Consider the following 144,179-nt stretch of genomic DNA (forward strand, 5'->3'; position numbering starts at 1 on the left):
TTTTTCAACTTCAGCTCTTTAAATATATCAATAATATACTGTTTAAATAAAATAGTACCTCTTGACTCTATCATGGACACTTTTGGCCAATTGAAACCTATGCAAACTACATTTTTTAATTCCTTCTTATTCACAGTATTAAGTCATACAATTTGGGTAAAAATGCTTACAACACTGTAAAATGGTAGTTTTTAATGTTTTCTACCAGATAATGTATTTTGTCCGTTGTTATAAGAATTTTGTATAACCTCATGTCTTAGGTATGGCTAATTGTTATCAGGCTCCTTGTGCACATGATGTCTTGTTCTACACGAAGGTTAACTTTCAATGACGCATCACCTCCTGAACCCTTTAAAACAGGTGTCTCAAACTGATCCAGTAAAGGGCCGCTGTGGCTGCAGGTTTTCATTCCAACCAAGCAAGAACACACCTGATCCAACCAATCAAGGTGTGAAGGCCAATCAGGTAGGTGAATAAGTCGAGTCAGGTGTGTTCTTGCCTGGTTGGAATGAAAACCTGCAGCCACAGCGGCCCTTTACTGGATCAGTTTGAGACACCTGCTTTAAAAAGACTCAAGTCACAGCACTGATTTGAGCACTTCCTCTGTAGCATCCTCATACGTTGTTGCATTGTAACTGCTCCTCCTGGCCAAGATTAAAGTCTGACGTCGACTTTACTTCTCTGTCTCTGATCTTCTCCTTGGGTGAATTCGTCCGTTCACGAGCAAATTCTTTTAACATCCATTTTTGGCCAAGGGAGCAATTTCATATAATATTCTTAGTTTCCGATAGGGGCGTATGATGGCTTACTGCAGTCCAAGGGAGCAAATTAATGACACAATTTTGACATAGGTGCTGGTCATAAGGATGTCGGATAATGATTTGTGTTTGTGCATGAATTTTTTTTTTTTTTTTTTGCATGTGCGTAAAATTACAACATAAAAATGTATGATACCTCCAAGTTGCAGTGCATTTCTGTTGCTGCGGGGTATTGAGCTTTGAGTTACAAACTTGGCTTTGATGGAACTGTTGAAAGCACCTGTAGCTTTGTTGTTTTCATAATACATGCCACACACAACTACACAATAGCCCTTACACACCCAAACTGCTTCTCTCCAAAAAATCAGAATCACAGACATCTTGCAGAGGTCAAAGATGCAGCTGTTTATAAAACTGTCGTGGAGTTTGTGCAGGTGCAGTCAATACAACTACTAAGTAAGCCTGACAGCTCCCAGATCATTCTTTCTCTGGCAAGATGGCAAGAAGGTCATATTCACTGCTTCAAGCACTTGATTGAAGCAGTGAATATGGGATGTGCTCGGAGAGCGAAGATGGGGAGAAATCCTCTGCACTTGAACAAGAGAGATCTTCTACCCAAAATGAGGACACATCCTCTCCTGAAGATGAGGGGACAGCATCACCACTAATGATGAGGAGTACCAGCCAGAGCCTGATACCTCTTCTTCAGGGGGTGAGGAGGATACAGACACAGCAGTGGAGGCCGAGCAGCTGATGGCAGAGACAGAGGAGCTGGTGGCTGAGTGGATGTCTCGTCATCGGGAAATGATGTGGTTTCCCACTGCTGAAGATACCCTGCAGTACAATCCAGTACCCATTGGTATCACCCCAGGGCCCACCCTGTATGTCGTTGCCCACATCAGCAGCTTGAAGTCTGCCTTTGCCCTGTTTATAACAGAGGATATGATTCTGCTGCTGTGCACCCACACAAACCTGCATGGAAGGTGGAGGTGTGAGGATTGGACGGATGTGATTGAGGTGGAGATGAGAGCCTACATTGGGATTCTGATTCTGGCTGCTGCTACCGCTCAAGACATGAAGCAACACGTGGCATGTGGGATGACAAGACAGGACGGGTTATGATTTGTGCTACGATGCCCTTCTACCGCTACAGTCAGATCAGCGCTAACATCCACTTTAATGAGTGGCTCACCCACCGGGACGCTTCAGGGACAGAGGGTGCTCCTGGAAGAACCGGGGCACATGCTGGTGACTCCAGCAATCGCAAAACGGCCTTGTCCCCTACACTCAACAGCCACTGCTGCCATTGTCGCTGGGATACAGCAGTCTGAATCAGAGTGACACACAGCCCACAGGACTGCTTTATTTCCAAAACCAAATTTGAAGGGTTACAATTCTGAAATTGATTTACATTGTGGATTCCAGGCTCTGGACCGATTCTAATTTTTTTTAAATCACTGTTGAAAGCAGAAAATCTTAATATGTGGTATTTTTATAGTATTTTGTAAATGGCTGTTTGGCCACTAACATGCCAAGTGGGAATGTTTGTCTTTTTTGTCACCGCGCAAATGAAGTAATACTGCAAAAAAACAAAAAACTCTTTGTTACTGTTGCTGACCTCCAATGATGATTAAAAAAACCTTATATGATGAAAAAAATGAAAATATTCTCTTTTTTCCCCTGAAACATTTGTGATAGTATGTAATCTAACTGGCATTTAAAGCAACACTAAAGAGTTTTTAGTGCCTTAAAATAATGTTTCCAAAATAGTTTCAGTGGTTCATCACCTCAAAACTGGGTGAACGGCACTTCAGCATTCGCTCTGCAGCCCTCTATCGGCTGTAACCGTACTATGTAACTTTGCCTCGTCGGGTAGCGGTTTTGTAGTTCTAATGAGACTACGAATTTGACCTGCTTTACGGCAAGCGTTACAAAAGCCAGTAGGTGGAGGCTCTGCGTAGAGATCAGTGGGAGAACACCCGGCAGGTGCGTGGAAGATACCTAGGTAGGTAGTTTTAAATTGGTGTCATGGCAGAGCCTGCAAAGAAAAGGAGTTTAATGTCCGATAGGGCGAAGAAAATAAAACGGGAGCATGACAAAGAACGAGCTCGAACAAGAGTGAATATTGGACCGGCTCACACTCGTTGGCGAGAGCTGAAGGAGGCTACAAAATGCAAGACGGATGGTGACTTGGCTTTGTTGCTGCTGGACTTGTAAATAATACCGGTAATCTTTTTTTTTTCCAACAGTGTGCATCTGTGTACAATACATTGTCGTTTATTTTATTGGCAATTTATTTATTATATATATATATATATATATATACAACTATCGCTATGGCTCATGTTAGCTAATCTTACCTAAGGCGTTAGCTACTCTACCTTGTCACTGGACATCATTCAAATCGTTCACCGTTTCCAGAGCCGGTTCTGCATACAAACAAATCATGTGCATGCGACGGTAGGCTGCGGTAGGCTAAATTATTTATGACGGCAGTAATGGACAATTCCGCTTCCAACCTGTAGGGGGACCGAAGAGGAAAACTTCTTAAAGCTGTATTCTACGATTTGAACCCCCCCCCCCCACACACACACACACACACCCCTCCCTTCTGTGCTCCTCCGAGCTCTATCGTTCTCCCCTCGCAGCCTCCCACTTCCCTCTTATTTTATGAAAATAGTTCACCGAAATGTGTTTCTGAAAACATTTTACGCGAGAAATAAGCTATTCAGTTGCTGAATCTTTCTTTATTTTAGATCGACAACGCTCAGTTTGAAAGATTATCGAGAGTTTGCGGGCAGCGCCGTCTCTGGAAACTCGCCGCTGCGCGACGGCATTACACGGCTTCTTAGATAGACAATGAATGGGAACATTCCCTCCACTATGAACTCAGGCAGGACGCCGTTTAGTTTCCCGGTGTGTCCGGGACTTCCACAACATGTACAAAGCAGTAATAGTGTTTATTACGGCCACGAATGATGAAACATCAGTGTAAATGCAGCAGGTGCCGGTCGGATTTCTCTCTCACCCCGACTGCAGAACCTCCCCGATCCCAAACTGCTCGGCGATCCCTCGCCACAATCTGGAGGTAGAGTCTGGGTGAGGCTGGGCCGCATCAAGTATTCCACAAAAAAAGGGGTTCAAGTATTCCAAAAAAGTACAACCGATCCAATCTTCTCAATCTTTACTAATAACAATTCAGAACATGCAGAACATGAACAGTTCTTCAGAACATAGGCTTCTCTTACTTCTTCCTACTATATACTCTATTCAGGTGTGCTCAATATTCCAGAAATTGGGGTAAAAATGACCAACATTGCTTATTTGTGTTGTTCTCACGAGCCTGAGCTATGGTAGCCCAAAAGTGTTCAAAAATACAAAACGACTCACGCAGATAAAGTGAAGAAAAAAACTTGCGGGCCGCACTAACACCAAGCTTTGATTTCAGGTAGGTTTCACCCTGCTTTAAAGGGTTAAAATTGTGGAATTTATTACAATTTTGGATTTCATGATCAGGACTGATGCTAAATTAAAAGTTTAAGCAGTGAAAGTAGCAAATATTTCAGTATATAGTGTTTGTATAGCATTTTGCAGAAGCAAACAGGAGTCCAGAGGGAGTTTTTGTTTTTCTGTCACTACACAAAAAAGTAATGATGCATAAAAATCATTGATACTGATAATTATTGACATACATTTAGCTGTAAAAATGTGATTTTATGATCCCCCTCATAAATCATTAGCATTATGTGATCTAGCAGGCATTTAAAGGGTTACAATTCTGAATTTGAATGAAACTTTGGTTTTCATGACCAGGACTGATCCAAATGAAAACAACCAAGTTGTTAAAAGTGTAATTTTATATATATATATATATATATAATTACACTTTTATCTAGTGTTTTATCTACTTTGCTTTCCCTGCGCGGTGGTGTAGTGGGTAGCACTGTCGCCTCACAGCGAGAGGGTCCTGGGTTCCTTCTGTGTGGAGTTTGCATGTTCTCCCCGTGGGTTCTCCGGGTTCTCCCACAGTCCAAAGACATGCAGGATGGGGATAGGTTAATTGATGACTCTAAATTGCCCGTAGGTGTGAATGTGAGTGTGAATGGTTGTTTGTCTCTACATGTTGGCCCTGCGGTAGACTGGCGTCCTGTCCAGGGTGTACCCCGCCTTCACCCAATGATTGCTGGGATCGGCTCCAGCCCCCCCGCGACCCTAAATACAGGATAAGCGGTAGACAATGGATGGATGCTTTCCCTGCTCAAAAATAACAATGCATAATAATCAGTTTTGCTGTTAATAAGTTACATATTTCAGACTTTACTATTTGTAATACAAAAAAAAACAAAAAACAGTAGGGTTGAGAATATAGCAAATGGTCATTTTTGAGGTTGTTTTCCAAGAGGTGCATTATGCAAAGAAACTGGTATTTGAAAGGTTAAAAAAATTAAAAGGAATGATTTTATTATTTTATACCAATGGCAAGAACTGATGTTAGTTAAAAACGTTATGCAGTAAAATTTGCAAAAAACATGAAAAATGATTGTCTCAGTCACGAACAAGCTGAGTGGACATGAGGGTTAAATATGACCTACCTTAAGGCTTCAGCAAATTTGGAAAACAGCATGCTGACCTCTCTACTTGCACCTGTAACAGAGAGCAAAGAACAGGAGGGATGCTGCAAATTTCACATCCACCCACCCACCCACCCATCCATCCATCCATCCACCCATCCATCCATCCATCCATCCATATTCAAGATCACAAGGAGAGAGTGACTTATTAAGATGCATTTATTGCATACAGTACAAATGGAACATGCTACATTGGCACTTCAACCACACAGTGTGCATCGTTCTCTGCTGCACTTAATTTTTCTGGGTTTTTTGAAGAACTTCAACAAGGCCTTGTCTTAGGGGAACTTGGCCACAGGGGGACCATTGATAGAAACTCTCACGCAGGCCCCCAAGTGCTCCCCCTGCAGCCTGTTTCTGAGGTCTGTTTTCACGGGCTGCTTATGCTGATGGCATAAGCGACAAAAAGTCCCGACACATAATTGAGATTCTATCAGTTATCTTTTTTTTTTTTTTAAACATAAAAGTTTTTTATTTTTTCATTTTCATGTTTTTTTATTCCTTTTATTATGACAGAGTTACATACATTTGACAATGCATAGGAAAATTATTTTCTGTGTTATTTTTACATTATTGCTTACCAAAAAAAAAAAAAAAGAGAGAGAGAAGCTCCTCAATCAGAACAAAAATATAAGCTAAACCTTACCATGGGGAGTGTGGTACAAGCAAGGGCTGTATGGTTATTAAGCCATTCGGGATCCCAGCCAGATGTTGTGTTTAGCTGTATTTCTTTTTGCTGGGTTTACATTACCAGTCGGTCGGTCACCCGCCGACGCACCCTGTCTGCACGAAAATCGTGCGCAATCCGCTGCCCCCTTGTTCAGACCAGACGCATATTTCTCCGTGACAGTCGACAAGTGCTTTTGCTCAGCTGTTGTTCATTCAGAGCTATTCAGCTATAGTGTATCAGTGTAACATTTTCATACTCTCGCGTGACGGCATTGGCTTAGTAAACACGGAAGTGGCGTCTACGCTGCGGTAGCATTAGCAGCCAAGGATAGAAGCTATCAGGCAAGTGTTCTTTTAAATAAACTCCTGGTGTACTTACAAACTTTCAAATGCCTCGTTTTGTGACCACAGACCCTATGTGTACTACTGCAGAAGTTTGGTAACATTCCATGCATTATTAGTGGGGTAATTTACGAGATATACATAATGTACCATAGCGCTAGTACTAAGCCATTCGGCTGATAGCGGCTATCTTGACCAATGCTGACCATCGCTAAAAATGCTTCCGAGGGGGTATTTGGCTGGGTGTCATGGTGGAAATGACCGAGAGTGCATTTTACTCCGAACCATCACTTAAAGGGAAGGCGATAGGAGAACTCAAAAGGATTTAGGAAAAGACGGCTGCGGTACTCAGAGAATCCGACCGGACTTTCACTAAACTACGTCATTATAATGCTGCTGATGATTGACAGCTGATGATCCACACCGGTGATTGACGTACGTCTCAACTGGAGAAACTACAATAATGGACTACAAAAAGCACATCGTCCACTTCTACCCATGTTGTTGGTTTTATAAGCACCTGGTTCACTGACCGGCTTCAGGTCCAGCAGCTCCTCCTTCCTGTTTGACCGTTTACTGTATTTACATTTAATTTGTGGTTTTAGTTACTTTTCTGTCAAACATTTGTAACATGATTGAAATAAATAAAAATACCATTCAATTATTATCACTGCTAGGGGTGTGAATCTTTGGCTTCACAGCGATTCGATTCGATTCGATTAACGATACAATAGTTGGCGATTCGATTCAAGGACGTTTTTTTTTTTGTAACGATTCGATTCGATTCTGTAAACCACGATTCGATTCAGTAATTTGTAACCAAAATTCTATATCCATGAAATAAACATGCAATAATGCAAGTGAGACTATCTGTATTCTTCTGAAAGGTGAAAAATAACATATTTATTCTAGAAAAAGGTAGTCCTGCATAATATTTTATGCTGAATACAAAAATGTAATTAAACATTGCACAGTGGAAATGGAAAGTCCTACCCCAGTCGCTGCCTGTCTTCTCCTCATTTGAACATCTTACATTTACACTCCCTGGACCCACTCCCACCATCATTGCCACTTTCTACCGCCCTCCTGAGCCCCACTGTGACTTCCTAAATTATTTTGCTGTTTTACTCACGCATCTATCCACTCTATCACCAAATATCATATTACTGGGGGACTTCAATATACACATGGACAACATTAATTTACCCCTCACCAGAGACTTTTCATCATGCCTGGACAGTTTTGGACTCCATCAATTCATCAACTTCCCAACACACACAAAAGGACACACTCTGGACCTAATCTGCTGCTCTGGCCTTACCCCCTCCAACTGCACAGCTGATGATCTCCATGTGAGTGACCATTTCCTCATCTCTTTTAGCACTGCACTCTGCCTTTCAAGAATCAAGTCATCACGCTTCATTTCATTCCGGAACTTAAAGAACATTAACATTGACACTCTCTGCTCCAACATTGACACTATTCCAATCCCAGACTATTCTACCACCTCTGATGAAAGGATAACCCTCTACAATACACGTTTAAACAACATCCTCAACTCCCTCGCTCCACTCAAAACACGCTCTGTTTCCTTCTCCACAACTGCCCCCTGGTATACCCCTCATCTCCGCTCTATGAAATCTAAAGGCCGCCAACTGGAACGACTCTATAAGAAAACTGGACTCACTATTCATAAAGAAATGTACATAACCCACATACGCCACTACAAGGACTCAATCACCCAAGCCAAAACAAATCACTACTCCGCTCAGATAATCTCCAATGAAGGAAACACCAGATCACTGTTCACACTGCTCAACAGAACTCTCCACCCACCTGACTCCTTACCTCCCCACCTGTATTCAACTGACACCTGTAACTCCCTAATGCAGTTTTTCTATGACAAAATCTCCATCATTCACCAACACTTAGACTCAGACTCACTCCCTTCTCTCCCACCTGCACTTCCTCTCCTCTCACCAGCCCCTCTACCACACTGTCAGCACTTCTCTAATTTCCAACTTCCCACTGACCTTCAAATCCATGACCTCATCCGTAAATCCAAACCCTCTACCTGTCAGCTTGACCCCCTTCCCACCACCCTTGTCAAATCTTGTCTCCCCTCTGTGCTTCCCCTCATATCTCCCATCATTCACTCTTCACTCACCACTGGTACTGTTCCCTTACCCCTCAAAACGGCAGCTATCACCCCTATCCTGAAAAAACCTGGCTTAGACCCCAACAATTACAATAATCTCCGCCCCATCTCCAACCTACCTTTCATATCCAAAATCCTAGAAAAAGTAGTCGCCACCCAATTACACACCCACTTAACTAAAAACTCCCTCTATGACCCTTTCCAATCTGGTTTCCGCCCCCGCCACAGCACCGAAACTGCACTCATAAAAATCACCAATGATCTTCTCACTGCAGCTGATTCCGGTTCACTTTCCATCCTCATCCTCCTCGACCTAAATGCAGCCTTTGACACCATTTCACACCCCATCCTCCTTCGTAGACTCTCCTCCATCGGCATCACCCACACCCCCCTTCACTGGTTCCACTCCTATCTCTCAGGCCGCACTCAGTTCATCCAGTTCAAATCCTTCAAGTCTGACCCCTTCCCCAGTCACTACAGGTGTGCCCCAGGGCTCTGTCCTGGGGCCCCTTCTCTTCATCACCTATCTCCTCCCCCTTGGCATCATCTTCCGTAAATACAATATTCATTATCACTGCTACGCGGATGACACCCAGCTCTACCTTTCCAGTAAACCAAACTCCGCACTCCCACCCTCTTCCCTCACCACCTGCTTATCCGAAATCAAATCCTCGTTCACTTCCAACTTCCTCAAATTAAACAGTGAAAAAACAGAAATCCTCCTAATTGGCACCAAATCTACACTTTCCAAATTTGACCGTTTCCCCCCCCTTCTTATCGACAGCTCCTCAGTTTCCCCCTCCCCTCAGGTTAAGAGTCTGGGTGTCATCCTCGACAGCACTCTATCATTCAAAGCTCACATCAATAACACCACTCGGGCTGCCTACTTCCACCTACGTAATATCAATCGACTCCGTCCCTCCCTCACTCCCAACACCGCCTCCATCCTTGTCCATAGTCTCGTCACCTCCCGTCTCGATTACTGCAACTCTCTCCTCTTCGGTCTCCCTCACAAGTCTCTCCATAAGCTTCAACTGGTTCAAAACTCTGCTGCACGTGTCATTACCAAAACTCCTTCTTCGCACCATATCACCCCCATCCTACAGCAACTTCACTGGCTTCCAGTTGCACTCCGAATACAATTCAAAATCCTTCTGTATACTTTCAAGGCTATCCACAACCTCGCCATTTGCGGGAGCCTCTGCAAGTTTTCCCTTATTTATAAGTCACCCTCTCCTTGTTTCAAGTAATTTCTACATAGACTAAAAACATTGAACGCAAATATACATTGAGTGCCTGCTGCGCCATGGCTTTGACTTTTGCCCAAAAATCATATTCGAAGTGCGTTTGTTTATTAATATAAATATTCGAATATATTAGAATATTTATTAATAATATTTTGACCATTAAATGCCTTTAGTAAGACCTATATGGTATGGTATGGTACTTAAGTTGTATATGTTTTGTCCACCAGAGGGCAGTGTATCAGTCAACGTCAATAGGCAGGAAATGATGTTTTCAGAACCTTTATTTATTTAAGGTCAGACACAAACTGTGTATGCATTCGGTTTCATCAAAATAAAGATAAATAAGCCATCAAAAATAAAGTCAAATAAGCCAGTCAGGCTAAACTGAAAAGACAAAATAAAGGTAGGCCTAAAAACAAAACCCCATCCTACCAGCCATTAACGGCCCATTATCAAATTGTTTCGCTCACATAAAGATTTGGCTGGCTGCAGTTTATTTGGCTACAGACTTTTTTAAGTTATTCACCAAAAAAACCAGGTGATTCACATGTTCAGACATTATCGGGGCCGTCAGTGCCGACTGTTCGGCGGGGTTTGTTTGCCTATTTACGGGCAGTATTCCGGGCGGCGCGTCTTAAGGTGTGTACACACCGGAAGAACTGCCCGACTCGCGTCGGTAAATGAAGTCGGGCTACTTAATATGGCCGACTCGAACAACGACATGGGCGGTTCACACCTACGGAATTACAGCCGACGCCATACGTTCCGCGCTTGCGCGAGATGTAATGTCTCCAAAACTTGTGGGCCAAAAAACACGAAAACCGGAAGTAGCCGGTCCTCTCTAGACCACCTTCTTCGATTCCACTGGTTATCTGGTTTACCATCGTCACTTCCGGGCTTCACTGATTCGCTAGTCAAGCTGCTAGCCTCCACCAATCAGAATGGTAAAAGAATGACCGACTCGAATGGCGGATTACACATTTGAATCGGCTGAAATGAACGCCGATGTGGGCCGATTCGAGCGACCACACCAAGGAGACTCATGTCACGGATTTTCGGTCTGGTGTGAGCCCGCCTTTAGAGTTTACGGTTCTCGGGACGGAGCGCGAGTGCGGGCTGTTGTCGATGTTGACGCGGCCATTGTTCTGCAAAATTGGCAAACCAGGACGCTAAGGTCACCTATAGGAGCCCAGATGACCAATGATAGCCTTGCTAATGAGCTCACGATTCACACAACTTCACCAGGCATGAAAAAGCCTCGGAATCTGAATTGAAAACAACGTTCAAGCAAAGACATTTACAAAAAATAATGCCCATAACAGGTTTGAATATTAAGGGCTGCCTAATATTCGTTTGAATATATATATATTTTTTGATATTCAAATTATATTCGAATAACGAAGTTCGGAGTCAAAGCCCTACTGCGCCTCAGACTGAACCCGACCGCGCCAATATGCCATCCATGAATTAAAATTAATGCCGTCCCATCGTCCCGGGGACGTAATAAATTGTCATCGGGAGGATAAATATTCTAACTCGGGCCGACGAGAATTTTGGCTGACTACATTGTTCTGTTTAAAAGTTTTCATCACTATTTGCAAACCAGAACGGTGGTTGGTGGAAAAAGATTTATGTGAAAAGGTAAATGAAACAGGACTGGCTGGCGCGCTCGCGTTTATGTTGTTCTATGAGAGTGGCAACAATGTTGCAGCCTGTTGCGCTCGCACTGCTTACCGCTCGAGCTCGGACGAGACATTACTGTCACCAGAGATCAGCTGACTGTCACTGTGCTAGCTACTACTACTACTAAGGTGGCCTTTGTGCCACTGTCAAAGTCCCAGTGTAAACAACGCTAGCGACGCGTGGTGGGCTCAGTGTGTGGATCAGAGCAAGCTCTGCTGCGATTGTTCCAAAATAGAACTTGCGCAACTTCGCGAGCCGCGCAGGAGAAGTAACAACATCACACGCAAGTTCCATGTAAAAAGCACCTGTACAGCGTAGTGGGCTGGTGGTGCACTGTGGAGTGGGCAAGACTGTTTTTAATGCCTGTCTAACTAGAACCATTGACTTGCGCTAGCCATAGCACAAGCGAACTCGGCAACTAGAAGAACTGAATGAAATGTCTTGAAAACGTCTCCACGTCTCGAACATACCGGCTGACTTGGAAAATAGGTCTTTTGTCCAAAATTCCGAACTATCCCTTTAAAGTATATGAAGATTTTATACAGAATGTTTTATTGCTTTCAAGTAGTAATTCCTTTGTAAGATGTTATTTAAAAAAAATTCCAACGTAAAATTAACTTGAAATTGGTATTACAAATATTTTAATACATAATTCATGTTTTGTTATGAATTAGGATGTTATGGTATTAATCTGAAAGGTAAAACCATCTCATTTTACTCGATGGCCTTTGTGCCCTGTCATGTGGCCTTGGTGCCCCTAAAAAAAAAAGGAAAGTGAAGGCCAAATGTCCTTGCCCCTAAAATGACAAAATTCCAACCCTGCTACAGAATCACCACTCTCTCGGCAAGGATAGCTGCTACATTGAGCTTTTAGTGGCTACGATGCCAGTAAGCTAGGAAGCTAAGAAAATCAAATCTAGTTTGGAATAAATGTAGGCCTATTTATTGTTATCAACATAATATATTGTGTTCTTATTATATTATCAGTAAGTAACAACTCAAAATGTAAAAAAGATTTTCGGGACGATTCGAGACGGTTCAAAATGATTTTTGGGACGTTTCCAGGATGGTGGTGAAAAAAGTTAATTTTAATCTCTGATGCCATCGTTAGTGGGAACCACTGGAAAAGATTCTAGGTGAATATACTATGTATATGACAACTATTTTCAGATTCTCAGATTGTTTGTTTTATTGTGTTGTATAGCTCAGGGGTTTTTGTGAACATAAAATTATTTAAAGCTATGGTCTACATTCTGAAAATCAGTTGAGCCTCTGAGACAGATTTGAAAAAAGCATCCCCCCCAACCAAACCCCTCCCCTCAGTGTTCCACGATTCGAAGAGGCGGGAGTGGGAGGGGACGAGGCGGGATGACGAGGAGCAGGGGAGACGAGGGGATTGGATGGAGGGTACTAGCCAATGGGAGCCTTCCAGAGCAATGGCTCCCATTGGTCAATTTCTATGCAGGCCCAGGGCTGACAGACTGAATGGATTTTATTCCAAATCTTAGACCATAGCTTTAATGAAGGTTAAACATTGGATCCAGTTGTCAAATCCAGGTTTCTCCTTAGTGTAAACAGGGATCTGGTATGCTAATGGGATCAGCTACAGTCCTGTTTATTTCCTGTGTTTCTGGTGACGTGGCACCACACTTTCATTGCTGGTCTAATAGAATTGGTAGAGCAGGCTGCTATTGGTTCTGGTACTTTAAGAGTTTGGCCACAGGATAATTTGCGTTTATTTGCGTCGCCCAAGCTGGACATGCTGGAGAGGAGGCGTGGCTTAACTCCATATAGATGCATATATTACAGCCTAATAGTTTTATATTCATCAGTGGGTTAACATGTCATTTTCAATCCAAGAACATTTTGTGTGAGCTTGCACATACCTGTGGAAGTAGCCTCAAACATGTCTGAAGTTGATGATGTAGAGGGAGTTTTTTTCTTCGTGGGAGGATATCCGTCTTGATATGCAGGTCTACGCTCCATCTATTGCAATGGGTGAAATACCGGTTGCACTAAAAGATTAATCAAAAAATGTATCGCTATGTAAAATCCAACACAAAAATGACTTGAATGATTAGTATTAGAAGGACCGTGGCACACATTCAGCAGGTCGTCTACATGAATACAGAATTTTCTGAGCCGACATGGACATGGACATGGACATGGATCATAGACTAGTTTATGGCCTGTGATGTTGTCCACTGCCCTCTTGTTCAATGAGGGTGAAATCACTTTCCTGGCATTGGTATTGCTTCTTTAACCGTGACTTAATGTTACTGCAGATGTAAAATGACTTTAGACATATGAATGACCTTAGTTGATCTACATAGGTCACTAACATAAGTGACTACTAACACATGCTAACATTAGATATATATTTTTGTTGCCAGTGAGATGACTGTTAACTGACACTTTCATGTTAATAATATAGCTAACGTTAGCTCGCTACGCTAATTCTATTTATTATAATGAACGTTATCAAATCAGTTTTACCCCATTCGGTTAGCAACTCAACATCAATCATGAATCCTGCGGTTAGAATTGGTCTCACTAGCAAACATAAAGCAACATTAAAAGTTAAGCTAGCATGTAAGCATGCCGCTAAAACCTGCAAATATATTCACTAGCTAACCAAGTTATCTATTGTTAACTGTTTTACAGCATTTAGCTAACATTTTTACTAGCTAAGCTCCACTTACAATGTATACAAGGGGTACGGGTTGACTATTTCATATAATAGTGATCGCTAGCGTATCCGGTCAGCAGGTGATGCTTAACGGTCGGCCACTTGCGCGTCTGGCCAAGGCTGCATTCAAGGATCCTCGTAAATTCAAGTGACTCAGTTCTGCCGGTTCAGGGGCTATACATACTATGTACTTGTATGTATAGTTCTAAAGGATGCAATTACAAAACACATTAATTCAACTTTTTCCTTTATTATCTTTCAAAAATTGCTTGAGTCGAAACGTGGACTAATTCAAATTAAAATGTGAGCTGAACATTATTTGACTTGAATCACTTCCATCTGGCTGAGACTGTAGGCCAGACTGTAGGCCAGACTGGCAGCAGATTGAGTTCAGACTGTACCTGGCCATTAACGGACCTCATTGACTTTGCATGGGCTTGTGTCACGCTATGCCGAAATTAATTGTGGGTCCGCTCCGCTTTCGCTCTCGTGAAAAAAAATGTTTTTTAAGAAAAGTTCAACTTTTCAGGCGCGGATCCGTCAGCCAATCAGATCGCGTCATGCAAATATACGCAAATAAACTATTCTGACGCTGGCCAATAAAATCACTGTTTTGGTACGCGTAAAAAGCCGATGTAAACTAAACATGGAGGAAAGGTTAATCATTGTGGTTTGGAACAGGCCGATTCTTTACGATCAGTTCCTCAGTTTATATACAGGGGCTGAATTACTAAAACACATAGGATATAACGGGATCCATTATGCACTATAATAATAAAGAAGCTGGAAGTAGCCTGAATTAGCCGGCTAGCGGGAAGCGATTTCAATGGCTGCTGGCTGTGTCCGCAAAGGCATCTCCCCCATGAACCAGACACGCCTTCCCTGAGACTGAGACCAGACTGAGACCAGACCGACAGTACTTTTAGTAGACCCTTCCAGAAGAAACTATTTTAAAAAAAAATGTCCAAGGCCACACAAGGCAACTTTATTTGTATAGCACATTTCATACACAAGACAGACTCAAAGTGCTTCACATCATGACATGTCATACAAAAAAGTGAAAAAATATAAGAATTAAAAGAAAATAAAGGCAAAATTAAAATGCATTACAGAAAGACAAAAGAGAATAATTAAGGTTTGAAAGCATTCAGTATTCATTAAAAAAAAATTGTTTCATTATAAAAAAAAAGACAAATATTAGTTTTAATGGTGGCAGCAGCAATTGTATATCGATCAAACAAGAATTTCTTTTCGAAGCAATCAACCAGTAGTTCCCGTACTGAGCAGGGCTAGGGTGAGGTTCTACCAGACACAGATCCATTCTCACAAGTGGATAAAGTTGAATACATGAAAAATGTATGAGAAGAACAAAAAGTGCTGTCATGAAAGTGCAGCGTCTTCAGATCCCTTCATGTAGCGGTTTAAACCAATGGGATGATACAGATGAAGATTAGAAGTACATTGTGAGTAAAGTGGATATCACATTAAGCTGGGTAGGTCGTGGGTTTAACTGCAGATCATTGCTGTTGCCCGGCAGTAGCAAAGTGGATTATACAAAATAAAAAATAAAAAACAAATAAAAAGTACATTTCCAAGTGGTCAAGAACATGTAATCTGTGGTCTCAACGGTAGCAAGGTCACTGCAACTAACCCCACCCTAAAGCATAAGCTCCTTTATGGTCGACTTGACTCTAAATTACATGATGTTCATTTAGTCAATATGGTCCATTTAGAGTCAACCAATGCAGTTAGCTTCTAAGGTGACTTTTACACTTAGCTGTAAAGTTGAACTTGAATTCTGAACACAGCAATACCATAATACTGCATTGGAAAACCTGGTGCGTCCATGTCTTTCTACAAACTTCAATAAACAAGAGATAATTCATTATATGATATTTCATTAGATATGAGATAAACTGCAATAACGTATCTGTTTCATCTGCCTAAGATCACTCCATCCTTACCTGTGTGTTATGGTCTACAATTTGGAATAAAAAAAAAAAACATTCAGTAGGCCTGCATATAAATTGACCAATGGGAGCCATTGCTCCGGAAGGCTCCCTTGACTTGTACCCTCCGTCCAATCCCCTTGTCTCCTCTGTTCCTCGTCATCCCGCCTCGTCGAATCGTGGAACACTGAGAGGAGGGGTTTGCTTGGTTTAAAAATCTGTCTCAGAGGCTCAACTGATTTTCAGAATGTACACCATAGCTTTAATGGCAGCAAAACGCAACATCATTGCACTAAAAAGGTAAAAATGTACATTATACCTAAGTGAGACCTATGCTCCTCTACCTGTGCCCCACCCATGCCTGTTACCCGGGCCCCTAGATATACCTATATTTTGAAAGTGTTTGTTTGAATGTAATTAATCAGCTAATAGTAGCCTAATTATAATGAAAGGTGACTTATTCCCAGTTTTCCCATATAATAATGTCCTTTATTCCTAATTCGCTTGATCATAATACCTCTTTAGATTTCCTATTCATATTTTTAAATTTTTATATATATATTTTTTATCAATTGTTGTTCTTTCGTGTCTAAATAAAAATATGTCGTGTGGATGATGAGAGACGTGTTAACGGCCTTTGTGTTTAGTACGTATGAACTGAGAAGTGTGGGCGGCGTTCCGAGGGCTCGTGAACGCAGCACCGGGGCTCCGCAGCCAGTAGAAGGAGCTCTTCAGTCTTACCTAACCCAGCGGCCAAACATACACAAACATGGCGACGTCAGGAGCGGCCGAGATGCGGTCCTCTCTGCGCTGCTCCTTCTGTGTGTTGCTCCTTTGGGTTGCTGGAAGTCTTCCGTCGGCCCTTCGTGTGCACGCGGAGCAGCGCCTCGCGCGGCCGCAGAACCGGGGATTCTTCACGATACAAGCAGATACGGATTTACCGGACGGTGGTGGAGGAGGCGCCGCGGCTCTGGCGCTGCCTCTGGCCGCTCGGAGTGCCGCTGAATTCGCGTCGGACTCCGGCGCCGACCCGCATCATCGAAGCCGCCGGAGCACCGGTGAACCGGCCATGCCCGAGGTGTACGGCCAGGTAATGTATGCATCTACTACCGTGACTCACCGAGCATCACATCAGACTGCCCGTAGTTGGCTGCGTGTCTTGAAGGAATTACGCAAACCACAACCAGTTTCTTTCCTGGGTCGCATCGTTTCCTGCACCGTCTGCTGAAGCAACGTAGCCCCGTTGACCGCTGTATGGGGGGAAAGGGCGCTAAGTTTAACCTCAGAGCGACGGACCCGTGAACACAACGGAGTCGCCTCTGAGTCCGCGGGGTTGTCGGTGCAACGGTCGCTGCAGAACGTTGCACCTCCTCACCGAACACGGATGTAAACGAACGTCAAAGCGTGAGTCGGTTAACGGAAACGCACACGAGAGCAAAACACGCAGAAACCCGACTAGTTCGGTGGCAGCAGGCTGTCTGTCCGCCGACACGCGAGACAACAAAAGGACGTGATCTTCTGTAATGGTCTCTGGGACGTGAGAGTGGTGAGACAGCAGGGTGTCAAGCTGCTGTTTATGATGCTGTTGGTGTTGTTGTTGATGATGATGATGCAGCTGATGTTGTTGTTGTTTACCGGCTGTTAGCAGGATGTCCTGCTGAAACCAAGTAGAAAAGTTAGTACAAGGACATCGTTCCTCCTCCTCAGAGAGCAGGCTGGCTCTGGTTGGCTGTTCAGTCAGCTCATCTTCCACACCTGCATGGAAACCTCTCCTCTCCTCCTATGTAGTCAATGCCAGCGTCATTATAACAGATTGACATCTGTAGTCCAAATAGAAATGGAAGAAAATACAGAAGTGAACGTTTAACTGATTAATAATACTATTTAGTGGGAAAGTTTGTCCTCCAGGGAGCTATTTCACAAAGGCAGACTTAAGAAATCCAGGATAACAGAAAAAGCGAGGCTTAAATTAGTCTCCTCTATGTATCCTGGCTTGATAGGTTTCACGTAGGCCGAGCCAGGATGAAGAGGAGCGACCAAGTCAAGCCAGGTGTAAGTCATTCGGAAAAACGCACATTCATGGCTGTCTTCAATAGACCACGGTACCCATCACAGATTTACTGATGCAGATGTGGCGTCCGCTGCAGCTTCTGATGGAAATGTATGAGGAAATAAAGCATATCATGTGCAAAGAAGAATATACGGCTGGAAAAAGAGCGTGGCAGACAATTATAGAGGAGCGACTGAATGCGAGACCTAATCATCTACATTTACTAACCACGGCTCTTAACTGAAACCGTCATTATTGTACCATTCAAGCAGTTACTTGGTATTTGCGTGTTGACTGTGTGTAACCTACTTTATTGAGTGGCTTGTACATTATGGGGTGAATGAAAGTTCCATTTGTGTGCTTTAGTGCATATCATACCGGAATATCCGGGACTCTTATTTTGAAATGGTATAAACAGGAAGTGTCCTGTCTGCTATTAACTATGTGAGCGCAGTAAGAGTGGCCACATGATATGTATATGACTTTATATATTGCCTTTATGACTGACTTCAGTGAAAACTCTTTTGAAAATGATAATGTTTACAATGTTAAAATAAAAACAGTAGGCTGATATGTAGCCTATGGTATTTTAATGCAGTTTCATAAAAAATGAGGCAAAATACAGCGATAAGAACATGGAATAACTGTAAAAAACATGTTGGTTTCCGATCGGAGTGACTGCTGACTGAAGAGATAAGGACCAGGATCAAGCCTGGCTGTTAGCCTGGTCTGGAGCAGGCTAACTGCACAGAATGAACCTCCATGGTAACTTACGTGCCACTGCTTTAATGAACCGAGTCAAGCTCAATTTAGCTAGGATAACCGGAAAATCGCGACTTTATCCTCTATCTAGGTTTTGTGAAATAGCCCTCTGGTCACTAACCCCATGATCTCAGTCTGAAAGCAAACACATTTCACCCAGTTGGACCAGTTCAGACTAGTCCAGTCCAGAGTCGGAGCAGACCAGACCATACCAGTCCAGACCAATCCAGTCCAGACAAGTCTAGATCAGTCTAGACCAGTCCAGTAGTCGAGATCAGTCCAGGTCAGTCCAGACCAGTCCAGCTGCAGCCATCCCAAACACCTTTGGTTGAATGTAATTGGTGTAACAGGTTTCGAGTCCAGTGTTTATTGGCTGTGCTGCAGTCATCAGTGCTGCTGCTATAATACAGTCACAGTTCAAGAAGATTCTGGCATTCACCAATGTTTGCTTAGGTGGGATTCCAGAACAAATCTGACGGACATTTAAAAGCAGTATACTTACACACATTTGAGTGCCGACATGTGTGCAAAAATAATTATTTATTGCATGTTCTTCTATTATACAGTTGTATAATACTGTAGGATTGAAAAATACTGTATGATTGAAATTACAATATTTTTATCATTTTTAAATTTTGTTCAATGATTATTTTCATTATATTACAAAGCATGGTGACCTTTTAAAATAAAACAAAACACTCCATGAACACCTTCATTCCTATATATTACTAAACAGTTCTGTGGGTTTCACCTCCAACAAGGAGCAGCTGGAGACGCATGGCTCATATACCCATCTTTGAGTCATTCATTATAAATTCCAGCAACACTGGGCTCTATTCCCATAATGACTAATTTTATTAGGAGATGGAGGATCTGCCCTGGCCCCCTGGTTGATGACATCATCACCAACATCAGACTCACCCGGAGGTGTCGTTCAATCAGCGGTACGGATGTACTCGCTCAAGAGTGCCCAATCGGCATCTTGAAAAGATGCTGGATGTGTTTGGAGACAGCAGGTGGCGTATGTATTTGCAGCTATAACAGCTTCAACTCTTCTGGAAGGCTTTCCACAAGGTTTAGGAGTGTGTTTATGGGACTTTTTGACCATTCTTCCAGAAGTGTATTTGTGAGGTCACACACTGATGTTGGCCTGGCTCTCAGTCTCCACTCAAATTCATCCCAAAGGTGTTCTATCGGGTTGAGGTCAGGACTCTGTGCAGGCCAGTCAAGTTCATGCACACCAAACTCTCTCATCCATGTCATTATTAGGGGTGCAGCTATCGAATGTTTTTGTAATCAAGTAATCTATCGATTATTCCATCGATTAATCGAGTAATCGGATAAAAAAAAATAACATTGTATATAGTTTTCATATACACTGTCAATTTCTTAACACAATCGGTCAATGACTATAAACAAAGAGAAGGAATAAAGATAAGAAAAAAAGAAGGGGGGGAAGCTAAATATTATATTAATATTATCTCTTACTCACTGCTGGTTTGTGGCTGCCTGATGCTGAGACGCTGCGAGGGGGGGTGCTGCTCGGACCAGCATGCACCTGTCCCGGTACCGGTTGTGTTTCTGGTGCTTTTTTAACTAATCTGAACGACGATGCTCAGACAGTAAAGGCAGCGTTCCCAGCCTGGCTCTGGTGGTACAGCATAATGTCGGCCCGCCCGCGGAGAACCGGAGACCGGATCAAATGACCGGTTCTTAAAGGAAAACACCACCGCATTTCCATACTGAACTATGTTCTGCTCTGATCTTAGACGAGGTGATACATACCTCCCTCTCCTCTGTGCGTGCACTCAATGGCTCTTGCGCGCACTCCACGCAGCGCTAATTTGCTAGCATGTAGCTTGTCCCAGTATATTCCTTAGGATCCAAAGGGGGGTGAAGTTAGAAGCGACCAAGCACTTCCACGTTGTCCCTATTTAAATACGGTTACGTGAGTAGTTACACGACCCAAGTTTGGTTACACAAAATGAAACATGCCAATTTTTCTAAGCGGATAACAAGGATAACTATATAGTATGGCGGAATAACAACTGGAAGCACTTCAACGTCGGCGCAGTAATATCATCACTCCGCCCCCCCTCTTACTTCCCGTCAATAGAACCTACGTGACCTGCACGCCGTAGCCTGCACTACCTGTAGTAGTTTGTGCACAGTTGAGGAAGCATCAGGTTAGGGTTGCACGGTATACCGGTACTAATTTGGTACCGGGGTACTGAGGCATTTAAAACGGTACTATATTGCATTTGGACGGGACCGGTACTTGCAGCACCGCCGGCAGCGCCCGCAACAGCGCAGCGAACTCGCCACGTGACGTCACCGCGTTGTAACTACAGCTGAGAGGACGAGGAGCGAGCCGCAGCTTGGGGAGATAAAAGGAAAAAGCAAGCAAGCCGGAGGATCGCTAGCAAGTTAGCGAGCAGCGTGGACTGGAGCAACAAACGGAGAGCGCGAGCGAAGCGCGAGAGAGCGCGAGCGAAGCACGGAGAGAAGAATGGCTGCTGCAACCGTCACCACGCCGCAACTTGCGGACAAACCAGCGCCGCGAAGTGCGATATGGCCGTACTTTAGCTTAAAAAAAATGCGCAAGGCGAGTAGTTAACGCCGATGCACCACTGTGTAAACGGTGTTTAAAACGTGCATGGCTAACGGCGGAAACACCTCCGACTAGCCAAACACTTAAAGGACAAGCACCCAGACCTGCACACTGAGCTCAGGGAACGACAGGTCATTTACTCAGGAAAAAAAGCCACATTCAGTGCAAAAAGCAAGCGCCACCCCCCTTCACTCTTAGCAAAAGTAGCTCTGGAAGAAAAAAAATAGAGCTGGTTTATTTATATTATTATATTTTATATTATATTATTGTATTTATATTTTAACATTTTTAAAATTGTGTGCATTAGAAAAGCTTGTCTTTGTGGTATTTTATTTTATTTGCTGATTAATATGTTATTGTTCTAAGATTTTCTATTAAAATAAAGTCAGTAATGAAATTTTTTGCGTTCACTTTTTATATGAAAAAGTATCGAAAAGTATCGAAAAGTGCCGAAACACATGTTGGTACCGGTACCGGTACCAAAATGTTGGTATCGTGACAACACTACATCAGGTTGTAGTAAGATAGTTTGTGAACAATCAAACATCATGGTTATAACGTGCATCGTACAAGGTTGTGAAAACAAGCAGAAGGTATATAGTCCCGTCATGTTTTGAGTGATGATATTACTGCGCCGACGTCGAAGTGCTTCCATTCAGTGCACGCACAGAGGAGAGGGAGGTATGTATCACCTCGTCTAAGATCAGAGCAGAACATAGTTCAGTATGGAAATGCGGTGGTGTTTTCCTTTAAAACTACACCCGACTGGACTGCTTGGTCTTCATTTTTGACGCTCAAGTCACTACGCCTGATTACTTTAAAAACATTCAGTGATGAGGGGATTGGGGTCAGAGCCAATCAGAGATCTAGGCCCGCCTCTGTTACCCCTTTTCCACCAACGCGAACCTAGTTTAAGAGCCGGGCCGGTGCCGTGCTGGTTCGCAGTTGGTTCAACTTGCGAACCGTCCGAGAACCTGTTTGCGTTTCCACCGGCTAGCGAGCCCAGAGAACCACGTCATTACGTCACTGTATACGTCTGAGGTTTCCCCGCAGTGCTAATTTCAAGCATAGCAGACATGTCTCTTCAGAAAAAGTGTTTATTTTGGTAAATAATACAATAACAATAAAATACACAACATACTAAAATCACAACATTTTTTAAAGTTTAGAACAGTGTATGATTAATAGATAGATAGATAGATAGATAGTTTGATGTTTAGTCATCTGCAGGTTGGACCTCCGTTCAGTATCGCCGATGTCCGACAGCTCTACAAACACAAACCAGAGAACAGCGGTTTAATCACAAACGTGTCCACGATGCTGCGAACATAGATGTTAAGTCACGTTGGTAGTTGGTAACGTTTAGTGAGCCAACGGCAGTCAGAAAGTGGCATGCTAACGTTGTTGTTAGCAATATCACGCTAGCTGGCTAGCTAGCCGGTCAGCTTACATTACCCGAGGATGCATAGCCACTAGTTGCTGCTGTTACGAACGTAATCACTAGCTTGGTAAACTAAACAGAAATGTGTCGTTGGTTTGCAACGAGGTGAAACATTTTAAAAGTGAAACTTACCGGGAACAGTAACGTTAGTAAAACGCCGCACTCCGCAGCAGCGTATTTTCCCCCGTTGCCTCGAGCGTTAACCCCGCCCCCAGCCCCTAACGTAAGCCGGGCCCCGTTCCAGCCCAGCAAAGAGTTCGAGGAACCTGTTTTCCAGGCCGAGAGCCGGCTCTTTGTCTGTGGAAACAGGAAGAACTGGTTAGCGATTGGGCACCGGCTCCGAATCGGCCCTCAAAATGCCTCGGTGGAAAAGGGGTATCAGACCGCGGTGATTCATCTCTGTATGCTGTGGGGAAAAAACGCAACGCTACACACATAAACAGACCAGCTGAAAGTTAGGAGCACCGGTGCGACCAAGGAACATATTTAGCCGTGTTTTTGGTCGCATGTGGGCCCAACAACGGCTCATTTGCTGTTCTTGCTGGAGTCCGCTTGTTCACCGTCTTCACATTCTTGACTTCCGTCGCAACTTTTCCTCTGTGTGCCAGTTCTGAGTGTGAACATAGCCCTGCAGTCTCATGACCCTTTCATGGGCTGAGATTTTAATTTACGAAGATGTGGGAATCATCAAAATAAGAACAGAGGTGCATTCCTGCACTTTAAGAATCGGGCGTAGGTTTTTCTGAGGAAAAAAAGGAATATACTGGTGAGGTATGAGACCCAATGTGAGTGTTTTTTATTGCAATATGCGATAAATTCCTATATTGTCCCATAGCTGGTATAATACTGTCATATATTACAAAGAAAGTTCACCCAGAAGTCTGACACTTGCACACTCCTTGCCTTCATGTTTGATAAGACGGAAGCATAAAGTTAATGAAGCGCTGAAGTCAAACTACAGCGGTCTCAATGAAACGCGATTGCCTGGGCAAATCCGTCACCACCAAGTAGAGAGAGAAAAGGGGGAGTCAGGCCAGTGTGAGAAATGTGAAATCTTCTAAGCTTCACAATCCTTCATCCAACTTCTCAAATGTGGATGTAGGTTGGTTTTCTACAATAACATAGTAAACTGAATATCTTTGTGTTTTTCTAAAACGCAAAAAGCAATGCTGTATGAATCAGGCGGCAACCTGCAGTTCTGATAAGTGAAGCTTATGCTGAAGTGCCTTTAAACCGTCATTCTCTCTGCTGGCCACCAGGGGGCCACCAACAGAACAACATAAATCATCCGGTTTTAGAAAAAAAGTGCGCCTCTACGTGCACGTAGAGCCTGTTTGTTTTGCAAAAATCGACACATAGAGCCCAGCACATCCTGTCCAATCAGCACGCAGGGCTGTGTTCGTGCACACTAGGGTCACACGGTATACCGGTACTAATTTGGTACCGGGGTACTGAGGCATTTAAAACGGTACTATATTGCATTTGGACAGGACCGGTACTTGCAGCGCCGCCGGCAGCGCCCGCAACAGCGCGGCGAACTCGCCACGTGACGTCACCGCGTTGTAACTACAGCTGAGGACGAGGAGCGAGCCGCAGCTTGGAGAGATAAAAGGAAAAAGCAAGCAAGCCGGAGGAAACCGCTAGCAAGTTAGCGAGCAGCGTTGACTGGAACAACAAACGGAGCAGGAGGAAAGCTTGGAGAGAGCGCAAGAGAGCGCGAGCGAGAGAAGCACGGAGAGGAGAATGGCTGCTGCAACCGTCACCACGCCGCAACTTGCGGACAAACCAACGCCGCGAAGTGCGATATGGCAGTACTTTAGCTTAAAACAAATGCGCAAAGCGAGGCAGTTAACGCCGATGCACCACTGTGTAAACGGTGTTTAAAACATGCATGGCTAACGGCGGGAAACACCTCCGACTTATCCAAACACTTAAAGGACCAGCACCCAGACCTCCACACTGAGCTCAGGGAACGACAGGTCATTTACAAGATTTTCTATTAAAATAAAGTCAGTAATGACATTTTTTGCGTTCACTTTTTATTTGAAAAAGTATCGTAAAGTACAGAAAAGTACACATGTTGGTACCGGTACCGGTACCAAAATGTTGGTATCGTGACAACACTAGTGCACACACAGAGCCTCCTACCCCCTCGGGTCGCTCCACTATCACAGGAGGGAGGCGGAGGGAAGTAGCAACAATCTTCCAATTCCTTGGATAAAAACCGAAACGAGGAGGTCCAAAACAACCAAGGAAAAGAAAACACTGGTGGAAAAAAAAAAAAAAAAAAGATTGCGACGGTGCCCGTGATAAAACCAGAGTCAACATCCAACCCGCGTTTCAAAGTTGGCGTGATCTAAAGGATTTCAAAGGGCACGAAGTCGAAGGGAAGGAGCTCGGTGGTCGTGGGGGAGGAGCGTGAGTGTTGGAAACATTCAAAATCTGACGGAGTGCCCTCGATCCGCTGGACTTGCTGACTGGGACTTTAATAATACCACTACTGTTATTGCTACTACTGCACTACCTACACCAAATGCAGATGGAACCCAATGTCCTTGTCTGATCCAGATTTCTGCCTAAAAGTTCTTCTCCCACTGTCGCTGTAACGCTTCCTCCTGGTGAAGTTGGGACTTTGAAAATCATGAGCGTGTTCTAGTCCTGCTCAATGTGTTAAGTCTCCTGAGATAACTTCTGTTGTGATATGACACTATAAATGAAATTGAATTGAATAGAATTGTCATGTGTGGTTCAAGAAGCCAGAATGATTTTGGTGGAGGAGAGGTGAGCAGAGGGAAGTGTGTCTCTCCATCATCGGCCTGCTGTCTCCAAGCACAGCAGACAAGTCAAACGGCCTCCAGGATGTGTGTTGCCCAGGATGTCATGAAACTAGGACCGCCACTGGCTACACTTGCTAAAATTGCTAAAATTGCACTGGTCTGTTGGATTTGGTTGAACAAAAATAAACAATATTTTGTTGCTTAAGCTTATGTATTCAGTCATTATTCAATGGTATACTAAAAATCCATGTGAAAAAAATTACTTCTCACTGTTCTCAGGTCAAATATTTATATGCAATTAAAATGTGATTAATTTCGATTAATTAATTACAAAGCCTCTAATTAATTCGATACATTTTTTTAATCGAGTCCCGGCCCTATTAATTACATACTTAATAATGTGACCTAATCCGTGGGTTACTGACCTGGCATGGAAGCTCAATGAATCTAAAGTTTAGGGAGCTTTTTCCTTTATCTTATGTGAGAGTCCAGCACACAATGTGTTACCGGGTTATATAAATACAATTGAATTGAATATGAACTTCTGGATATTAAATGTTCATTTCTATTTTACTATAGTGATATTTGTTCTGTGTACTGAATAAGCAAATCATATGACATGGTTAGGTTAAGTTGAAACTGTGAATGGTGATATACTAAACAGATAAATGTAAAACAAATTGATCAAATATTATTTTCACAAAGGTAGATCTCCTGTTTAAATATAATTGTCAAAATAATAAGTGAAATCATCAAATAAATGAATCAGTATCCCCTTTCACTCTTCTACGAGACGTGTCTCTAATTACTGACCAAACAACCAGGGAAAAGCTAAGGATGTAGACGAGCTGCTAACAATGCTTAAGTGGTGGTGATGAAGTCGAGTAGGACGACAAAGTTGGCGAATCGTCTTAATAACCGACACCCCCGTCTTTATGGGTGATATAGAGCAGGGGTTCCCAAACTTTTCAGCAAGAGGCCCCCAAAATAACGGTGCCAGAGACTGGCGACCCCCACTAACCCTGGAGGTGACTGAAATGTACAGGACGAACACACTAATATGTGTATCCAAACACAGGCATAATGACAACACAAAATAACAGAACAGCCTTTGCGAACTCCCGTTTCAACAACGTTGAAGTATGAAAATCTGTTAAGTTCACTCTTGCCTCTTCAAGAGAGTTAGGGAAGCAGTTGGTTGATGAAGATGTGTTAATGAGATGGGTGAGAAAAGGAAGTTGTTCAGGAGCAATAGACTGGAGAAGGTGAGAAGGGATGGCAGGTGGTTGAGCGGGTTGGGGTTATTGGGGAACTTGACCAGGAGATAGGGGGATGAAGGAGGAATAGGGAAGGGGATGGACACTTGGTTCATATCATCATGAGTGACTTTGAAAAGGCTGTCTGGCTGCAATCATGGTACTGAAGTGAAAAATAAAGATACAAAAATCCATATTTATCCTTTATTTATGATTCATTATCATTTAAATCATTCAATATTTGATTGTTTTCACCGGGAAGAAAGTATCATCTGTGATGCAATAGAAAGAGTTATTTCTTAACAAAATGTTAAGTGATTCCAGGATGTTTTAGGGCCATTTTAAGTTTTAAACTTAGATAACATTGTAAATCGCAATTATTTGTATGGATGATCGTGAGATTACATTTTCATATCCCATGTCGACAGACTATCACTGTGTGAGTGTTTACACCTGAGTGAATGCACGCTACATGTGAGCCAAAGTTAAACCGGACTGAGGGTTTACGTCACCTGTTCATGTCCTGACTGTCACTATGAAATCAGTGTGTGTGTGTGTGTGTGTGTGAGAGAGAGAGATAGTGTTTGACTGTGTGTGTGTGTGTGTGTGTGTGAGAGAGAGATAGTGTTTGACTGTGTGTGTGTGTGTGTGTGTGTGTGTGTGTGTGTGTGTGTGTGTGTGTGTGTGTGTGTGTGTGTGTGTGTGTGTGTGTGTGTGTGTGTGTGTGTGTGTGTTTGATTGTGTTTGACTGTGTGTGTGTGTGTGTGTAGGGGGGTGGCACTTAGCTCCAGAATGAAAACATCTTCATTAGTTTTTGTCAGGTTGAGTTTGTGCAGCTGCCATCGAGACGTTTCCTGCAGAGCTTTCCTGCTGTGGAACAACCTCAGCCCACTTCTCATTCAGCCATGAAGAAGAACTGGAATCTAATATTTAGTCATTTTGAATTGATTCCACTCTAAAACAATCATTTGTAAAAAAAACATTCAGGTAATAATTAACCAACAATAAGCATTTAATCTGATTAATGCTATCAGTTTAACTCTCTGGTATCAGCTATCCGACAAAAAGACAGGAACTTTGCTTGTGTCTAGATTAGACACTATCAAATGCCAAAAAAAGGCAATTCCCAATATTATCCTAATAATCATCAACATCTGCATAAAACTATTAAAATGGACCTAAAACATCCTGGAATCATGTTACATTTTGTTAAGAAACAAATAGTTTTATTGCATTACATATAAAAACACATCCATCAAATAATCTTAAATAAGATGATCACAAATCATAAAGTCACCCTCTATAAATAAAGGATGAATACATTTTAAAAATGTGTTTTTGTATCCTGTAGTTTTTATTAATCAGGCTGTATTTTTCTACCATGATAGCAGCCAGGCTGCTTTTTCAAATCACTGATGATATTCACAATAATCTCAATAATGGAAATTCACCAGTGCTTTTATCTTGATCCATGACAAAATCCTATCTGGTCCCAAGCGTGGCCTTGAGTAGTTGTAGCATTTATTCACTGATAAATCAGTCGTACACACACTTCACTGCTTCGCTCACAGCCATAACGTTACTGTTTCATACTCATTGTCACACACACACACTCTTGATTTCTTCAGCGTACACTTGCCTCCGTGATGCAGGCTCATAATGCAATGATCTGTTAACAAAGGTCAGATATTACTCAGAAAAAAAATCTAAATTAGCATTACTTATCTACACAAACACATTGGCCAATTTCCATGCATTTGTATGTTCTTTTTCTTATTACATCATCTCATTTTGCTTTCCATCAGTACAAGCTAACCTGATAAAAACCAAACAGGAGGCCTGCTGTCACATTGCCAGGACATTGGCTGTGTTGTGCTAGTTGCTAGTTACAGCACAGGCAAACAAGATGCTCGGTGGCTGGCGAGCATGCAGTGAGCCTTCATTGCCTGCCAGTCCTGCAGAGATGATGTCATTGTTCAGACTGGCTGTGCCGCCGTTTCTCTCCCTGCCACGACGGCCAACACACAGCTGAATAATGGAGAGGGGAGGGTGGAGAGTGTAGGCTGAATCCCCAAGTGCAGTGTTGCTCTGCTCCGCCCCGTGGTGGTACCAGACACAGAGCCCAACTCCTCCAGACTCCTCCACACATCTCCTCCAGACTCCTCAAGCCTTCTTCCAGCCACCGAGAGGACATCAAAGTGCAGACCGGTGGGAAGCATGGAGAGGAATGCAGGAGATGGCATGAACATGGATCGGCTGGAAAGCCTGAGTTGCCTTTCAATTCCTATCAAAAGTGTCATTTCCACCATGCTAATAATGCACAACGCTGCCTTGTTTTAAAAGGAGGAGAGAACCTGTCTGATAGCAGCTTCAATGCACTCACCTTGAAGAAGAATATGATTTGAAGGGTAAATAAAGCCTTGTTCAGAACGGTGGGCAGCTTTGGGGTCTCATTTCTAAAACTATGTGACCGATTCTCACTTAAAGTTTGCGTACGTAGAAATTAAGAAACATTTTTCAGATTTTAATGCCGGTGTGCAACTTCCTGTTATAACAAATAAACAAATATAACCCTTTCTACGGCGTAATTACACCTCATACTCTCCCACACACATGCACGGCACAGATAAGGGTAATTCACAATAAAGTCTTGACTTGCGTAAATAATAAGTTGACTTGCGTAAATAATTTGCGTTGCGTTTGGTTTGAATGCCCCTCAACATTAGATGGCTAGCGAGGGACCAGAGATGTGGAGAGAGGAGTTTGAATGAAGTATATTTCCCCTCACTATTTACTTACTGCTGGCTGGCTAATAATACTCTTTACAACACATTTTCTTCTGCTACGACTATATAAAACTGTTTTTCAGCAAGAACTACTTAGCATGACGACGCTCGTCAGAGCAATTAGTGCCCAGGGAGAAGAGCATAGATCTTTTGTACTCTACGTTTTGAGGAAGTCATAGTCTATTTCAGAAGTTGTACTCAATAAACACAAATTAGCAGACAGACAAAATGGTGTTAATTCGCAAGGCCAGAAAACGGAAAAGTGGGTCAGGGAACATGTCTCAATTTTGTGATAGATCCTTGTAGCTGGATCCCTTAAAGTTATTTAAAATGTCAGAAGTCGGTACAAGTTAACTCATCTTCACGCCGTTTCCAGTTGGACGTACTAATAAAACGTGATGGCATAAAATGGGAGGATGTGGAGACAGATCGGCCTATATGGAGCAAAAATTGTTACATTGGATTGAAGGGGCCTCTTAATGGTCTCTAAAAGTTTCTATGGCCTTTTTCCAGATTTCCTTTCAGGCAGTGTGAGTTCTTTGGGACTGAGTGGGACATAAAGGTCTTCCAGTGAGTCCGTTTTTTTTGGTCGGAAATAATTACAACCTCACATTATAGTGTCAATCCCATTTGCATGACTCCGAAACTTTCGTACGTCAAAAAAGTTTTTGGCACAGGTTTACTTTTCTTTGTTTTTCTCATCCGTCAAAAAGCAATTAGAGAGTTGTTTGACCACTCAGAGTGGGAGGGGGAAAAAACAGCAGAAGAAATCTGCTGAATCGTACCTCTACCATGACCAACATTGAATTCTGGTTCACATGAAATTAATATGCCTCCATGTGAGGTATCTCTCCTCAGGTGTTACTGAACTATTTCGGAAAAAAGGCGTTTGCTAACAAGTGGCTAACTGAGGCAAATCATCACTGTTTAACCTGCTATCAGTTACACAGTTAAAATAAATATTTAAGATAAAACCGCTAAGAAACTCATGAACACTTTAGCGTTACCTGATGCAACATTTCTTATCTTCTCCTTCACATTAAAGAGTTGAACAATGGCTGTCATTTTGATGCTGGCAGAGGAAAAAGAGGCTAACTGCTAGGCTAATAATGAAGTACAAAAATATCTGTATTTATCAAATATGTGCACCACGGCCGAACACACCAGCGTTGATAAATCCCACATGTTCTAAACCACCATGCTCGTGCATATTTGGGGTCATTTGCATCCAGAATAAACCAAAATAACCTCATTTAACCATATATGGTAACAAAAAATCAGTTTGGCTTTTTCCCCTCAGTGGCATAACGGCAAAGAGAGCAAAGACAATCTATCTATCTCAGGCATTTAAGACAGATAGGCGCACTGGAAGGCACCGATCTGTCTCCAACCTCATACTGGAACATACCAGTGGCCAGAAGCCGTGTGTGGACTGGACTTGGATGTGCACAGGGATGGCATGTGTTCGTTCTAGCAATATCTGTTTGGGGAAACGGTTCCTACTCAGAAGCCACTCCGTTCTCTCACCAAACAGATCAGCGCTCTGAAAACGCGCTGCGGAGCGCACCGTTTACTAGATCTTCCAGTAATGCAAGATGAACCATGTTAAAATAATTTTTCCGTAAACGAATAAATTCACCCAAGGAGGAGATCGGAGACATAAGTAAAGTTGACGTCTGACTTTAATCTTGGCCAAGAGGAGCAGTTACAATGCAACAAAGTATGAGGATGCTACAGAGGAAATGCTCAAATCACTGTTGTGACTTGAGTCTTTTAAAGGAACAGGAGATAACGCGTCACTGACAGTTAACCTTCATGTAGAACTAGACATCATGACTACCAGGCCTCTGATAACATTTAGGTCAGCCATGGGGATACTAAAGTAATAAACAGTTCAACACATAAAGCTGTAACCTGAACAAAGAAAACTTTAAGACATGAGGTTATACAAAATTCTTATAACAAACCATGTTACAGTTTCAAATACCTCACAGGTGTCTTGCATAGATGTTGACACCAATTAGGCTACATGTCTGTTCCTAACTACACAAAATGACTAAGTGAGTAATTGTTAATCAAAGATACTGAACATGTGTAGATGTTGAGATTGTTTAATCCATGCTGTGACCATCGCAATGCTTTCTATTTGCATTTCCCCTATTCTACCACTGAGTGCTGTGTGTAAGCATGTCACAGCTGTGCTTATATGTACGCACATTTCTAAGTACAAGTACAAGTTGATAAATTCCACCCTTTTGAATAGGAATGATCGTCCGGTTATATTTTTCCCTTTTTAAAGGATGGTGCCGCAATTTTTATTAATTAATAATTAATAATTCTATTAATATCAATAATTGTATTGATATTAATAATGATCTATTAACCTGAATCTACTCCTCCTAGTTTCCCAACAGGCCTCAGCAAACAGAAACGTCTTCAGCTGACCTGCAGGCTTCTGGGAGTTTTATCCAAACATATGGAGCGTAAAAACAGATTGCTGCTTCTCCTTCTTTAGTTTTTGACTTGGGGATGGAAAAGTAGACCTGGACGAGACCTGAACCGAACCTGAACCAGACCACCTAAGATTTCTGGATGGTTCATAATGTAGCAGGAAAATCGGAAACAAAAGACCTCAGAACTGGACTGATGTGATTTACTTTCTGGGTCTCAGTACTCAGGACTCGAGCAACAGCATTCTGAATCTAATTGTGTTTTTAGGAGACCTGCAAAGGTCACAGTTGTCCAGTCTATAGAAGATAATCCACATCCTTAAATTGACAGTAGCCCGACGTTGTAATGGTTTCAATGTGGCTGTTGATTTTCAGGTCCAAGTTCAGGACTCCACATAGTTGTGGCTGGGCTGTGGGTTTACTGTGGTAGCTGTACATGTGGGCAGTACCAGTAATGATGTACTAACACAGTGCAGTGTGCATTTGACATTTTAAATGGACCACAAAAATGTTGTAAAGTTGTGGTCCCTCGGTCAGAATCTAAGGAAAAGGGCTGCTGTTGGTCTCATGTGCATCAATGTGTCCTGGTCTGAGGGAGGAGGTCTCGCCGTGAGACTATAGACCAAAAAGTCTGTTCCCTGCAGGCTATAACTTCTCTGGTGGACCTCATCATGGTGGCAATGGTCTATGCTTAGAGGGGAACAGGAAGTGGATCATCGATGGATGGCCTCTTGCAGCATTAACTCTCATACTGCTATTTGCTGCAACCAGGCAAATATATTTTTCTCTTCACTCACATTAACATTCCCTACATTCAGCTTTGTCAGTTTGCGGAGCCGCTGGTGTCCTTTTGGGCAGCTCGCCACCGTGGCCAATGAGGCTTAAAATGCAGAGATTTACTGCTGCAACACCTCCGTCTGAAAGGCGGCCCTGGGGGAGGCTGGCTGATGAAGATGGAGAGGAGGAGGAAGAGGAGGACTAAAGCAAGAGTTGGAAAGTTGTGTATCAGTGAAGCTGGCTTCACGACAGCGGCTCATAATAGTTCCTTTGTTACAAGTTCCATGAGGGAAATGTGAAATGTGTCTTTGTGGCGACATCCAGTCTTGTCCTGCAGGGTGTCGGCTTTACTGTTGTCTGGCAACATGATGCTAAAGGAAAGCTCCACACTTCTCTTTGTCAGCATCTCTGCCTTTTATTGTTGAATGTTTTTGCTAGTGATGAGATGGACGAAATAAAACGTTATCACTCAGGTCAGATCGTGTTGAATCTTCCATCCAACTCACCATCATCGTAGAGAAGTGAAAGTAGAGCCTGAAAAATTAAGAGAGTTTAAAGAGAGTTGGTAGAGCAGGCTGCCCTTTAAGAGTTTGGCTGCAGGATCATTTGTGTGTATTCCCGAAGCCCAGACTGGGCGTGTCAGAGAGGAGGCGGGGCTTCCCTCCATGTCGAGGCCAACCAGGTTTCCTCCATCATGGCTGAAATCACCACTATTGCTGCTTTGTACATGTTGAAGTCCCAGATCCACCAGGAAACCAAACACCATCCTGTCTGAGTTCACTCGCAGATCGTGATCATGATACATTTCTGTTATCGGGACAATTAGATTGCTGACAGAGAGGTGAAAAGTAGAGCCTGATTTAAAAATTCAGCACACAAAAAATACACTTTTCAAAATGTATTTATCCTTTATGTCCATGTCCAGCCTAAAGGGAGTTTCTGAGTCCAGTGTTGCATCTTCAGTTCAACCTGTTGTGTCTTCCAGGCCAACCTAAACGACTCTCACAACCAGATGGTGGTCCACTGGGCTGGGGAGAAAAGCAACGTCATTGTAGCCCTGGCTCGGGACAGCGCAGGAGCCACGGGGCCCAAAACCAGCTCTGTAAGTCCCTGAACACATCCAAAACACATCCTCTAACCTCTATGCAGGAGACTTTATGATTCATCATCATCTTATATACGATGATTTGAGTGTTCACTAAAATAATTGTGTCTGTGATGCAATAAAAATATTTGTTTCTTTAAGCTATGGTCTAAGATTTGGAATAAAAAAAATCCATTCAGTCTATGAGCCGTAGGTCTGCATAGAAATTGACCAATGAGAGCCATTGCTCCGGAAGGCTCCCATTGGCTCGTACCCTCCATTTGGTTGGGGGGGGCTCTTTTTCAAATCTGTCTCAGAGGCTCAACTGATTTTCAGAATGTAGACCATAGCTTTAACTTAATGTAAAGTGAGACTAGAATGTGTTAGTGCCATTTTTTTAGAGTTTTATCTTCAAATTGCAAATGTTATAAAAAGGCATAAAAAGGAATAATCATTCAGCTCTAATGTGCACTCTTAATCCATGTCGCTTGTTATCATGGACCACCAGGTCTGGTCGCTGATAAATCCCTGTTGCTGCCCCTTGTCTCCAGGTCTATGTGTCTTATGACTACGGGACCACTTTTAAACTGGTCTCGGACAAGTTCCAGCTTTCCGGGGTCAAGGCCAAGGAAGGCAGCAAGCAGGTCATCTCCCAGTTCTACCACAGCCCTGCAGACAACAGGAGGGTAAGTACCAGTCCTGGTCCACGAGGACGGGCTCACACCAGACTAGAATCCTGTCAGCTGCAGGGGTAATTGGGTCATCTAACAGCAGCTACAGTAGGTGGAGATCATCAGAGGTCTATATGGAGGTCTATGTCGATGTTTATACGAAGGACTGGGTAGAGGTCTATATGGAGGACTCTGCAGAGGTCTATATGGAGGACTATGTAGAGGTCTATATGGCGGACTATGTAGTGGCCTATATTGAGGTCTATATGGAGGACTCTTTAGAGATCTATATAGAGGTCTATTTGGAGGACTCTGCAGAGGTTTGGTGTGAACGCAGCTTTAGTGCATCACGTTTCATCAGTGCAGCTGTACTGTTTTTTACCATATTTCTGTTTCAGATATGCCTCATGTCTTGTTTTGGTGTGTATTTTCTCCTCTTCAGTACCTTTTTGTGGACTCGGCGAACAACTACCTGTGGAAGACCTTTGACTTCTGTAAGAGTGTCCAGGGCTTCCCTCTGCCCTTCAAGCCCACAGACCTGCTGCTCCACAGCAGGAGGTTCAACCTGGTGCTCGGCTACGACAGCTCCCATGCTAACAAACAGGTACAGACTCCATCTGTAGCATCCAGCCTTGTAGTCACAGGGTGAAGTGTAGATCAAAGCTCCAGTCTCATTTGTAATACCTGAAGAAAAACACGCTACTATTCTGTGTAAAACTGAGTGGATTCATGTGGCTGCTTGAAAGCTGCACAGCCTTAATGCTTTTTAGTAGCTTCTCATAGAAAGAGAGGCTTCTTTTTCTATTCCTTTACCATGACCTGCACAAGTATTCCTATTACTAGTATAACTGACAACAACAGAGGCTAAGCCCCACCCTTTCCAGTGTATCTCATTGGACCTTATTTCAGAAAAAATCTGTGCGCTCGTCAACAGAGAAAGAAAGAGATGAGTAACATTACATCCTGGTACCGAACAGATAGAGATGCCAATAATGCGAGTTTATGTGTCTAGTCTTTCTAATTACATATTTTAGATGAGGTCGTATACTTCAACAGTTACACAGCAAAATGCAACTTTCTTGACGTAATGGCAAATTTGACTAAGTAGTCCATCCATGGTCTACTGCTTATCCTGTATTCAGGGTGGCGGGGGGGCTGGAGCCAATCCCAGCTGACATTGGGCGAAGGCAGGGTACACTCTGGACAGGTAACCAGTCTATCACAGGGCTGACATGTAGAGACAGACAGGTCCATCCTGCATGTCTTTGGACTGTGTGAGGAAGCTGGAGAACCCGGAGAGAACCCACGCTTACACGGGGAGAACATGCAAACTCCACACAGAAGGAACCCTAATGTAGTCAATTTTCCAAAATGCTATATACACAGCTGGCCTACTGTTAAGGCACACTAGTAAATATAGAAAATAAAAAAAAAGAAGAAAAAGTGTGTTGCTGAAATTCCAAACAATAACCCTGCCAAAACTAAACCCATGGTAGTGTATTTAAAATATAACATTTTGGGTTTAGAGTCCAACTTTTTTCTCAAACATCCCAGAACTGTCCTCATGAGCAATTTTAACCATCTCACAGTCGGAACAATGTCCCATGGCGGTCCACCGGAAGGGGCGTGACTTAGCCTAATGCATAACATCATGCTATAAGATGGAATACCATGAATCCTGTTCATATTCTTGATTCCATTGGCTTTATTCCATAACACGTATGACCAGTAGCATATGTGATCTGGTGCTTACAGTGTGGTAACCAGGAGAAGAAACTATTGGTGGTTAGCGTTTTGGCTTGGAACTCGAGTTCAAGCACAATAGCAGCAAATGGCTCTCCAGTGTTTTCGTTTCCATGTGTCAGAGCCAAAAGCGAGGGAATGAGCTTGACCTACATTTTTACAGTACTCCATCCCCCTCTTCTTCCTCATCTCCTCCTCCTCCCCCTCTCCTTACACTGTCTCTCTCCTCTCCTGTAGCTGTGGAAATCAGATGACTTCGGGGAGACTTGGGTGTTGATCCAGGAACACGTAAAGACCTACTTTTGGTAAGATGGCCGCCGTATCTACTGTATGTGAGAACTGTCCTCTGGCCTACCTCCAGCATGTGAAGGGATGAGTAAATACAAGCTTCCAGAACATTTTTCTAGTGCGATGCCGATGTGCTGGTCGCTCACCTCCACGTTACGAGAATCTTAATAATTCCTTTCCTAACAAACATTTCAAAAGTTTTACAGAAAATACATAAAAAAAGAGCCATAGATTGATATTGAAGTACAACTTTTTGAGATGGACCCTATTTTCACGTTTTTGTGTCTTAAGCACTAAGAATGCTGCAGGGATGACATGTTTCTGTTTACTTTTCTCTTTTTTTGTTGCAAATGTCTGACGTTAGTCTTGTTCTGAAATCTCATGAGGTGACCACAGACTGTATATAGAAAGTGGACGTTGTCATGGTGACGCAATTCGCCATTTTTGGCCATCGCCATCTTGTATTTTTTGCAACCAGTGAAAGAAGTGACCATATTTGGACAGTGGAGGAGCAACAAATTAATGACTTAATGAGCTTCATAATTCAAGGTCAACTTTACAACTAGCTGACCTGTCAATCAGCAGGTAGCCCCGCCCTAAAGCATCCCTTTCCTTCTGGTCTGTTGGACTCTAAATGGACCATAATGTACTAAATGAACATCATGCTGGAATGAAGAAGACTTGAAACTAGAGATTGAGACCATAAACTAATGTTTACAATGTATACTGAGATAATACATCAAGAGAGAAGTAGGACCATTTTCTCATAGACTTCTATACAATCAGAGAGGAGTCACCCCCTGGTGGCCAGCAGAGAGACTAACAGTTTAAGGCACTTAAAGGTGAGAGTAGAGTAGGTGATTCTATTCAGACACATTTTATGTAATGTTACTTGAAATCCTTGTAACATACCGATAGCCATGAATAAATGTAATGCTCTGACATAAAAACATTTTAAAAATGTCATTTGTGGCTTTAGCAGGACTTTAAAAACCCTGTCCAATCAAAAAAGTCAGGCCGGAGAGGTTTGGTTGACAATATGTAGATGAACTGGATCTTATTTACACTACCGATGGACTGTTGATCTTCTGGGAGGGTTGGTGGATGACTGCATTGTTTCAGTGGCTAAACAAGACCAGACCTCATGTTTACTTTCACTTTTCACTTTCTTTCTGCATGTGTGTGTATGCGTGTGTTTGCATAGGTGTGTGTGTGTGTGTGTGTGTGTGTGTGTGTGTGTGTGTTTGCCTGCATGTGTGTTTGCATACACATTCCAAAATAGAGGTACCAGTGTGTACTTAAAAGGGTCCAAATGCTTGTCGCTGGGCTGGTACATTTTTGTACATTTTATCAAATTGTACCAGTTAGAGTATGTTGTGTGTGCCCTGCAAGACATATGAGTATCTTTGGACTATAGTATAGCATTGTACCTTTTAAAAATGGTACATTGTTGTACTATATAAAGGTACCATCCCAGCAACAAGCTATTCTGGACTTTAACAAGAGAACAATATACCAGAATAGATGGAACAATAACTGCTTCTTGAACTGTTTATTGACATCAATAATAAAAAAATAATAAATTAAGATTAAAATGACAGCATTTAGAATTCATAAAAGTTGGCATCAACATACTTCAGCAAAACACAAGTTTACAAACAAATTAAGATCATTAGAGCTGTAATGATTTATCAAATAGTTGTCAACTTTTAAATTAATTGCCAACTATTTTGATAATCGATTAATCGCTTGGAGTTATTATTTAAAATTATGTTTTTGGAAACAGTGATCAACTTTGACATTGTATGCCCACACAACTAATTGATTATTTGATAAATTAATCGACAGATTAATTTACAATGAAAATAATCATTAGTTGTTACATATTTACGTAGAATACTTCAAGGAAACAAAGATTCTATCATCAACTGAATATGTGTCTAGAGCAGGGATGCCAGGGTGAAATTGGACAGGGGGCCAGATTTTTTTCAAGTGAGACCTCAGGGGGACAGATTACACTTTCGGACTGAAAAGGCCAAACATTGACTCAACACATGGATAGGTAGGCTATTTGAAATTATTCATGAAGGCCTACACATCAAAAAGAAATTGCATTGGCACCAAAATAGCCTCACAATGAGGCCTAAATTACATACATTACAAAGGAGGATGATTGACAGGCGCTCTCCTTCATACAATCACGTGCACACTACATGGCTGCACCTGATTGGACGATTGCTTTCACAGCTGTCCTGTCTGCTCCCGGATTTCAAACCGACCAACATGGCGGCTCGTTTGAAAACTCTCTCTTATTTTACGACAATAGTTCACCGAAACGTGTTTCTGAAAACATTTTAAGCGAGAAATAAGCTATGCAGTTGCTGAATCTGTCTTTATTTTACATGGACAACATTCAGTTTAAAATATTTTTTCGAGAGCAGCGGCGCACCGTCTCTCCACACTCGCCGTGAGTCGAATGCATTGCAGGGCATACCGTAAATCCTTTAATATAGAACTCAGCCAAAATCTTCGCGACGCGAACCTGACAATGAATGGGAAGGATGGAAATAACGCTGCCTGTCGACACTTGCCCCGGCCAATGTGACTGGCCGGTAATAGAATACAGGCCAGTATTAGAGGATTTACGGTATATATATATATTTTTTTAAAATAGATAAAATAATAATATAAAAAAATTCTCCACTCATCACCCGCGGGCCGGATGTGACGTACAGTCGGGCCGGGTCCGGCCCGCGGGCCGTAACCCTGGCATCCCTGGTCTAGAGCTTGATGGTCTGACTCATTTCCTTGATTGAGCAGAATCCAGTCATTGTCAACAGTGACTTGGTAAGCATGGATAACGGTTTTCCACACAACACCCAAACACTGTCAATATTCACAATTTATTTAATTTTCAAGAATAAAGGGGTCGCCTCAATGTGTACATGACCTACTAAATAAACATTCTCAAGAGCATAATTTACCTCATTGACAGATAAAAACAACACATGCTGAAGCACCTTATCCTGAAACTAGGGATGTCCCGATCCGATATTTGGATCGGATATTAGCAAAAAATGCATATCGATATCGGATCGGCCTGCACGGGAAAATCCCGATCCGGACTCCCGATCCATTTATTTTTCATCAAAACTCCGGTCCGTGTTTTCCAGCGCACCGATGTAGTAATCCATTCCAGTTTTTTTCTGTTTTTCCCCAAAATCCGGTCCGCGTTTTCCAGCACACCTAGCGCACACCTCGCGACCTGTCCAGCATCCACTAAACAACAACAACTTGACAACAAGACTTGTCTGTGCATGTCCAGTGTTTCCCCTACCATTGTACAGGCCATAAAATCAATATGCCAAAAATAAGCCACCTATCAATTCATTCATAAATCAATAATCATTTACATTAGGAGCGCCTCCGCGCAGCACAGTAGACTTGCTCCGCAAGACGCACGGTCACAACAATCCTCGCGGCGCGCTCCCGCTACGTTCTTCTTCGTGTACTTTACGCGCTTGATGTTGTTCTGGTGCCGTTCTGCCTCGTAAAACCACCACGATGTCGCTTTCTACTTTGAAAACACGGAGTTGACACTGTATTTTGATAAGCTGTTGCACTCTTCAGACTCGTGGTGTGAGCGGGACCGGACCGGTACCGGAACCGGACCGGTTTCCGCGCTGCCTGCTCGCACAGATCCGCTCGTGCGCACATGCGCTGATGCAGGTCGATAAATATATATGCACTCCTTCAAAACAACATCAAGCCATATTGTGTGTGTAGTATTAGGACGTGATGACGTGTGTACGGGCTAAAGCCCGTTTGGGCTGGAGCAGTGTGAATGCAAAGCAAGGGACTCCCTGTGGGGGGAGGATTGTTTTTAATAAGATGTGGAACTCTGAGTTAACCTATTTCTACCTGAATTTCTATGAACTATTAGGCTGTTGAGTAAACCTATAACTTATATTTTACTTGATAAAATAAGACAATATATGCACTCATATGTCGTTGTAGTGTTTTACAGTATCTGTAGCTATTAATGTGATGCTCATCATTTTCCAGCCATATTTTTCCAGCCCCTAATTTTGGATAATTTCCATCAACCGGCATTTTTAATCTTTAATACATGCTTGGATCGGCCGGTATCGGTATCGGCCGATATTAAAAGCTACAATATCGGTATCGGATCGGAAGTATCGGTTCTCAATAATGCAGGTACCCGTAATGTTGAAAAGGTAAAATTGTTCTGTTCTTTCTTTTGTTTTAAATTATTTTCTACCCTTTCTTCAGTCAAAAGGTGCACTTTTGGCCTCTTAAAGGGATACTTCACCCTCGCACGCATCACACCGGCCTGCTGTGCTGTATGTGGAGCTTATGTGCAACATGGAGCTTCACACCTGTGGGCGTTACCCTGTGACGTTATCCTGTGACGTTACCCTGTGACGTTACCCTGTGACGTTACCCTGTGACGTTACCCTGTGATGTTACCCTGTGACGTTACCCTGTGGGCGTTACCCTGTGGGTGTTACCCTGTGACGTTACCATGTGGGCGTTACCCTGTGGGTGTTACCCTGTGGGCGTTACCCTGTGATGTTACCCTGTGGGTGTTACCCTGTGACGTTACCCTGTGGGCGTTACCATGTGGGTGTTACCCTGTGACGTTACCCTGTGGGTGTTACCCTGTGGGCGTTACCTGTGGGCGTTACCCTGTGGGTGTTACCCTGTGACGTTACCCTGTGGGCGTTACCCTGTGACGTTACCCTGTGGGTGTGACCCTGTGGGTGTTACCCTGTGGGTGTTACCCTGTGATGTTACCCTGTGGGTGTTACCCTGTGACGTAACCTTGTCATGCTACCAGTGCAGCGCAGCAACGCAGGCTATACAAAAACATTAAATTCATATTTAGGATTAGGCTGTGTTGGTAGCATTCAAAATAATTGGATTTACGTATTTGTTATACGTCATTAACAGCCGCAGCCTTATTGACTAAATTGTTAATTTACTGAAAATAAAAATATTGAATTGCTCAGTTATGATGGCTTATTTCATTATATATATTTCACATTAATTAAAAAATGTCACTCTAAAAAGGGTGTCATTTTCCTTCTGAAACATTTCAGGGAACTATAAAGCTAGAAGAAGGGTGTTTAGAAGAGGCCGAGATTCACTCAAAGGAAGGGTCTGGTGGACTGTGGATGGCCCTCCATGGACTCTCGGTCCAGACAGAGTCCATCAGTTGAACAGGGACCTTTGAAAGAATGCCACAGAGCCGAGACACTGCTCTCTCTGTTTCGCTCTCGAGGCTCTGGAGGAAACACTGATTGGAAGGCTGACGATAACACCCATGAACCTCATCATCCATCCTGGCTGATACTCCGAGCCACCATTTCTGAACACGCTTGTTATACAAGCTTGCCCACGAATAGCTGCTGATATCTTTGGTTTGAACATGCTGATTTTCTGCTGACATGTATTATTAATATTATTATTAGAATTATTATTTTTGTATCCTGTATTTTTTTCAGGCTCTATTTTGCCAGCCCTATAACTGGCTCTGAGAGTGAGTGAGTGAGTGAGTGAGTGAGTGAGTGAGTGAGTGAGTGAGTGAGTGAGTGATTGAGTGAGTGAGTGACTGCCTGCCTGCCTGCCTGCCTGCTCAAGTTGCAGCATTGATCTAGACCTAGTGACCTACGAGGTCACTAAGAGGCGTTGCTCATGAAGCTGTGTTCAGAACAATCTTCAGAACAGCAGAAACAGTTTCATTCACTTGACACAGACACAGACACTGCTGCAGTGTTGAAATGTGAAATGTTAACCAGGAGAAGTCAACACGTTTAGAACACACAGAATTCGGTAAAGAGGCTAAAGAGTTCACTGTTTATCAGAGTATGAAAGTTAAATCCTCCACAGCAGCTGTAGGACTTTGGCAGATGGATGGGTGTATAGATGGATATATAATACAATATGGCAAATGCAACATGACATAAACTCCTCAAAAAAACTTTGGAAACGTTATTTCGGTCGATTATTCCTCCCCTTCAATAATACCAATTGGTATTGTATTTTATATCTTTGGAAAGCCTGGTTAGTCAACTTTACAACAAGGTATAATGTGATCATGCATTCATGGAATGAGCAACACAGCTAACCGTGTGGGTAGTGGCCCAAAAAAATGTGCCAAAATCCCCTGCAATATTCTTCTGTTGCTCTCATTTTGAGCTTCAAGTGCTGGCAGGTGTATGCCAGTCACAGGTGTGTGACTGGCACCTGATTGGCACCTAATTGTTATTGTTTTTGTTTTAACTGTGAAGCGCTTTGTGACCCTGGTCTGTGAAAGGCGCTGTACAAATAAAGCTTACTTACTTACTTACTAATTGACAGCATTTGTGTGCATGGGTCCTGCAACTTTGTTGAGTTTGTGTGTGCTCCAAGCATAAACATGCCACGTTTGCCCCTTCAGGATAAGGCCCGTGCAATAGGGCAAGTGGAAGCTGGTGTTCCAGTATGCAGAGTGGCAGCATTATTTGGTGTCAGCCCTGGTACCATTTCTAAACTTAGGACCAAGGTCCGTGAGATTGATGAAGTCAAAGACAGACCACAAAGTGGCTGTCCCAGGAAGACAACACCCCAAGAAGACCGGTTCCCCTTTGCCTGTAAATCTCTGGAAGAAAGCCTACAGTTCCTCAGTGAAGCAAGGGTGAGGAACTGGTCTTCTTCGGGTGTTGTCTTCCTGGGACGGCCACTTTGGATACCAGTCTGACGGACCTCGGTTCTAAGTTTGGAAATGGTACCAGGGCTGACACCTAATAACACACACCTGTGACTGGCATACACCTGCCAGCACTTGAAGCTCAAAATGAGTGTGAATACCAGCAGAAAAATATTGCAGGGGATTTTGGCACAATATTTTTGGGCCACTACCCACACGGTTAGCTATGTTGCTCATTCCATGAATGCATGATCCTTACAAGTTCTACCTCGTTGTAAAGGTGACTAATTAGGCTTTCCAACGATATATAAAATACAATACCAATTGGTATTATTAACAAAATAACGTTCCAAACTTTTTTGAGGAGTTTATATAACAATAAAATGCTTGCTAGATTGATATTTGAATCAATTCAGACAACAGAATTATAATGATAAAGCAATGTGGTAATTTCATCACAATATGACTCCCCAAAAAGTGAGTGGTGAATTATTGCAGCCGTAACCTCAATAGAAAGACATCAATTGAAAATGAATAGCAATATTTATCATGAGATGAGACGGCTACAGAGAAACCTTTGGTGACGAGTTGTAAACACGACGGAGCTGGAATCCCACTTTGACATTGAGAAATAGGTTTGAGTTGTTGGGATGGCTGGAGGAGGGGCCTACTGTACTCCATTAAGTAACCACACACACTGTGTTTCCAAGGAAGTGATAGGATGTGGATAATATATATATTTTGGCATCCATGAAGGTTATTTCATCACTTATATGAGACGGATTCTTTAAAATTTACTATAGTTGTTTTTATGGGGATGTAAAGCAGCTCGACGTGTTGTTTGTATTGTTAAAGGTGATAAATTAAAATCATTATTATTCTCATTTTATGTTATTTATGACCTTTTTTATCCCACCTTCATACTCTCCTTTCCCGTATGTCCTCGCTTGGTCCACCCCTTTTCCTCTCCCCTCGCTCTCTTCTCCCCGATCACAGGGGGGTGGAGCCCTACGACTCCCCCACCACAGTGCTGGTCCAGAGACACGAGCCCCAGGGGGTCTCCACTATACTCAGCAGCACAGACTTCTTCCAAAGTGAGCAAAACCGCACCGTGATCCTGGAGCAGGTGGACAGCTTCCAGCTCCGCGACAAGTACCTGTTCGCCACCACCACCAGGGTAAGAGAGCAGGGGGTGCAAATGGGGGGATGGGGTCTGGGGGTCCTTCCCCCAAAAAATCTGAGTTTGGATGATGTGATTTCCTGTATTCTGGTGCATTTTGGGGGTGGCCAGCTGGAGAAAGATAATACCTAAATTTGTTCAGATTCATTGCCTAAAAATCTCCACACACGATTGGGTGGCCAGGGGGCCCCAAGCAGCTGCTTAGTTTGTTTCTGGCCCGGCCCTGCATTTAGCAATTTGAAATGTGTCCTCAACCTGAACGTCACCTATTCAGACAGTAGTTTAATGTGGGAATATTAAAGTGATGGTTCGGAGTAAAATGCACCCTAGGTCATCTCCACCAAGACATCCAGCCAAATACCCCCCCACCCCCGAAGCATTTTTAGCGATGGTCAGCATTGGTCAAGAATGGCTTAGTACTAGCGCGATGGTATATCTTGATTGTCTCGTAAATTACCCCATTAATAATGCATGGAATGTTACCAAACTTCTGCAGGAGTACACATAGGGTCTCTACTCACAAAACGAGTATTTGAAAGTTTGTAAGTACACCAGGAGTTTATTTAAAAGAACACTTGCCTGATAGCTTCTATCCTCGGCTACTAATGCTAACTAACGCTACCGCAGCTACTTCCGTGTTTACCCAGCCGATGCCGTGACGCGAGTTTCACGCGAGAGTATGAAAAAGTTTAGCTGAATTTTTATAAATGCTTGTATTATCAGGTCAACACTTGTTAACCTGATAATACAAGCATTAATAAAAATGTGTTGACCTGATAATACAAGCATTTATAAAAATTCAGCAAAACTTTTTCATACTCTCGCGTGAAACTCGCATCACGGCATCGTCTGGGTTAACACGGAAGTAGCGTCTACGCTGCGGTAGCGTTAGTTAGCGTTAGTAGCCAAGGATAGAAGCTATCAGGCAAGTGTTCTTTTAAATAAACTCCTGGTGTATTTACAAACTTTCAAATGCCTCGTTTTGTGAGTACAGACCCTATGTGTACTCCTGCAGAAGTTTGGTAACATTCCATGCATTATTAGTGGGGTAATTTACGAGATATACCCACTGTACCATAGCGCTAGTACTAAGCCATTCGGCTGATAGCGGCTATCTTGACCAATGCTGACCATCGCTAAAAATGCTTCTAAGGGGGTATTTGGCTAGATGTCATGGTGGAAATTACCTAGGGTGCATTTCACTCTGAACCATCACTTTAAATGTGCACAGTGTGTGAGAGTTCGATCCAGTATTCTTTCATTCATTTCATCGACCCTGGTGACACGCACACAAATGTAATATATCACATCTGGCAGTAGGCATCCTACTGTTCCTACTCTGCAACTACACACGTTTTTTTAAAAGCTCCATTGTATTCCTGCACAGTGAAAAAATATAGCAAGCAGTCTCCCACCTCAGCATAATGCACCGAGTGTAACAGACGTTGATGAAGTCTTCATCGTAGCCTCAGGAAGCAGCAGACAAACAGGATGTGGATCTCATCTCCTCCCCTTGTTTCACATTCACTTCCTCCGTGTCACATGTTAACGTGGGCTGATGCCATCGTCTCTCATATCTGCTATCAGATGTGGTTCAGGTCTCGATGTGCCCATCACCATGCTCTCCTCATCTCTGCTTAGCTCAACATTGATATTTCTCCACATCATCACTTTCAAGGTGCTAAATATGCAAAGATTTGAATGACTAATGAATAATCTACGAGAATGTGTTGCTATTTGCAAATAACATTTGATGCAGAAAGTAAGACTTTTTAAAATCGGGCTCTTTTTCACTTCTCGACCATAATAGTGAGCTAGACGTACAGTATATATCGTGACGATATTTAAGATTGTACCGATAATGTAAATTTATCACAGTCCACTGTTTTTTTTATCCTGAGCCATGATCAAATCCTATATTGTCAATCTATAAATAGACTATAAAGACTTTGAAATTGTCTTTTCATCTGCTAGTGCAGCTGCATGATTCATGTGAGTCTTGGGATGCAAGCCAGATACACAGCAGCCTTACTAATTCCCAGTGGCTAATGTGGTCAACACTAATGAGGAAGCCTCATTTCATAATTACCAATGTGGTCCAATAAGATACATGTGTTTAACCTCAAACCGTCGAGGCCAACAGCTGCTGAGTGTGGCTTTGTTTACTGCTCAGAATGCGAAATTGCCTCTAAGAGGCCATCCACACGTAGCAAAACAAACTTTTTTTCTCTGTTTTGCCTTGGCGTCGTTTCAAGAAAATCTGCGTCCAGACGAATCCACTGAAAACGACTCAGCGCGCTGTAGTACATATTCCAGGCCTATATGTGGCGCTGTTTCTGCTACAAAAAAGGCAGAAGAAGAGACGGAGCTTGACCGGATGTTTGCCGTTGCTATGGCAACACGTGAGAGTTACGGCTAATCTCTGCGCCGACCACCCGATCAATAAACACCCATAAGATGACAATTTGGCCCGTATAAATAAAACCAACAATAAGCATCAACAGCCGTCACCCGAAGGACCTTGACGAGGCGTTGTCACACGTTGGGATGGATTAATTAGACAAATAAATGCCTACATTCATGGGAAGTTAGCTAGCGGTTGTTAGCATCGTAAAAAAGTAGCAAATCTGCGACTTTTTTTCCGGAATATTGCCCCCCTCTCTCGGCTCCGTTTTTTTTTCATACAGTGGCCCTGATACGCCGACGTACAGACGAGCAGAATATCTGCTACGAGCACGGAGGCCGCCGTTGTTGTTGTTACGAGACGTCGTGGGGTAAGAAGTGAGACTTGAGAGGCGAGGGGCGGGCCGATGACGTCATCGTATTCGTTTTCGAAACGGAGGGGTGTCGTTTTTTTCTTTTTCATCCTGAGAGCTGGTTTCAAAAAAGTGCGTTTTCAGGCAGCGAAAACGCTGGATCCGTATGGACGGCAGGGGCGAAACGCACAAGACTTGTGCGTTTACCCACAAAAAATGTCTTCATATGGACGGCCTTTATTATCCCCCATTTACAGCATGAATCAGCGTTTATTTGGCGACGGCTGTGAACTACGTAGCAAATAGCTAGGTAGCACATAGCTCAATGTGCACCGGTGAATGGAGGTTGAGGCTATCAGCTGTAGCTGCTGCAAAGTCAAAAGGAAGTGGGTTGTCTGCAGTGGCTTTCTAACTGACTGTCATACACATGACGACTGTCAGAAGCAACAACAATTTCACTACAGGATTCTGTTGCACAGGAAGCCTTTTAAATACGTCCATCCATCCATTGTCTACCGCTTATCCTGTATTCAGAGTTGTGGGGGGGCTGGAGCCGATCCCAGCTGACATTGGGCGAAGGCAGGGTTCACCCTGGACAGGTAACCAGTCTATTACAGGGCTGACATGTAGAGACAAACAACCATTCACACCTACGTGCAAGGGGGTGTCCATACGAAGATGTTTTTTGTGCGTAAAGGCACAAGTCTTGTGCGGTTCGACCGGCCGTCCACATGAATCTGGCATTTTCACTGCCTGAAAACGCACTTTTTTGAAACCAGCTCTCAGGGTGAAAAAGAAAAAAAACGACACCCCTCCATTTCGTGTTCGTTTTCATGTAGACGTCATCGGCCTGCCCCTCGACCCTCGAGTTTGATTTCTTCCCCCGCGACGTCTCGTAACAACAACAATAACGGCGGCCTCCGTGCTCGCGGATATTCTGCTCGTCTGTACAACGGCGTATCAGGGCCACTGAATGTAGGCATTTATTTGTCTAATTAATCCATCCCAATGTGTGACAACGCCTCGTCAAGGTCCTTAGGGTGACGGCTTTTGATGCTAATTGTTGGTTTTATTTATACGGGCTAAATTGTCATCTTATGGGTGTTTATTGATCGGGTGGTCAGGTGGAGATTAGCCGTAGCTCTCACGTGGTGCCATAGCAACGGCAAACATCCGGTCAAGCTCCGTCTCTTCTTCTGCATTGTTTTGCTTCGTGTGGACAGGAGTCATCAATGAACCTATCCCCATTCTGCATGTCTTTGGACTGTGGGAGGAAGCCGGAGAACCCGGAGCGAACCCACGCTGACACGGGGGGAGAACATGCAAACTCCACACAGAAGGAACCCGGGCCGACCCAGGAGTCGGCGACAGTGCTACCCACTAACCCCAAATAATAATAATAATAATATACTGTATATACTGTAAAAATGCAGCTCTATTTATACAGTATATATATATATATATATATAAAATATAAATAGAATATGAATACATTTGAACGTGGTCGATAAACTAAAGGTCGCCTACAAATGACATCTAAGAAGTAACTATTTCTGTAACTTCCTGCTGTAAAATGTCCGACTGGACCGCAGCTTTGCTGTCACATGATCTGGTCGACTTTTTAGGCGAGACATAGTTCATCTCCAATCAGCCTTCTGTCAGCTGAATGAAAGCAATGGCGGCTTAATGGGTCTGGGAATTCATTATAATATAATACAGAAAATGATTATGGTGGACTCGTCGGTGAACTCCCTCCTCTCTGAGCTCTGAATGCCATCTCCAGATATGAACCCAGCTTGTGGGACCAGTCAGAGTGTGCAGAGGGGAATGAAACGGACACAGGCCGACCCGTCATTCATAAACAGAATGAATCTTCTGTCTCGTCTCACTTACTTTCTCCCCTCTTCTGTATTTGGTTTGCACTAATAGGATTAGAATAATGGAATCTCACAAGTGCTTTTGGCAGAATCAAGCTGCTTTAGCTAATTAAAGAGCTAGATTCAAAGAGTTTTATCTAACAACAGGGATCCTGAGCAATAGAGTGCTAATCAGACCTTTAAGAGCCTGCCCTTTGGTCGAATCGAGGAAGATTACTGGCTTAGTAGATGTAATGGGTAAGTTGATATGGCTCATTCCTTTTCTTCACAGTTATCTGTTCGCCATATTCCTCCTCATTTAGATCACAGATTCTCTGGGACAGAGAGGAGACAGGAAGTGGATATTAGAGGAGGAGCATGCTCTGTAGTGGTTTCTGAAGCTCTTGCAGTTCCTTAAACAATTCAGTTTAGTGAATACCTCAGACTACCATTTTCATCTTCTGTGTTTTGGTATTTTACAGGATTCAGTTTGAGGAACTCATTAACATTGGCCCATGTGTTTTGGGGTCAGGAGCCTGGAGCCAAACACAGCAAAATAAGTAAATACAGGCAACGGACAGGGTCTCTGCAGATCTACACACCGACACAAACTTCTAATAGGTCATAGCAGGCAGCAACCTCTGGTTCTGAAAAGTGAAGCCAACCCTTCAAAGTGCCTTAAACTTGCATTCTCTCTACTGGCCAGTAGGGGGTGACTCTTCTCATTCCAAAAATAAGTCTGATTGCATGGAAGTCTATAAGAAAATGACCCTACTCAGGGCTCCAGAGTGCGACCATTTTGGTCTAAAGAAGAGCACATGCTAGGTGATACTTAAGTAAGTTTCTAATGATATTATAAGGAAAGGTATCTGCACTGACAACGAAACAAGCTGGAGTTGTCACAAGACGGTGGTATTGTCTTCCCTATCCCTATGCTTGTGACGCTGCAGTGCACACACAGACAGAGCAGCGAGAGGTTAGGAACAACGGTGCTACCAAGGAACACTTTTAGTCGCGCTTCATAGACGTTTGGTCCCATGTCGGAACAAAATGGTCTCTGGAGCCCTGAGTGGGTATGGACAGATGCCGGTGCCCAAAAAGAACACAAGCACAGTCTTGCACAGGTTGAGCTTTACGCAGCGCTGGAGACAATCCTGTTCAATACAGCATGATGTTTAAACACATCTGAAAGCAAAAGTGTTAACAGCTGCTCTGAATGGCCACAGTCAAAGGTGGAAAATCCAGGTTTGTATCAGGAAAACACAAAGTTTAATGTTTTTAAAGTTATTGTTTGGACTGTAATGGTATTTCTCATCAGAACTGAAAATGTAAGTATTTGTACTCGGTCTGATAAAAGTGATATCCGTGCATCTCTGTTTGTAGAGGCTTCACATTCTGGTGAATATACACCTTCTGTCATTTATTTTTCTATTCCCAAAACAATATACAGAGAAAAGTCATTTCTCATATATATATACACTCACTGGCCACTTTATTAGGTGCACCTGTCCAACTGCTCGTTAACGCAAATTTCTAATCAGCCAATCACATGTTAGCAACTCAATGCATTTAGGCATGTAGACATGGTCAAGACGATCTGCTGCAGTTCAAACCGAGCATCAGAATGGGGAAGAAGGGTGATTTAAGTGACTTTGAACGTGGCATGGTTGTTGGTGCCAGACGGGCTGGTCTGAGTATTTCAGAAACTGCTGATCTACTGGGATTTTCACGCACAACCATCTCTAGGGTTTACAGAGAATGGTCCGAAAAAGAAAAAAAAAACCAATGAGCGGCAGTTCTGTGGGCGCAAATGCCTTGTTGATGCCAGAGGTCAGAGGAGAATGGCCAGACTCGTTCGAGCTGATAGAAAGGCAACAGTAACTCAAATAACCACTCGTTACAACCGAGGTATGCAGAAGAGCATCTCTGAACGCACAACACGTGGAACCTTGAGGCGGATGGGCTACAGCAGCAGAAGACCACACCGGGTGCCACTCCTGTCAGCTAAGAACAGGAAACTGAGGCTACAATTCGCACAGGCTCACCAAAATTGGACAATAGAAGATTGAAAAAATCGTTGCCTGGTCTAATGAGTCTCGATTTCTGCTGCGACATTCGGATGGTAGGGTCAGAATTTGGCGTCAACAACATGGAAGCATGGATCCATCCTGCCTTGTATCAACGGTTCAGGCTGTTGGTGGTGGTGTAATGGTGTGGGGGATATTTTCTTGGCACACTTTGGGCCCATTAGTACCAATTGAGCATAGTGATAACGCCACAGCCTACCTGAGTATTGTTGCTGACCATGTCCATCCCTTTATGATCTGATGGCTACTTCCAACAGGATAACGCGCCATGTCATAAAGCGTGAATCATCTCAGACTGGTTTCTTGAACATGACAATGAGTTCCCTGTACTCAAATGGCCTCCACAGTCACCAGATCTCAATCCAATAGAGCATCTCTGGGATGTGGTGGAACAGGAGATTTGCATCATGGATGTGCAGCCGACAAATCTGCAGCAACTGCGTGATGCTATCATGTCAATATGGACCAAACTCTCTGAGGATTAAGGCAGTTCTGAAGGCAAAAGGGGTTCCAACCCGGTACTAGCAAGGTGTACCTAATAAAGTGGCCGGTGAGTGTGTATATATATATATATACACACGTGGACAAAATTGTTGGTACCCCTCTGTTAATGAAAGAAAAACCCACAATGGTCACTGAAATAACTTGAAACTGACAAAAGTAATAATAAATAAAAATTTACTGAAAATTAACCAATGAAAATCAGACATTGCTTTTGAATTGTGGTTCAACAGAATCATTTTGAAAACAAACTAATGAAACAGGCCTGGACAAAAATGATGGTACCCCTAGAAAAGATTGAAAATAATTTGACCATAGGGAAATGTTAAACTAAGGTGTGTCCTCTAATTAGCATCACAGGTGTCTTCAAACTTGTAATCAGTCAGTCTGCCTATTTAAAGGGTGAAAAGTAGTCACTGTGCTGTTTGGTGACATGGTGTGTACCACACTGAACATGGACCACAGGAAGCGAAGGAAAGAGTTGTCTCAGGAGATTAGAAAGAAAATTATAGACGAGCATGTAAAAGGTATAGGCTATAAGACCATCTCCAAGCAGCTTGATGTCCCTGTGACTACAGTTGCACATATTATTCAAAAGTTTAAGGTCCATGGGACTGTAGCCAACCTCCCTGGACGTGGCCGCAGGAGGAAAATTGATGACAAAATGAAGAGACGAATAATAAGAATGGTAACCAAAGAGCCCAGAACAACCTCCAAAGAAATTAAAGGTGAATTCCAAGGTCAAGGTACATCAGTGTCAGATCGCACCATCCGTCGTTGTTTGAGCCAAAGTGGACTTCATGGGAGACGACCAAGGAGGACACCACTGTTGAAAGCAAATCATAAAAAAGCGAGACTGGAATTTGCCAAAATGCATATTGACAAGCCACAAAGCTTCTGGGAGAATGTCCTATGGACAGATGAGACAAAACTGGAGCTTTTTGGCAAGGCACATCAGCTCTATGTTCACAGACGCAAAAATGAAGCATACCAAGAAAAGAACACTGTCCCTACTGTGAAACATGGAGGAGGCTCAGTTATGTTCTGGGGCTGCTTTGCTGCATCTGGCACAGGGTGTCTTGAATCTGTGCAGGGTACAATGAAATCTCAAGACTATCAAGGCATTCTGGAGAGAAATGTGCTGCCTAGTGTCAGAAAGCTTGGTCTCAGTCGCAGGTCATGGGTCCTCCAACAAGATAATGACCCAAAACACACAGCTAAAAACACCCAAGAATGGCTAAAAGCAAGACATTGGACTATTCTGAAGTGGCCTTCTATGAGCCCTGATCTAAATCCTATTGAACATCTGTGGAAGGAGCTGAAACATGCCATCTGAAGAAGGCACCCTTCAAACCTGAGACAACTGGAGCAGTTTGCTAATGAAGAGTAGGCCAAAATACCTGTTGACAGGTGCAAAAGTCTCATTGACAGTTACAAAAATCGTTTGATTGCAGTGATTGCCTCAAAAGGTTGTGCAACAAAATATTAAGTTAAGGGTACCATCATTTTTGTCCAGGCCTGTTTAATTAGTTTGTTTTTTAAAATGATTCTGTTGAACCACAATTCAAAAGTAATGTCTGATTTTCATTGGTTAATTTTCAGGAAATTTTTATTTATTATTACTTTTGTCAGTTTCAAGTTATTTCAGTGACCATTGTGGGTTTTTCTTTCATTAACAGAGGGGTACCAACAATTTTGTCCACGTGTGTATATATATATATATATGAATGGTGATTTATCATGATAAATCCACAGTTGATTAATCCTATTCAAATGTTTAATCGATTGACAGCCCTAATTATAATATATCCCTGACATTCGTTCTGGTCACAGTCCTGTTTAACCCAAGTCTCCACAACCTCCCTGCTCTGGGGACATCAGTGTCTCAGAGGTAGAGACCAGTTGTCCTCCAGTTGGAAGATCCTCCACTGCACAGAGTGTCCTTGGGAGTCGCATTGGACCCTTCTTTTCGTTGAAGACGCCAGATCAGACTTTTATGCAGTTTGCTCCATCTTTTTTTGTTGTTATTATTACCACTGTACATTCCCTAATAGTTAATGGTACAGTTTGTGTGTGTGTGTGTGTGTGTGTGTGTGTGTGTGTGTGTGTGTGTGTGTGTGTGTGTGTGTGTGTGTGTGTGTGTGTGTGTGTGTGTGTGTGTGTGTGTTTTTGTGCACGTGTGTGTGCATAACACACTGAGTGGTTAGGAGACTAGAAATTCAGACCCATCTACCATCGCTGTTGGTCCACATATGACAACAGTGTCAGGTTCTTGGTAACTGATAGAATTCAGCTCTGCAGTGTCAGATGAAGCCTGTAGTTGGAGCTGCCGAGCAATAAAAGTATTCTCAGCATGCTAGTAGATTCTGAATTGTCCACCAGTCTGACATGTATGATGAGTAGTTGAATGAGCTGTGTGTGTCTGTGTCCCTCCAGAAACTCTTTGGCAGCCATGAAACTTCATCTGTTCAGCTCTGGGTTTCCTACAATCGCCAGCCAATGAAAGCCGCCCAGTTTATGACCCGACATCCAATCACAGTGAGTCTTTTTCAACCATGTATAGTAGTGGTGGGACAATATATATCGAAATGTCGTGTTTTATATTAAAATACATATGCAGGTGCTATTTACTGAGCTGTGCTGAGTCAGCGTTTCAACCCTGTGCTTTGTAGCTTGAGAGGCAAAACATTTTCTCTTTTTTTTTCAAGACATTTTTTCACATGTGAAGAAAAGTTGTTGAAAGTCTGAGAGTATTGTTCACCCATTTAAAAATCTATGTCAAAAAGGAAAAAAATACAAAATGTATTAATTTTGTATTTTTAAGCTCAAAATCCAATATGGTTCAAAACGGTGAACATCAGCTAGTACCAACCAGTTTCAGTCTGGGTTCATGACATCATCCATAGGTGGATTCATTAGATCTAGCACGACATATGATGATAATGATATTACAAAGGCAAAAGAAAAAGGATCACAAAGAGCTGTGACACTGTTTACGCAAAACAGTTGGTAAACGTTTCAAGTTAAGGCGCCAACTGCTCATCCATCTCAAGGTATAACTGTAAGTCTTTGTCTTGAGTACTTGGTGTGGAAGTTAGTATGCACACGTGAAAAAGTGTTTAAGTCATGATTTGTTAGGTCTGTCTGCAAGACCACAAGCTAACTACTTTTAAAATGCTTGTTATCTGAAAGGAGTCTGGTTTATGGTGCTAGGCTGTGCTAACATAGCTGCTCCATCAACACTCCAAATAAGGTGATCTATACATAAATATACATTTACATTATTTAAATACAGCAGATATGTTGTTGTTTGGACCACAGACAGCCTCTGGTTCCTCCACATAATCTGGTCTGGTCTCTGGACTAACTAAAGTGTGAAGTCATGCTTTGTTAGGTCTCTCTGCAAGACCACAAGCTAACTACTTTTAAAATGCTGGTCTTCTGAATGGAGTCTAGATTGATAGCTGCTCCATCAACAAATATGGTCATCGAGACATAAATACGGCAGCAACCTTGTTGTTTGGACCACAGACATAGTCTGGTCTGGTCTCTGGACTAATGTGAGCTACTATTGACTACTACTATCTATCCTAATTGTCCTAACAGGAGTACTACATAGCAGATGCTTCTGAGGACCAAGTGTTTGTGTGTGTGAACCACCTGAACAACGTGACACACCTCTACATCTCAGACACGCAGGGCCTGTCCTTCTCTCTGTCACTGGAAAACGTCCTGTACTACAGTCCTGAGGGCTCCGGCAGCAACACACTCATCAGGTACTACACACACACACCTACACACACACACATACATACACACACACCCACATACGGACGCACACACACCTCCATCAAGCAGCTCCTTCTGGGGTTCCAGAGGTGTTCCCTGGCCCACATGACAGCATATCCTGGGTCTTCTCCTGGTTTACAGGGAGGTATCCTGATCACACACCTGAAGCCCCTCAGCTGGTTCTGTGAAATGCACAGGACCAGCTTCTTCTTCTAATTGTAATTGCAAACTATTAAGTACTATAAAGACATTTCATTGTGTAAACATTCTGATGAAATGTAGCTGAAGTGGAAGTGACATGGAGATTGACCTCCATTGTTGGTCTGGTCTTGCTTGTCGGGTGGTGGTGCTTCTCTGTGTGCAGCTGCTGATGTGTCTCATGTTAACGCGTTGCCCTGTGGATCCCCGAGCCTTCTGTTTCTGGAAAAACAAACATGCTGTTCTTGGTGAAAGTGTGCGTGGGTTCACATCGTTTCTGGGTAATGAAGTTCCCGCTTCCTGTTCACCTCTCTCTGTTGCCTCGTGCAGCTGTCACATCAGAACGCTGATGCTCTAAGTGGATGTGTGTGATCCGGTGTTCTTGTGCAGTGAACAACATGAACAGGGATTTGTTTTTTCAACCCTTAAGAGTTCTTTAAAAAAACTAAAAGACAAAAAATCCCACCATCCCAAAAAAATATGAATGTTTTTCACTTTAAACGAGTCAGTCTTTTAAAACAACTTCAGCCCTAAATATACATAAATAATATTAATTATATTTTTGAGATTTTAACCCTTTAAAGCACATGACTTCACAGTTTTGTTATTGAAAATAACAAAAATAATTTCCATAAAAACACTTCAAAAGTATATTATTATTATTGTTACTATTATTATTATCCATCCATCGTCTACCGCTTATCCTGTCTTCAGGGTCGCGGGGGTCTGGAGCCTTGCAGCCATTTATTATTTTTTGTTGTTGTTGTTGTTGTTATTATTATTAGGCCCTGAGATGGGTCAATGATTGGCAGCAACATTGATTCTGATGCATTATTTTTTTTTTGCAGTGTCAGATTTAAAAAAAACTGCACTTGTGTCCCTGGAGACTAGAAAATATGATATATTAATATTGTTTTCTACTTTAAACAAATAAGTCTTTTAAAACTACTTCAGCCAGAAATATATATACAAAATATTAATTTTATTTTTGGGATGTTAACCCTTTAAAGCTTGTTTACATCACTACACACATTTTTTTTTATCAAAAAAACCCCCTAAAATAATGTCCTTTAAATCCATTTAAATAATGGAAGAAATGACTGAGCATCACGTTCTGCTGAGAATTCGACAAAAGAAGCCTCTGTTGTACAGTAGATGCTAGCAGAAGTGGATGCTTTAATGCAGGTAGAACTCTGCTCCTTCATCTCTAGTTGTCTCAGCAACCCCGGGACATTATACTAATGATTCTTATTATTAAAACAATATGTATATATTTATAAAACTGGGCTATTAATCAGTCGACTGGTACAGCCAAAAATGTGTTAATTGGCAATGGCAAAGTGTGGTTTTGTTCCAGCCATGCAGACCAGTTAGAAGCTTTAAACCCTGAATTAAGACTGTAAGCAGCATCTAAACATTGACTTGTTACATATGCGGTTGTTAGAATCAATACTCAAAAAGACTCAAGTTCTACAGAATCAGATAAGATCATGTCAGAGCGATAGGTGTTTCAATTTAACCAGTGACCGTGATAACAGGTGACTTTCAGCTGGTAGTAACTTCAGGAAATGGTTGGCGTAAATGATAAATACAGATGGATTTAAAATAGATAGATAGAGGCTTTTATGTTCCGTTTGTGTTTTCAGCAGCTGTCACTACGAGCAACTACACATTGGCCTGAGAGTCACCAGTTAAAGTGGCAGTCTGTAACATTTTCATCTATTTAATTGTCTTTTAAGTTTCTATCTATCAAAGAGTGAGTTAAACAATGGTGGTTGATCATGTGACCCAAAGTGCGTGTACTTGCTGCTTTGCCCAGAAATAGGATCTCCGTGTCTGTGGCCACATTCACGCAAAATTCTCAATGAGTTTGATCTTTCTACGTCAGTCAGCAGCGGTTGGTCTGCAGGTGGAGCTACTCACGGAAGTATGCTGCATTTACTTGTAATCGGAAATCTGTAACTTCCAACTGCTGAGTCAGGCTCCCTCTAGTCTAAAGTGTTTGACCAGGTACATTTCATTACTGCTGACTCACAATGGAGGATCATCAGGCAGAAAAAGAAGACCATTCAACTTCCAGTCCAAGAAAAAGAAACAACAAACTAATGGAATTGAAGAAGGAAAGTCATCAAGAAGCAAAGTGACCGCCAACGAGGGAAAACCACGGACCTCCTTTCAGTGTGGAGCATTTGAAGGCATCACGCAGATGAGAGACAGTCGACACTGTTGGGTGAGGGAGATGCGGGGTGCAGTCGAATAGTCTATTTTGCCTAGGAAGGTTCCTAACTGAAGAAATGACCCGGAAGTGAACAAGTGGCCGCCATGATAAGAGCCATTTGAATTCTCTAAATGCAAAGATAAGGAGCTCCAAGGCTTCCTTTCAGATCTCCTTTAGCATCGGTTACAACGGACCTTCCTATACGAAAGGAAAGGAGATCACGCCGACCCACAATTCTTTGCGAGAGCAACATTTTAAGTGCCGCACACCTCGGCCGTTCATGAAAACAAATGATATGTGCATTTGCATATTTAACTCTAACTTTCATGCAGACATATAGTAATTGGAATTGTGTTGATAAATGTGACCAGCCATGGCAAAACCAGGAACAAGTCGGCTTCGGGGCATTTTGAGTTATTCACATTTTTTATTATTTTATTATTTGAGTAGGTGCTAGTAGGTTTCCAATGATGTCTAACACATGGAAATCCGATAATATTTGACGAAGTTGTGGCCATTTGAATGTATGCTTCTCTGAAAACCGTTCACTGAGAAAACTTGCCTGAAAGTTTTGCAAATCTCACCTCACCTCACCTGGCGAGCAAGGAAACACAATGGTGCTCATTTGCATCTCATTCAGATAAGCCCCCCCTACAGGTGTCACTCAGTGATATCTGGTATCTGTTAGCCTGCAGGCACCGTCTAAGTAGCTAGTGCTAATGATTTAGCAACTAGCCTATTGTCCTCAGGTAGGCTAGTTGCTAAACTACACTCAACAAAAATATAAACGCAACACTTTTGTTTTTGCTCCCATTTTTCATGAGATGGACTTAAAGATCTAAAATTCATTCCAGATACACAATATTACCATTTCTCTCAAACATTGTTCACAAATCAGTCTAAATGTGTGATAGTGAGCACTTCTGCTTTGCTGAGATAATCCATCCCACCTCACAGGTGTGCCACATCAAGATGCTGATCTGACATCATGATTAGTGCACAGGTGTGCCTTAGACTGTCCACAATAAAAGGCCACCCTGAAATGTGCATTTTTTTGCTTTATTGGGGGTCTGGGGACTCAGAACCAGTCAGTATCTGGTGTGACCACCATTTGCCTCATGCAGTGCAACACATCTTCTTCGCATAGTTTATCAGATTGTCAATTGTGGCCTGTGGAATGTTGGTCCACTCCTCTTCAATGGCTGTGCGAAGTTGCTGGATATTAGTGGGAACTGGTACACGCTGTCGTATACGCCGGTCAAGCACATCCCAAACATGCTCAATGGGTGACATGTCAGGTGAGTATGCTGGCCATGCAAAAACTGGGACATTTTCAGCTTCCAAGAATTGTGTACAGATCCTTGCAACATGGGGCCGTGCATTATCTTGCTGAAACATGAGGTGATGTTCATGGATGTATGGCACAACAATGGGCCTCAGGATCTCATCACGGTATCTCTGTGCATTCAAAATGCCATAAAATGCACCTGTGTTCTTCGTCCATAACAGATGCCTGCCCATACCATAACCCCACCACCACCATGGGCCACTCGATCCACAACATTGACATCAGCAAAGCGCTCACCCACACGACGCCACACACGCTGTCTGCCATCTGCCCTGAACAATGTAAACCGAGATTCATCCGTGAAGAGAACACCTCTCCAACGTGCCAGACGCCATCGAATGTGAGCATTTGCCCACTCAAGTCTGTTACGGCGACGAGCTGGAGTCAGGTCAAGACCCCGATGAGGACGACGAGCATGCAGTTGAGCTTCCCTGAGATGGTTTCTGACAGTTTGTGCAGAAATTGTTTGGTTATGCAAACCAATTGTTTCAGCAGCTGTCTGAGTGGCTGGTCTCAGACGATCTTGGAGGTGAACCTGCTGGATGTGGAGGTCCTGGGCTGGTGTGGTTACACGGTTGGATGTACTACCATATTCTCTGAAACTCCTTTGGAGACGGCTTATGGTGGAGAAATGAACATTCAATGCATGAGCAACAGATCTGGTTGACATTCCTGCTGTCAGCATGCCAATTGCACGCTCCCTCAATGCTTGTGGCATCTGTGGCATTTTGCTGTGAGACAAAACTGCACATTTCAGAGTGGCCTTTTATTGTGGGCAGTATAAGGTACACCTGTGCACTAATCATGATGTCAGATCAGCATCTTGATGTGGCACACCTTTGAGGTGGGATGGATTATCTCAGCAAAGCAGAAGTGCTCACTATCACACATTTAGACAGATTTGTGAACAATGTTTGAGAGAAATGGTAATATTGTGTATCTGGAATGAATTTTAGATCTTTCAGTCCATCTCATGAAAAATGGGAGCAAAAACAAAAGTGTTGCGTTTATATTTTTGTTGAGTGTATTAGCATCACAGTCAATTCAAGCAATGCCAACAGGCCCCTTAGCACCTTAAGGTGTGTACACACCGGAAGAACTGCCCGACTCGCGTCGGTAAATTCGGCGTCGGCTACTTAATATGGCCGACTCGAACAACGACATGGGCGGTTCACACCTACGGAATTACAGCCGACGCCATACGTTCCGCGCTTGCGCGAGATGTAATGTCTCCAAAACAACAGGCGGCGCTAATCTGTATTGTGGGCCAAAAAACACGAAAACCGGAAGTAGCCGGTCCTCTCTAGACCACCTTCTTCGATTCCACTGGTTATCTGGTATGTTTACCATCGTCACTTCCGGGCGTCACTGATTCGCTAGTCAAGCTGCTAGCCTCCACCAATCAGAATGGTAAAAGAATGACCGACTCGAATGGCGGATTACACATTTGAATCGGCTGAAATGAACGCCGACGTGGGCCGATTCGAGCGACCACACCAAGGAGACTCATGTCACGGATGCCGACTCTCTCAAAGACGCCGATTTTCGGTCCGGTGTGAGCCCGCCTTTACTGTTAAATCAGATGCCCACATTACGAGCCAAAAACCTCCCATTACAGCTTATTTTCGATGTGCATACACTTTTAAAACGACAGTACTGAGCTAGCTTAGTTAAGCAAAGTAGATAACTTGGATGTTAACGGAAACTCACCCCATAAGAAACTGAAAAGTATACCTGCAGAATTCTTTGGCTCCGATGAAATAAGAGGTCCGGGCGGACTTTCTTTTCATCTGCGGCTATTTGGTGGATGCAGTCATCTCCGACGTAATACTGTATCTCCGATTTATCTCTTTCGGCAGATAAAGAATCCATCCATATGCTGTACATAAGCTCTTGAGAAAGTTTGTCGCTACATGAACGTCTTCCAAGGAGAGAGTTCTCCTTTCTCCTTCCGTAGCATTTGCAGTCAAAGGTACGGATTTCCTCCATTTCGCTGTCTTTATCCCGTTGAAATGTATCCATAGCGTCTGATATCTTCCGCTCCAGCTGATCTGCTGCGAGGGACACGGGCACTGAATAAGTAGCCATGCGTTTCGCTTCTAACATGCAGCTGATTTGCCAAAAAAATAACAACAGCATGTGAATGGCCAACGGTGATCAGTATGGAAATAAACTGCAACGCCGTACAGGTCCCTGCAGGGACACAGACAACAGCCGATTTTTTCCGGAACTACAAATACAAAATGTATTTATTTTATTTTTTTACGGCAACCAATACTGTTATCTGAAACATGGAGTGGCTTCTTCATGATCTCAACTTGCATATTCTGCAAAAAAACAAAAATCACTAATTTTGAAAAAGAAAGCTTATTTCGTCTTTTACACAAATTCGTCCCACCCGACTTGTTGCTGGTTTTGCCATGGCGGGTCACAAATGTGTGTGGACAGTGATAATTGAATGGTATTTTTGATTTATTTAAATCATGGTACAAATCTTTGACAGAAACGAAACTAAAACCACAAATGAAATATAAATTCAAAAAAACGGTCAAACAGGAAGGAGGAGCTGCTGGACCTGAAGCCGGTCAGTGAACCAGCTGCTATAGAACCAACAACATGGGGAGAAGTGGAGGACGCGCTTTTTCTAGTCCATTATTGTAGTTTTCCAGTACAGAGGCACGTCAATCACCGGTGTTGATCATCAGCTGTCAATCATCAGCAGCATTATAATGATGTAGCTTAGTGAAAGTCCAGTCGGATTCTCTGAGCACCGCGGTCGACTTTTCCTAAATCCTTCTCCTATCGCCTTTCCTTAACCCTGTGACAGTTTCTCCAGAGGTCAAGGAATAGGAGGTAGGACCTAATTTTTTGACAATTCGACTGCACCCGAGGTCCCAGAGGCTCGCCTGCAGTTCCATCTAGGGCCACAGAGGCCGCTAGAAGCAAAGCATCTCAAATCTTACAGACTGCCTTCTCTCCCCTAACCTTGATGATGAATATGTATCCCTTCTGTGTTTCAGGTACTTTGCCAATGAGCCTTTTGCAGACCTGCACCGTGTGGAGGGACTGCGAGGAGTCTTCATTGCCACACTCATCAACGGCTCAGTCAGCGAGGACAACATGCGATCTGTCATCACTTTTGACAAGGGGGGGACATGGGAGCTGCTTCAGCCGCCTGCTGCTGACAGCCTGGGGGGAACTGTGGACTGTCAGGTAAAGCAACAATCCACATTTATTATGGTGCTTTTGAATGTAATCTAATTAGCTTGTGAGGTCTTATCTGCAGCACAGTGTTTTCACCAAGCTGTGCCACCACAGGAAGCAAACAATGTGTAGCTGCTGTGGAGAATAACGTGTTGGTTTATGACCGTCTTTCTATTTCTATGAAGTACAAATGTTGTCTCTTGGGTCTATGGTCCCCCAGAGGTCTACGATAGTAGCTCATATTAGGCCAGAGACCAGACCAGACTATGTGGAGAAACCAGAGACTGTCTGTGGTCCCCCAGAGGTCTAGATAGTAGCTCACATTAGTCCAGAGACCAGACCAGACTATGTGGAGTCTGAACTAGGACCAGTCCACGTGGGTCTTGCTAGATCCAGTGAATCCAGGTTAGTGAAATCCACCTAGCACCTCTGGATGATGTCATGAACCCAGACAGAATGTGTTTGGTTTCCTGGTGGATCTGGGACTTCAACATGTACAAGGCAGCAATAGTGGTGATTTCAGCCCTGAAGGGGGAAACCTGGTTGGGGTCTACATGGAGGGACCCCCCTCCTCCTCTGACGCGTCTAGCGCAAGTGACGAAAATAAACATGAATGATCTTGTGGATCAAATGCTGGCGTTTGGTGTGGACACACCTTCAATCTCATGATGAACAGTGAATGGGTGGTAGAGTAGAGAGAATAGTATTGAAACCATCCTAAACACCATCATCTGCCTTTCCTCACCCCTTCAGCTCAGTAAAGGTTGCTCTCTACACCTGGCCCAGCGCTGGAGCCAGCTGTTCAACATCCAGCTGAGGAGGATGCCGATTTTATCCAAGGACTCAGCACCTGGACTCATCATGGCCACAGGTGGGACAACAAGCTGCCACGTCACTGATAAAGACTAGATTTCAAGACACTCAATACTTGTGTGCAGGAGTCAAGCGTCAGCACCACGTATTTTAGTGGTTAGGTTGTGCCTTTTAACTTTTAAAATGCGATTGCATTCGACCAGCAGTTACTCACACTACCCGATTGGACTATAAACCCATGGAATCTGTGGATTGGAATGGAAGGTTTCAGTAAGTTTAGCAGGCGTGTCTGTATGAGTTTAGTCAAGAGAAAACTTTGGGCACAATCTGTTGTTCGATGGTCTCACTGATGTCTTTGGAGCCAGGCAAGCTTTTGTTAGTTTAATAACACCTTCATCTTGACCTCAAAACACAAGTTAGTTCACCACACACAGGAAACAAGCTATGTAAGCTGTAACCGGCTAATCATCCTCTGTGGTATTTGAGCTGCCTTTATGTTCTTTGTAATCTTCCTGTATTGCCCAAAACACAACACACGCGATTGCAGGGCTGGTTTAGTGTGCCAGGATGTTTAAGTTTGTCTTCTTCATTTTGTGTTGCCACTCCAAACCTGGAAATCTAAGTCAAAAGTCATAAAAAGGTCCTGCGTCCATCAAAGAAAATGTTTTCCCAGCTGCGATGGCCAGGTGCTCTCCTGAAAGTGCCAAGCTGAAAAAAGTTAGCTTCATAATTCAAGGTCAACTTTACAGCTAAGTGTTAAAGTCATCTTAGTAGCTAACTAGCATTGGTAGCATGGTAGTGACCTGTCAAACAGCAGGTAGCCCCGCCCCCTAAAGCATCCCCTGCTTTCTGGTCTGTTGGACTCTAAATGGACCATAATGTACTAAATGAACATCATGCTGGATTGAAGAAGACTTGAAACTAGAGATTGAGACCATAAACTCATGTGTACAATGTTTACATTGTTAATGATATAATACATCAAGAGAGAAGTAGGACCATTTTCTCATAGACTTCTATACAATCAGAGAGGAGTCGCCCCCTGTTGGCCCCAAGTCAGGAACATATTAGTGTGTGGTGTAATCCCTGATTACATTGATGTATGGATTCATTGGACTGAAGGGTCCCTGCCTGTATTTCAAAGCCTCTTCTCAGCTGGTGGAAACTGGCACTGATAGTCCAGGGGTTCAAGTGTCTTTTGGAAGTCATATTGGTTAATTTTCATTAATATATCATTTTGCGTCATCCCAGTCACGGTTGTGGGCTCTTAGTGAGAACAAAGGAATTTCAGTTTTTCTTTTCTACAATTCTGATTGTTATTTTTCTTTGTTAATTGCCTAAGCAGATGATTCCTGATAGTCTGCCTGAAAGCAAAAGCAGTGGTCAAATCCAGTAATATTCAGGGGAAACCCCTGTAGTGTGTGTGTGTGTGTGTGTTTGTGTGTGTGTGTGTGCGTGTGTGTCTGTGTGCGTGTGTGTGTGTGTGTGCGTGTCTGTGTGCGTGTGTGCATGTGTGCGTGTGTGCGTGTGTGTGTGTGTGTGTGTGTGCGTGTGTGTGTGTGTGTGTGTGTGTGTGTGTGTGTGTGTGTGTGTCTGTCTGTGTGTGTCTGTGTGCGTGTGCGTGTGTGTGTGATTGTGTGTGTGTAAAATGCCCTTTTTGTCCTCTGATTGCAGGATCTGTGGGCAGGAACTTGGCCAACAAACCCAACGTGTACGTGTCGAGCAGCGCTGGAGCTCGCTGGAGAGAGGTCAGTGCAGCATCTCACACTCAGAATCCAGAACCTTCACCAAGTCCCATTGGATTTCATGTCAGTGCCTGTTCATGCACCCAGGCATTATGGACCATATGAGACTCTGTAGGGCGGGTTCAGGTGCATGCGCCCCAGGAAGAAAATGCTATGCATTTTAAAGTGAAATGCATCGATGTGGTTCACTTATCGAGCCAGATTAAGAGGCTGTGGGGGATTATGTGCTCTGGTCGTGGTGGAACGTACCATATTCTTATTACCCAATATAAATCAACTAATAAACTATGATTTATTACTAAGTGGTGTGTAATGATTAAGTACATTAAGTAATTTAAAAGAGCGTTAACTTTACCAGCTATAACCGATAAAGTGATGAACCCAATCAATGATCATAATCCAACAATATGGCTTGATACAACATTGATCCCAGCTCGGGATTTTATTGGGGCTCAGGATAAAAAACGCTCACAATAAGTTGCTTGATTGGTGTATTTCTATTATTAGGATACTATTATATAACATCATGAGTGACTTGAAAACTCTCGTGGTAGACAAGTGAAAATAGAGCCTGATTTTAAAAATACAGGATACAAAAATATAATTTAAAATGTATAATGTATCCTTTATTTATACAGGGAGACTTAATGATTCATAACCATCTTATTTCAGATTATTTAATAGTTTTTCACTAAAAAAGAAGTGTCTGTGCGAAAATGTGAGATTATCGGGATAATATTAATTATTTTGGCCAGGATAATCGTAAAGGCGAGTCCACACCGGAAGAACTGCCCAACTCGCGTCGGTAAATGAAGTCGGGCTACTTAATATGGCCGACTCGAACAACGACATTCACACCTACGGAATTACAGCCGACGCCATACGTTCCGCGCTTGCGCGAGATGTAATGTCTCCAAAACAACAGGCGGCGCTAATCTGTATTGTGGGCCAAAAAACATGAAAACCGGAAGTAGGCGGTCCTCTCTAGACCATAAACAGAGAGCACGCTGTCCTCACCAGTCACTGTTGTCAGCAGAGTGAGGTTGTAGACTGTAGTTGTGATTACTCTCTGAACGGAAAAATCTAAAATGTTGGATGATGTCGATATGGAGACACTGGCCTTGTCAGCTCTCGCACTTATTCTGGAAGAAGACAGTCGTAAGCGGTATCTGGTATGTTTACCATCGTCACTTCCGGGCTTCACTGATTCGCTAGTCAAGCTGCTAGCCTCCACCAATCAGAATGGTAAAAGAATGACCGACTCGAATGGCGGATTATACATTTGAGTCGGCTGAAATGAACGCCGACGTGGGCCGATTCGAGCGACCACACCAAGTAGACTCATGTCACGGACGCCGACTCTCTCAAAGACGCCGATTTTCGGTCCGGTGTGAACTCGGCTTAACATGAAATGTTCACGGACGTGTCTCCAGTCTATCACAGGGCTGATTAGAGAGACGGACAACCACTCACACTCACATCAGTTTACCTGCATGTCTCTGGACTCAATTTGCCTCAATGTGTGGCTCGCATCAATGGTAAAATAATATTAGGGCCTATGAGTGTAATTAACGGGCACACCGCTTCATCTGCTCTCTGTCTGTTTCACCAGGGGAGCGGGGCAGACACACACGCACACACGCACACACACACACACACACACACACCCACACACACACACACACACACGCACACACAGTGATCGATAGTGTTGGGGAATAAGCAGGAGCAGATTCGGTTATTAATAGATAATTATTAATATCAATACAATTATGGATATTAATAGGAGTAATAATATAATATAAAAAGTGGGTGGTATATTGTGACTCCTCCGTAAATGATTGCACATACACTTACATATTTATGCACATTTGTATGGTCTCTGAACGACAAGGAATTACAATAAGAACTTAGAATGTTTCTTCAGTAAATGTCTTAATTTTGATTCATCAACCACATGATTAGACACCATTTGATGGAAACAATGCTCTGAAATTGTAAAAAAAACAACAAATTAAAGCAGATTTCATAGGCTTCTAAATAATATCTGTATGCATCACATCACAAATGAGTCAAATGAGTAAGCAGATATGCTTAGTTGGAGATGGCTTTTGGTATTTTGCAGTCGAGGTGGCTCTCCTGTGGACTTTGTCTTGTAAGTGTGACTCTACTGGAAACAATAGTGAGGATCACTGTTCTGGTCTGACACTCCAGCATCCTGTTTTAACATCACTTGGAGGAAATGGATAATGTCATCAAAGAGTTTGGAGAAACAGACAGTAGCAGCATGGGAGCAGTGTGATGTGCTGCTGTGGACTCTTCACCTTCCTGTCAGCCTGAATGGAGTCTGGCTGCTCTGAAGACACAATACAGAACTGTGTCAGAGACGCAATCTCGACATCTCCTCTCCAGAGCAATTATGTACTGACAGTCCATCACGTGTGTTGTCTGTTGTCCAGGCACTGGCAGGCCCTCACTTCTACACATGGGGGGACCACGGTGGTATCCTGATGGCTATCGCACAAGGAGGCGCCACCACACAGCTCAAGTAAGTTCAAATGACCCATTTACACTTCCAGGACAGGAAGAACAATCTCATCATGCAGCTGTTTCTTCATGAAAATCTTTTCTGACACAACAGCCCTCGCAGACTTGTTTGGGACTGGAATGTTCTATATGAAATCCCCAAACAGCTTGAGGACATGTGGGGAGGGAGGCCTGTAAACCTGCCCCCAGTGGATGTGCTCGTTAGTGAGCAGGCAAATAAACCGTCAGTAAACAGAGGTGTAGCTGCATCCGAATCATATTCTAGCTGATACAGTTTATGATTGAGAATTCACTCATTATTAATTAACTTTATATATACAAATGTCATATAACTACACTCTTAGAAATAAAAGTGCTAAGTAGAACCATATCGTTAGCCTAATAGCATAATTGCCTAAGTCATATTTGAACGTTTTCGGAAAAAGAGAAAAAATACAATTTCTAGCAAGCAGATTGGTATTTTTTATTGATAATGTAACAGCAAGTTCAACCAGACCTGTGAACAAGTTTGAAAAAAAAAAAAGACACAACATCAACTCCATAACAAATAAAATTGACTTAGGCAGAATATTTCATGACTTAGGCATTTTTTTCTCTTACAGTATATGTATATAATGATAACATAACCAAGTCTAACCTTATCTAAGGTGTTTTAAAGTATAATCTTAACAAAGTTGTTTTAAAGTTTAACCTTGCCTAAGTTGTTTTAACCTTACCTAAGTTGTTTTCACCTTAACTAAGTTGTTTTAACCTTAACTAAGTTGTTTTAACCTCAACTAGGTTTTTTTTACAAGGCATTTTGAATTATGTGCACTATTTTGCAGATCATGAGAATGAAAATGCAAATATGATGATTGATGATTAAATCAAATAATGCAGCCACATTCTTAAAGTGAAAAAGACTTAGACTTGAAAAAGACCATATTACCAAGAATACTTCTTGTATTTCTTGTCAAAACACTTAAAATCAACACTTCAAATTAAGCTTTGCTAGCATAAGCTAGCTCTTACACTACATCATATCTTGTTGCAGAATTGTGATTAAAAGTTTAAACACACAGTTCCTAATCTCCTTGATTGACTGAGAGTACATTTACTGTCTAGAAAGTTGAAGGAATAAACCAGCTTACCAAATGAATTGAAGAGAAGATCTAATGCTTCACTTCTGTTAAACTTTCTTATGCGATCAGCCATGTTTGTTTATACCGGCAAACATGCCTAAGTCAAAAAGATGACTTGGGCAGATAGTGATTTTGGACTCTAAAAAGTGTTCTGATAGGTTGAGGACATAGCCAATAAGGCAAGGTGATGCAGCAGTGGTAGGAGAGGAAGGTTAGGCAGATATCTCAATTTGGCCAAAAAATGACTTAGGCAATTATGCTATTAGGCTAACGATATAATGTTCTTCGGCTTGTCCTCATAGGAGAACCCTTTTTGGCTCCAGGTAGAACCTTTTATAAAGGTTCCACCTGGAACCCTTTTGGAAGGTTCTACCGAGAACCCCACATAAAGGGTTATACCTAGAACTGTGTGTGTAAGGTTCCACCCAGAACCCCCCATGAGAGGTTCTACAAAGAACCCATACTGGGGGTTCCACCAAGAACCCTTTCATATTTCAAGGGTTTCATCTAGAACCTGCACAGGGAGTTCCACTAAGAACCCTTTCATTTTTCAAGGGTTACGTCTAGAACCCACACAGGGAGTTCCACTAAGAACCCTTTCGTTTTTCAAGGGTTTTATCTAGAACCCACACAAGGAGTTCCACTAAGAACCCTTTCATATTTCAAGGGTTATGTCTAGAACCTACACAGGGAGTTCCACTAAGAACCCTTTCGTTTTTCAAGGGTTTTATCTAGAACCCACACAAGGAGTTCCACTAAGAACCCTTTCATATTTCAAGGGTTTCATCTAGAACCCACACAGGGAATTTCACTAAGAACCCTTTTGTTTTTCAAGGGTTTCATCTAGACCTCACACAGGGGGATCTAAAAACAACCCTTTTCAAAGGTTATTCACAAATAACTGTCTTGTCCTCTGAGGGTTCTATAAAGAACCATATTGTATTCTACAGATCAGATACATTCATATTATATTGGGGTCATTTATCATGTTGACATTGAACAAACATTCAAAACATTTTAATGAGAAAAACATTTATTTAAAGATAGTCCAACAGAACAGGCTGTGTAGGTCCCAGGGGAGAACAGCTCAAAAGTCAGCATAGGTCCAATGGAATCAGCAACATGACAGGCCAGACACATCATGCTGTCCTCAGTCGTGGATTTGTGTAATCTCCAGCAACGGTGACATGGCAGAAAGGGGAGACAAAAAAAAGTTTTAGTTCCATCAATCCAAGGTGCATTTACTGTGCCTTATTGTAAGCTATCTACAAACAATAAAATAATGCATGGTCCAATGAAAGGAATCAGAGTACATACTGTATGTAGTTATCGTGACAGTGGAACAAAATCATGAGAATGTGAGAAGACCCCACAACGTTTTCAGATTGATTTAAATAATGTTAAAATACTTTTCAGTGTTATGTTACAAGTACTCAAAATGTACCATATTGTAACAATAATGGAAATCTCAGCAAAACCCTCTTTTTCAAGCCAATGGCACACTTCGGCTTTCGTCCAAGCTGTGTAAGTCATTTCTACAAGAAAACAAACAAACAAGCAAACGAACAAAACATAACAAGAAACAAATGCTTAGTCCACCTTTCACCATAAAAGTCCTCAGCTAGGGTCAAGCATGCTGAAATAAGATATTACATTTAGCTCACCTTGATTCTCTGAAGTTTCTTCTGTTCTCTCTCTCTTCTGTTCTTCTTTGTTCTGTTCTGTTCGCAGTAATCACTATTGGTATGTCACACCTGGTTTGTAGAGGGTGAAGACCAGACTATATGGTGCAATCCATGGGGCAACCAGCTCTTAACTCACACATGACAGCAGCCATTGTGCCAGCTCACAGGCCCAACACACCAAACCTTGCCCTTTCCCCTGGGAGATCAAGGTTCAATTCCCGGCATCAACAAACCCTGATGTCGTAGCCCCAAAGTCAGTGTTACAATATGATTTTTTCATCAGTTAAGGCTTGGCCTCTGACATCAAAGACCTTTCTTTATCACTGAACTTTTGTGCAGCTTCACAACTTGACTAAGCCAGTAAGCAGGGTACAGCAGGCATGGGATGAGGCCGATCATGGAAAAGTATGAGGAGGAGACAAATACATGAGTAAAATTGTCTGTAAAATAAGTGTTTAATTGTCTGTCACTATTCCACACATCACCTCAGTAGGCATTAACATGGTCACTCTTCATCAACCAGGCCTTGAACTCACAACTTCAAACTGTATCTCTAGATGACGTGACTTGTAACAAACTTTCAAAAGCCTTTGTCCAGTGAGTAGTATAGCTCACTTAGATGCCACAGAAAGAGGAGTTATATCCTTGCTGTAGGGACCCAGGGTTCAATTCCCCTGGCTGCTTCTTTGCTGTGTGTCAATTTCCTCCTGAAGAAGGGAGTAGTATAACTAAACTTTAAAAAACAAACACAATTATAGCTGCTGCGCAGCAATGGGTCTGGTCCGGACTATTTTTGGCAATTTTAAGCAATTCTGAGCAACAAACAGGAGAATAGGAAGGCAAGACAGTTGACATTGTAATGTTGCACATTTTGCACCAGTTGAGGCTGAAATCCACAATTTCTGGAACCAAAGACCATTGTCTATCACACTGAGCTAATTGGCAAATGGCAACTCAACTGTGGCGTCACAAATTGAGTAAGCCATTCACTGCAGGCAGTTTTTGTTACACAAAGACTACCAGGTATTTTGATGTATTACCATTATCACCCTTGCTGGGGCTTGAACCCACATCGTCTGGCACCAGTGTTGCCAGGTGAGAAATGTAGGATTATCGTACCAGAGACATAAAATTATCGTATTTTGAGGGAAATTATCGTACACCCGTCATAACCAAAATAACAAGTCTATTGATGCGCTGTAGTCACTCTAGTGTTGAATAGCGTCTAACATGTTCACTCATTTTCAGTGCTTCTTCTTAATTTTTTTTTTTTTTTTTCCCTCACTCATGGGGCGGGCACAGCGGACTATTCAGCCAATCATGGCCGTTGTTCTGAGGCAAACGCATACATGGAATTTCCAGCCAATCGTGAAACAGATGCCTTCAGATTCACAAAAAAACTCCGACAGACAGTTGCGACAGGCTGATTACAACCACACATTCACGGAATGGTGAAATTATCGTATTTCTGGTCTTTTTTGGGATTATTGATCGTACATCGTACAGAGGGCAAAATTATCGTACAAATACGATAATTATCGTACACCTGGCAACACTGTCTGGCACCAAGAACCAGCTCCCAGCCAACTGAGCTAATTGTCTGAATCTAATGTCTAAAGTGCAATCAGCAAGGTATGATATCTGTCAACATGGGAGTTGAACCTGTGACCTAAAAGCAGAAGTCACACATTGTACAAATAGAGCTAAACAGACACATGATCAGCTCCCTCTGTTTGACCACTGACATGAAGGAGTCATGCCTGGCTGTGTCAGTGAGTGTGGCGAGTCAGAGGAGTCCCTGCTCTACACATTCTGCTGGATAGCTCAGTGGGTAATGGTACAGACTTTAGATTTGGAGAGTGGGGGTTAAAATCCCAGTCACAGCTAATCTTTGCCTGGGTCAACAAGATTGGCTGATGAAGGTCTTGCTTTCTTATAATTAATGGTTGTGAAAATAAAGTAACAGAACATTTCAGTTTCAGGACTGGATTATTTGTGTCTGATCAGAATGTGTAAGGTGATAGACTAGTGTGGTGGACCTGAAGACTCCACCCAGCTAGCAGGTTAGCTCAGTCACTACTGCCAGTGACTTTAGACTGGGTGGCAGATGTTCAAATCCCAAGATGGGTAATTACACTCAACAAAAATATAAACGCAACACTTTTGTTTTTGCTCCCATTTTTCATGAGATGGACTTAAAGATCTAAAATTCATTCCAGATACACAATATTACCATTTCTCTCAAACATTGTTCACAAATCAGTCTAAATGTGTGATAGTGAGCACTTCTGCTTTGCTGAGATAATCCATCCCACCTCACAGGTGTGCCACATCAAGATGCTGATCTGACATCATGATTAGTGCACAGGTGTGCCTTAGACTGTCCACAATAAAAGGCCACCCTGAAATGTGCATTTTTTTTGCTTTATTGGGGGTCTGGGGACTCAGAACCAGTCAGTATCTGGTGTGACCACCATTTGCCTCATGCAGTGCAACACATCTTCTTCGCATAGAGTTTATCAGATTGTCAATTTTGGCCTGTGGAATGTTGGTCCACTCCTCTTCAATGGCTGTGCGAAGTTGCTGGATATTAGTGGGAACTGGTACACGCTGTCGTATACGCCGGTCAAGCACATCCCAAACATGCTCAATGGGTGACATGTCCGGTGAGTATGCTGGCCATGCAAGAACTGGGACATTTTCAGCTTCCAAGAATTACAGATCCTTGCAACATGGGGCCGTGCATTATCTTGCTGAAACATGAGGTGATGTTCATGGATGTATGGCACAACAATGGGCCTCAGGATCTCATCACGGTATCTCTGTGCATTCAAAATGCCATCAATAAAATGCACCTGTGTTCTTCGTCCATAACAGATGCCTGCCCATACCATAACCCCACCACCACCATGGGCCACTCGATCCACAACATTGACATCAGCAAAGCGCTCACCCACACAACGCCACACACGCTGTCTGCCATCTGCCCTGAACAATGTAAACCGAGATTCATCCGTGAAGAGAACACCTCTCCAACGTGCCAGACGCCATCGAATGTGAGCATTTGCCCACTCAAGTCTGTTACGGCAACGAGCTGGAGTCAGGTCAAGACCCCGATGAGGACGACGAGCATGCAGTTGAGCTTCCCTGAGACGGTTTCTGACAGTTTGTGCAGAAATTGTTTGGTTATGCAAACCAATTGTTTCAGCAGCTGTCTGAGTGGCTGGTCTCAGACGATCTTGGAGGTGAACCTGCTGGATGTGGAGGTCCTGGGCTGGTGTGGTTACACGTGGTCTGCGGTTGTGAGGCCGGTTGGATGTACTGCCATATTCTCTGAAATGCCAATTGCACGCTCCCTCAATGCTTGTGGCATCTGTGGCATTTTGCTGTGAGACAAAACTGCACATTTCAGAGTGGCCTTTTATTGTGGGCAGTATAAGGTACACCTGTGCACTAATCATGATGTCAGATCAGCATCTTGATGTGGCACACCTGTGAGGTGGGATGGATTATCTCAGCAAAGCAGAAGTGCTCACTATCACACATTTAGACAGATTTGTGAACAATGTTTGAGAGAAATGGTAATATTGTGTATCTGGAATGAATTTTAGATCTTTAAGTCCATCTCATGAAAAATGGGAGCAAAAACAAAAGTGTTGCGTTTATATTTTTGTTGAGTGTATGTTACAGTTTGATCAACAGGATCTGGAGAAGAAGAAAAAAACTTCTAAACTTTTTCTTCCAAAAATGGTTCTCTGGATCAAAATAGTTCTTACTGGAACCCTTAGCGTTACCAAGAACCCTTTTAAAACCCTTTATTCAGGAAAGGGGTTTTAAAGGGTTCTCTGGATCAAAATGGTTCCTACTGGAACCATTAGTGTTACCAAGAACCCTTGAAAAACCCTTTCTTCGGGAAAGGGGTTTTCAGAAGCAAATGGTTCCAGGTAGAACCTCAGCCCTTGTGAAAGAACCCTATTGGAACCCTTATTTCTAAGAGTGTAAGCTCATTATCCCATTGTATTCCTGATATGCTCCATGATTACCCTCATATTATCTTTCCTATCTTGCTGTAGCTTAATCATGTCTGACCTCACTACAGCTGCATCATATAGTGAGTTATCAATGTTGTTCTTCTGTCTGGATGTGTTGTAGTGGATTTCACACATCCCAAAATTCACAATGAACCGTAGTGTAGAACCGATGGTCACTAACCAAGCATTAAATCCCACCATGCATTGCTCTGAAGGGGAAAATTACAGATGTGAGCAGAGAGAGCAGAGAGATTGAGACAAATCCATTACACAGACTGTCATAAAATGTACTCTATGTAGTCCTCCATGTAGTCCTCTACACAGTCCTCTATGTAGTCCTCTACATAGTCCTCTATGTAGTCCTCTACATAGTCCTCTATGTAGTCCTCTACTTAGTCCTCTATGTTGTCCTCTACATAGTCCTCTACTTAGTCCTCTATGTTGTCCTCTACATAGTCCTCTTATGTAAAAGATGAAGATGAAAGATGAAACTGAAGATGAAGCTGAAACTGAAGATGAAAGTGAAAGATGAAGCTGAACATGAAACTGAAGATGAAGCTGAAACTGAAGATGAAAGTGAAGATGAAGATGGAGACGAAAGTGAAGATAAAGCTGAAACTGAAGATGAAGATGGAGATGAAGCTGAAGATGGCTTCCTTTATCAACACTCTTTATGCAGAATACGTAACATATTTACTAACAGGATTAGGCTCTACAAAGAAAAATTAACAAAGAAACCGGAACCAAACAGAACAGAACCTGGAACAAAGTTCCACAACGTTTCATATGCAATAATCATCATCACACCTCAGTTTGATCCATGGTTACCACCTTGTTATACATTTGCTAAGCAAACTCTTTGGTTTTAAAATAACGTACATACACATTCGCCTAATTTCATAATTTCTCTAAATACAGTTGGGAAGCTGCTTTATTATTTATTACTAGATCACCAAATGTTCAAGCATGTTAGTTAATGATTTGGCCCCTCATTATGGTCCCCATCAGGTTCAGCACCAATGAGGGCGAGACGTGGAGCAGCTTCCAGTTCTCCGACAGAGAGGTGTACGTCTACCAGCTGCTGACGGAACCCGGGGAGAAGAGCACCATCTTCACCATCTTCGGCTCGTACGCCGACCAGAGGCACAGCTGGCTCATCCTGCAGGTCAACACCTCCGACGTTCTGGGTAGGTCCACAGGGAGGCCGGAAAGCTGCTATCGCTTAGCAACAGCTCACTTCTGCTATTTACATGTTCAGACTTCAGCTGTCCGACTCACCAGAAGCCTTATTTCAGGGGGCGTTGTCGATGGTTTTCTTTGATCTTACCTGGGGACAAGAGGAATCCGAATTCCTATTATTGGGATAATCGTACATATTGTGACCTGAAAAAGCCGTCTAGCTCGCTATCAGCTACATGAATGACTTTTAGCCTGTTGGCTAAAGTCACGCGAGCTACCGTTTGCTAGCTTTGGAGTTTGTACTGCTATTTCATGCTATGGTAAGAAGGTAACTGCATAGTAGCTTCTGAAATATAGCATTCGCAATGAATATAATGAGTGAGCTTTTACTTGGTAGCCTTCATGCTAGAAGCATGACGGGAGTGTATCATAGTAATTGCTATGATACTTGATAATTGTGTGCAAATTCTGACTAAATCATCTTAATTAAGATGGCTGTTTCATAACTTGCTAGTTCGCCTTAAGCCACAAGGAGAAGGACACAGAAGACAAATGAACAACATTAGCTTGGAAGTTCCATGTCAGGGTTTTTCACTTCTCTTTTCTTTCCTCCAGGTGTGCCATGTTCTGATGCCGATTACAAGCGCTGGTCTCCATCAGATGACCACGGGAATGAGTGTGTGTTGGGCAGAGAAGTGACCTATAAGAGACGAGCTCCCCATGCTACGTGTTTTAACGGAGAGGACTTCGACCGCCCCGTCACCATCTCCAACTGCTCCTGCACACGGCAGGACTACGAATGGTAAGGCCCACAAAAAGACTCACATTTGTCATCAGTGTTTGCCGTGTATGAGATTGCTGTATTGGTGTATACAGTTTGCTGATAGGTGAAGTGAATAACGGTAGCGGTATCATGGCACTTGTCAGTGGGCAGGATCTATCAGGCAGCAAGTGAACATTTTCTCCTCTAAGTTGAAAGCAGGAAAAAGGGGCAAGCTTAAGGATTTGAGCGACTGACAAATTGTGATGCTGAACGACTTGGTCTGAACATCCAGAACTGCAGCTTTTGTGGGGCGTTCCTGGGGTGCAGTCGAATAGTCTTTTTTGCTTAGGAAGGTTCCTAACTGAAGAAGTGACCCGGAAGTAAACAAGTGGCCGCCATGATAAGAGCCGTTCGGATTCTCTTAATGCAAAGGAAAGGAGCTCCAATGCTTCCTTTCAGAGCTCCTTTAGCATAGGATGCAACAGACCTTCCTATACGAAAGGAAAGGAGATCACGCCGACCGCAACATTTTTGCGAGAGCAACATTTAAAGTGCCACACACCTCGGCCGTTCATGAAAACAAACGATATGTGTATTTGCATATTTAACATTAACTTTCATGCAGACATAGAGTAATTGGAATTGTGTTGACAAATGTGTGTGGACAGTGATAATAATTTATTGATGTTTTTATTTATTTCAATCATGTTACAAATATTTGACAAAAACGAAACTAAAACCACAAATTAAATGTAAATACAGCAAACGGTCAAACAGGAAGGAAGGAGCTGCTGGACCTGAAGCCGGTCAGTGAACCAGCTGTTGATAAAACCAACAACATGGGGAGAAGTGGACGATGCGTTTTTTGTAGTCCATTATTGTAGTTTCTCCAGTGCAGACGCACGTCAATCGCCGGTGCCGATCATCAGCTGTCAATCATCAGCGGCCGCGTTATAATGACGTAGCTTAGTGAAAGTCCGGTCGAATTCTCTGAGCACCGTGGTAGACTTTTCCTAAGTCCTTTTGTGTTCTCCTATCGCCTTTCCTTAACCCCGTGACGTTTTCCCCAGAGGTCAAGGAATAGGAGTTAGAAATAGGAGTTAGGACCTTAGGTAAGGTCTTAAAGATGAACTGATCAGATTCTGGTGGTCAAAGGTCACAAAACATTTTTCAATGTCTAAAAAGGTTGAGAGAAAAGAAGAAATCATGAAGTGATGGCATATTGGACAGACTTGAATGTTAGCTGCAACTTAATTTGGTAATTCTAGTGCCATCTAGAGGTCCACACCATGGCACAATATGGATTCAAAGGCATGAGCGTTAAAAATCCAAAGCTTATTGGTCGGCTTCATAGGGAGTGTGTTTTACTGTGTGTGTCAGGTTTACTGTTGATCACTGGGCAGATGCTTACATGGCTGTTTTTTTTCCTCCCAGTGATTACGGCTTCAAGCTGAGTGAGGACTTGTCTCTGCAGGTGTGTGTGCCTGACCCTGAGTTCTTAGGCGACCTCTATGCTCCTCCGGTGCCTTGTCCTGTCGGCACCACCTACCGTCGCAGCAAAGGGTAAGCTGCCATTATTTTACCCTACAATGCAGAATCCAGGGATTATTTAGTGTGGGTTATTAGCACCATGTAGACATCTGCAGCAGTAGTGGTGTTTCCCTATGGTAAGTCATCCTCCATGGATTTATTGTTGTCCTAAAACTGTAACGGAAGTGAGAATGAAACCTGAGCTTGAAGTGAAGAAACAAATAGCTTAGTTTTTTCTGTCTGACTTTTTCCTTTGTCTGGTCACATTGTGCTTCATGCAAGACCTCTGGAGACGGTAGATGTCTTATGCAGAAACATTTATTGATGATTGATCTACATCCTGAGAATCCGGGTTTGAGCAGTACAACAGTTATGAAATGAACAGTGCAGTGTCAACCACAAGTCTGACCTTATGGAAAGGGCATAAGAAGCCCAAGCTATTCACAACGTCTGTATAATGTCTAGCTTAAAGGTAAGAACTTTGTGTTCGGTGTGTTGTTTGTGACCTTGCGTTGCCTGGAGAAGCAGACACGTAATACCTCAGATTAAAGGTGTACCAGTTTATCAGATGACATGTATTAGTCTTACACTGAGGGAATCAGGTAGCCAGAAAAGTCCCTCACACACATGAGCTCAAATTTGAACCTGATAGCTGCTGCTGGTAATATTATAAGTAGGACCCGTAGTCATCATCATTTTATGTTTTTCATTCATTTTCATTAAGTGAGAATTCCCCAGAATGCAAAGCAGCCTTTGTTTGGTTTACTTCCACTATGGAGTTGGATGTGTTTGGTGGGAGCACCACCAAGTGACTAACCGTACATGTAAATATAAATGTAACCGAAGTAAACTCTTTATGTTCCTGCTGCAGCTACAGGAGGGTCCCCGGCGACAGCTGCAGTGGAGGAGATGTGGAGTCCAGGCTGGATGGAGAAATGCTGCCTTGTCCTGTCGGAGGTAAACCTGCACATCAGACATTTGATTCATCATGTGGTCTCTTAAGAGCTGTTCTTAAACTTTACTCCAACACTTTGTTTTAATTAGGAGTAGTTGGCTCCATAACTTATTGGCCTATTATAGCATTCTTATTGTAAGTCCTGAGCTCCGTAAGTTAAGAACTTGAAAACTTTGTATTAGTCTGACAGTAAGACTCAAAGTGAAAATGTCCCTCTCGGCATCTACTTTTCAAGCTGAGCCAACTTCCGTTACCAAAAAGTGAAACCATGTCTGTGCCTTAAACTTGAATTCTCTCTGCTGGCCATCAGGGGGCGACAAATAAACCTTAAACCAGGGGATGCTTTAGGGGCAGGGCTACCTGCTGATTGACAGGTCGTTACCACCCTATAAATGCAGTTAGCTACTAAGATATCTTTAACACTTAGCTGTCACCATGACGACGTCTTTGGTTAATACAGACTTCTGATCATCTCAGTACTGGATGATAGTGTGATATATGATAGTGTGTGATAGTGTGTGTGGGATACTCAGTATCCCACACACACTATCATAGCATTAGTAAGTGAAAGTGTCTACTCCCATGGTGTGTCCTCTGCTCTTTCAGAGAGTAACGAGTTCATCCTGTACGCGGTGCGGAACTCCATCCATCGCTACGACCTGGCCACAGGGTCAGACCAGGTCCTGCCTCTGGCGGGCCTCAGGGAGGCTGTGGCTCTGGACTTTGACTATGACAGGAACTGCCTGTACTGGGCTGACATCTCTCTGGACACCATACAGGTTAGTGAGGAGTTCAAGGGGGCCTGGTTCAAGAGATCGTCTACAGTGCACACACAAGGGATGCAGGGCTTGATTAGACAGTTTTGTTAAAATCACAATAGTCTAATCTTCACGCTGACAGGAACATGTGCTTATGAAACGAGGGCTGCTTCCAACAGAACATAGCGCTGACAGAGTGTTGAATACGCAGCTGTCCACACCAGCGATGTCAGTGGGCGTCGGACTCTGGGGTGAATTATTTTCATGGGAAACAAAAGTTTATGTTGCCAAAGCAAGTTTGGAACAAAGACAAAAGATGTACAATTTTTAAGTCCCTCTGTCCTAAAAGAGAGAAATGTGTGAACCGAGCTGTGTAGCATTACAACATTTTAGTGGAATACATAAATACAAATAAGTACAGTTTCTAAACAGAAAACTGGTTATTAAATATATAAACAGCCAGCTATATACAGATATGTAAACATAAATTGTGTTTACTTGCATAAAAGCAGGCAAAGAAACCGTGACTACTGATCTCCTCCGCTCTGGCTCCTCTCTGGCTCCACTCTGACTCTCTGGTTCTGTTCTGGCTGTGCTCTGGTTGCACTCTGGTTCCTCTCTGGCTCCTCTCTTACCCCTTGTCCACCATCGCAAGCCTAATTCTAGTGCCAGGCCAGAGCCGGTTCTTTGGCTGCGGAAACACAAAGAACTCGTTCGCAATTAGTCACCTGCCTTGGTGGAAAAGGGGCATCTGGTTCCACTCTGTTTCCATTCTGGTTCCGCTCTGGTTCCGCTCTGGTTCCGCTCTGGTTCCGCTCTGGTTCCACTCTGTTTCAACTCTGGTTCCGCTCTGGTTCCACTCTGGTTCCGCTCTGGTTCCGCTCTGTTTCAACTCTGGTTCCACTCTGTTTCCATTCTGGTTCCGCTCTGGTTCCGCTCTGGTTCCACTCTGGTTCCACTCTGTTTCAACTCTGGTTCCGCTCTGGTTCCACTCTGGTTCCGCTCTGGTTCCGCTCTGGTTCCGCTCTGGTTCCACTCTGTTTCAACTCTGGTTCCACTCTGTTTCCGCTCTGGTTCCGCTCTGGTTCCGCTCTGGTTCCGCTCTGGTTCCACTCTGGTTCCACTCTGTTTCCATTCTGGTTCCGCTCTGGTTCCGCTCTGGTTCCGCTCTGGTTCCACTCTGGTTCCACTCTGGTTCCACTCTGGTTCAACTCTGGTTCCGCTCTGGTTCCACTCTGGTTCCGCTCTGGTTCCGCTCTGATTCCGCTCTGGTTCCACTCTGTGCGGTCCATTAGTCGGAAACAACAGCTAAGGGAGTGTCTTGTGTGTCTCTGCCAGTCAGTTCCTTGGTCTTGATATCTTTCTATAAATACATAATGCTGAAACAAACATGATTGAACAATAGGCCATACTTGACCAATCACATTGGACTCTATTCCCTTAATGTTCACCTTTAGCTCTTTTTCTCCTCTCTCCTGCAGCGTCTGTGTTTGAACGGCAGTACAGGTCAGGAGGTTGTAGTGAGGAAAGATCTGCAGAACGTGGAGGCTCTGACGTTTGACCCCATCAGTAGACTGCTCTACTGGGTTGATGCTGGAGCGCAGAAGATTGAGGTACCGAAGGGTTTCCTTTTCTTGAAATGTGCTTCAGCTTCTCCAGACTGACATGTGGTCATCAGGCTAAAATAACCTGTTAAGTCTCGTAGATCATTATGTAATGTAACATTGTGTTCCCTGATCGTCACGTTGGCTCGTATCTGTTCCTGCAGATGGAATCAAATGAGAAAGTGTTAGTTATGATGATCTTTAACTTTGACCTTGTTTCAAATTAATTGACTCTTCCTGTAGCTGTGATGTAAGTCATACATTTTCATGTTCAGATTACAAATCTCCATTTTTAATATAATTGTTAACGGTGATCTTTTCCGCTTGCAACTGTCTATTAACAGTGTGTGTGTGTGTGTGTGTCCGTATGCGAGTGCATGTTTGTGTGTGTTAGTGTGTGTGTGCGTGCGTGCATGCATGTTTGTCTGTTTGTGTGTGTGTAAGTGTGTGTGTGAGCATGTTTGTGCGTGTTTGTGTGTGCGAGTTTGTATGTGCGACGTGGTGCGTGTGTACGTGTTTGTGAGTGTGTGCCACCTGTAACCAGAGAACATTTCCTTCCTGAGCTGACTCTCTGCTGCCCTCCTTAGGTCACCAGCGGTCTTCCACCTCTGAAAAGTTGCATTGTTGTTGTGTTTGAAGGTGTCTAACCCTGATGGCGACCTGCGTCACACTCTGCTCAACTCCTCTATCCTGGAACACCCGCGAGCTCTGGTCCTGCTGCCTGGAGAGAGGTAACCCCCCCCCCCCCAGCTTTTCTTAAATCGAAATGTCAAACAAGAAGTAAAACATATTCTTTACATCGTTGTGGACATAAACCGATACCAAGACCCGTAGAAAATCTTCCTCAGCACTTTGAGGAAGGATGACCAGACGCATTTTTCTCAAACGCACCATAGCACTTCTGCAAATGTAATTCTGCTTTTATTCAAATTGAGTTTTCAGCTGAACAACGTAACCACATTGTGGTTTTCGTTGTTCTTTCCTTCTGCTTTTGGTTAAGTCAGAAATTAAATTACTTTTGGACAACTTCCTCTTTTCTCTTCTGTTCCGTGTTTGTATTGAATTTGAATTGACTTACCTGACATTGTACAGCCTTTGATATATATCATTATGTATAATTTGAGATATATAATATTTGATGAATCTCTATGAACATAAAGCATCATATATAGATAGTATATAGTATAAAACAAATTAACAGTTAAACACAGTTAAAAAAAGGTAGTGACAGTAGGATACCAAAGTGATGAAGTGATAATTACACAGTCAACAGTGTGAGTGTGTGTGTGTGTGTGTGTGTGTGTGTGTGTGTGTGTGTGTGTGTGTGTGTGTGTGTGTGTGTGTGTGTGTGTGTGTGTGTGTGTGTGTGTGTGTGTGTGTGCCCTCCAAAGGACCTGAGTCTCTTCAGCAGATAGTCTGCTCTGGCCTTTTTTTTGTAGAGGGCGTTGATCATCCCTCTACAGTCCAGTTTATTGTTAATATGAAGGCCCAGATACCTATATGAGTCCACAGACTCGATGTGGATTACATAAATGACCATATTCCTATTCCACACCACTTGTAGGAATGGTGTTTTGTCTGTTGGACCTTTCTCTTACAGTAAACACCTCATAGAGTGTTTTCCCCAGAATTACACATATCATTTATATTGAAAGAGTTCTTTCGTACTGTATTCGTCCCACAGTCTGATGTTCTGGACTGACTGGGGAGACCGAGCAGCCGGCGTGTACCGGAGCTACATGGATGGAACCAACGTGTCCTGTGTGGTGTCAGACGGCGTCCGCTGGCCCAACGGGATCACAGCTGATGACCACTGGCTGTACTGGACAGAAGCCTACAGCGACCGCATCGAGAGGGCCGACTTCACCGGGCTCCAGAGGAGCGTTCTCATGGAGGGGCTGCCCCACCCCTACGCCATCGCTGTCTTCAAGGTGACACAGCAGAACAACTTTGCTCTAGCCTTGTGCCAGAAAAGGGTTGTCTTGTATTTAATGTATCCTCACTGTCAGTTATCTCAAGCTGGTGTTGAATGCTGTTTTCAGAATGACCTGTACTGGGACGACTGGTCCAGAATGGGGATATTCAAAGCTCCAAAAGCTGGTTCCCAGAGCAATGAGCTGATTGTTGGCAGACTGACGGGAGTCATGGACCTCAAGATCTTCTATAAGGGAAAGAACAGAGGTGAGAAACAGAGAGTGGAGTCATGTCCAGAAATGGTGAGAAAGGAATCAGTGAGATATGTTTCTAAGCAGCTGGGTTTTTAGATCCAGGCACATATTTCAAACATTTTTCACATTTTGGTGTGAACACCGCAGTTTCCAAACTTACTCAAAAAACAATACATTAGTGCTGGAGCTGATGTGTGGATCTCTTGACCACCAGGCCACAACGCCTGTGCCGACCAGCCTTGCAGCCTGCTGTGTCTGCCTCAGCCTGGCCACCGGCACACCTGCGTCTGCCCAGACGGTACCCCAACCGTAACCATGCCCAGCGGAGAGCTTCAATGCCAGTGTCCCACTGGCTACCAGCTCCAGAACAGCACCTGCATCAAGACTGGTGAGACAAAACTGCAAAAATAATTCTGATGATCTTTGCTGTACAGAGATATGATCTTGTCCCTGACCTCACTGCACTTAATTTGTGCTTTGATGTGATCCTTCTCCAATCAGAGCACAGCTGTTTGCCCAACCAGTACCGCTGCTCCAACGGCCGCTGCATCAGCAGCATCTGGAAGTGTGACAGTGACAACGACTGTGGAGACATGAGTGATGAACAGGAGTGTCGTAAGTATTCAGTCACGTCACATAAACGAGACTAGAAAGGTGCTTTAGAAATACAGGTCCAATGGCGTTTCTATATGAAGAGCTAAAGATATTTGATCGTCCACTTTTAGCCACAACAACCTGCGACCCATCCAACCAGTTTCGCTGCATGGCCTCAGGCTCCTGCATCCCCCTGGCCTTCAAATGTGACCATGAAGACGACTGTGGAGACAACAGTGATGAGGAGCACTGTGGTAAGATGCGGTTGTTCAGAGAAAGGCCTGTATTATTCTATTATTCCTGTTAACTGTGACCAATGAAGCTTCTCCTTCATAGAGTCTTTGGTGTTTTCTACATATAGTCACAACATGAAGACCATATATACCTTTGATCTTTTGTCTAATGTTCCATCTGTGAAATAGATTTTTGGTTTTACTGTACCAGGGATGACCACGGGAATAGGTTTAGCAAGTACTAACTGTATTATTGATGGCTGTCTCAGAGTCTCACCAGTGCGGCCCCGGAGAGTTCACATGTGCCCGAGGCGTTTGTATCCGCGAGGCGTGGCGTTGTGATGGAGACAATGACTGCCGGGACTGGTCCGATGAGGCCAACTGCACAGGTGACGACTGTGTCTTTTCACTTCATGATTATCATAAAACACCCCGGGAATAAAGCTGTCTCTTCTTACAATAATACTTACACAAATCATATGATTATGTACCTATTTTAACACAAATGTTATTTCACTATATATATTTCTAATGTTAAGATGCTTTAATGTTCATACAGAGACTACACTAAGCATTACAATGAAATTATAACACTTCACCTTAAAGGGGTTTAATTCCATCGTCTGAAGTATCTCTCTGTCTTACCACCTTCTCCAACCCTGGACTCTCTCCCTCTGTGTCCCTAGTGGGCCACCATACATGTGAGGCCAGTAGCTTCCAGTGTCACACAGGTCACTGTATACCGCAACGCTGGATGTGTGACGGAGACGACGACTGCCAGGACGACTCAGACGAAGACCCCCAACACTGTGGTAGGTTGAGTCGCACGCATTCTCAACGGTGTCTAAATATTTGTTTCTTAACTGAATGTAAAGTGTTTGTCTAAGAAACTGGTGACAATTTAATTGTATTTATAGTGTCATATCACAGCAAGGACTAGAACAGCTCAGGATGTTCAGAGTCAATGAATCTTCAGTCTCAACATCACCAGCAGCAAGCGTTGCAGTGCCACCTAGTGGAGAGAAAACACTGCCTAAACAGACTTTTAGGCAGAAATCTGAAACAGACCAGGATCTTGGGTTAACAGTAGTAGTAGCAGTAGTAGTAGTATTAACTGTAGTAGTATAAACAGTAATAGTAGTATTAACCGTAGTAGTAATATTAACAGTGGTAGTTGTATTAACAACAGTAGTAGTAGTAGTAGTAGTGGAGAACCCGGAGAGAACCGAGAACCCACGCTCACACGGGGAGAACCCGGGACTTGAACTCGGTGACACCGCTAACCACTATACCTCCGTGCAGCCCTATTTGACAAACATATGGGTTGAAAATGAAATAAAAAACAGTTATGCAGAAACTATGGGGCCGCAGGTTTGAAGAAAAATGGTCAATTCTATGAGGAGTCAGTATCGGCTCAGAATATCACCTTTTTCTAGCTGTCATTTCCCACATACTTAACAACTATACTGCCCTTGGTTGTCTATTAGCAAGAATATGATATGTATTGACATTATTCTGCATGTTTCCAGAGGGAGCTCGGTGTAATGGCTTCCTCTGCTCCAATCACACCTGCCTCCCGGCCACCGCACATTGCAACGGCATCCAGGAGTGTTCAGATGGAGCTGATGAGCACAACTGTGGTGAGTGATCCAATTTGTTTAAAGGAGTGTACAGTAGTCATCGGATACAGAGTCAGCAGAGTAGGTAATGTCTATATGAATGAAGATTGGTTATGGTATTGAATACTAGCCCTGAAAACTCTTTTCAGTCCAACAGGGTAGTTAAACAAATGAATTCAAATGTGTCCAGCAAGGTGCTGTTCGTCTGATCGTTGAAAGCTGTATGGTTGGCAAACGGACTTGCTTTAGGTTTTTGAAGTCTTTGCAGAGACGTCTACTGGTGGCTATGATAAAGCTTTGTTTATGTTAGGTTTCATTTTATCCAAAGTTCTCATGCACTGTCCCTTTTGATATAGGCATCAAAAGATAGTTTTAATTTGGAATTCAGAGCATATCTATTGTCTCCAAGCTCCGTGTTACATGTGAACACACCTTTGAGACTTCTGCTGTACCCATAATGTACATTTAGACACCTTGTTTTAAATGCAGACCAACATGATGATGTTCACCAACTCAAAGCATCAGACACAGAATGTACCCATAGTGGCCAAGTGAGCTTGTTAAATCTTATAAATACCTTTATAATTATTATTTATAAATAACTTTCAAACCACATAATACTACACCTTGTGACAAAGCTGAGGCTAAAATTGGGTTTTTATTTTCGAAACAGGTTGTGCTTTTCTTTCAATCTAAAAAAAGCATCTTGATGCAGCAGCCTTTATCCCCATGTTAGATTATGGTGATCTGTTGTACATGCTTGCCTCTGCTCAATGTTTGGAATTTATTTTATGGAATTTATTGCAGAATACTGAAAATGAAGGAGCTTGTTTATTAACAGCTTTCAAATCAGGAGTTAAAGACTTAGAAACAGATTCCATAAGATGTCAATGTTTTAACTGAAAAGGCTCCATAACTGGCTTACAGAAAGTTTCTTCACTGATTGTTATTTTAGAGTAAATCTTAATGTTTTAAATGGTATTTGTTCTTGTCTCCGATGGTATGTTTGTAAACGTGAATTGGCTGCTGACTGTTTTGGCCAAGTCTCCCTTGGAAAAGAGGTTTTTAATCTCACCGGGACAAACCTGGCGAAATAAAGGTTAAATAAATAAAAGGAGAGGCAAACTGTCAGTAGAGTCTAAAGGAGGCATAGCTCTTTGTTTAAGAGTTATGCAGAGCCCCTCTTACCCACAGCATATTTTGGGAGAATGGGAAGGGGCCAAGTATAGAGCCTTTTTGAACACCACAGGTCATGTTTGTGTTGTTGAATATGTAGCTTAAAACATACAGAACATCATTCCATGCTTTAGTACCACAGATTATTTGCATATGAAGTATCTCTCATGTTAAAATGTATATGGAATATATATCGGACACCAAAATATCCTGCGAAACCTGGAGCATACTTCTAACTTGTGTTGTGTTAATGATTGCATGTTGGTTTGTGTCGTTCGCCCACAGACCCGCTGTGTACTCGCTACATGGAGTTTGTATGCAAGAACCGAGCCCAGTGTCTGTTTCAGACCCTGGTTTGTGACGGGATCAAACACTGTGAAGACGGATCGGACGAGGATGCGGACTACGCCGGCTGTGGTGTGTTTCTGATCCTTGAACCCCTACTTGTGACTTTCAAACCCCTGATGTGCTTTATCAGTTGAAACTAGAAATAAGAAACTATTCCAACAATCACGTGTGTGAGTCAGACAGACTTATGAGGTGATTGTTGGCCTCTGTTTCCACGGCAACAGTTTCAAACAGCTGCTCACTTGTTTTCTTGGTAGCAAAACTAGTTCTGGTGACACTTTGTCTGATCCTGTGTCTCCCATTCCTTTGGATCTTCTGCTAAAATGCTACTAGATGCTTATCTGAACCAACTAACCAACAAAAATATCAGTCAACATTTCACCTCTGCCTCAGGTCTGTGTACTGTACATTTTGGTGGTTTGTTTCAAACTCTTGCTGCCTGTGAAACACTTGTTAATCTGGCGGGGAGATTGGGCGGTCCCCCGGAATCAGACCCCCAGTACGGCCGGTTTGAACTGGCTCCATTGGTGAAATGGTCTCCTGGTGGGAAACTTTGGATTGAATAGACAAATAGACAAACTACCAAAATGCACACAGACTAAATGAGAAGCCATCGGGGCAACTCAGGACACACTGGATCCCAGTGTGACTCACTATCGCCTCCCCAGGTACAAGTGGTATTACAACAAAGGACGTGCCGAATCAGCTGGTTAGCATGCTCTAAAACTCTACTCAACTAAAGCTCACTGCTGTTGTACAGAAGCTCATCGCATTCATATATTTCCATCAAACATTTATAACGGCAATGTAATATTAACACGTTCATTTTCTTCTCTGATTTGTGTTTCCTACTAATGTGTGTTGTCTGTCAGCCACGCCGTCTGAGTTTGGCAAAGTGTGTGATGCCTACACCTTCCAGTGTGCCAACGGAGTGTGTGTGAGCCTGGAGTGGAAGTGTGACGGCATGGACGACTGTGGGGACTATTCTGATGAAGCCAACTGTGGTGAGTAGGAAAGCTTGATCACACAGGGAACCACTCGTTATTATCAGTAAACCATGTGGGAGAAAAGTTGAAATGTTGAAGCACTACCTGTTGCTCTGTGTTGCAGCTGCTCCCACGGAGGTCCCCGGCTGCTCCAGGTATTTCCAGTATGAGTGTAGAAATGGACGTTGTATCCCAACATGGTGGAAGTGTGATGGAGAGAACGACTGCGGGGACTGGTCTGATGAGGCCCAGTGTACAGGTACAGTCAGGCTGTGATAAAGCGGTTAAAAGCAACAGAACACGATTGTGATAAGTGTCATTAAAACTTATTAAAAGACCATCCCAGTCCAGTTCTGACCCCCTTTAAAGGATCATCCCTGTCTAGCTCTGACCTTCTTTAAAGGACCTTCCTGGTATAGTTCTGACTCGTCTCCATCATCAGAGCTCCCTCCTGTCGTCATCAGTGTTTACCTTAGAAGCTCCGCCTCCCTGATTTAACCTCCGTTCAATGTAGAAACGGAGTTAAACCCTCTGAGAATGTTTACATAAGTGGCCCGGGTGGAGCTAGTCACTAATAGCAAGTTCAAGAGAGTCTCATTCCGGCGTACGCCGACCTCAATAACAAGCACACTCTCTTTTTACTTCCTGCACAAGGAACGCATGTTCCCTCGGCTGCAGCCCATAGGCCAAAAGTTCTCTGGCTCTGATTGGATGTTGTAACCAGGAAGTGGTGCGATAAACAAGCTTGTGTGAGATACGCTCAACGTTGGATTATGATCCGCAATCCAATGTAGAGAAGAAGATCCTGGTCAGAGAACAACTTCCCAACACTCCCAGTATGAACATGAGGAAGACGTACTGGGAGAAGTTGGACATCATTCATTTATGGAGACTGTTGAGTCGTATCAGTACAAGCCTGAAACTCACACAAACCCGAGGTGTTACTGTCAGCCAATCGTTCACCGTCTTTGAGCTTCAGTCACAGCAGAGCCAAGAGAGTTGTTGAGCCGAGTGTTATTACTCCTGGTGCGGTCCTTCAATAACCACAAAAAACTCCTTGCTTCATGGCACCATTGCACAAACGCCTGGCTCGTTGTCATGAAGCTCGCCGTAGTGTCAGAGTGGATTAAAGAGCGGCTTGAAATCAGACAAACAAGGAATGAAAACCTTCACGATATGACAGACCAACTATAAAACTATTTAAAAACCAATATTAGCTGATTGGTGGCTGCACCCGTAATCACACACAAACATTAAACTGGATGATATAACCTTCAAAATGCAGCAGCGAAGGCAAAATTAACCGAAACTGACATCCGACTGTAAACTGTCCGCTTATAAAGTCTCCATCTTTCTGAGCTCAGCTGGTGGTTCCACTCCGCATCCCGGCTCCTCCAGTCTGCATGCCAGAGTGTCCTTGGGCTAGATACTGAGCCCCAAACCTGAATACAGGATAAGTGCTAGATGATGGATGAATGATGGATGGATGGATGGATATTAAACCATAATACCGCCCAAGCCTCCCCTCAGCCATCTCTTTCCGTTAATTACTTTATAATTTCAGAGAATATCCTTACTGACTTTTCCTCGTCAATGTACGACTTGTATCTTCACGTTTTTTTTTTTCGAAATATACTTCTTCTCTTATTAAACTTGAATGTCCCCCTGTAGGCGGAGTTACTCCTCACCCTGTGGCTCCTGGTCCCTCTACATGTGCCCCCAACCGCTTCCACTGTGGCTCCGGAGCCTGCATCATCAACACCTGGGTGTGTGACGGCTACACTGACTGTCCTGATGGCAGCGATGAGCTGGGATGTCCCACAGGTAGCCCTCTCTCTGGAAGCAGCAGTTCATATCCCACGCAGGGTTTTCCTGCATAGAGAATTACTAATAATCATAATAATCAACATATTTGTGAAAAACAAACAAACAAGCTTAATTAAACATCATAGGGTCTTCCTACATAAACACACGCTAAACATATATTTTTTAAATGGCAACATTGTGTCTTTTTTTTATTACGTGACACTTCCAGTATTATTTTATAATCAGGCTCAAGAAAGATTTTATTATATCTAATTATATTATCGGCTCCAGCCCCCCCACGACCCAGAATACAGGATAAGCGGTGGAAGATGGATGGATGGATAGATGGATGGATTGATAATTATATTATCCTGATAATGAAATTCACCACAATCAACAATTGTAAGTGTATTTTATCCTGATCTACTATAAAATTATATATCATCCATACCTATGCACCACTAACTGTTCCTTTAATTGTCTTCAGTCATGTAATGATTTAGTTACAGACCGTTGAAGGAACCGCCATAGCACACATGGTTCCACCTCCACCTCATTGTGAACAGGAAGAACCCTGACATGTGCATGTTCCCACCTGATGTTCACCTCTTGGTTTGGTTTGACGTGTGTTTGGTGGGATCCAAACGAAATAACCGAATAAATGAATAAGAACTTTGTATTTCCCAAACAGCAGTTAATGGCTCTGTGACGATGGCTCCAGTGCCCACTCTGGCCCCGCCCTCCCCTACACGTTGCACTCGGGGTCAGTTCCTGTGTCGCCGCCCCCCCCACTGCATCCCTGACTGGCAGCGCTGTGACGGCCAGCCCCATTGCCAGGACGGCTCTGATGAAGCCCACTGCCGTGAGTCCCTGTATACCGTTCACCCACACACAAACAGAATGATAAGCTACTGTGAAGAAAGATTTCCAAATCTGAATTAAATTGAAATCTGCTGAATGTAAGAGACTGAACCTTGACTGTAATGTGCTGATCAGGAGCATTACTGTGCAAACCCACATTTGTATTCATTATCATTTGAATTAAAGTAAAATGTAACCAGCACTGCAAAGAAAACATGCAGTACAGGCAGGGTTTAAAATTGGCACCCGCCACTCGCCAAATGCGGGTAAAAATATGTTTTGGCGAGTAAAATACATAGGTCACACGCCATTGGCAGGCTGCTGAAATATGCCGACTTTGCTATGTAACTTTAAACATAAATTCCAAACAGTGACAGACACAATTCTACAGGCTGCAGATCTACTGATTGCATTTCGAATTTCAAATTTGTCCCTCGCTGTCCACCGTCATTCAACATTTAAAAATGTATCAAAAGAGAAGAAGAAGAAAGGAGACGAAGAAGAAGACGACGACTACGAATCGAATACGAAGAGGTTTAAACAGAAGAAATTAAAGATGTGGCGACACATTGCGGGTGTAAAACCACCCGAAAAGAGACCTCAGGAGGAGAGCTGTGGAGGAACACAGCCTAAAAGAAAATTTAATGAAAAGTGGCGGTTCAATGAAATGGGGGTGAGAAGAGAGTGGCTAGTGTACAACAGCGGTGCGAATACAATGAAGTGCAACATCTGTCAACGGCACTCGTCCAACCGTTCCTGCTCGTTCGTGGTCGGAACGAGCACAATGAAACTGGAGTCCGTGAAAGACCACGAGAAATCAAATGCTCACATAAATGCAGCAAGGATTTCCACGGCCGCGGCAGGGTCCATCACGACTACAGCAACGGTGCGGGCACTCACAGCGATGGCCGGTAAAAATACATTTTGGCCGGTAAAATTTTAGACCCTACCTGCCATTGGCAGGTGGGTCAAAAATCTAATTTTATACCCTGAGTACAGGTCATCAACCACATGTTTAATAATAATAACAGCATGTAACATATTATTCATAATAATGATAATCAGATCAATAAAAATGATATTCAGATAAATAAATACATAAATATTTAAGAACATAAAAATGATAGTTGTATTATCAACAGTAGTAGAAATGAAAATAGTTATATGAACAATAATAGTAGTCGTAGTGATAATAATAAGATATATTGAAACAAATACAATAATAATGATGACTAATAATTATTATAAGGCTGATGAAAAATATATTGAACAATGGAAGTAAGGCTGTGTGCATATGTGATATGATCCATGTCAATAGAAGTAGAGAGTCATCTGTAGAGAAATATTGTAAATGAATAAAAGATGATTAAAGAGTCAGCGAGGACAAGAGGGAGACGCTGATATGAGTTGAGATATTGAGAAGATGGGATCCGTGCTCATCATGTGGTTTTAGATGAAAGGTTCAGATGGGTTTCAGCATTCATTAGAAGCTGATATATTGTTATTTGGGCCAGCAGTTCTTCTCCCTGTTGCAAAGTAGAGTGACCCAATGAGCGACATGAGAAGACTGTTTAGTATTTTCTTCATGATATTTTGAGAAATGAGTGATGGCTTTGTGTGTGTTACTTTTGTAAATCACCCAGATATTCAAATTTGAATCCGTGCTAACAGAACTAGTGGCAGCCTATTCAGAGTAGGAGAGTAACGTGAAAGCCTCACCTCTCTGCAGCCACCAGGGGGCCTCTGTTCTGTGTGAACGGGACCCGCTGCTCTGACGGGGAAGCCTGCCTGCTGGACTCGGAGCGCTGCGATGGCTTTCTGGACTGCTCCGACCACAGCGACGAGGACAACTGCACCAGTAGGTCCCAAATCCTTTCCTTCTAAAGGAGCTCACATGTCAGCCACGCAATGTAAAGACCAGTATGTCGACTTTACTGTGGTACTGTTGTACTGTAGTACTATAGTACTGGAAAAGGATAGTTTGCTTTGTATGAATATATTATCCATATACAGTGCATTTCCTACAAACAATAGATGGTGGTCGAACAGATGGGAACAAAACAATGGAGTCCTGTGGACCAAACTGATTTCAGCCACTGTGTAAAATCAGCAGCTGCTGGTCTGGCTTTGTTTTAAGGGTTACTCACACAATAATGAAAACTTACCAACCAATGAGGCAGCGGGGGACCATTAACTTCCATGTTCTCTTCGGTAAAATGTCTCAGGGGAGAAAACTGCTTCAGTTCCCTGTTAGAAAGAGTTGACAGTATTCTTAATATAGCACACACTTAAAGTTGTGCTGAATTGTTGGTTAAAGTAAATGTTGCTGACCACCATCACTTTGCTACAAGTACCTCATTAAACCCCCCAAACGATCCCTTTCAGAGTAGCAAGCAGTCCAGTTCGTCTGCTGGAATTTATTTCCGGCTGAAACACTCCTGATCTCTCCCTCTTTTCCAGCGGACACCCTGGCCTATAAAGTCCAGAACCTCCATTGGACACCTGACTTTCTGGGTGCCATCACCCTGACGTGGTCTCGCCCCAAAAACCTCCCTCTGGACTCCTGCTACTTCCTCATATACTACAGGTGAGCATCAGTCACCTGCACCAGCTGAATGTTTTATGATCATTATTGTCATTCTTCCACAATATGCGGTCGATATGATTACTGACCTTCAAAATGATGCTGCCAAGAGCACAATCACCTCTGTGTCACCTGTCTTCAGGCTGGTGGGCACCCAGCAGTGGACCATTATGGACACCCACAGCAACAAGAGCAGCTACAAGCTGACCGTGCTGAAACCAGACACCACCTACCACGTCAAGGTGCTCACCCAGTGTCTCAGCAAGCTGCATAAGACCAATGAGGTGATCACAGTGAGGACGCCAGACGGACGTGAGTATCAAGTGATGCATTTAGGGGCTCGTGTTCTGTCCTTCTCACTCATGTACTTGGACCAGGTGGCAACCTCGGGACCCGCGTTCTCTCTGCTGCCCATGGGTTTGGTTCAGTAAGGGGGCTTCTCTGCCGCTGAGAGACAAGAGATGCAGAGCAAATAGTACAGATATGTTCAACTGAGCTGAACTATATCGACTATCATGGGCTCCGCTGCAACACTGCTGTTTAACGCTTCCGCAGACTAGGGCTGCCGCCCCCCCCCACACACACACACACACACACACACACACACACACACACACACACACACATATCAAATGCTACTGTCAACTATTGTTGTACTGAAGGAAAGACCTTAAACAAAGTAGGGTTCTTTAAAAGCGTTTCCTGTCGTCTTTGATTGCTTGTTGTCATCTAACGGACACACAGAGGTTTCTAATCCATCTTTTCTTTTTGGATGGTGTGTGTGTGTGTGTGTGTGTGTGTGTGTGTGTGTGTGTGTGTGTGTGTGTGTGTGTGTGTGTGTGTGTGTGTGTGTGTGTGTGTGTGTGTGTGTGTGTGTATATGTGTGTGTGCATACATGTGTGCGTGCGTTTGACTGTGTGTAAATGTGTGTGTGTGTTTATGCGTCTGTGCATGTGTGTGTGTGTGTGTGCGCATATATAATTGTGTGTGTGAATGTGTACGTGTGTGTAAATGTGTGTGTGCGTGTGTGTATGTGTGTGTGCGTCCTGCAGTGCCGGACCCCCCCAGGAACCTGCAGCTGTCCTGTGATAACGGCGAGGATGGGACGGTGGACGTGTCCTGGAGTCGTCCTGATAAAGGACACGGACTGATCAGAGAGTACATTGTGAGTCTTCTTCATTTGCATGAAAGTGATTCCTATCTTTAGGGCATCAGTGAGGAGACTTCACCATCCTGTACCTCCACTATGCCTATGTTCTGAATGGTTGGCCTGCTTGACTTCTGTAGTTCATTTCGCGGGTCATATTTAATAAAAAAGTGCATTCATGTAACTGCTTTGGGATTCATTTTTAATTTAAACATTAATATTTTTAATAACGCCCCAGGTGAGCTAGTTCCATCTTTGTCTTTTGCAATTTTACTTCTGTGAAAATCTCTTGCATATCTTAGCAAACTGGTATTGAAACTGAAATATCTCTAAATGAATCAATATCAAATGGAATCGGGAGTCAGTGGTGATAGTCAGCCTTCTTTTGACCGCATGACAAGCTTATAGTTAGTTTCTAGAGATGTTCTGATACCATTTTTTCTTCCCGATACCGATTCTGATACTCGTGTTGTGGGTATCGGCCGCTACCAAGTACCGACCAATACCAGTGTGTTTAAAAAAAAAGAAAGATCATACTACGCCTGCATGACTGTGATATGATTATCATTGTGGTAAGGCCTGGCTCAGGTTAAACTCTTTGTAAAACATGAATGAATACAGCAAATGAAAGCCATTTAAATTTTAAATAGAACAGTATAAAACAGTAGTGCAACAGCAACTTAACTAAATAAATAGATATAGACAGACAGACAGAGGTTGGTCATCCAGGACAATAAACTCCAAAATGTTGTCGGTTATCTTTGTTGCTTTTTGGCTGTCTTGGGGAATTTATCTCATCGCTGGAAGGCCGTTTCCAGACTTTGCTGCTGCAGTACGTCCTTCTTTTTCCCCTTAGCTTTGGTAAATTTGTCGTGCTCTTTAGTGTCTTCAAATGTTTGATTAAGTTGCTGGTGTTGAAATTTGCAACACTCGTGCCAGCCCTCAAAATTGAGTCTTTGCATATGTTGCATGTCGCCGTCTTACTGGTGGGAACATCCACTGTGAAGTACTGCCAAACCGCCCACATGATGCATGAACATTAGCTCCTTTTAACAGGTGTCGGGTGATCAATTCTTCTTCACCCCTCTAAAACAGCAGCTGCTGATGGCAGCACAGCGCGACTGTTTTTAAGAGTGTTGAAGAAGAACTGTGTCAACACTAACGGAGCTAACCAGTAAATAAATTCCTAATTCTAATAAATGACGTGGTATCAGATCGGTGCCTGGACTCGCCGATACCGATGGCAGCATTTTCTGCAGTATCGGAGGCATTTCAGATACTGGTATCGGAATCGGAACAACTCTAGTTGATTCCTGTAACATACCTTAAACTACTGTATGTCTCAATGTGTGTGTGTGTGTGTGTGTGTGTGTGTGTGTTTGTGTGTGTTTGTGTTTGTGTGTGTGTGTGTGTGTGTGTGTGTGTGTGTGTGTGTGTGTGTGTGTGTGTGTGTGTGTGTGTGTGTGTGTGTGTGTGTGTGTGTCAGGTTGAGTACAGTGAGCGAGGAGCTCTTGATTGGATGTCACAGCGATGCACTACAACCAACACTGAGGTGAAGCAGCTGCAGCCGGACACTCTGTACAGGTTCAGGGTAAGACACACACCGACAATCTGATCATACGTTGGGAAAATAGGTTTATCAATAATGTTATTATTATGTGTGATATGTTCAAATGTTGCTGTGCTGATGTGTCCTAGGTGGCAGCAGTGACCAGTCGAGGTGTGGGCAACTGGACCGAGGTTAAATCCATCACCCCTAAGAAAGGTACACCGTTCTGTTTGAAAACCTTCGCAACACTGACACCTAGTGGTTTGGACAGGTAGTTCTTCTCAGTACACGGAAAGGGACAAACCACTCGTGTGAATTGCTGACCATGTTTAAAGCTATCGTCTACGATTTGAAAGGTTTGAAAAATGCATCCCCCCCCCACACACACACACACACACACACACACACACACACACACACTCTGTGTTCCTCCGAGCTCGTATCGTTCTCCCCTCGCAGCCTCCCACCTCCCTCTTATTTTACGAAAATAGTTCACCGAAATGTGTTTCTGAAAACATTTTAGGTGAGAAATAAGCTATGCAGTTGCTGAATCTGTCTTTATTTTAGATCGACAATGGTCAGTTTAAAAGATTATCGAGAGTTTGCGGGCGGCCCCGTCTCTCGAAACTCGCCGCTCCGCGACGGCATTACACGGCTTCTTACATAGACAATGAATGGGAATCTCACTCTGAACTCAGTTAAACACGTGAGAGCCCTGCTCCATACCTGAACTGCTCAGGGCAACAAGCGTCTTGTCCGCACGTAGTTTCAAACGCGGAAGTGAGTCCGGACGAGACGTGAGCAGGAGCAGGAGAGTGAGCGAGGATTGGATGGGAACATTTAGCCAATAGTAGCCATGCGGACCGGATGGACGTCCACTTCTTCCTGCCATCATCACTGACAAAAATACCATCTTCTCTCACTGGTTTCTTCACTGAGATTCCACTTTGTTGGTTTTTGACAATGCTGAGCTGCTCAGCATTTAGTTCAGGTGTTTCACCAAAAAAACAGCTTCTGTGGAAGAAAGAGGAAGGAGGAAAAAATAAGATTTTAAATTTGAAACACGTGGAGGAAGTGCTGTGTTTACATGAGTAGCAACATTTAATTGAATGCTCTGTGCCGTTGCTTTGCTGCAGCTCTGCCTCCGCCCTCCGTCATCGCTGACAGCATCACCGGCGACTCCATGAGCCTCTCGTTCAGCTTCAACTCCCAGTACGAGGTGAGACGGATCCCAGCTTCTCTTCATGACTGCTCGGGAAGCTTGGAGGTAAGACTGACTGACGCCTCTTTCTGCTTCTCTAAGGTCAAACACTACGTGGTGATTCTGTCCTGGCAGTTTGACAGCCACGTCAAAGAGAGCGACAACTACACAGTGACTGGGCGGATCCTCAAAGGTACGATTGGGGGTTTCCTCTGCATTCATGGGAACGCTGCCTCACATTTAACACGTGTGTTGTTGTCGGTTTCCAGCTACAAACCTGACCGCAGGGACGGTGTATGAGGTGGCGGTTTGGGCTCACACCAGTATAGGAGACAGTCCCACTGCCCTGTCCCATCATCAGACTACCGGCGCCCAGCCAGACCGGCCGCTCCTCAAAACCCGGGCCCTCAACCAGACAGCTGTGGACTGCAGCTGGACCGTCAGCAACCCACCTGCTCAGGTAGCACAGATTCAGACTGGCGAGAACAAGCAACCCAGTAGCATCCAGTAAACAAGCCAAGGATTTAATTAATATCACAATCCATGCAACACTAAAAACAACCTCTTCAGAAAAGAAAAACTCTTCTCTGGGGCCCAATATATCACTTCAGTTACACATTTTAACCATTTTTTTAAACTTTGAGACAGAAATGTGTCCTTGAAATTATGGGTTGGCACTTTATACTGAAACCCTTCAAGGCAAATATTATTATTATTATTGGCTAAGTGTGATGCTGCATTGTGTGTGGTGGCCAACCAATGAGATAAGACCCTTTAATGGGTTACAAGATCTGAATCAGAATCTGGTTTATTGTCAAGTAGGGTTTCACCTACAAGGAGTTTGCTTTGGTGTTTTGGTGCATAGGCAAGAAACATGAATATAGAATAAAAAAATCAAATGAGCATAAACATACAATTTCAATAATAAGTAAGGCAGGGTTGTTCAAAATCTATTCTTGGGAAAGAGCAAAGGTTCCCAGTGATACTAATCCAAAAAGATGTATTAATGTAAGGCGGTGATGTAATGTGTCATGTCTATGGGGGAGGGGTTTATGGGTTGGTGATGGGGAGGATTAACAGAAGGAAAAAGAAACATAATTCCAATACACAAAATATGATGAGTTTTTTATGATCTCTTCAGACCTGTAAAGACTAAAGTTAAAGCACCTGAAAAAGGAAACTCACAGACCCACTGAGGAGGAGGAGTTCCTCAATAAGGTTCCATATGTGGGAACATTTAACTGAACCCTCACTGAGTAGACGCTCTGATTTTTTTATCTGTGGTGTGTGTGTGCGTGTGTGTGTGTGTGTGTGCGTGTGTGTGTCTGTGTGTCTGTAGGTGTATGGCGTTTTCTACGCCACCTCCTTCCTGGACCTGTACCACAGCCCCCGTCAGGTCTGCACCACGTCTCTCAGCCTGACAGTGTCGGTGGAAAGTGATGAACAGTATCTCTTCCTGGTGAGTCTCTTCTGTACATGATGACATCACGTGTGTCCTGATCCACTTGAACGCTACATCTCGCTCTGTATTGCTCAGATTGGTACAGTGGAGCTCAGGTCAAAGGTTAAGGGAGAGCAGTCATACCCTGTAGAGTGATGATAGAAAACACTGGGAAGCAGGCAATCGGGGCTTTGGCCAAAGAAAAGTCATTTACTGTAGTAATATACTGGAGTTATGTCTGGCATACAGAGATGCATTCCCTCCCATAGACAGCCATGTGGTTGGTACCATTCTATGGACAGGTTGTAATGTTGCTGGATGCTTCTCCAGCTCCTGTTTCTAAGTCCTCATGACTTTGTGCTGTGCCCTCAGGTGCGTGCCGTCTCTCCATTCCTGGGTCCTCCCTCTGACTATGGCGTGGTGAAAATGATCCCCAACGAGAGGCTGCCACCCAGGAATCTCCATCGTGTGCGAGTGGACAAGACCCAGGCCACGCTGAAGTGGCAGCCACCCTACGACGCCCCCAACACACCTCTGGTACGACAACCCTTCTGTGATACGTGATCGTAAGCATCAGCCAGCAGTTTGGTGTCAGAAAAAAACACTGATTGGATATTCACACCCGTACTAATAAGCTAGGACATGTGAAAAAATCAAAGATCACAATATTTTTGACCAAATACCTCAATATTGTTTTTTTATTTATGACATTTGTTTATTGTGTTTTTCTGCACAAATGAACAAAACAGATGCAGCTCTCGTAAGTGACAGTGTAAAGAGATACTAAAATAACAATAAAAAAATAGTGCAAATGGAAAAAGAGAATCCACATATATACACATACATAGAGAAAAATAAACAAGCATACACCGAAAAACAAAGACAACAAAACAACAATAAATAAATAATAAAAACAATACAATACAATCAACAGTCAGCCTTTGAGTCTGGATAAAAACGAAACATTGAAAAATAAGATTGAATCTTATTCAGGGATAGTTGGAAAAGTAATTTTCTTCGCGTAAGCCAAAAAATGTACCCACATTTCACCAAATGTTTTGGAAGAACCTCTGCAGCTCTGTACACCGTAGTTTCTCAAGTTGCAAATTATTTAAAATATATTTTTAAATAATTTGTACTGGATAATATATTTTATTACCTCTATAGCGACCATAGCTTGACTATTGGTGCTTTTACAAAATATATACTCGCATGCATAAAATGATAAATGTGATGAAGCCAAATAAAAGAGTGTTTAGAACAGTCGGTTAAATTCAGAAAATGATATCAATATACTGTTATGCAGCCTTTAAAACCAGGAACACTTCTGTCACAGCACAAAATCCCAAATCAACTGCCGTGTTCACACCAAACGTGGGATCAGTTGGGTTCACATCTCTCTGGGTCAAGAGAAGAGGTTTGATAAGGGCTACTTTAAAGGACTGGGATCCATGTCCTGTTAGAAGAAACAGGTAGATCATATGAAGAGGTAAAACGTCTTTCAGCAGCCTAGTTGGGATGGGGTCTCGGAGACGGGGTTTCGGAGATGGGGTCTCGGAGATGGGGTCTCGGAGATGGGGTTTTGGAGACGGGGTTTTGGAGATGGGATCTCGGAGACGGGGTCTCGGATATGGGGTCTTGGAGACGGGGTCTCGGAGATGGGGTCTCGGAGACGGGGTTTTGGAGACGGGGTCTCGGAGACGGGGTCTCGGAGACGGGGTCTCGGAGATGGGATTTTGGAGACGGGGTTTTGGAGATGGGATCTCGGAGACGGGGTCTCGGATATGGGGTCTTGGAGACGGGGTCTCGGAGACGGGGTCTCGGAGATGGGGTCTCGGAGACGGGGTTTTGGAGACGGGGTCTCGGAGACGGGGTTTTGGAGATGGGGTACCATACCAGTGACCTGAATAATCCTCAACTCAAGTTGAATGCCTCCGACTGCTATGATATCCAAACCATACATGTCTTCCTTCCTGTCCTCTCGCCGGCTTTCTGTGAACCTGTAGACGTATGCAATCCACGTACGGGATGTGATCCGCAAGGAGGAGCGGGACTACAAGCTGACCACCCAGAACAACACAATAGAGTACCAGCTGAAAGACCTGGAGGCCGGAGGACGGTACAGCATCTCTGTCCGCCTGCGCAACATGAGCAAGGAGGCCAGCTTTACCCTCAGCACAGGTACACGATGCATCTGTAGTTCATCCTGTCTGGCTATCAATCTTCACATAAAAAGAGATTTTAAACATGTGCTCGATGGTGACATAACATGCCATGAAAAAGTATTTGCCCCCTTTCTGATTTCTTTGTTTTCTTGCATATTTGTCTCACAAATGTTTGACATCATCAACCAACAAGAGTAAACAAAGAAATTCAGTTTTAAGTGATTATTTTATGTATTGAAGGAAAAAACTATCCAACCCTACCAGAAAAAAGTAATTGCCGCCTTGGTTACTCAATCAACCAAAAAAACAATTTAATTGAAAAATGGGTTCAATTTCACAAGACAGGTATGATTACTGCCAGACCTGTTCAATCTGAACATTTAAAATAGAACCTGGCAATGTGAAGCTAAAAGGTCTAAAAAATCAGCAGATGAATTTATCAGCATGGAAAGGGTTACTAAGACATTTCTAAGGCTCTGGAACACCCAAGAACCACAGTGAGAGCCGATTTTAACAAATGGAGAGAACATGGAACAGTGATGGAGCCAACATGGTGGTTTTAGTGTGATGGTCTGGGGTAATGAATGTGTTGGTGGAGTGTTTTGTTTTATTTTAAAATGCCACCATGCTTTGTAATACAATGAAAATAATAAATGAATAAGATTAAAAATGAATATTATTGTAATGTAGCACTCAAATGTCTGTATATATGCTATGGAATGTTCGTAGGACATAAGAAAACATGCCAGAACCTTTGTGAAAACTGCATAAGTGGGGTTTGAGAACACATTTCTTCCTAAGAATGCTTGTTGAATCAGGCCCTTTGACCACATGTTCCAGCCAGCTACAAGGTTTGACAGTTGTGGCACAGGAAAAGTGATTCAGATCAGACTTGGATCACCAGAACTTTTTACCCTCCTGTCAGGGCTTCCGGACCTACGTCATTATCTGTCTGTGCAAAATGGTTTTGTAAACATTGTGTTTTGTACATTGTATTCGTAATTTCTTTCTAAGAGATCAAGCTCCCACCAAACTGAGGTATGACCAGTCACTTTTCATAAGCTGTACTTCTGTGCTTCAAGAATTATTCTCCCTCTGCTACAGTTCCTCTTCCAGCTCCAGAAGCCCTGAAATTGTTGACAGAGAAAGACCACGTGTTCCTCTTCTGGAAGAGTCTGGCAGTCAGAGAGAAGGGCTTCAATGAGAGCAGGGTGAGATGCCAGTGATCAATCATTAAGGGTTCCACACTCTCATTTTTTAAATGTTAACTTGTGTTCTACAACCTTGTCTGTAGAACACAGTAGGGTTGGCCTTCTTTATCATCAATTAACCTATCCACATCCTGCATGTCTTTGGACTGTGGGAGGAAGCCAGAGAACCCGGAGAGAACCCTGGCTTACACGGGGAGAACATGCAAACTCCACACAGAAGGAACCCAAACCCGACCCGGGAATCAAACCCGCGACAGTGCTACCCACTACACCACCGTGCAGCCCCCACACAATTAACAAAACAGTTAATTTCATGCTCAAAATCACACATTGTAAACTAAACTTTAACATTCATTTTCAAAATACAATAATGCACTAACACAATACACGATGTCTACCAAACACTAACACATGTTCTCTTCCAACAGGAACATCTAGTCAATCATAACACAATGTCATTAATACTTACTATTGAATAACAGAAACTGCATTATTGTGTATGTGTCAGGCCTGCCCTAATACAATAGACAGTATATTGTAGAGATGGATTGTGTTTTGCACAACAGTTTTTTTAAGCCTCTACATTTGTGTTTGTTGGGTTTAGTAAAGCATGTATTTTGTTTCTTTTGCTGCAGAAATTTAATACAAAGCATTAATGACCGATCTCAGAGTAGCTTTATAGAATGTACAGTTTATGAAAAAAACACAGAGACAGAACTGCTGCAGTAAAAGCTTATTTGCTACAGAACATTACTGCAAGATAACATGGTACTCATCTTCCTCTATCTTGTCCTGGTACTCTTCTTCCTCTATCTTGTCCTGGTACTCTTCTTCCTCTATCTTGTCCTGGTACTCTTCTTCCTCTATCTTGTCCTGGTACTCGTCTTCCTCTTTCTCTTGTCCTGGTACTCGTCTTCCTCTCCCTTGTACTGGTACTCTTCTTCCTCTATCTTGTCCTGGTACTCTTCTTCCTCTCCCTTGTCCTGGTACTCGTCTTCCTCTTTCTATTGTCCTGGTACTCGTCTTCCTCTCCTTTGTCCTGGTACTCATCTTCCTCTCCCTTGTACTGGTACTCTTCTTCCTCTTTCTTGTCCTGGTACTCTTCTTCCTCTCCCTTGTCCTGGTACTCGTCTTCCTCTTTCTATTGTCCTGGTACTCGTCTTCCTCTCCTTTGTCCTGGTACTCATCTTCCTCTCCCTTGTACTGGTACTCTTCTTCCTCTTTCTTGTCCTGGTACTCTTCTTCCTCTCCCTTGTCCTGGTACTCGTCTTCCTCTTTCTCTTGTCCTGGTACTCGTCTTCCTCTCCTTTGTCATGGTACTCATCTTCCTCTCTCTTGTCCTGGTACTCGTCTTCCTCTCCCTTGTCCTAGTACTCGTCTTCCTCTCGCTTGTCCTGGTACTCGTCTTCCTCTCCCTTGTCATAGTACTCGTCTTCCTCTCCCTTGTCCTGGTACTCGTCTTCCTCTCCCTTGTCCTGGTACTCGTCTTCCTCTCTCTTGTCCTGGTACTCGTCTTCTTCTCCCTTGTCATGGTACTCATCTTCCTCTCTCTTGTCCTGGTACTCGTCTTCCTCTCCCTTGTCCTGGTACTCGTCTTCCTCTCCCTTGTCCTGGAACTCATCTTCCTCTCTCTTGTCCTGGTACTCGTCTTCCTCTCCCTTGTCATAGTACTCGTCTTCCTCTCCCTTGTCCTGGTACTCGTCTTCCTCTCCTTTGTCCTGGTACTCGTCTTCCTCTCCCTTGTCCTGGTACTCATCTTCCTCTCTCTTGTCCTGGTACTCGTCTTCATCTACCTTGTCATAGTCCCTTGTACTCGTCTCACTCTCCCTTGACCTCGTCTTCCTCTCCCTTGTCCTGGTACTTTTGCTATTGGCAACGAGACAGGAACTTAGCCTGGATCTAGTTGAATCATTTATTCATGACGAAACAACTGTACCTATAATACACAGCTTCATCACCCTGTAATTTTGATTTAACATTTTTGTTCATCAGGTTATTGCTGCAGCTGATTATTATTACTTGAGCATAGTATCAGACACTATAACAGTACTGGAGTCTGTATTGGTGCATTCCTACTTCTAAATAATAATTATCAGTCCAACATTTGTTCTTAACTTCCTCCATTAACATGTTTGCAGGGCTATGAAGTGCATGTGTATGACAGTGTGACCAACCAGACGTCCTATCTGGGAAACACGACGGAGACCTACTTCCGCATCAGCAGCCTGCTGTTGGGACACAACTACACCTTCTCAGTGCAGGCCCGCTGCCTGCTCAACAGTCAGCTGTGTGGGGAAGCTGCACTGCTGCTCTACAATCAGCTGGGGACAGGTAGTGGACATACACATACACACTTACACTACATATACACACACACATGTATACACTTCATATACATACACACATACACTACTTATAAATACACTACATACACACATATACTACATATACACACACATGTATACACTTCATATACATACACACATACACTACTTATAAATACACTACATACACATATACTACATATACACACATGTAAACACTTCATACACATACACTACTTATAAATACACTACATACACATATACTTACACACATACACTACATATACACACACATGTATACACTTCATATACATACACACATACACTACATACACAAAAACACTACATATACTGTACATATATACACCACATACACAACATATACATATACAAACACACTACATATACATACACAATACACTACATATAAATATACATACACATATAAATATAAATATTCATACACATACACATACAAATATACTTACTTGGAAACATGAGCTCTAGCAAAAATCACAGATTTACATTAAAAACAAGTGTGGAATGAATGTAAATGAATGGATGCGTGTTACGTTTCCACCTGTCCAGGGGCCAGTGATGCCTCCCGCGGTGGGGGCCACTCAGGAGACATGGCGGCAGTGGTGGTCCCAGTCCTCTTCCTGCTGCTGCTGGGAGTATGCGGCGGCTTGGTGGCACTGTACCTCCGACACCGCCGACTTCAGAACAATTTTACCGCCTTCGCAAACTCCCATTACAACTCGCGGCTGGGCTCTGCCATCTTCTCCTCCGGGGATGAGCTGGGTGAGACAATTCAGATATTTTAGTAGCTGTGAGAGCTACAAAGAGCTGAGTAGATGCTCACCTGACCCTGCAGAGATCATTAGGGTTCAGGGCCTGGCTGTGATACTTTAGGCTTTAAGCATTGCGAGTCAACGGAGTGTGGGCCTGCTGGGAATAGGTGGGATTCTGCAGTGGTACTGTATTTCAGTACATGTTTTTTTCTATTTTTATGCTATATTCTACTTCTCTACATATGTCTGACAGCTTTAGTTTTCAGATTCCAGTTTTGCATCGTCACAAAGCTGAAAACGGCAGTTTTTCTTAGCTTGTGAATCCACTCTGCAAATATAATGATCATCATATAAAATATGTAACCGTATATAAAAGCATTAAATACTTAACCAATAAAATACAACATAGAGCAGAAATATTAATCCAGAAACATCATATATAAAACATTTTACTGTGCTATGATTGCTCTTCATAGTTTACATTTTGGGCATATAATAATAATGAAATACTTAATTAAGGATTTTAAATTCACGACTTTGAATTGTAGTGTAGTATTTTCAGTGTAGTATTAGTATTTTTAAAGGATGTTTATTCATTAATTTGCCACTTACAGACACTGGAACAATGTTAAACTACAACACTGACAATTAACCCTTATATGGTCAACGTTTTGTCAACAGTTGACGATGACACATCCAGTAGACACATTTGAAGTCATGTTATGACCTAGACTTAAGCTGCTTCTAGACAAAATGTCACAATTATCCTACCAAAGTAATGACCATTCACAATGTTATCCCCATAATCATCAAAATGTTCTTAAAATTCTGAAAATTACACATTTTGTGAAGAAACAAATTATCAAATAATCTTAAATAAGATCATCATAAATCATAAGATCTAGAATGATAAGACAAAATGTTATATTCTACATAATATTTCTGTTAATTAATATTAGTAGACATTTTTAAAATCCTGTATTCGTTAAATCAGGTTCCATTTGTCACAGATCGACAGCTTTTTGAGTTATTTGTGATGATATTCAAGTTTATCCCCATAATGTAAATTCACCACTAGCAGTATGTAGAAGTATGGTCCCATCTCAAGCTGCTTCACTGTATTCACAGCTAGGTGTTTTTTTTTTTAACAATTGTACAATGTTCATAGTGACTGTGATCCAATATTCATGTAAAACTTTTCCTCTCAAGGTGATGATGATGAAGATGCTCCCATGATCAGCGGCTTCTCAGACGACGTCCCCATGGTCATTGCGTAGCAAGACATCCCTCCATTACCTGTTTCTCTTTTCCCTTCTCCCATTCTCTTCTTCTCTTCACCTCCCTTTCCTCCCCATCAGTGTCGTGGTACGGTGGAGTGAAGAGGAAACTTCGCAATCCCAAATCCACTGATGGGGAAAGCACCCCGACTAGCAGGAAACATGAAGAAAAAAAGGAAAAGTGTAAAGAGAGAAAGAGATATTTTTCAAATATACAATGCACTTTTTTTGGATGCGCAATAACTTATTTTTTATAATATTAAAAGAATATATATATGGGGTCAAAGGACTGCAAGGAAGAGGTGGACAATGAAGCAAACTGTGAAGGATTTGAGTTTGTCGAGCACGCCAGGGAAAGAGAGACCCTATTTGTAATGAAAACTCACCATCCATAGGAGCGTTTCATCGCTGAAAGCCAAAATAAGCATCCAGAGACTGGAATATTGAATGCAAAAAATACACACATAGGAAATAAATATATATATATAGAGAGAGACAAATGCTTTACACACGTATGTAGAAAGAGAAAATATCAGGGCAGTGCTTACATAGTTTGGTAAAAGTACAATATGTACTATAACAATCTATGTAACATTGGTACCCAGTGTGAGGCAGTTAACTGTGGATCATGTTTCACCATTTACAGAATCTGAATAGTTCGTCTATTTGAACGATCACCAGTTTGGAAACGCTTTAACAAAGTCAGCTCAATGATTGGATGGCTAATGGCACCATGTAGTGACCTCATAGATACACCTTTACTTTCCACCACCAGCACACTGTTGTACGTCTTTAGTGGGGCAACACATGAACCATGATACGAGGATATTCCGGGGGAAGGATTCCTCACAGCGTTGTCGAGATCATCACTCCTATTTGTAAATATTGGCTTTTAATATGTCCTCTCCTTGTAATGCTGCACCATATCATACTGTAAAAATGTGTTTTTTCATCATTCAGCACCACAAATTATTGTCCCCATCATTTTGCCATAGCTGTAGTCGTAGAGGAAGTGGGTTCTCAGGGAACTGTGTCGGAGTGGACACCAGCGCAGCAGCACCATAACCACCACCGCCACCACCACCACCACCATGGCTTAGGCAGCATTGTCCATCTACTGTTGAATAGGCACAGAAAGCTTTGACAAGGTACTGGATCAGCTGTGAGGGGAAGGACTGCATTGTCTGTCATTGTGATTAAGAGTCAGGTTTGGACTCAACATCCGTTTTAGAAAAACATTTAAAGGGTTGATTCAAACTTAATCACAGAAGAAAACATGTTTTAACTTATTTGTGTGGAGTAATGCAGAATTTTTTAGATATGACTGAGATATCAGCAGCCACATGTCTTTCCAGAAACAACTTTCTGATGAGAAACTTCCTCTAAAAAAGTGCTGACAATGGGTTTTATCCACGGTGTGCATGTCCTTGTCAAATGTGTGGCACTACAGGTTTGTTTTCGTATTGATCAGTTGTGGAGCTGTTTGAGAAGTGATTAGCTGTGTCCCAGTCCAGCGTCGGTCCTTCTGAGGCTGCATTTGAAGACGAATGCTTCCCAGCTGCTGCAACATGTCTGTCCCATCTCAAAGACGCCTTTAAATGCTTCCCAGAAATGTGGCCTTCTTTTCCTGATTCAGAGGATCCAACTGATGGATCTAATTTCAGAGACTATTTGGCCCTTTGCAAAGAACGCAGCTGACGTGGACCATGAAAGGTCCTCTGAAGGATGGACGCTGAATTGGGACACAGCTGTAGTGGCTGGCAAGCTAACCAGCTATTTATTACGCCCAAACAGTTTGTTAGGAAACAATTAAAACAATGTTCTCTTAAAGGTTCCCTCTTTCAAGATGGTTTGTAATTGGTCAGTTGGTGATTTTGCATGTCACACTTAACCAAATCGCTACGCAAAAAGCTCTGCAGATTTAATTTAATTACCGGTAATTTAATTTTTTTTTCGACTAACCACTTCATTTCCCACAGTGCAGATCAGCATCTCAGGTTGCTTGTTTTGTCCAACAAATGCTCCAATACTCAAACATATTGTATTAACAAAAATTTAAACAAAGATTTAAAAAAAAAAAAAAAAGCAGTAAGTACTTCGAATGTTGGTCAAATGTTATTTGCAAAATAATGACTGAAATGAATTATATCCAACAAAAGTTGTGATTTAGTTGCTGCCATTCAAGTAGTCGACTGATTGTTTCAGAATCAGCTGATTACCTCGCCTTGAGCATGAGCGAACCCATCCTTTAATTAAAAGGAATTGATTTTGCTCTGAACATGTTAGTGACTGGGTCCTCACAGAGACAGTTTCTGGAAAAACATGGTTTCTGCTGAAGTATTCAAATGTAATGATTTGACGCTGTCAGCTCAGTTGCATCGTGTTGGCGTGGAGGCCGAGAGCCGGATCTCCGACCTGAGTGCAGCTACATGACTACTTGTAGGAGGCAAACATGTATTTGATTGCAATGCGGATGGTCCTTCAAGTAGCAGTAAGAAGTACCAGTTGTATGTACAGAATTTAACTGTTGCACGTTAATGTATCAACACAAAAATATTTTTGGGAATCTTCTTTGCCCCCCCCCCCCCCCCCCCCCACCCCCCACACCTGACTGTACTTTAGTCCATTAACTGATATTTCTGTTTGAGCCATGTGAACTGATGGTGTTCTGCTTTCTATTGACCTTGTTCTTGTTTTGTTTGTAAAGATGTCTTCATGAATGTATTTTATTTGTGTACTTTTGAAGGTACCGTCCCAGCTCATTATGCTACGATCACCACCTGTGAAGTGAATGCACGCGCACACACACACACACACACACACACACACACACACACGCACACATCCAGTGAATTTGTGACCCATCCTGGTGTGGACTCTTTGTTGAAACTCTGGAAACAGGCTAATGCAGCCAAACCCAGATTACACAACAGTTTTTGTCAGGAAGAGCCCAGATATTTTCTGCATCATATTTCTTTCATCGTCTCACGTGTTATTGTCAAGCAGTGTTTCTACTGACATGTAAGTTTTCCTCAAGACTTAGGCTTGGTTTCACGCATTTTTCATCATGTACTTTATTCTGGTTTCTTGGCCTTAAAAACAGATTTTCTGGCATTAATGCTGTTTTTTGCTCTGTGGAGTTTCTGTTTTTCTGATTGTGCCACATAATGCCTTATTAGAACTCATTGGGTTTCTATGTAATGTACTGTTTGTATGATAGAACACAAGTGCACACGCATGCATACACACACTCGAACCACAAACAAGGCTAAGGAGGCTGAAGAGGAGATTACTGTTAGGGCATTTGGTTCCTTTTGTCAGATCACTGCTCCTTCCTGTGTCGGTTGCTGTAATCCAGCCACTTAGTCTCTTTTTAGTCAGGTTTCACACATGTACAAAGTATAATTATTGGTTATTATGTGACCCTTTGCTCCCCACTTGTCTTAATGTTGACTCTTGTCAAATAGTTTGCTTCAAAATGTCGGCACAGAGTTGGATCATGTTGGACTTGGCCATGTTCGAAGATATTAATGTCTTGCTTGCTTATCTCGGAGTTTGAGAGAACAATGAGATATTTGGAGAAACAGTGTGAGGTGTTTTAAAAACCACTTATACTGAAATAAAGTTGCTGAAAATGAAACTCTGCCGTCACTTTCTTTTATGATGTAAAGGCAGATTTGTGGTGAGGTGAGTCAAAGATGTGGGAATTAATTGAATTGGCTCCATGAAAAATTGTGAATCACTTAAAACGTCTTACTTTGCTTAGAACTCCTGAGGACAGTCCAGACAACAACAGGTTTCCTCTGAGGTGAACACTGTCAGTGTCTCATGATCAAAGACTTTAAAGTGAGAAGGTGACATCATGGTGACGTAGCCCGTTTGTGGACTACGGTTTTGAAGCCTCAAGTTCAGCATTTTGGCCGTCACCGTCTTAATCTTCCAACCAGTGAAGAAAGTGACCATATTTAAACTTTAAACTTTATTTATTTATGTTGAATAGCAGTTTTTAGTGCCAGGGGGTGGGGGGAAGCCAGTCAGCAGGGAGTGATTTACAATTGATAGCACTTCATCCTCTAGACAATTAAACACAGTTTTGAAAAAGGTGGTCGGGATAGGGTCAAGTGAGCAGGTGGAGGGTCTTAGTTGCATTACGACGTTCCTGGGGATTTCTTTATCGACAGTAGCAAAGCAGTCTCACGCAGGGGGAAAGCTTCCAAAGACAGGTGCTCACTGACATTCTGTATAACAAGGTTAAGGTTTAACCTGATTTTTGCTAACTTTTCTTTGAAAAATGGTGCAAACTCATCACATTTTGAGGTGATGAAGGATTGGCAATGTGGAACTGGATTTATGAGGCGTCACTAGTTGAAAAAATAATTATAATTATTACAGCTTCGAGAAATTAGCTTGTCTTGCATAATTGCTTTGTTGAAGATAGCAATGTGTTCTTTAAAAATGCCATAATGGACTTGAAGCTTAGTTTTTCTCAATTTATGCTCAGCTTTTCTACAATATTTCTTTAAATCAATAATATTTCCTGTTCTCCATGGTGGTTTCTGTTTAGATTTAATCTTCTTGAATTTTGCTGGTGCTATAACGTCAATGGTAGTCTTCAGCTTATTAAAATTCTTGACTAAATCGTCACAGGAGGAAGAGAAGATCTGTGTGGGTATGTTATTAATATGATTTCTGAACTTTTCAGCAACTTCAGAGGTAAGATAACGTTTCCTAACAACCCGCTCAGTAGCAACACTAAATAATAATAATGAAGCAGAGAAAAATAATACAGTAGTGGTCTGAAATTGCTATGTCAATTACAGAGGATACATCAATCCTAAAACCATGAGTGATAGCTGTCCAGTGTGTAACCACGGTTGTGGGTTGATCCATTTACATGCTGGATGAAATCCATAGAGCTCAGCACATTTAAGAACTCAGTGGCTCTAGAGTCGGCCGGGTTGTCCACATGTAGATTAAAATCACCTAAAACCATAATATAGTCATGTGGTTCAGCAGATGAATTGCAAATTTCAAGACAATCGTTCACTTTGGTATAAAAGGATGACATTTGGCACAGATACTCTCTAAGGGTCACTTTTTGGGAAAAAGTCGTTGGCCACCCAAAAATTTGAAATGGCGGCCATTTTTTCAAGATGGACGCTATTTCTGTCAAATGCTCATTATGTCGATCACTCAAACTGTGAAGTAGGCATAACATTTTTTTTAAATACTCTCTTAAGAATGTGTTTTTGGAGAACAGTGCTTGTTCCTGAAAAAAATCAAGATGACAACCATTTTTCAAGATGGCCGCCATTTCTCTTAAATCCTTACATCACTTTATCAACTCAACTTTAATTATATAGCACTTTAAAACAACCGTAATTGAAAACAAAGTGCTGTACAGAGACATAAAGCAATTAAAGACAGTAAACAGACAGTAAAACAGGTGTTTCATTGTTTTTAAAACAATAAATCCAAGCAGGGCCATAAAAAACACTAAAACAAGAGTAAAGTCTCATGTGGCGCTAAAAGCCAGGGAGTAAAAATGGGTTTTAAGACTGGTTTTAAAAATGGACAGTGAGGAGGCTTGTCTAATGTGCAATGGTAGCTCGTTCCAGAGTTTTGGGGCAGCAGTGGAGAAAGCTCTGTCCCCTCTGAGCTTCCGTTTGGACCTCGGTACCTCCAGGAGCAGCAGGTCAGCTGACCTGAGGCACTGAGCAGGAGCGTAGGGTTAAAGGAGCTCAGAGAGGTAAGGGGGCGCGAGACCATTTAAAGACTTAAAAACAAATAAAATAATGTTAAAATGAACTCTAAAGTGCACAGGCAGCCAGTGGAGGGAGGCCAGGATTGGAGTTATGTGCTCCCTCTTACGTGCTCCAGTTAGGAGGCGAGCGGCTGCATTTTGCACCAGCTGGAGACGTGCGAAGGAGGACTGGCTGACTCCAAAATAAAGTGCATTACAGTAATCCAGCCGGGATGTTATAAAGGCGTGGATTACTGTCTCAAAGTGCTTTTGTGCAAGAAAAGGCTGCCAGCTGCCGAATCTGAAAGAAGCTGGACTTCACTACAGAACTAATTTGCAGATACAATTTAAACTCACTGTCCATCTTAAAACCCAAGAATTACATGGTCACCAGAGTAATTAGCCGTGAGAATGTCATTAAAACCCCTTAAAGCAACACTAAAGAGTATTTAGTGCCTTAAAATAATGTTTCCAAAATAGTTTCAGTGGTTCATCACCTCAAAACCGGGTGAACGGCACTTCAGCATTCGCTCTGCAGCCCTCTATTGGCTGTAACCGTACTATGTAACTTTGCCTCGTCGGGTAGCGGTTTTGTAGTTCTAATGATACTACGAATTTGACCTGCTTTACGGCAAGCGTTACAAAAGCCGGTAGGTGGAGGCTCTGCGTGGAGATCAGTGGGAGAACACCCGGCAGGTGCGTGGAAGATACCTTGCAGCTAGCTAGTTTTTAAATTGGCGTCATGGCAGAGCCTGCAAAGAAAAGGAGGAGTATAATGTCCGATGAGGCGAAGAAAAGAAAACGGGAGCATGACAAAGAAAGAGCTTGTATGAGAGTGAATATCGGACCGGCTCACACTCGTTGGCGAGAGCTGAAGGAGGCTACAAAATGCAAGACGGATGGTGACTTGGCTTTGTTGCTGCTGGACTTGTAAATAATACCGGTAATCTTTTTTTTTCCAACAGTGTGCATCTGTGTACAATACATTGTCGATCATTTTATTGGCTCATGTTAGCGAATCTTAGCTAAGGCGTTAGCTACTCTACCTTGTCACTGGCAGAGGTGGAAAGTAGCAAAATACATTTACTCACACTACTGTATTGAGTAATTATTGTGTATTTTGTATTTTATAAGTAGTTTTTAAAATTGGTAATTTAAAATTAACTTGATTACTTTTTGAGTGAAGTATTGTATTTCGCTACATTACAAATCCCATCCGTTACTGAGTAAAAAAAAAACTTTGACTAATGAAAACGAAAGGAAGAAAAAAAAATTGCGGCTGGAACCACTTAAATGGTCAGCATCAGGTGCCAAGTCTTTCAGTTGGAGATTGAGAAGAAGATGGAGGTGGATCAGGCGAGCGAAGATGGCCCAGAGACTGTTTCAGTCGAAATGCAAGCTGCCCAAAACGACGAAAACCCTTGGCCACATTTGAACGAATGTTTTACTTTTAAATTCAAAAGGGGCAATAGTATTATTATGCAGTGCCAAATGTGCCTCCCAAAAGTGACTGAACTGGCAGCATTTAATAACTCAACATCCAATCTGCGGAAGAATGTTTTGGTAAGTAGCCTACACAAAATTGTCATGACTAATAGCAAATTTCACTAATAATTAGCAAATTAGTCTAACATGTTTCGTGCTGGGCTGCACGGTGGTGTAGTGGGTAGCACTCTCGCCTCACAGCAAGAGGGTCCTGGGTTCGATTCCCGGGTCGGCCCGGATTCCTTGTGTGTGGAGTTTGCATGTTCTCCCCGTGTAAGCGTGGGTTCTCTCCGGGTTCTCCGGCTTCCTCCCACAGTCCAAAGACATACAGGATGGGGATAGGTTGATTGGTGACTCTAAATTGCCCGTAGGTGTGAATGTGAGTGTGAATGGTTGTTTGTCTCTACATGTCGGCCCTGTGATAGACTGGCGTCCTGTCCAGGGTGTACCCTGCCTTCGCCCAATGACCGCTGGGATCGGCTCCAGCCCCCCCGCGACCCTGAATACAGGATAAGCGGTAGACAATGGATGGATGGATGGATGTTTCGTGCTTTCTTTTACTGTCTATGGTTTCGTGGCATTGCTAACTTTCGTCTAGCACTAACGTTAGCAACTCGTAGGACAATGTAGGCTATGTATGAGGCTAACGTTAGCTAAATGAATTCAAATAATGTAAGCGAGCCTTTGAGTTTAGTCACATCACATATCAGCAGTGTGAATTGTAAGATGTTTATACATTTATATAGATTTTTCTTTAATTAAAAAGAAAATAGTTTTGCATTCATGACCCCTTGTCCTATTTTCACTACATGGGAGAGATCCCCCTGCCTCGTTTTACAGGTTTTTGTAATGTTAATGTAACTAAGTAACTTTTACTTAAAGTACATTTTAAACAAACTACTTATTACTTTTACTTGAGTAACTTTTCAGCTAGGTAATTTCACTTGTACTTGAGTAATATTTTATCAGCGTATTGGTACTTTTACTTGAGTACAATATTTCAGTACTTTTTCCACCTCTGGTCACTGGACATCGTTCAAATCGTTCACCGTTTCCAGAGTCGGTTCTGCATTCAAACAAATAACGTGCTGCGGTAGGCTAAATTATTTACGACGGCAGTAATGGACAATTCCCTTCCAACCTGTAGGGGGACCAAAGAGGAAAAGTTCTTAAGTGTTGCTTAATAGAGCTGACTCTGTGCTATGCAGAGTTTTAAAACCGGACTGAAAGACCTCCAGGACACCATGCTCGTCTAAAAATGACTTTAACTGAGCATGAACAAATTTCTCCAAAATTTTAGAAATAAAAGGCAGCTTGGAGATGGATCTGTAATTGGCCAGCACACTACGATCCAGGCCAGGTTTCTTAAGTAGTGGCTGCACCACTGCATGTTTAAAACTCAGGGGGACAACACTTGAAGACAGACTGCTGTTAATGATAGCCAGGACTGACTGCCCTATACAAGGAAAAACCTCTTTAAAGAGACGAGGAGAGACAGCATCACAGGGAGAACCTGAAGGCTTAATATGGCAGACCAGGTCTTCTAAAAATGGCAGAGACACAGGCTCAAACGTATCAAGAGCTACAGAACAAGGAGTAGAGGGGTCGGATGCAGGAGCTGAGATGAGAGCCCTAGCAGTAGCAACCTTGTCAATGAAGAAGTGGAGGAAGCTATTGCACATTTCGGGAGATGCCTCCACGTTGACAGGCTGTGGAGCATTAAGAACAGTGTCAATGGTCTTAAATAGCACTCGTAGGTTTTGACGATTGGACTCAATGATATTTGAGAGGTATTGTCTTTTGGTCTCCTTAACAGTATTCTGGTAGCATCGCCAACAGCCTTTTAGGATTTGGAGGGAAACCTCCAGCCTGTCCTTCTTCCACTTTCGCTCAGCTTTGCGGCACTCCCGCCTAGCCGCGCAAGTTTCCTCATTGAACCACGGCTCAGGTTTAGTTTTGGACTGCACAGTTTTTATTGGAGCCACAGAGTCCAGTATGGTACAGCAGGAGGAATGAAACCAGGAGCTGAGCTCCTCTGTGTTAACAGAAGTGGGACAGTCACAGAGCTGATTAAAGGCAACAGAGAAATGACCAGCAGTAGAAGAGTTAACAATCCGACGTTTCTGAACAGGAGCGCCTGTTTTAACCTCAGCACAGGAAAAGGCAACTTCAAACAGCACAGGCATATGATCAGAAATCACATTGTCACAGATTTCCAAGTTACATACAGATAGACCATAAGAGAGGATGGTGATGCTATCAAATGGTGATGCTATCATTAAGACTGGTACAAATGTTCTTAAAGGAACATTCTCATGGAAAAAGGTGTGTGCCACTCAAAAATTCAAGATGGCGACCATTTTCAAGATGGCCACCATTTTTGTCAGAGCTCAATGTAATGTGTTAAGGAAGGTTTTGTTTGATAGAGTGAACGTCATTACACAACCAGGGCACACTGGTGACTTCACTGCTGTGGAACTCAGCATGGGGTTCAGTGTCAGCTGATCTACTTTTACTTAGACTGTAGTTCTTGACTACTCGTCCCGAATGCTGTCTAACAGCCCCCCATCAATTAGCTAGTCATTTTTGTAGTTAGATGGCCGCACCTGAATTGACAGGTTGTGCCAGCGCGGGAGAGCCGAGCCAAGTGTAAGCGAGGCAATACATGACTTGTTCATGTATGCTTACCCGGAAGGTGTACAGATCACACGGGACTTAAGCGGCACTGAATGAATGATCGTGAATGGTAAATGGTCCTCATTTATATAGCGCTTTTATCCAAAGCTTTACAGTAATGACTGACATTCACCCATTCATGCACACATTCACACACCGACGGCAGAGTCAACCAGTCAACGTCAGGAGCAATTAGGGTGAGGTGTCTTGCTCAGGGACTCAGCTAGGAGCACTCAGCTAGGAGGAGCCAGGGATCGAACCAGGGATCGAACCAGCCATCTTGCGGTTGCCAGCCAACCCACTCTACCTCCTGAGCTAAGCCCCCTTAGGGCTAGATGTAGGTTACCCGAACCTAGTTGTATCCCATACATAAATGTGTACTATATGTCTATGATTCAGGTGGTAAAAGGATAACCCCTCGGCCTTAATCATACAACAAACCCCCAAAATGTTAAATGAAAGTCCCATGTGTTACGGCCTCTCTTCTCTGCCTGTTTGAGTCTTTCTCTACTGCTTTACTGGCAGGTAGAGAGCCTTAATTGATTAACCACACCTTCTTTAGGCGTGGCCTCCAGAAGGCATAAGAGGCCTGCCAGCTGGGAGCTCTCTCTCTCTCTCTCACTCTCTGACTCAGGCCTGCTGCAGCACCACCATGAGTTTCTCCTTTGTTTGGTTTGATGCACCTTTCAACATGCCTACACCATCTTTCCACTCATCCACACACTGCTAACACAACTGATATCATACAATATCATACTCCACGCCTACTAATAATTCGGTTAATTTTGGTTTAATAAATTACTTGTTGAAAAGTTGTTGTCTGTGTGGCCTCCCTTTTTGTTGCCATCTTTGAGCCAGATGGTAACAAATGGGGGCTCGTCCGTTCAGGATCTGGTTCTGGGAAGTTGGTAAGAGAAAAATTAGTAATATTTAGTCATATTCAGGGAGTTTCATACAGATTTTGGTCTCGGTTCCAGTATACGGGTTATGTTGCATGTGCTGGCTTTAGTAATGTCACTCTGTTTTCTGAAATGATGGTATTTGATGGCAAACATTTGGAACTCTCATCCCTGTTAGGCACAAGCAATGTGTGGCACTAGTTGTCTCCATTGACCCATTTTTTTGTTTTAGTTTGTTATTTTTGTGCTGTCAGTGGGTAGAGCAGTTGTCTCGGGTGCACTTTCAGGACTGTCCAGGTGATTTGCGGCATAGCTGGATTTCAACCGGGTCACTGGGTTTAGTGCTTAAAACCCCCCCACAGCGCGGCATGAAGACTAGGGTCAAGTGAGTGAGCTAGTATTGGGTAGGCAGTTAGTCAGAGGGATTGGGTTCCAGATTTAAAGTGGCCATCTGACATATCAGACATTGATGACAAAATCTAGTGAGTTAAATGTTTGGTGCTGGGTAGGATACCCCTTTAAATATTCAAAATGTCTTCTATTGAAGATTTTGTTGAATGTCCAAGTGAAGAATTGATAAATTCGTACAAAAAAGACCAGCTCTTGAAGGTGGCTGACTATTATAATCTGGAGCTAACTAAAAAGTTAAACAAAGATGAGTTGTTGGTCACATTAAAGGCACACTTGGTAAAAATGGAAATCATGTCTGTATTTGCGGGGAGTGAAAGCACACCTTTAGAGTTGGGTAGACCTTCTGAGTTAGCTTCCCCACCAGTTGTTGGGCTAAGTAAAGAGTCCAATGTTGCTTTGCTTCTGTCTAGTCTTGGGGCTGGCTTACCATTTGATCAGCAAAAGCAACTGCTCCTTTTACAACTACAAAGGGATCAGGAGACCACTCTAGAGTTAGAAAGGTTAAGACAGAAGGCCCACCTGGAAATCACTTTTGCTGAGTCAAAACAAAAGATGGATTTGGAACGCTATAAATTGGATCTTATGAGTGAGAGGAAATTGTTGCCTGGGTCACAAAAGGCTGAAGAGCCTGTAGTCTCTATTCCTCCTACTCCATCGCTTAACATTGCTGATAGTTTGAGGCTAATTCCAAAATTTAATGAAAAAGACCCAGACATTTTCTTCCTGTTATTTGAACGTTTAGCAGAGGCAAGACAATGGACTGATGCTGATCGTACCCTCCTGCTTCAGTGTGTATTTACTGGGAAAGCCCAGGAAGCTTTTTCGGCCATGAGTGTTACGGATAGTAAAAGCTACCAATTGGTTAAAGCGGCTATACTTCGGGCATTTGAGTTGGTACCAGAGGCCTATCGGCAGAGATTTAGGTCACTTAGGAGGGAGAAGCAGTCTCACACTGAGTTTGCGCGTGATTTAGCCACCCATTTTAACCGCTGGTGCACTGCTTCACAGGTAGAAACATTGGAGGATTTGCAAGATCTTATCTTGCTTGAGCAATTTAAAAATACTCTGCCTGATCGTGTTGCTACTGATATAAATGAACAGAAAGTAAGCAAGCTTTCAGAGGCTGCTTAATTAGCGGAGGAGTTTGTACTGACCCATAAAGGTTATTTTGTTGACAACCGTGGTCGTGGAGATTCTGTTTTCAGAGAGAGTAATGTGGGGGCTCACTACAGTAAAAATCTGATAGGTGGGACAGATCAGTTCTCAGGTAAGGCAGACCGTGGGTTACAGGGAAAGTTTGACCCTAACCGCGTCTAATTATTGTTTTGGTAAGGGACACTGGAGAAATGAGTGTCCGGTGTTGAGGCAAAAGTCACGGCCTGGATATGTGCCAGCAAAACCATCTGGGGCTGTGGCATCTTGGCGTGCAGGTGAAAGGGCCGAAGTCATTGCTGCCGTGAGGGCACACACAAAAACCTCTAAGTCTGTGATCACAGTTCCTGTCATTGACCAAGAACAGACAAATTGTTCAGATGATGAGACAGATCCAGGTTACAAAGCATTTGTGTCAGATGGCTATGTTTCACTGGTTGGGAGTGCGAGTAAAGTACCTGTAAAGATATTAAGAGATTCAGGGGCTCTGGACTCCTTTATTGTACAGTCTGCGTTGCCGTTCTCTCCTGAGACAGCCACTGGTTCCAGTGTTGAGGTCCGAGGGATGGGTTTGACAGTCTTCTCTGCTCCACAACATAAATTGACACTATTTTCAGATCTGCTGAAAGGCAATGTGGTCATGGGTGTGCGTCCTTCTTTGCCTATGGGGGGGGGGGGGGGAGTACAGGTCATCTTAGGAAATGACCTGGCTGGTAATCGAGTTTGGCCTTAAGTAGTGCACGAGGATTTTCCAATCTCACAAGTAGATGGTGCTGAGTTCCCCAAAACTTCTAATATGGTGTTTAGCACCTGCGCGGTAACACGTGCTTCAAGCCGTGCTAGTGGTGACACCTCTCTGGAGGATAACATAAAAAAATGTGAGTCTGTATTTCCAGTGACTGGTTTTTGTTTGCCTTTGTCTTTTAGTGACCTGGTGAAAGAACAAAAAGATGATCCCACCCTTCAGGCTCTGTACAGCCAAGTTCTCCCTGATGGGGATGTAGCAAGTGCGTCTCGTGGGTATTTTCTCCAAGATGGTTTGTTGGTGAGAAAATGGGTGCCTCAAGGGGACTGTTTTGTGGGAGATGAGGTGGTGCAGATTGTTATACCATCTAAGTTGAGGCATACTGTTCTTCAAACTGCTCATGATGGCATAGCAGGCCATTTAGGTGTGAGAAAAACATATGATCGGGTTGGCAGATACTTTTACAGCGCCTGTACAGAGCAAATCAGATGGCCAAAGAAAAGCTACAATCAGCTCAAACTAAAATGAAAGGCATCTATGATCGGCGTACAGAACAACGTGACTTTAGTCCAGGAGATCAAATTTTAGCACTTCTGCCTGTAGTCGGCTCTCCTTTTCAGGCAAAGTTCTCTGGGCCTTATACAGTCTCAAAAAAACTGTCTGACCTGAACTATCAAATATCCACTCCTGATAGGAGGAAGTCAGTGCAGTTGTGTCATATTAACTTGCTAAAACCTTATTTTTCTCGTTCTACTGTGCCAGACGCTGGTTCGTCTCTTTCCTCGGATGCTGCCGCAGTTTCAGTGGGTCCGTCATCCCAGCCGCCTGATCTGGAGGGGGAAGATGAGGAAGAGTGTACACCAGATGATGGGGTTTTGAGAGGTCGTCTTAAAAATTCTGAGTCACTGGTCAACATTGAGGCCATGTTGGATCATTTGCCTGAACCAAAGCGAACAGAGTTGGTGACTCTCATCAAAGGTTATCCTTGCCTGTTTTCAGATGTTCCATCTCGCACCACTCTCATTGAACACGACATAGAGGTTGGAGATGCTGAGCCAGTCAGACAACGCTTTTATCGCATGTCACCTGAAAAGCGTGAGCATTTAGAAGCAGAAGTCAAGTATATGGTTGAAAATAACATTGCTGAGCCATGTGCGTCTAGTTGGTCTTCCCCCTGCTTGTTAGTTAAAAAACCTGATGGTACATTTAGACCATGCACTGATCTACGCAAGGTAAACAAAGTAACCAAGCCTGATTCTTTTCCACTCCCACGCATGGAGGACTGTGTCGACCAGCTCGGGTCTGCTAAGTTTGTCAGTAAATTTGATTTACTTAAAGGCTACTGGCAGGTTCCTTTAACTGCTAGAGCTAGGGAGATCGCTTCTTTTATCACATCCAGTGGGTTGTATTCGTACACAGTTATGCCGTTTGGGTTACGTAATGCCCCTGCCACCTTTCAGCGTCTGATGAATCGGGTGGTGGCAGGTCTTGTGGGCTGTGCTGTGTATTTGGACGATGTTGTGATATACAGTGACACGTGGGAAGACCATGTTCAGCGTATCAGGGCTCTGTTTGACCGTTTGATTTGGGCTTCTCTGACAGTTAATTTGGCTAAATGTGAGTTTGCTAAGGCAACAGTCATCTACCTAGGCAAAGTGGTTGGCCAAGGGCAGGTGAGGCCAGTGAGGGCTAAGATGCTGGCGGTTGACCAATTTCCTGTCCCTTCTACTAAAAAAGAACTTTCTCGTTTCCTGGGTATGGTGGGGTTTCTATCGTGGATTTTGTAGGAATTTCTCTTCTGTAGCTGCTCCACTCACATCTCTTCTTAGTCCAAAGGTTACATTTGAGTGGTCTGACTTATGTCAAAAAGCTTTTGAGTGTGTTAAATCTTTGTTGTGCTCTGCCCCTGTCCTAGCCGCGCCCCAGTTGGACCAGCCTTTTATACTGTATGTGGATGCTAGTAAGGTGGGGGCTGGGGCCGTACTAATGCAGGAAAATGGGAATGGTGTTGAGTGCCCGGTGAGTTACTTTTCTAGGAAGTTTAACACCCATCAGCTAAACTACTCTGTTGTTGAAAAGGAGGCACTGGCACTCATCTGGCATTGATACACTTTGAGGTATATGTGGGGGGTGGAGTTAGTCCTTTAGTGGTGTATACGGATCATAACCCGTTAACCTTTCTCCATTCACTACAGAATCCCAATCAACGACTGATGCGTTGGTGTCTTTTCCTCCAGCCTTTTCATTTGGACATAAGACATGTGAAGGGGGCTGAAAATAGAATGGCTGATGCCATGTCCCGAGCTATGACTGTTTAAACTTAACTGTTGTTCAGTCCTGTAGGTGTCTTTTTGTTTTTGGTTTCTCCTCTTAATTTGCTTCTTAGGTACCATAGTTGCTGAGGGGTTGACCTTTATCCTAAAGACATGCCAGCAGGTTGTATGAATATTCATGTTAACAGTAATTCAGCAGTCTATGCTTCATTGTATTGTATAGTTTAAGTAATTGATTAATTGTTTAGCTGGATGTTGGTGTCCTTTACAAGTTCCCCATTTTAAGGGAGGGGGTGTTACGGCCTCTCTTCTCTGCCTGTTTGAGTCTTTCTCTACTGCTTTACTGGCAGGTAGAGAGCCTTAATTGGTTAACCACACCTTCTTTAGGCGTGGCCTCCAGAAGGCATAAGAGGCCTGCCAGCTGGGAGCTCTCTCTCTCTCACTCTCTGACTCAGGCCTGCTGCAGCACCACCATGAGTTTCTCCTTTGTTTGGTTTGATGCACCTTTCAACATGCCTACACCATCTTTCCACTCATCCACACACTGCTAACACAACTGATATCATACACTATCATACTCCACGCCTACTAATAGTTAATTCGGTTAATTTTGGTTTAATAAATTACTTGTTGAAAAGTTGTCTGTGTGGCCTCCCTTTTTGTTGCCATCTTTGAGCCAGATGGTAACACATGTCAACCAAGAGGCCAACTGATTGGATGAAATGTTGTCTTTGTCAGACAGACACAAAGGAACACTTTCAATCACCATCTACCCATCATGTTGAGAAACAACGCTATAAAATGATTGCCACCAACATTCCACACTTTCACAAGATCAACAAAATGCCAATGACCCTAGACCTGGAACAACTGGATGGAGGTGGTGGTATAAAAGCTAAGGAATCAAGCGAAGTATCACTACAATTGTTGACTTCGGTTCAACAACACAAAGTTACTTTCTGCCCAGAAGCAACGATCCGATGCTCAATGTAGTGAGACAAATGAAGACCAAACAAAGTGTCAACGAACCATGATGCAGAGAAGTCTGCAGGTTTGCTTTCTTTGTGAAAACATATCTACTGAATCTGAACTACATCAGGTAATGACAACGCACTCACAAAAGTGAGATCTGTGTTCACTGCAGCATCTGGATGCAGCTGTCAACAAGAGCAGGACGTCAGAGAAGGAAGTATAGTTGCAGAAAGATGTCAAGAAGCTTCGGCACCAGAGCAGAGTTACCAAACAGGTCAACAAATGCTAAATTAAAAACTGCAATATATTTGCCGTCCTCAGGTTATGATCCAAGTATATTACGATCATTACAACTGTGTTTCCCAGCACTGAAACAATATAAACAAAAAAGAGACATAATAATACTTGATATTTAGGATACCAGACAAACCAGTTATTCTGAAGTAAGCTGGATGCACAAATGTGATGTTTTTTCCAAGAGCTGAGTTGAAAAGGTCCATTCTAAAAAAAAATGTTCAGCTTTCACTGTCCCAAGCAGTGTTTGATGGAGAGAACGGCACGTCAGCACTGTGTTCTGTTAAACAGAGGTGAACACTTCTTTCTCGCTCTCTCTGTGATGGTGAAGCTCTGACGAGCTTTAACTGTTTTGAAGTCCTCTGTGTTTACGTCCAATGAAGTCAATGCCTTATCCCTGGAGTGTAGTGTAAAGTGTTCTTTGTTTGACCAACCAGTGAAGGTGGACAAGGCAACACAAGACAAAAAGGTACGGTTTAAAGGAGTCCTTTTTATTTATAGAAATATATAAAAACTAATCAAGTCTATGGGGAAAGTAATTAAAAGAGTCTGAAGGAGGTGGCTGAGAGCGTGGCTCCGTGTGGCCTGGTGAGTGGCCGGGCTTCACTCACACAGGCTGGCAGGCTGGCTGGATCTGCTGGTCAGTTGGTGTACTGGTTCGGTGTCAAGGCTGTATCATCATTGCTGGCGCTATGTGCTGTGCTGCTTACGACTGCTGCAGGCTGCTGCACTCCACTTCGTGGCTGTAAAGCGCTTCTGTTCAGCCCTTGAGGTTCCAACCTGACCCAGCGTCCAAAGTGACTCCAGCCTACGCCACACGCCACCTGTCACAGGGAAGATCAGAGGGAGACTCAACACCAGATACATTCACTTACAATTTCTTAAGACCTCAGACCACATCCACACAGGTACCTGTCACAGGGAAGATCAGAGGGAGACTGAAGGAGAGAGTGTGTGTGGGTAATTAAGCTGGTTGCCGACCTATCCAGCACACCTGTTTCCAGTTAGCCCGTCACCATGCAATCACTGCAGACACACTCACAGCAAAATCCACCACAGTGTCACACCAATACAAAGATTACTAGCCGATACAGCTTTACCCTGTTACACCCCTCCCTGCTGAAACGGTCATTGTCCCAATGACCACTGTGCCACGGCACACTGGCTCTAACGGTCCTGGTAGCGCTGTGGGGGCATGCCTCTGGTCGCTCTGGTGGATCGTCTGGGCTCTGGAGTCCTGGACGCTGGTCTTGCCTCAGCATCTGTAGGAACCCAGAACCCAACCCATGGGGGCCCGACGGGACCCCTGTTTGAGGTCTGTGGCTGGGGGCTTATGGGCTGGATCACTCGATGATTCGGGCCATCTGACACCTGACCGGGGCCTTGCATCCCAGGCTGTAGTGGTGCTGACAGGGGTCTCAAGAGGTTACGATGCACAACTTTTTCAACATTTCTCCCCACTTGTCTGATGACATATACTGGAAGTTCGGGGTCTGGCTGCTTAATCACCATGTACGGTTGTTGCTCCCACTTATTGGCCAGTTTACCCCGGCCCTTGGCTCTCATGTCCTGTAAAAGTACCTGTTGGCCTGTGGTCAGTGGTGAGCCATCCGCCTTCTGGTCGTAGTAGGTCTTTTGTCTGGCCATCTCAGAGTCTCTGTGTTGTACGGCCCTTTCAAATGCGAGCTGCAGCCTCCGTTGGTGACATTTGACCCAATCCTCTGCTGATGAGCAGCCCACATTCTCTGAGAGTCCTAGGAGGCGGTCCTGTGGGAGAAATCCCTGCCTCCCAAACATTAAGTAGTGTGGGGGATAGCCAGTAGAGCTGTGCACTGTGTTGTTGTATACCTGTAACACTTCCGGTAGATGTTCATGCCAGTTCCTCTTGTCCTCCCCCAGGGTCCCCAGCAGTCCTAGGAGGGTCCTATTAAAGCGTTCACAAGCGCCATTTCCTGCTGGGTGGTAAGGCGTAGTGTGGCTTTTGGCCACTTTATGCAAGTTACAGAGTTCTTTCATGAGATGCGATTCAAAATTAGGGCCTTGGTCAGACAACAGACGTTTAGGTGCACCAAAAGGCTGGATTACTTTATTCCACAGTACCTTAGCTGTTGTTGTTGCTGTTTGGTCTCTGGTCGCTACTGCCCAGGCGTACTTGGTGAAGTGATCTACCATAACCAGCACATTGTGGTATGCGTCTTCTAGGTGACCTATGGACAAAAAATCTACAGACAATAATTCCAAGGGAGCAGAGGTCAAAATAGGGGTCAGAGGCGCAGGCCTAGAGTTAGGAGCCTTACGCAAAACACACTGCTGGCATCGTGCACACCGATCTGTTACCTCCTTGGCCAATTGTGGCCAAAAAAACCTCCTCTGAATCAGAGAGACAGTCTTTTCAGGGCCCCAGTGTCCAGCCTGCTCATGATACAACTGCCAGATATAATGTCGCTCCCCTTCAGGAACCACATGTTGGGTTATGGGGTCAACTTCCTTTGGGTCCTGTCGTGTCCGACACAGCACTCCATCCACCAGGGAAAGCCGGGGCCAGTGACGCAGGATCTGCTGGACTGGCTTGGTCTCTCGTTGTCGCTCTCCTTTATTGGGCAGAGAGCCCCTTTGTACATACTTGATTACTCTGACCAAAGTGGGGTCCGCATTTTGAAGACTCCTCCACTGGTCAGGTGTCCTTTCCGGAAACAAGGGTATCCCCGGTGTAGCACTTTGAAGGCTCGGCTTTGTAATGTTCTTTCCTGCACCGATGCACAGTGCTTTCACAGTCCTGGCTCCAATATGGGTGAAAGCTGGTATCTCCAGCCCCTCTTTTCTCTCCTCAGAGTCTGATGTGGGGGCTTCTGGGGGAAAACGAGACAGAGCATCTGCACTTTGATTAGTACGTCCTGGTTTATATTTTATTTCAAACTGAAAGCTCGCCAGGCGCGCTGCCCATCTCTGCTCCAAGCTCCCAAGTTTAGCCGAGTTTAAGTGCACCAGAGGATTATTGTCCGTATATATAACAAATGGAGCACAGTGCAAGTATTCTGCAAATTTCTGGGTTACTGCCCAGGTCAAAGCCAAAAATTCCAGCTTAAAGGAGCTGTAATTTTTGTCGTTTTTCTCTGTGGGGCTTAAGGCCCGGCTGGCAAATGCAATTACCCTCTCTTTTCCATCCTGCACCTGACTCAGTACAGCTCCCAGGCCTCGGCTGCTGGCGTCTGTATACACGACAAAAGGAAGGTCAAAATCAGCATAAGCCAGTATTGGTGCAGAGGTTAGGGTCTTCTTTAGTGTGTCAAAAGCATCCTGACAAGTTGAGTCCCAGTTAGCAATTAGTTGATGACCTGAGGCTCTTGAGTGTTTTGGACTGATTCCTCTTAAGAGTTCGTTTAATGGTTTGGCTATTTTAGCAAAGTCTTTCACAAACCTGCGATAATAGCCGGCCAGTCCCAAAAAAGACTGTAGTTGTTTCACTGTCTTGGGGGTCGGCCATTCTTGAACACACTTCACCTTCTCGGGGTCTGGGGAGATCCCCTCTGCTGACACACGATGTCCCAAGTACTGCACTTCTTTTTTCAACAGGTGGCACTTGTCAGACTTTAATTTTAAGCCATGTTTTTTCAGTTTGTCCAAAATGACATCCAAATGTTTTAGGTGTGAATCAAAGTCAGGAGAATATATTATGACATCATCAAGGTAAATCAACAAAGACTGTAGGTTGTGGTCTCCTAAACAGGTGTGCATTAACCTTTGGAATGTGGCAGGCGCATTTGACAACCCAAAAGGCATTCGGGTAAATTCATATAGCCCCATGGGAGTAACAAAGGCAGTCTTTTCCCTGTCGGCGGGGGCAACCTCAACCTGCCAATATCCACTCGCCAGGTCTAATGTGGAAAAATATTTTGCTTTGTTCAAGCTGGCCAATGACTCCTCAATTCGAGGGAGTGGGTAAGCATCTTTGTGGGTTGCTGCATTGAGCTTCCGATAATCCACACAGAATCGTGGTGTTCCATCTTTTTTGCACACTAATACGATGGGGGCAGCCCAAGGACTAGCGCTGGGTGTAATGATTTTAGAATCCAACATACCTTGAAGCAGGGTTTTCACTTCCTGATACATTTTTGGTGGAATCTGCCTGTAGCGTTCCCTCACAGGCGGAGCATCACCAGTGGGAATCACATGCTGGACGGTGCTTGACCTGCCATAATCTTCATCATGTGTGGCAAAAACTGCTCGATGTTTGTGCAGCAGGGTCTGCATTTTTTCTCTCTCCTTTGCAGATAAACCAAGGTCAGCTACATCAGGCAATGAACTCTTTTCAGTATGTTTACTTTTCTCCAGGCTTACTTTAACAGCATTGGTGCTGACCCGGACCATACTCACACTATGCTCTGGTGTGATATCGGCTGGATCAACCTCACACGTCTTAGCTAGTTTCTGATGTCTATAAAGATACATTGGGGAGTCATTTGGATTTTTGATTTTAATTAGAACTCTCCCCCTTTGAACTGTTGACAGGGATCGAGCTACAAAAAGTCCACCCACCTCCTCAGGTTCCACGAGGCACTGGTAGTCTTTTCCACCTGGTCCCGCCTTGGTCCGGCCCCACAGCAGCACCTCACTCTGAGCTGGAACTCTCACAGGACGGCGATTGATGGTGCGCACGTGCCCAATGGAGCCATCTGGAGCCACAAACTGTGCCTGTGTGGAACAGATTTTAAAGGCCATAGCCCACGCCTGTTGTTGGCACCGACTGCCAGAAAGACAGTGCAAGGGCTTGTTGTCCATGTTTCTCCAACAACTTCTAATAATGTTCATGCCCACCACCCCTTCTGTATCAGTTAGGCAGTGATCTTTAACAACCAGAAACCCACCCTCAAGAACTTCGACTTCTCCAACTTTAACAGGTAACAACACATAACCTAAATAAGGAATGTCCAGTCCATTAGCAGCTTCTAAGGTCAGCCAGCTGTCAGCCTCCTTAAGCCGTTCACCTTTTTCTGCAAAATGTTCCAAGAAAAAACTGTTCTTCATCAACGACACATTTGACCCTGTATCAAGGATGCAATTAACAGGGACATCACCAAGCAACAGGTTAACTTTAGGGACATCTCCAATTAATTTGTGTGTGTCTTCATGTAGAGGCCCATTCACTTCTGAACACCCCACTGTCTGGGCCGCCACAGTGGTGTATTCTAGTTTAACGATGCTGACCTTTGTCTGTTTGTGCATGAGCGTGCTATATGTCCAGGTTGAGAACAAAGGTTGCAAATGGGATTACCCTGGCCATCATACCGGTTTGCTGAACCTAACCGGGGTTGGTTCCTCCTCGGTGGTCCACTTCGAGGGGCAGGCTGGCTCCACTCTGCACCCCGTGGTGCCCTCTGGTGCAGCTCTGACCGGATCTCTTGAATTAAAGACTGGGACAGTTCATTAAATTTATTTGACATTTGTGTGTTCATTTCATCCCTTAATTGTGTCTTGATTTGTTCCAAATCCTTTACATGAGGAAAATTAACTTGGTTGTGTCCCCTCATGGCAAGGCAGTGTGCTTGTTCAAATGTTTCCCCATATGCTTGTTCCTTTAAGGAGAGCTCTGCCTTGATGGTCTGAAACGTAAGACTATCATCCAATAGAATCTTGGCTCTGAATTCCCCCCTCGTCGCAGAGTCTCTCAGCCCCTCAATCAAATGATCTCGGAGCAACACATCGTCATCTCTGATGCCCCTTGAGTCTTTTTTCTTGAGCCTAAGAAAGTCTTCCTGCAGTCTCAATGCAAAAGAACTAATGTCCTCATGTGGCTCTTGGCGGGCATTAAAAAACTGAGAGCGCAGGACTGAGGCAGTGGCTCTATCCCCATACAACTTATCTAATTCCCCAAAAATCAGCTCAGCTGTGTTGCGCTTCTCTGGAGGTAAAATTAAAATCTCTCTCTTAGCTTTTCCCTCCAGACAACATAGCGTTAATTCAGCTCTAAAATCGTTTGGGACTCCTTGTAAAGCGAAGGTAGTTTTCAGATTACTCTTCCACTCTCCTAAACCAATGTCTGAATCTCTTCCTTTAAATTTAGATGTCATCAGATTAAACATAGGAACCATACCAACCGGTCTGGACATTGCACTAGGAGCTTGGTTTTCTCGACTAGGACCAGGTTGAGGCTCACTTTGATCTGTCATGTTGGCCTTGCCCAAACCCACTGGTTTCTTTTTTGGTCAATCCTGCCGACAACGCCAGTTGTAAAGTGTTCTTTGTTTGACCAACCAGTGAAGGTGGACAAGGCAACACAAGACAAAAAGGTACGGTTTAAAGGAGTCCTTTTTAGTTATAGAAATATATAAAAACTAATCAAGTCTATGGGGAAAGTAATTAAAAGAGTCTGAAGGAGGTGGCTGAGAGCGTGGCTCCGTGTGGCCTGGTGAGTGGCCGGGCTTCACTCACACAGGCTGGCAGGCTGGCTGGATCTGCTGGTCAGTTGGTGTACTGGTTCGGTGTCAAGGCTGTATCATCATTGCTGGCGCTATGTGCTGTGCTGCTTACGACTGCTGCAGGCTGCTGCACTCCACTTCGTGGCTGTAAAGCGCTTCTGTTCAGCCCTTGAGGTTCCAACCTGACCCAGCGTCCAAAGTGACTCCAGCCTACGCCACACGCCACCTGTCACAGGGAAGATCAGAGGGAGACTCAACACCAGATACATTCACTTACAATTTCTTAAGACCTCAGACCACATCCACACAGGTACCTGTCACAGGGAAGATCAGAGGGAGACTGAAGGAGAGAGTGTGTGTGGGTAATTAAGCTGGTTGCCGACCTATCCAGCACACCTGTTTCCAGTTAGCCCGTCACCATGCAATCACTGCAGACACACTCACAGCAAAATCCACCACAGTGTCACACCAATACAAAGATTACTAGCCGATACAGCTTTACCCTGTTACAGTAGTCTATGCAAACATCAGAAAATATATACATTATATTGGCTGAACAAAACTCAGGCGAGTGGCAGGTTACTACATGAAAATAGCTGGTTAAGCCAGCCAACCCTAAGGTCCATTCAGATCAATGATTTGCAACGAGACGAAACGGTTTTAGAATGTTGCAGAAAAATACGGAATTGTCAGAACGCTACTATATGAGCAACTCACTGAGACTATACTCACTGAGACAATTATGTATACATTTGTAACATATTTATATAGACATTCTCATCATCAAATAAGATTCCTATTCCTGTTTTATTTCAACGGGAAACGTGTACTGGCTCCCCTCAAAATGCTATTTCATTGTGACATCAATATTTGATGAAGCCCAGACTGTGAATCAATTACTTGACAAATGAAAAGTACTGTGTATTTCTTTCTATTTAATTGAAAAATTTTGTAAAAAAACAAAATCAGAGAAATTTGAGCTAATATTTGAGCTAATATGTGCTTGTGATTATCAATTAAGACCATGTAATTGTGTATCACAATATGTACATGTATGATTTAATTTTTTTTTTTTTATTCATGTTTTTTATTGATTCCACATATCAATATTCAACATTTTACATACCCAATTTTCCAACAGTATAAAACATTCCTATACTTCACCACCAGGTAGCAGAGACATGGATAGACATACATTTTCAAAGAAAGATACTGTAGTGTAAGTGTGAAGTCCTGTCCTTATTTTCACACCTCACTTACATTGTCCCTTTTCTCCTGTTGGAGGGTAAACATAATAAACCTATGAACCAATGAACAAGTTTGTAGCCTGAACTGAGGGGATCAAAAATCTACTATACACAGTGTCCTTACTGCACAAAGTCTGCTCTCAATGGAGACACAAAATTAACCCAGTTTTCCCAGTAATTTTTAAAAGTCTCTGTTTTAAGTTTAGTTGAGAAAGTCAGCTTCTCCATTCTATAAATATCGAGCATTACCTCTACCCAATCCTCCATTTTTGGTGCATCAGTTTTAAGCCATTTTCTGGTGATGGCTTTTTTAGCTGCTACCAGCATTATTCGAAATATATATTTTTCTCCTGACATTGTCATCTCCTGGTTCTCTTTTCCCAAATATAATACTTCAAATGTAAGTGGAATTTGCACTTTCAGAATTTTTTCCATACTCTTCTGTAACTCCTGCCAATAAGGTAGAATACAGGGGCATCCCAAAAAGATATGAAAATGATTGGCTTTTTTCTCCCCACAAAGTCTCCAACATCGTGTATCTCGAGATTTCTGTTGTGCTGGTGTAATAAAGTATCTTACAATGTTCTTCCAGCCATACTCTCTCCATGAGAGGGAGCATGTTGTTTTCCACTGTCCTTCATTTACCATCACCCATTCTTCCTCTGATAACATCGTCCCTGCCTCTTTTCCCCACTTTTCTTTTATATATGTTTATTGCCCTTTAATCTTTCAATTTGTTAGTTGCGTAGCTGTCAAACCGAGGATATCAGCTGATGGCTCAGCTGACTCCCCGTGCCCACTTCAATTGGGAAATTGCATTCAGAGCGCGCTATTTAAACTGCTCTAGCCTGACCTCCCTCGCTGCTTCCTCTGCCGGCGTTTGCAACCCACCTCCACCCCAGCTCCTCCCGTCATCTGTTATGTACCTTACCATTGTTCTTGTTGGTTGCTCTGCTCTGTCTGGGTTTTCCTTTGCTGCTGCACTCCCTGCTTATGCCGTTCATGATGGCTCATGAAGGGCAGGAAGATGTGCTCTTCCTGCCTCAGGCTTTCCACGCAAGCGCGTGAAAGAGCAGGGAGTCCCAGAACAGTACCATACCGCCAAATGAAACTTGTGCAAGTAAATAAAGATTATTTTTGACAAAGTGGTCCTGACTGAATCTTGGTTGTATAATCCGTATTGATTCTTCTTTCTAAAAAGTCTTCTTTTTAAAAAGCTCCCAAAATATTTTTGGTCCCACTCCCCATCTACTGAATCTACTATCTATTGTGTTTGGTGTGAAGTCTGAATCATGTGCGATCCATCGCAGTACCTTGCTTTGCTCAATCAGATTGTTCTTCGATATAATCTCAAACCATATATTTAAGGATAACCCCAGCCAAGGATTTAACTCCTCTTGAAGATGTTCCCTCAATTTTTTATAGTTTATTATTGCTTGTATTGGAACATGTGCATTTGATGTGAGACATTCAATGTCCTTCCATCTTGCGCTGTAGGCAGGATTGCATAAATTCCACAACGTTTTTAACTGTGCAGCCTGATAGTAGCTCTTAAGACAAGGTAGGGTTAGTCCCCCTTTATCTCTAGGCAGTATGATTTAATTTCAAGATGAGAAATTATATTGTATTATAGTTTATTTTCAAATTTTCAAATGTATAATAAAATGGAAAAAACTATGAAAAATCAGTACAGTATAAAATCAATACTTTTATTTTGTACTGATTTTATACAGTTATTTTCATTTAAATATCATTCATTTTAAGATTGACTCCGCCCAGAATTCGGAAGATTCAATATGATGTCATCATTGAATCTTCCAAATTCTGGGTGGAGTCAATCTTTTCTTTAAGAACATGATGTCACCGTAACATCATCCCAGAATACTTCAAAGGCACGTCCGCTCCTTTTCTTCTGCTCAAAGGCAGTTTGTTGCAAAAATGTTTCGTCGTCAAAGGTGATTCCTCAGGAGATTGAAGAGGACACAATAACCCTCCAGGAACCATCTGATGTCACTGATGTATCTTGGTCTCTGATGTCTCTGATGTCTCTCTGATGTCTCTGATGTCACTGATGTCTCTCTGATGTCTCTGATGTCACTGATGTCTCTGATGTATCTCTGATGTATCTGTGTCTCTGATGTCTCCCTGATGTCACTGATGTCTCTGATGTCACTGATGTCTCTGATGTTTGTTGTCGCTCTGATGTCTCTCTGATGTCCCTGATGTCTCTGATGTTTGTTGTCGCTCTGATGTCCCTGATGTCTCAGATGTCTCTGATGTCACTGATGTCTCTGATGTCTCTCTGATTATCCCTGATGTCTCTAATGTCCCTGATGTCTCTCTGATGTCTCTCTGGTGTATCTGTGTCTCTGATGTCACTGATGTTACTGATGTCACTGATTTCTCTAATGTCTCTGATGTCTCTCTGATGTCTGATGTCTCTCTGATGTATCTTTGTCTCTGATGTCACTGATGTCTCTGATGCCTCTGATGTCTCATTGATGTATATTTGTCTCTGATGTCACTCTGAAGTATCTGATATCAGAGAGACGTCAGAGACATCAGAGAGATATCAGAGACACAGAGACATCAAAGACAAAGATACATCAGTAAGACATCAGAGGTATCAGAGACATCAGAGAGACATCAGACACATTAATGACATCAGAGACATCAAAGACATGAAAGGCATCAGAGGCATCAAAGGCATCAGAAACATCAGAGACATCAGAAATGAGACATCAAATGCATCAGAAACATCAGAGAGACATCAGTGACATCAGAGACATCAAACACATCAAACACATCAAAGACATCAGAGGTATCAAAGGCATCAGAAACATCAGAGACATCAGAAATGAGACATCAAAGGCATCAGACACATCAAAGCCATCAGAGACACAGATACATCAGAGAGACATCAGAGACATTAATGACATCAGAGACATCAAAGACATCAGAGACATCAGAGAAATCAGACATCAAAGGCATAAAAACATCAGAGAGACATCAGAGACATCAGGGACATCAGAGACATCAAAGACATCAGAGAGACGTCAGAGATATCACAGAGACATCAGAAACACAGGAACATCAAAGACAGATACATCAGTAAGACATCAGAGGCTTCAGAGACATCAGAGAGACATCAGAGACATTAATGACATCAGAGACATCAAAGACATCAGAGATATGAAAGGCATCAGAGGCACCGAAGGCATCAGAAACATCAGAGACATCAGAAATCAGATATCAAAGGCATCAGAGACATCTGAGACATCAAAGACATCAGAGAGATCAGTGACATCAGATACATCAGAGAGACATCAGAGACATCAAAGACATCAGAGACATCAAAGACATCAGAGACATCAGTGACATCAGGGAGACATCAGAGACCTAGATACATCAGAGTGACATCAGAGACATCAGTGACATCAGAGACATCAAAGACATCTAAGATATCAGAGAGACGTCAGAGACATCAGAGAGATATCAGAGACACAGAGACATCAAATACAAAGATACATCAGTAAGACATCAGAGGTATCAGAGACATCAGAGAGACATCAGACACATTAATGACATCAGAGACATCAAAGACATGAAAGGCATCAGAGGCATCAAAGGCATCAGAAACATCAGAGACATCAGAAATGAGACATCAAAGGCATCAGAAACATCAGAGAGACATCAGTGACATCAGAGACATCAAACACATCAAAGACATCAGAGATATCAGAGAGATATCAGAAACACAGGGACATCAAAGACAAAGATACATCAGTAAGACATCAGAGGCATCAGAGACATCAGAGAGACATCAGAGACATTAATGACATCAGAGACATCAAAGACATCAGAGACATGAAAGGCATCAGAGGTATCAAAGGCATCAGAAACATCAAAGACATCAGAGGCATCAGAAACATCAGAGAGACATCAGAGACATTAATGACATCAGAGAAATCAAAGACATCAGAGACATGAAAGGCATCAGAAACATCAGAGACATCAGGGACATGAAAGGCATCAGAGGCATCAAAGGCTTCAGAAACAGTATCTCTCTGATATCTCTGATGTCTCTCTGATGTGTTTGATGTGTTTGATGTGTTTGATGTCTCTGATGTCACTGATGTCTCTCTGATGTTTCTGATGCCTTTGATGTCTCATTTCTGATGTCTCTGATGTTTCTGATGCTTTTGATACCTCTGATGCCTTTCATGTCTCTGATGTCTTTGATTTCTCTGATGTCATTAATGTCTCAGTAAGACATCAGAGGCATCAGAGACATCAGAAATGAGACATCAAAGGCATCAGACACATCATAGCCATCAGAGACACAGATACATCAGAGAGACATCAGAGACATTAATGACATCAGAGACATCAAAGACATCAGAGACATCAGAGAAATCAGATATCAAAGGCATAAAAACATCAGAGAGACATCAGAGACATCAGGGACATCAGAGACATCAAAGACATCAGAGAGACGTCAGAGATATCACAGAGACATCAGAAACACAGGGACATCAAAGACAGATACATCAGTAAGACATCAGAGGCTTCAGAGACATCAGAGAGACATCAGAGACATTAATGACATCAGAGACATCAAAGACATCAGAGATATGAAAGGCATCAGAGGCACCAAAGGCATCAGAAACATCAGAGACATCAGAAATCAGATATCAAAGGCATCAGAGACATCTGAGACATCAAAGACATCAGAGAGATCAGTGACATCAGATACATCAGAGAGACATCAGAGACATCAAAGACATCAGAGACATCAGTGACATCAGGGAGACATCAGAGACCTAGATACATCAGAGTGACATCAGAGACATCAGTGACATCAAAAACATCAGAGTGACGTCAGAGACATCAGAGACACAGAGACATCAAAGACAAAGATACATCAGTAAGACATCAGAAGCATCAGAGACATCAGAGAGACATCAGAGACATTAATGACATCAGAGACATCAAAATACATCAGAGACATCAGAGAAATCAGAGAAATCAGACATCAAAGGCATCAGAAACATCAGAGAGACATCAGGGACATCAGAGACATCAAAGACATCAGAGAGACGTCAGAGATATCACAGAGACATCAGAAACACAGGGACATCAAAGACAGATACATCAGTAAGACATCAGAGGCTTCAGAGACATCAGAGAGACATTAATGACATCAGAGACATCAAAGACATCAGAGATATGAAAGGCATCAGAGGCACCAAAGGCATCAGAAACATCAGAGACATCAGAAATCAGATATCAAAGGCATCAGAGACATCTGAGACATCAAAGACATCAGAGAGATCAGTGACATCAGATACATCAGAGAGACATCAGAGACATCAAAGACATCAGAGACATCAGTGACATCAGGGAGACATCAGAGACCTAGATACATCAGAGTGACATCAGAGACATCAGTGACATCAGAGACATCAAAGACATCAAAGATATCAGAGAGACGCCAGAGACATCAGAGAGATATCAGAGACACAGATACATCAAAGACATCAGAGACATCAGTGACATCAGGGAGACATCAGAGACCTAGATACATCAGAGTGACATCAGATACATCAGTAAGACATCAGAGGTATCAGAGACATCAGAGAGACATCAGACACATTAATGACATCAGAGACATCAAAGACATGAAAGGCATCAGAGGCATCAAAGGCATCAGAAACATCAGAGACATCAGAAATGAGACATCAAAGGCATCAGAAACATCAGAGAGTCATCAGTGACATCAGAGACATCAAACACATCAAACACATCAAAGACATCAAAGACATCAGAGATATCAGAGAGATATCAGAAACACAGGGACATCAAAGACAAAGATACATCAGTAAGACATCAGAGGCATCAGAGACATCAGAGAGACATCAGAGACATTAATGACATCAGAGACATCAAAGACATCAGAGACATGAAAGGCATCAGAGGTATCAAAGGCATCAGAAACATCAGAGACATCAGAGGCATCAGAAACATCAGAGAGACATCAGAGACATTAATGACATCAGAGAAATCAAAGACATCAGAGACATGAAAGGCATCAGAGGTATCAAAGGCATCAGAAACATGTCTCTGATGTCTCTCTGATGTCTCTGAAGCCTCTGATGTCTTACTGATGTATCTGTCTTTGATGTCCCTGTGTTTCTGATGTCTCTGTGATATCTCTGACGTCTCTCTGATGTCTTTGATGTCCCTGATGTCTCTGATTTCTCTTATGTCTCTGATGTGTTTGATGTCTCTGATGTCATTAATGTCTCTGATGTCTCGCTGATGTATCTGTGTCTCTGATGGCTTTGATGTGTCTGATGCCTTTAATGTCTAATTTCTGATGTCTCTGATGTTTCTGATGCCTTTGATACCTCTGATGCCTTTCATGTCTCTGATGTCTTTGATGTCTCTGATGTCATTAATGTCTCTGATGTCTCTCTGATGTCTCTGATGCCTCTGATGTCTTACTGATGTATCTTTGTCTTTGATGTCCCTGTGTTTCTGATATATCTCTGATATCTCTGATGTCTCTCTGATATCTCTGATGTCTCTCTGATGTTTCTGATGCCTTTGATGTCTCATTTCTGATGTCTCTGATGTTTCTGATGCCTTTGATAACTCTGATGGCTTTCATGTCTCTGATGTCTTTGATGTCTCTGTCATTAATGTCTCTGATGTCACTGATGTCTTTCTGATGTATCTGTGTCTCTCTGATGTCTCACTGATGTATATTTGTCTCTGATTTCTCTCTGATGTATCTGATGTCTCTATGATGTCTCTGACGTCACTGATGTCTCTGATGTCTGTCTGATGTATCTGTGTCTCTGATGTCTCTCTGATGTATCTGTGTCTCTGCTGCTTTGATGTCTCTGATGTCTCATTTCTGATGTCTCTGATGTTTCTGATGCCTTTGATGCCTCTGATGCCTTTCATGTCTCTGATGTCTTTGATGTCTCTGTCATTAATGTCTCTGATGTCACTGATGTCTCTGATGTCTGTCTGATGTATCTGTGTCTCTGATGTCTCTTTGATGTCACACTGATGTATATGTGTCTCTGATGTCTCCCTGATGTCACTGATGTCTCTGATGTATCTGTGTCTCCGATGTCTTACTGATGTCTCTGATGTCTCTCTGATGTGTCTGTGTCTCTGATGTCTTTGATGCCTCTGATCCCTTCCATGTCTCTGATGTCTTTGATGTCTCTGATGTCATTAATGTCTCTGATGTCTCTCTGATGTCTTTGATGTCACTGATGTCTCTCTGATGTCTTTGGTGTCTCTGATATTTCTGATGTCACTGATGTCTCTGATGTCTCTCTGATGTCTCTGATCTTTCTGATGTCTTTGATGTCACTGATGTATCTGATGTCTCTCTGATGTCTCTGATGTACCTGATGTCTCTGATGTCTCTCTGATGTCTCTGATTTCTCTCTGTCTCTGATGTCACTGATGTCTCTCTGATGTCTTTGGTGTCTCTGATAATTCTGATGTATCTGATGTCACTGATGTCTCTGATGTTTCTGATGTCTCTCTGATGTCCCTGATGTCTTTGATGTCTCTGATATATCTCTGATGTATCTGTGTCTCTGATGTCTCACTGATGTCTCACTGATGTATCTTTGTCTCTGATATCTCTCTGATGTTTCTGATGTCTCCCTGATGTATCTGATGTCTCTGATGTCCCTGATGTCTTTGATGTCTCTGTGATATTTCTGATGCCTTTGATGTCTGATTTCTGATTTCTCTAATGTCTATGATGTCTCTGATGTCTCTCCCCTGTATCTGATGTCGCTATGATGTCTCTGATGTCACTGATGTCTCTGATGTCTGTCTGATGTGTCTGTGTCTCTGATGTCTTTGATGTCCCTGATGTCTCTCTGATGTCTCTGATGTCACTGATGTCTATGATGTCTCTCTGATGTCTCTGATCTTTTTGATGTCTCTGACATTTCTGATGTATCTGATGTCACTGATGTCTCTCTGATGTTTCTGATGTCTTTGATTTATCTGATGTATCTGATGTCTCTCTGTCTCTCACGTCTCTGATGTCAGTGATGTTTCTAATATATGTGATGTCCCTGATGTCTCTGATTTCTCCCTGATGTATCTGATGTCTCTGATGTATCTGTGTCTCTGATGTATTTGATGTCCCTGATGTCACTAATGTCAATGATGTCGCTCTGATGTCACTGATGTCTCTCTGATGTCTTTGGTGTCTCTGATATTTCTGATGTATCTGATGTCTCTCTGATGTCTCTGATCTTTCTGATGTCTTTGATGTCACTGATGTTTCTGATGTCTCTCTGATGTCTCTAATTTCTCTGATGTCTCTCTGATTTCTCTCTGTCTCTGATGTCTCCGATGTCTTTGGTGTCTCTGATATTTCTGATGTCTCTGATGTATCTGATGTCTCTCTGATGTCCCTGATGTCTCTCTGATATATCTGTGTCTCTGATGTCTCTGATATATCTCTGATGTATCTGTGTCTCTGATGTCTCACTGATGTATCTTTGTCTCTGATGTCTCTCCGCTGTATCTGATGTCGCTATGATGTCTCTGATGTCTGTCTGATGTATCTGTGTCTGTGATGTCTCTCTGATGTCACTGATGTCTCTGATGTCTCTCTGATGTCTCTCTGATGTATCTGTGTCTCTGATGTCTTTGATGTCACTGAGGTCTCTGATGTTTCCCTGATGTATCAGATGTCACCGATGTATCTGATATCTCTGATGTCTTTGATGTCTCTGATGTCATGAATGTCTTTGATGTCTCTAATGTCATTGATGTCTCTGATGTCTCACTGATGTATCTGATGTCACTGAAGTGTCTGATGTCACTGGTTTCTCTGATGTCTCTCTGATATTTCTGATGCCTTTGGTGTCTGATTTCTGATTTCTCTAATGTCTCTGATTTCTCTGATGTCTGTCTGATGCATCTGTGTCTCTGATGTCTCTCTGATGTCTCACTGATGTATCTTTGTCTCTGATGTCTCTCCGCTGTATCTGATGTCGCTATGATGTCTCTGATGTCTGTCTGATGTATCTGTGTCTCTGATGTCTTTGATGTCCCTGATGTCTCTCTGATGTCACTGATTTCTATGATGTCTCTCTGATGTCTCTGATATTTTTGGTGTCTCTGATATTTCTGATGTATCTGATGTCTCTGATGTTTTTGATGTCTCTGATATTTCTGATGTCACTGATGTCTCTCTGATGTTTCTGATGTCTTTGATGTATCTGATGTATCTGATGTCTCTCACGTCTCTGATGTCAGTGATGTTTCTGATATATGTGATGTCCCTGATGTCTCTGATTTCTCCCTGATGTATCTGATGTCACTGATGTCTCTGATGTATCTGTGTCTCTGATGTCTTTGATGTCCCTGATGTCACTAATGTCAATGATGTCTCTCTGATGTCTCTGATGTCCCTGATGTCTCTCTGATGTCTGTGATGTCACTGATGTCTCTCTGATGTCTCTAATGTATCTGATGTCTTTGCTGTCACTGATGTCTCTCTGATGTCTTTGGTGTCTCTGATATTTTTGATGTATCTGATGTCACTGATGTCTCTGATGTCTCTCTGATGTCTCTGATCTTTCTGATGTCTTTGATGTCACTGATGTTTCTGATGTATCTGATGTCTCTCTGATGTCTCTGATGTACCTGATGTCTCTCTGATGTCTCTGATGTCCCTGATGTCTCTCTGATGTCTCTGATGTCTTTGATGTCTCTGATATATCTCTGATGTATCTGTGTCTCTGATGTCTCACTGATGTCTCTGAGGTCTCACTGATGTATCTTTGTCTCTGATATCTCTCTGATGTAGCTGATGTCTCCCTGATGTCTCTGATGTCTCTGATGTCACTGGTTTCTCTGATGTCTCTCTGATATTTCTGATGCCTTTGATGTCGGATTTCTGATTTCTCTAATGTCTCTGATGTCTGTCTGATGTATCTGTGTCTCTGATGTCTCTCTGATGTCTTACTGATGTATCTTTGTCTTTGATGTCTCTCCGATATATCTGATGTCGCTATGATGTCTCTGATGTCACTGTTGTCTCTGATGTCTGTCTGATGTATCTGTGTCTCTGATGTCTCCCTGATGTCATTGATGTCTCTCTGATGTATCTGTGTCTCTGATGTCTTTGATGTCTCACTGAGACATCTGTGTCTCTGATGTCTCCCTGATGTCACTGATGTCTCTCTGATGTATCTGTGTCTCTGATGTCTTTGATGTCTCACTGATTTCTCTGATGTCTCACTGATGTATCTTTGTCTCTGATATCTCTCTGATGTATCTGATGTCTCCCTGATGTATCTGATGTCACTGATGTCTCTGATGTCACTGGTTTCTCTGATGTCTCTCTGATATTTCTGATGCCTTTGATGTCTGATTTCTCTAATGTCTCTGATGTCTCTGATGTCTCACTGATGTATCTTTGTCTCTGATGTCTCTCCGATGTCTCTGATGTCTGTCTGATGTATCTGTGTCTCTGATGTCTCCCTGATGTCACTGATGTCTCTGATGTCTCTCTGATGTATCTGGGTCTCTGATGTCTTTGATGTCTCTGATGTCAGTGATGTCTCTGATGTCTCTCTGATGTATCAGATGTCACTGATGTCTCTGATGTCACTGATGTATCTGAAGTCTCTCTGATGTCTCTTATGTCTCACAGATGTGTCTGTGTCTCTGATGTCTCTCTGATGTATCTGTGTCTCTGATGTCTCTCTGATGTCTCACTGATGTCTTTGATGTCTCAGTGATGTATCTTTGTCTCTGATATCTTTCTGATGTATCTGATTTCTCCCTGATATTTCTGATGCCTTTGATGTCTGATTTCTGATTTCTCTGATGTCTATGATGTCTTTGATGTCTCTCTGATGTATCTGTTTCTCTGATGTCTCCCTGATGTCACTGATGTCTCTGTCTCTGATGCCTCTGCTTCTCTGATGTCTCTGATTTCTCTCTGTCTCTGATGTCACTGATGTGTCTGATGTCTCTGATGTCAGTGATGTCCCTGATGTCTCTCTGATGTCTCTGATGTCACTGATGTCTATGATGTCTCTCTGATGTCTCTGATGTCTTTGATGTCTCTGATATATCTCTGATGTATCTGTGTCTCTGATGTCTCACTGATGTCTCTGAGGTCTCACTGATGTATCTTTGTCTCTGATATCTCTCTGATGTAGCTGATGTCTCCCTGATGTCTCTGATGTCTCTGATGTCACTGGTTTCTCTGATGTCTCTCTGATATTTCTGATGCCTTTGATGTCGGATTTCTGATTTCTCTAATGTCTCTGATGTCTGTCTGATGTATCTGTGTCTCTGATGTCTCTCTGATGTCTTACTGATGTATCTTTGTCTTTGATGTCTCTCCGATATATCTGATGTCGCTATGATGTCTCTGATGTCACTGTTGTCTTTGATGTCTGTCTGATGTATCTGTGTCTCTGATGTCTCCCTGATGTCATTGATGTCTCTCTGATGTATCTGTGTCTCTGATGTCTTTGATGTCTCACTGAGACATCTGTGTCTCTGATGTCTCCCTGATGTCACTGATGTCTCTCTGATGTATCTGTGTCTCTGATGTCTTTGATGTCTCACTGATTTCTCTGATGTCTCACTGATGTATCTTTGTCTCTGATATCTCTCTGATGTATCTGATGTCTCCCTGATGTATCTGATGTCACTGATGTCTCTGATGTCACTGGTTTCTCTGATGTCTCTCTGATATTTCTGATGCCTTTGATGTCTGATTTCTCTAATGTCTCTGATGTCTCTGATGTCTCACTGATGTATCTTTGTCTCTGATGTCTCTCCGATGTCTCTGATGTCTGTCTGATGTATCTGTGTCTCTGATGTCTCCCTGATGTCACTGATGTCTCTGATGTCTCTCTGATGTATCTGGGTCTCTGATGTCTTTGATGTCTCTGATGTCAGTGATGTCTCTGATGTCTCTCTGATGTATCAGATGTCACTGATGTCTCTGATGTCACTGATGTATCTGAAGTCTCTCTGATGTCTCTTATGTCTCACAGATGTGTCTGTGTCTCTGATGTCTCTCTGATGTATCTGTGTCTCTGATGTCTCTCTGATGTCTCACTGATGTCTTTGATGTCTCAGTGATGTATCTTTGTCTCTGATATCTTTCTGATGTATCTGATTTCTCCCTGATATTTCTGATGCCTTTGATGTCTGATTTCTGATTTCTCTGATGTCTATGATGTCTTTGATGTCTCTCTGATGTATCTGTTTCTCTGATGTCTCCCTGATGTCACTGATGTCTCTGTCTCTGATGCCTCTGCTTCTCTGATGTCTCTGATTTCTCTCTGTCTCTGATGTCACTGATGTGTCTGATGTCTCTGATGTCAGTGATGTCCCTGATGTCTCTCTGATGTCTCTGATGTCACTGATGTCTATGATGTCTCTCTGATGTCTCTGATGTTTTTGATGTCTCTGATATTTCTGATGTATCTGATGTTTCTGATGTCTTTGATGTATCTGATGTATCTGATGTCTCTCTGTCTCTCACGTCTCTGATGTCACTGATGTTTCTGATATATGTGATGTCCCTGATGTCTCTGATTTCTCCCTGATGTATCTGATGTCACTGATGTATTTGATGTCTCTGATGTATCTGTGTCTCTGATGTCTTTGATGTCCCTGATGTCTCTCTGATGTCTCTGATGTCTGTGATGTCACTGATGTCTCTCTGATGTATCAGATGTCTCTCTGATGTCACTGATGTCTCTCTGATGTCTTTTAGGGCTGGGTATCGTTTAGAATCTCACGATTCGATTCGATTTCGATTCGTTGGGTCACGATTCGATTCGATTTCGATTCGATATTGATTGAAATGCTTCGATATCGATTCAGTATCAAGTAGAAATACACAAGTAAGAGTACCAGATCATTTTTTCAAATAATTTATTTCGTTTCACATG

The 144,179-nt window shown here is 43.0% G+C and overlaps 1 protein-coding gene across 2 annotated transcripts; it reads left to right on the top strand.

Moving 5' to 3' along the window:
• The first annotated feature begins 16,786 nt into the window (after positions 1-16,786).
• On the top strand, positions 16,787-110,517 carry sorl1 (sortilin-related receptor, L(DLR class) A repeats containing). Of its 2 annotated transcripts, none has more exons than XM_084019911.1 (48): positions 16,787-17,216; positions 34,022-34,138; positions 34,672-34,806; positions 35,234-35,395; positions 36,772-36,839; positions 44,531-44,711; positions 54,351-54,452; positions 55,521-55,690; positions 62,488-62,680; positions 63,425-63,542; positions 65,159-65,232; positions 67,689-67,777; positions 75,622-75,800; positions 76,408-76,594; positions 77,990-78,118; positions 78,957-79,042; positions 79,647-79,819; positions 81,280-81,411; positions 82,042-82,133; positions 83,087-83,333; positions 83,445-83,583; positions 83,785-83,958; positions 84,072-84,185; positions 84,296-84,418; positions 84,667-84,786; positions 85,084-85,209; positions 85,927-86,037; positions 87,478-87,609; positions 88,413-88,544; positions 88,651-88,785; positions 90,198-90,350; positions 91,027-91,194; positions 92,923-93,051; positions 93,654-93,780; positions 93,920-94,089; positions 94,830-94,942; positions 96,411-96,515; positions 96,623-96,689; positions 97,610-97,692; positions 97,777-97,867; positions 97,944-98,134; positions 99,014-99,133; positions 99,488-99,652; positions 101,122-101,296; positions 102,385-102,491; positions 104,630-104,822; positions 105,404-105,616; positions 106,816-110,517. In XM_084019911.1, the coding sequence occupies exons 1-48, from the start codon at positions 16,896-16,898 to the stop codon at positions 106,881-106,883; spliced, it is 6,699 nt and encodes a 2,232-aa protein (XP_083876037.1). In that variant the 5' UTR covers positions 16,787-16,895; the 3' UTR covers positions 106,884-110,517. The 2 variants fall into 2 exon arrangements, with proteins under 2 accessions (XP_083876037.1, XP_083876036.1); XM_084019910.1 differs by having other exon boundaries at positions 16,788-17,216; positions 91,024-91,194.
• The last annotated feature ends 33,662 nt before the right edge of the window (positions 110,518-144,179 follow it).

The sequence above is a fragment of the Eutrigla gurnardus genome, assembly GCF_963514095.1.
Source record: "Eutrigla gurnardus genome assembly, chromosome: 10".
Taxonomy (NCBI): domain Eukaryota; kingdom Metazoa; phylum Chordata; class Actinopteri; order Perciformes; family Triglidae; genus Eutrigla; species Eutrigla gurnardus.

What these genes read in the sequence shown, in the direction of transcription:
- sorl1 (XM_084019910.1), top strand. Translation starts at nt 16,896, where the DNA reads ATGGCGACGTCAGGAGCGGCCGAGATGCGGTCCTCTCTGCGCTGCTCC. An exon ending in TGACCCGACATCCAATCACA is followed by an intron (nt 54,453 to 55,520) that starts GTGAGTCTTTTT and finishes TTGTCCTAACAG; the next exon opens with GAGTACTACATAGCAGATGC. An exon ending in ACGCCATCGCTGTCTTCAAG is followed by an intron (nt 83,334 to 83,444) that starts GTGACACAGCAG and finishes TGCTGTTTTCAG; the next exon opens with AATGACCTGTACTGGGACGA.